The sequence below is a fragment of the Onychomys torridus genome, chromosome 2 (genome assembly GCF_903995425.1).
Source record: "Onychomys torridus chromosome 2, mOncTor1.1, whole genome shotgun sequence".
Lineage (NCBI taxonomy): Eukaryota > Metazoa > Chordata > Mammalia > Rodentia > Cricetidae > Onychomys > Onychomys torridus.
The window spans coordinates 65,996,930-66,129,745 of NC_050444.1; the positions used below are offsets into that span (position 1 = coordinate 65,996,930).

At 43.4% G+C, this 132,816-nt stretch overlaps 5 protein-coding genes across 24 annotated transcripts; 3 read left to right on the top strand and 2 right to left on the bottom strand.

The window, feature by feature from the left end:
• Positions 1-5,642: 5,642 nt before the first annotated feature.
• On the top strand, positions 5,643-27,979 carry Trmt10b (tRNA methyltransferase 10B). 5 transcript variants are annotated; one of them, XM_036179020.1, is made up of 9 exons: positions 5,643-5,698; positions 16,409-16,621; positions 17,247-17,355; positions 19,974-20,098; positions 21,755-21,907; positions 23,863-23,941; positions 24,573-24,640; positions 26,852-26,975; positions 27,513-27,979. In XM_036179020.1, the coding sequence occupies exons 2-9, from the start codon at positions 16,448-16,450 to the stop codon at positions 27,617-27,619; spliced, it is 939 nt and encodes a 312-aa protein (XP_036034913.1). In that variant the 5' UTR covers positions 5,643-5,698; positions 16,409-16,447; the 3' UTR covers positions 27,620-27,979. The 5 variants fall into 5 exon arrangements, with proteins under 5 accessions (XP_036034913.1, XP_036034914.1, XP_036034915.1 ...); XM_036179021.1 differs by lacking the exon at positions 5,643-5,698 and adding an exon at positions 5,821-5,858; XM_036179022.1 differs by lacking the exon at positions 5,643-5,698 and adding an exon at positions 11,465-11,489.
• A 1,562-nt stretch (positions 27,980-29,541) lies between these two features.
• Positions 29,542-34,377, bottom strand: Exosc3 (exosome component 3). Its single transcript, XM_036177081.1, has 4 exons — positions 34,026-34,377; positions 33,326-33,475; positions 32,396-32,547; positions 29,542-29,883 (listed from the first exon to the last, which is right to left on the bottom strand). Exons 1-4 carry the CDS (start codon positions 34,356-34,358, stop codon positions 29,682-29,684), a joined length of 837 nt encoding a protein of 278 aa, XP_036032974.1. The 5' UTR covers positions 34,359-34,377; the 3' UTR covers positions 29,542-29,681.
• A 9,763-nt stretch (positions 34,378-44,140) lies between these two features.
• LOC118577879 lies at positions 44,141-53,495 on the top strand. The gene is made up of 5 exons (XM_036178543.1): positions 44,141-44,272; positions 45,584-45,683; positions 49,332-49,462; positions 51,778-52,065; positions 53,424-53,495. The coding sequence occupies exons 1-5, from the start codon at positions 44,141-44,143 to the stop codon at positions 53,493-53,495; spliced, it is 723 nt and encodes a 240-aa protein (XP_036034436.1).
• A 333-nt stretch (positions 53,496-53,828) lies between these two features.
• On the top strand, positions 53,829-98,474 carry Dcaf10 (DDB1 and CUL4 associated factor 10). 2 transcript variants are annotated; one of them, XM_036179134.1, is made up of 7 exons: positions 53,830-54,577; positions 60,441-60,554; positions 72,848-73,045; positions 89,790-89,992; positions 92,282-92,392; positions 93,734-93,879; positions 94,983-98,474. In XM_036179134.1, the coding sequence occupies exons 1-7, from the start codon at positions 54,027-54,029 to the stop codon at positions 95,349-95,351; spliced, it is 1,692 nt and encodes a 563-aa protein (XP_036035027.1). In that variant the 5' UTR covers positions 53,830-54,026; the 3' UTR covers positions 95,352-98,474. The 2 variants fall into 2 exon arrangements, with proteins under 2 accessions (XP_036035028.1, XP_036035027.1); XM_036179135.1 differs by lacking the exon at positions 72,848-73,045 and having other exon boundaries at positions 53,829-54,577.
• A 10,855-nt stretch (positions 98,475-109,329) lies between these two features.
• Slc25a51 (solute carrier family 25 member 51) lies at positions 109,330-121,678 on the bottom strand. Of its 15 annotated transcripts, none has more exons than XM_036178263.1 (6): positions 121,494-121,678; positions 119,013-119,036; positions 117,792-117,901; positions 115,089-115,157; positions 114,364-114,433; positions 109,330-113,255 (listed from the first exon to the last, which is right to left on the bottom strand). In XM_036178263.1, exon 6 carries the CDS (start codon positions 113,214-113,216, stop codon positions 112,320-112,322), a length of 897 nt encoding a protein of 298 aa, XP_036034156.1. In that variant the 5' UTR covers positions 113,217-113,255; positions 114,364-114,433; positions 115,089-115,157; positions 117,792-117,901; positions 119,013-119,036; positions 121,494-121,678; the 3' UTR covers positions 109,330-112,319. The 15 variants fall into 15 exon arrangements, with proteins under 15 accessions (XP_036034156.1, XP_036034155.1, XP_036034153.1 ...); XM_036178262.1 differs by having other exon boundaries at positions 115,089-115,192; XM_036178260.1 differs by having other exon boundaries at positions 115,089-115,252.
• Between the last annotated feature and the right edge of the window lie 11,138 nt (positions 121,679-132,816).

A 132,816-nucleotide genomic window follows, 5' to 3' on the forward strand; every position in this document is an offset into this window, starting at 1 on the left:
TTGTTATAGCTTTTCTTGTCTGGTCAAGTGTAGTTTGGTAGCTCACTCTGAGCCATCAGAGGTCATCAAAAAGGTCCTGAGCTGGGATGTCAATGCTCTGCCCCTACGAGGTACCCTAAGTCCTCACTTTGGCCTGCAAATGCAGGATCAGGGATGAGTCAGTCACACGCTATGCTCTCTCCAGGCAGAGTGGGAAACCATATTCAGGCAATGAGGGGACACATGTCCCTTCCACCCACTACCATCTATTTGTCGCTAGTACGCAGCTAATCAGTGCGTGTGTGGGATACAGTTCCCTTAGAATAGCCTTTCTTATAAAGCTTCAAAGAAGCTTTAAACTCTTTTAAGATTTATTTATTGCCAGGTGGTGGTGGTGCACACCTTTAATCCCAGCACTCGGGAGGCAGAGGTAGGCGGATCTCTGTGAGTTCGAGGCCAGCCTGGGCTACAGAGTGAGTTCCAGGACAGCCAGGGATACACAGAGAAACTCTGTCTTGAAAAAATATATATATATATATAATATATATAATAATGTATACAGTATTCTGCCTGCATGCTTAAAGAGAGCACCAAATCTCATTACAGATGGTTATGAGTCACCATGTGGTTGCTGGGAATTGAACTCAGGACCTCTGGAAGAGTAGCCAGTGCTCTTAACCTCTGAGCCACCTCTCCAGCCCAACTTTAAAGTCTTGACTGTAACTTTGAAGTGATTTCAGGACTGAAAAGTAACAGGACACCAGGCTAGAAACCAAGTTGCATGATGTGAAACAAGACTTGGAACTTTTGCTAAGGAGATTAAAATAGTTTATTTCTGTGGACAGGAGGTTCACATTCACCTGTGAGACTTCACTCGGGGCAGGATCCTGACTGACCTGAGGCATACTTGTGTCCAGTTATCTAGAACCTACAGCATGCCAGAAGCCTTATGGAGATGGTTTGAACACTTTTAAAATATAACATTTCACATTGTTCCGCATGTGTAACAGTTTTGTGAGAAATAGTTATGGAAGGGAGGAAGAAGCCCCAAGCCTGTAGCTGAGGCATTCAGTAGCGTGTCTCTGCCTTTCTTTGGCTCTATTCTTTTTCTCTGTGGTTCCCATGAGGAAGAGTAAGGCCCAGAAATGATAGGAAACTCTTAGTGTTTATTGAGGAGCTACAGCACAGGGAAGGCATTCTATCTGGCACTTTCTTTGATACACTCCATACATGAGGCAGGCGAGGTGAGAATCCTCTTTTCAAGAGTTCTTGGTGGAGAAGGACAAAGCTCTGGGTCACCAAAGAGCATGATACATGTAAGGAGAAAGAAATCACTGGAGAGGAGTCATCAGGTTTTCTGTAAGAGGCAGCACTAATTAGGATTGGGGTGTCAGCAAGTATTTGTTGAGTACCATGTGTCAGGCCATGAGATTTTGTAGGGTTTAGATGTCAAGAAAGAAAAAATAATTCTGCTAGCCAGAGTCTCCTAAGTGGGGATAGTAGGTAAACAGTCATGAACATGGTGAGCATGGGCTCTTTTTTCTCTTTCTATTATTATTATTATTATTATTATTATTATTATTAATTGTTGTTGTTGTTATTTCATGGCTTTACCATGTGACTCTAGCTGCCCTGGAACTCACTATGTAGATATGTAGAGCAGACTGGCCTTGAATTTATAGAGATTCACCTGCCTCTGCCTCCCTAGTGCTAGTATTAAAGGCATGTGCCACCACGCCCAGCTCTAAAGGGACTTCTAATTAGCAGGAAAGACAAAAATTACTGATAGGGGAAAGGGGCCAGCCAAAGAAACCCACCCTGGCCCTGAAACTAGAGCCAATGAAAGAAACACACTTTGGTTCTGAAACCAGAGCCCTAGCCCTAAAACTAGAGCCAAAAGGCTTTTTGAAAAAGCCGGTGAAAGAAACATGCTTTGACTCTCAAACCAGAGCCAAATCTGCTCCTGAGCAGCTGATCTCGAAACCAACCAATCCCTGAGTACAAAATCTAGCCAATCTGAGCTTGTCCAAGCTCAAGGGGATTGAAATCTGACCAATTCCCACCCTGAAAATCTTCTCCCCCTGGAAAACCTCGGCCCCTAGGAATCCCTGGATAAGCCCTCCTCCTGTTCAGTTTGCTGCTGCCTTTTTCCACATTGGTGGAAGCAGCCCTTCCAGGATGTTTCCCTCCCAATAAATCTCTTAAATGAGGTTTGGATGACGACCTTCTTTCGCAGGAACAGAGATGAGAGCCTGGGCAGAGTAGAGCAAGGCTGTAACACTTTCACTGGGCAAACCTTCTCCTAACTGAGCAGAGTTGTTACACTCTGAAGGACCTGAACTGAACTGTTACAACTTTGCTGGGGGAAACCCTCCTCTGCCAGAGCAGAATTGTTACATTGGGGAAACATTTCCCTAGAGCAGGGCTGTAAGCTGTGATGCTTTCAGTGACTTGTATTCCTTGGCTCCCAACTGCCCGGATCCCTTTCCATCTGATCTGCAATGCTTACAGAGGTGACTTTTGATAAAAAAAAGATGCCAAGACAGTTAAGATGAGCCAGACTTACCTAATGTGACCAGAAAAGGCTGTTCTGAATAGAGACTGTTTAAGCTGAGGCTTAAAGAGTAAGAACCAGGGCACAGAGAGATGGCTCAATGGTTAAGGGCATTTGCAGCTCTTGCAGAGGAACAGGGTTCTATTCCCAGCACCCACCTCAGACAGCTCACAACAGCCAGTTCTTGGGGATTGGTCACCCTCTTCTGACCTCTATGGGTGCTTTCACAGCCCACAGAATAACAGGCACACATAGTCACATAAATAAAAACAAATTTTTTAATCGTCATCTTAAAACCCACCTGTGGAAAAATGAGAGGGAATGGCGTATACAATGCCATTTGGGGTGTTTAAAGCATGGAGAGACCGGGCAGTTAGAACTGATAAGCTCCAGATCAGGTGGCACAAGACACTGGGGACAGGGTTGGATTTTACCACACCCAGGTACCTCTGGAAACTGCTGAGGCATCCTTCCTTGGTGGTGGTAAATACAGAAATGAGGGGGGAGGAGCATTGAGACCAGCTAGGAGGTCTTCTCTATTCCTGGGAGAAGTGGAGTGTCACCAGAGCATGAGGGTGGAGAGGCATTCAGTATGGCTGCCTAAGAGGTTGTGAGTTCAGCTCTGAAAGTGCCATTGAAGACCATTTGACCCACTTTCCAAGCTGCACCAAGGCACACCCTCAGGCAGTGGGAAGCCAGAGCCAGCAGTGAACAGTCTTGGTAGAGCTGGGTCAGATAGGAGAAAGGGGTGTCGTGTTAGCCTTTACCAATCAAAGCACTGGGTATGGTGGCACACAGCTATAATCCAGCACTCGTAAGACTGAGGCAGGAGGATAGTGAATTTGAGGTCAGTTTGGGTTACATAATAAGACCCTGGTTTTTGTTTTTGTTTGTTTTGTTTATTTGTTTTTACTCAGATTGAAGTATGGATTGGGAGGAGTTGTGCAAAGAAAGACCAGAGGAGAAAACGGTACACCAAGAAGGAATGCAACCAGGCTTTGGGTTCATGAGGGGGAGAAAATCAGGCTCACTTGTTGTAGGGTCTCTCTAAAAATGCAACTCCTAGAACTGCATGAGTTAATCGGGAAGTAGCAGGTTGTAGTTAGAGTTTTCCTGCCTGGCCCAGTCAGGACAAATCTCTCTCACCCGCCAGTCCCACAGTCACTCAGACCTAACCAAGAAAGCACACAGAAACTTACATTGTTTAGAAACTGTATGGCTGTGGCAGGCTTCTTGTTATCTGCTTCTTCTATCTTAAATTAACCCATTTCTGTTAATCTATTCTTTGCCACATGGCTTGTGGCTTACCAGTGTCTTTACATGTTGCTTTTCATGGCGGCAGCTGGCGGTGTCTCTCCCCGGCCTTCCACCTCCCAGAATCCTCTTCTCTCTTGTCCCGCCTATACTTCCTGCCTGGCCACTGGCCAATCAGAACTTTATTTACACAGAGCGATATCCACAGCAAGCAGGTAGTCTATATTGAAAGACCCCAGACCCCTGGGATACTTTTGTCTGCGGGAGGGCCCCCCAGAAACCAAGATTCCAAACCAGCAGATGCAACAAGCAAGTGGAATGTATTCAGCGTTGGCGCAAGTGGGCTCTCTGCCCTGGTCAGTCAGAGAGCCCTGAGCAGCGGTTACAAGCATTTTTAAAGGCAGAAACTACAAAATTAGCATAAGATACCAGGTGCCCCGGGTTTGGCCCAATTTAAAAATCATCATATATTTCAGCAATCATTTCGTTACGCGGGAAATTTTGTAACATTAGTCGTAAACTAGTTTGCTGGACTTGCCAGATGGTCCTTATCTTGGATCCCATTTAGGGAATTTTTAAACAGAGACTTACTATTTATTTATTTATTTATTTATTTATTTATTTTACCTATAATTACAGACCTTGTCCCAAGGCCGACGTCTGGACTCTGAAACTTTTTACTTATTTCCAGGGAGAGGATGGGTCAGTGTCTAATGCAAGCAAGTTTACAGAAGCAAAGTCAGCAATTTGCAATTGTAAAATGTATCTCTAATTTTTTTTTCTCAATATCAACACAAGGGGCTGGAGGGATGGCTCAGCAGTTAAAAGCACTGGCTGCTCTTGAAGAGGGCCTGGACTTGGTTCTCAGCACCCACATGGCTGCTCATAACTCTCTGTAACTCCAGTTCCCAGGGGATCCAACACCCTCTTCTGGCTTCCCCCAAATACCTCAGGCACTCAAGAGATGAGCATACATATGCAGGTAAAACATCCATACATATAAACAAAAATAAATCTTCTTTAAAAAGATTTATTTTTTACATTACAGATGGTTATGAGCCATCATTTGGTTGCTGGGAATTGAACTCAGGACCTCCGGAAGAGCAGTCGGTGCTTTTGACCTCTGAGCCATCTCTCCAGCCCAAAAGTCTTTTTTTTTTTTTTTAAGATTTATTTTATTTATTTTTATTAAGTATACAGTGTTCTGCCTACAGGCATGCTTGCAGGCCAGAAGAGGGCACCAGCTCTCATTACAGATGGTTGTGAGCCACCATGTGATTGCTGGGAATTGAACTCAGGACCTCTGGAAGAACAGCCAGTGCTCTTAACCGCTGAGCCATCTCTCCAGCCCTAAACAAAAGTAAATCTTAAAAAGGAAAGGTCATTTCATGTGTCTGAGCCTGTTTCTGGGTTGCTATGTGAAGGGAGATACATGAGGGATGTAGCCAGCCGCTAGACTCTTGCCTTCTAAATCTTGTCTGGGTTTTTAACTCGGACAGCCTGGCGGCAGAGGGAGCACTGTGTGCTCAGGAACGGGCTGGGTTAAGTCATGGGCCCTTTTGGTTGAGAGGAAATCCAGGAAACTATAAGGGCCCCATAATGACAAAAGACAAGGCGGGTGGTTAAAGCTTGCTTTACCCCCAGTTTTGCAGTTTCCAGCTAGCCAGAAAGCTCCTGGTCACCTGTTTGAGCTGTGTAAGATCAGCGAGGAGCTGGAACTGCCACCCTCAACTAACTTACCGGCAGCCCAGAGTATAGAAGCCCCCGCTAACCTGCTGGCATCCTCTATTGAGTTGCCAGATTGAAAACTATAACTCCCAGAATGCCATTCGAAGCTGATCAGGAACCGGAAGTGGTTCGGAGGCGGGGTCAACCGCGTTTGAGCTCTTCTGAGCATGGTGTAATTGTCAGGTACGCGGGGACGGGGTGGGGGGTGGGGGTGGACGACACTGGAGACTACTGGGTCCCACTCTGAGGCCGCGGCACCCACAATCTTGGGGATTCTGGGTCTTGCCTCCCCTGGTTCGGCCACCGGGACCCGCGTTCCCTGCGGCCCGCGGTCGGGGTGTAGGTAGGTGTTCTGGCGTGCAGGTGTTAGCTTTGGGGCCCCACTGCCCAAAATGAAAAAATGGGAGACTTGTGCAAGCAGAGGATGATTGGACACTTAGCGACGGCGTTTGTGCTCATCCGGTGGGACTTGGGCTATAAGGTCTGAGGTGGGGATGGCGGAGTTAATACAAAAAGTATTTATAGAAAGTCTGAGTAAACGGAACATTTACTTTGTAAGGGTGGGGGAAAATCAGACAAAAAATAAGTAGGTAGTGTTGGATAGTGAAAGTATGCGTGAACTGAGGACGTGTGGGATTAAGGAAAGAGCATCCTGGCCAGGGAGAACGGTTTATGCAGAGACATCGGGATATTTCGTATGTTTGGGGAATGGGTAGACCGGAGAGAGCTAAAGAAAATCGGTGGAGGAGGGGCTAGCAGGAAAGATGGCCCTTGCAGAGGACCACACCTCTGCTTTTTGAGGGCTCTTAGATGATAACCTCTATTCAGCATTTACTAAATTTCCATTGTGTACCGGCATTTATGCTGTCCACCAAAGGTGCAGCACCCAAGAAAGGTGGTCTCTGCCTCCAGGAGTGTGCAGGCAGATACAATATAGACTCTTAGGGTAGTGGTTGGCGTGGTCTTCATTTGATTTCCTGGTACGAGAAGAGCCTTCAGGGAGTATAGAATTGAGGAAGGCAGGAGGAACAAAAATCAAAAAGTAAAGTTCAGCACATGCCAAAAATTGCTGATCACAAGGTCTTTGTTGTTGTTTTCTAAGATTGATTTATTTTGTATGTCTAAGTGTTTTGCCTCCATGTATGTCTGTGAACTTTGATTCTCTGGCCTCTTTGGAGGCTGGAGAGGGCATTGGATCCCTGGAACTGGAATTACAGAGGGCTGTGAACCAGTCTGTAGGTGCTGGGAACTAAACTCACGTCCTCTGCAAGAGCAGCCAGTGACTTAACTGCTGAGCCATCTCTCCAGCCTTGTTTGCAAAGTCTCCCAAAGGAATTCAGTTTGGTGGCTTTTGAGCTTTTTAAGCAGCAGTCACGGAAATTCTAGAGCCCCTCAAAATTCTCCTATCTCTTTTTTTCTCAGCCAGACTTCCAAAGAGACATTATAACCATTCGTTCCCCAGCAGGGCCTGTCCTGTAGGAGACACTCAGTGCATGCTTAGTGACCAAATAAATAGTCATACACAGATAAGGACACAAAATGCCATGACATTTGGCTGTTAAAAAATACCTTTACGGGGCTGGAAGATGGCTCAGAGGTTAAGAGCACTGGCTCCTCTTCCAGAAGTCCTGAGTTCAATTCCCAGCAACCACATGGTGGCTCACAACCATCTGTAATGAGATCTGGTGCCCTCTTCTGGCATGTAGGCAGAACACTGTACACATAATAAATAAATCTTTAAAAAAAAAAAAAAAAAACTTTATTACTGGGCAGTGGTGGTGCATACCTTTAATCCCAGCACTGGGGAGGCAGAGGCAGGTGGATCTCTGTGAGTTCGAGGCTAGCCTGGTTACAGAGTGAGAGCCAGGAAAGGCACAAAGCTACACAGACAAACCCTGTCTCAAAAAAGAAAAACAACAACAACAATTTTTTTTTATATTTTTCTCATTTACTTGGTGGTTCTGGAATCAAGCCCAGGGCTTTGTAAATAGTAGGCAAATGCCAGATTTTAAGCCTGAGAGGCCTTTGAGAAGGTTATTTCAATTTTATTTCTTACTTAGGTGTGTGTAATGTGTTGGTGCTGTGCCGTGGCACATGTGTGTGGAGGTCAGATGACTACTCTGTCTTGCACCTTTACATGAGTTCCAGGGGTTAAACTCAGGTCTTCCTATCAAATCAGGTCATATGACTCGTGTGGCTAGAACTCTTTTACCTCTGAGCCATCTCTGTAGGCTCCCTTACAGTTCTTTTGGCAATTTTTCCCCTCTCTTTAGTAAGGAGAGATTGTAGCCGGATGGTGGTGGCACACGCCTCTAATCTCAACACTTGGGAGGCAGAGTCAGGTGGATCTCTATGAGTTCAAGGCTAGCCTGGTCTACATAGTGAGTTCCAGAACAGTCTGGGCTGTTACACAGAGAAACAAACAAACAAACAAATGGGCTGTGTGGGGGTTGTGACTTTCTGGACCAGTGTATCTTAGTTTGCATTTGTTCTTTGAATGGCTTAGACATAGAAAACAAAAGCAAATGGTGAGGCTGGAGACATGGCTTAGTAGGCAAAGTGCTTCTTGCTTCACAAGCCTGAGAGCCTGAGTCTGGATCCCCAGAACCCAAGTAAAAGCCAGGGTGGTGGTTGGGTGTGATCCTAGCAAAGATGGAGATGGGAAGATCCCTGGAAACTTGCTGATCAGCTAGCCTGGCATACGTGGCTAAGTTCCAGTTCAGTGGAAGGCCTTGTCTCAAACAACAGGTAGAAGGTGCCTGATGCCAGACACCGGAGATTGTCCTCCACTGATCCACTGTACACTCATACCCACACCTGCATAGCCAATGCGCACGCACACATACACACACACACACACACACACACACACACACACACACACACACGTCAAAATGATTTGGATGATTAGTGTAACAGTTTGTGTACCCATCCAAGAGAAGTGTTATCACACGGGTCTAGATAGTTTTGGTTTGAAAAGATTTATGGTCAGCATTGCTTTCCATCCATGAAAAGTGCAGTACTTCTAGAATGCTTCAACAACAGTTTTCCTCGTTTCTCTGGAAGTATTGTATATTCTATTTAATTTTGTATATGCCATTAGCTTTCTGATACACTCAGTTAAAAAAAAAACACATTTAAAACTTAACCTGCACCTGAACTTCAAGCTACACAGGAGGCTGAGACTGGAGGGTTACTGTCTTGAGGCCTGCTTGGAGTAGAGAGTGAACTAAAGGCTGCACAGTGAGACCCTGTCTCAAAACGAAAAGGAGAGCTGGGGCTCCAACTCAGTGGTAGAGTACTTGTCTATGCAAAGCCCTGGATTCGATCCTTAGTACCACAGAGAGAAGAGGCGGGGAGGGAGGAGGGAAGGAAGGAAGGAGTTGATAACTCTTGCAGAGTAAGTAGAATCGATAGCAAGCTCCAGCCTCTGCAGGCAGGTGAGTGCCAGCTTCAGATCTAGAAAGCATTTTATGTGGCCATCCTCAGGAGTGTGTGACGCATACCCAGAACTGCCCGAGACTGAACAAGAGCTTTGCTGGCAAGGTTCAAACAGAAGCAACGACAGCCAGTGTTTCCCAGAGAAGTAAAAGGCATCTGGTCCTTCACTCAGTTCATTGAGGTAGCCTGCCCTACTTCCTGGAGGGAGTCTGGGACACGAATAAACGTCCCACCACGCAGGAGTGGCAAGCCAGAAACATGGCTAAATCCTAAGATGGCCGTTTTCTTCCCTAAACAGTCTATTTAAGTATGCTCAAACTTAAAACAACTAAATTTCAGCCTCGTTTTGATGTTAGTGGAGTACAAGCAACATGAAGTGGGAAAGCCACATGAGCTCAACCCTGAGAATGCTCCATAGGTGTACTCAGTGCGCCATCTCTACCGGGAGCGTGCCTCGGAGAGTAATGTCGAAGTATCAAAGTATACTTTATCGGGTACAGATTGTAGAAACAACCAAGGGACCAGACAACGCCCCAGGTGCTTAATCGTGATAGAACAGAATGTAACACCTGTGATGGCCCTCTCGGTAAAGGCTCAGCTCACCGAAGTTCAAGTGTGAAAGAGAGAAGGCGGGAGGTGGGAACGGTTAGGCGGTTGTTTTGAGAAAGGGTCTCACTCTTTCCCAGGCGGAGCTCAAGCAATCCTCCCTCTTCGGCCTCTCAAATAGAGCTAGAGGTTTAGAATATTATTATCGTAATTTTTGTTGTTATTTGGAGTTTTTGAGACAGGGTCTTGCTTTGTAACCTGGGCTAACCTTGAACTCACTAGGTAGCCATGCTGCAGGCTTCCAACTGGTGGCTGACCTTGCCTCACCTTCCTGAGTACTGAGATTACAAGCATGTACCACCAACCGTAGCTTAAAAATATTCTAAAAAGTAATAAAAACGACTTTTGGCAATTGTCAAAACAGAAGGAATAGGTATTGGGTGTATTTTTATACAATAAATTATAAAACTGAACAAAACACTCAAGTAGGCTGTTTTCAAGCCTTTAAGAGTAGGCAGGACAGGACTGAACTTCTGGAGGGAAAAGAAACAAGCTGAGCGCCCTCTGGCCCTGGCTTTCTCTCTGAATGCAATGGGCTGATGAAATGGCTGGAATTTGAACGCAGGCTGCAAGGCGCGCCTTATATACCCTTTTCTTTCTGCCCCCACTACCTGGGATTAAAGGCGTGGGGCACCATGCTTAGCTGTTTCTAAAGTGGCCTTGAACTGAGAGATCTGGCTAGCTCTATCTCCCAAGTGCTGGGATTAAAGGTGTGTACCACCACCGCCCAACTTCTGTTATGGTTTACTCTTCCCATTTTCTAGCCAACATTTCTGGCTCTGTTCTAGTGGCTGTCTGTTCTCTGACCCCAGATATGTTTATTTCGGGGAACACACAATATTTCAGGGAACACAATACCCACCACATTTCCCCTGTTTTTGTCTAAAATTAAAAAAGGTTATAACTAATACAAGAAAAATCATATCCAATAAGTACATACATAAACACAGTCAAGATTACATTAATGATGTGTAGTCTATTAACATTTGACAGATTCAGGTGAAAAACTCCATTATCTATAATAATGTCCAGTCCAGGAACATTTGATAAACTCAGACAAAAATTTTTCATTACTTATCCTATCTTTTCTTTTCATAATAGATTCAGTAGTCTACCTTTTGTCATTTTTATACCTTCTCCTTTTTCTTTTTAGAGTAGATTCAGTGATCTACCCATTTATCCTATTATTTCTTTGTCTTTTTTCTCAGGGTAGATTCAGTGATCTACCTCATATCTATTTTCTCTTTTTCCTTTTCTTATTTTAAACAAAACCTCTGAATCTAATCTTCATGTTCAGCTTTTTTCCTGACCATTAACAACAACTTGTAACCAATCATCATAAACAATGACAACATCCAAAACTCATTAAACAACCAAAAACCCCCCATCCCACCTTTTGGGGATATGGGCGTCATCTTCTTAAAATTACTACCATCTTTAGGGGATCCTGAAAAGAAAACTTTTGGGTTAATTGTCAAGTCCTGTAGCATTTGTCCCGCCGCTGCATAGTGAGAAAGTGCAGGGCTTGTTTCAAGTCCATGTTCAGGTAGTCTGTCAGGCTGGTTCATCTCAGCCAGTCATCTCGAAATTGTCCTGAGCAGTTTGTAGTCCAGAGTCGATCTTTCCATGGTGTTAATGGCTTTACCATAGTCCATGTGGCATCATCATTGTGGAGTCCCATCATGGTTCCCTTTAGATTTTTTTTTTTTTTTGGTGCTTCCTCTGTGATTTGGAGCAATCACAATCTCATGTCTGTCTGTCTTTCGGAACCATGAACGTTCTTCCCTAGAAGAGAAAATCTTCACAGCAATTTCTCCCCAGCATTTCTCTTGCCAACCTTTTCCAAACTGACCTTTGCTGATGCTTTCTTATAACGCGATGGTCCTGGCAATTCTCTGAACAAGCAGCAGTAAACCTTTTGTTCCAGGTAGTAGCAACACTGCAGTCACCAATACGATGAGAAGCAGCCGGTAACTCGAAGCAGCAGTCACTGCCTCCATGGTCCCACTGATACTGTTTGTGTCTCTGACACGGCCGAAGCTTCTCCTAGGACGGCCTCAACTCGGGATCCTCCTGCCTCTGCCTTCTTCAGTAAATTCTACCTGCATGTGTCACCACAGCTGGCCGAGTGTAGCTCGGGCCTGAGCTAGGGCTCACAAGGCTACAGGCAAGAGGCTTTGTCATGAATTCGAGGTACCACAAATGTTGGGCGCCAGAAATTGGTTAAATTATTAAGGCCACTCCACGTAGTTAAAAGGGAGGTTTATTTTGTGGGGTAACTTACAAATGAAGGGGTAGGTTACAGGGTCTGGCAAGGGTATAGCGCAGTCCGGCGGTGTTCTCTGGAGAACTGTGCTCGGTCTACCTCCAGCGACCAGAGTCCGGGAACCAAGAGACAGAGCTCTTCCCGATCCTTTGTCTTCTGCTTCCTCCTCTGCCCCGCCTTCTGGGCGTGACCATTAACGAAGCCTCAGTGGGGGTTGGAACTTCCAGGCCAATGCTGGGATGGCTACCCACTACAGTAGAGCAGGATGCAAAGGGGGAATTCTAGCAAAGGAGCTCTGATAATCCACATAGCGGTCCCCTTGAGTCTGGCTGAGTACCAGCTGGGTTTATACAGGGTAATACTCCTCTGCAGTAAAAAGGAACAAAGTACTGATGCATACAACAAAATGTGTGCCCTCAGGAACACCGTTGGAAAAGGCTCTACAGGGGACTGTGGAGCCCACTAAAGCAGGCGTGCTGGTCAGCGCTTGTAGAAGATGGACTGGTAGTTGCATTTGGCAGGCGGTGGGAATAGGATGGAAATTGGCTTGGAAAGGAAGGAAGGAAGTTGATTTCCCCGTAATGAGAACAGTAGGTAGCATAGACTGTTCATCACACACACACACACACACACACACACACACACACACACACACACACGAATTCATTGAACTGGATCCTTAAAATATTTGAATTTTCAGCTGGGCATGGTGACATACACCTTTAATCCCAGCACTCGGGAGGCTGAGGCAGGCGGATCTCTGTGAGTTTGAAGTCAGCCTGGTCTACAAGGCAAGTTCCAGGACAGTCAAAGCTACACAGAGAAACCCTGTCTTGAACCCCCCCCCCCAAAAAAAAAATCATTTTCTATATATTGTAAATCACCCTCGGGTAAAATTTAAAGATTGGTATCACTAATGAAAGTGCTGGGGGTATGGTTTAGTGGTTAGAGCACCTAACAGTACACAGACCAGAGGTTCAATCCTCAGCACCAGACCTCAAAAAAGAAAAATTTCAAAAGACAAAAAATATTAAAAGACTGTGTTATGTGATTTGAATTCCCATGTTTCACCTGGATTTGGTAAATTCAAAGCTCAAAAACATTAGAAATCCAGGAAGGTGTAAGCATATTACTCCAGGCCATTGTATTTATTACCAGAAGTGCTAAAAACTGCTGGAACCCACCGAGGTTTCCTAGTGGCTGTACCCAGCAGGACTGCATCAGAGGCTAACTGGACACGGGCCTGAGCACCAGGTGTTTGGAAGGGTCTGCACTTGGCTGTGTCTAGCAAGGGGAGGTCTCTGCCCCTCCCCATGGCATTGTTATAAAAAGCCCTTTGGAATAAAGCTCTGGGCCAGTGGATAAAGATCCAAGCCCAGCTGGGCAGTGGTGGCGCACCCCTTTAATCCCAGCACTCGGGAGGCAGAGCCAGGTGGATCTCTGTAGTTTGAGGCCAGCCTGGGCTACCAAGTGAGTTCCAGGAAAGGCACAAAGCTATACAGAGAAACCCTGTCTCAAAAAAAAAAAAAAAAAAAAAAAAAGGATCCAGGCCCACCCGAGGCTATCCTGTGTTTCTGTTTCTCTTCCCTCTATTTCTAAGTCTCTTATCCCCCACTCCTCAAGAGTCCCTGGGGTAAATAAACGTGGGAGCTGCTCTCCCACAAAAATAGCTGTGTAACTATCAAGGCCTGCTCTAGGAGCTGAGGGGATAGTGGTGAGGGTCGTGACTTTTCACCGCAAACAGGAATTTTACCATGTATGGAAATCACATTGTATATGCTTATATTGTCAAGATAAAGCTTTCAAAAGTAGTCGGAAAGCACGGCTCAACCCAGGACCAGTTATGGGCAGTTGGTCACACTACTCTTGGTTATGACACCTGACTAACCACCTGAATCTAGCTTCTTAAACTTTGGGTCACAACCTCATGTAGTGTTGTGTCACTCATTATGGGAATTATGAAAAATTTGGCAACAGTAAAAGGTTTTGAACATGCAGTGGCCAAAAATTAGTTCTAAATCAAAAGCATAATGAATCCAGGTGACTGCTGCTGGGTTGACTCTGAACATACAATATGCTCCCTTTGCTCTGATCATCCCATCCCACCCTACAGTGCCCACTAATGTGGCTCACATAGGAGACTTGTGTTCTAAACTGCAGGGTCTTTGCTGTACGTACAGTCTCTGTTCTCACAGAACATGTGGCTGAATTATGGGAAACAGACTCACTGTTCTCCTGCTGTCGTTCTTTAGCATGCGAGTACGAAAATGTATGGTTTTTAAAATACATTTTTAACTATCTTACATTTTTAATGTGTATGAGTGTTTTGCCTGCATGTATGTCTGTATATTGTGTGTGTGCCTGGTGTCCTCAGAGCCAGAAGAGGGTTTGGATTCCCTGGAACTGGAGTGATACATGGGTATGAGCCATCATGTGCTGGGTGCTGGGAATGGAACCAGGGTCCTCTTCCTCTGGAAGAGCAGCCACTTAACTGCTGAGCCATCCCTCTAGTGCCCCAGATAGTGTAACTTTAGGTTGGATTGTGTTAGAATAGTGTTCGGGACCAGTGAGATGGGTTAGCACAGCAACCCTAATAAACTGAGGGCTGATCTTCTGCTACATGTACACGACACACATGTACCAGCACACACGCTATAATAATAATAATGAATAAAATATAATTTGTAAATAAAAAAGAAACCACTTTTGGGATTGCTGACTTAATTTCATTAAAATATTAATCCCAGCACCCAGTAGGCAGAAGCACGTGGATCTGAGTTCAAGGCCAGCCTGGTCTACACAGTGATTTCTAGGATAGCCAGGGTTACACAGAGAAACCCTGTCTCGAATAAACAAAAAAACATCAACAAAAACAAAATTATTGACTGTGTGGCTAGAGAGACAGCCCAGCAATTAACAGTCGGCTGTTGCAGCCGACTGAAGTTCGGTTCTCAGCACCGACATTGAGCAGTAGCTCAAGCCATCTGTAACTCAGTTCCAGGAAACGCAGAGTCCTCGTAGGGCTCTGCATGCACTGTATGAACATGCAGAGACCCACATGCAGATATACACTTTTTAATAAATAAAATGTTTACTATAAAACCATTCATTGAATTTTGGGTTGGGATTAGGACAGAATCTCCAACAATTCCTGAAATACATACTTCCGCACTTTGTATCACATATTTATGTGAAGTGGCATTCTCAGCTTTGACATTTACAGAATCAAAATATCAATCAATTTTTAAAAACACTGAAGCATTCTGTCCTACAGTATCAGATATTCAGCCAAGATTGAATTCTTTATATGAAAATAAATAAGCACCTCTGTCTCATTGGGATGCAAATTTGCTCTCATCTTTAGTAAATGGTAAAAATATTTGTACACCAAAAAACTGTTTTAAAATTAATTTCTGCCGGGTAGTGGTGGCGCATGCCTGTAATCCCAGCACTCAGGAGGCAGAGGCAGGTGGATCTCTGTGAGTTTGAAGCCAGCCTGGACTACAGAGCTAGTCCAGGACAGGCTTCAAAGCTACAGAGAAACCCTGTCTTGAAAAACTAAAAAACTAAATAAATAAATAAAATGAATTTCTTTGTGATTATCAGTTGTTTGATTTATGTATATATGTACATATATATTTATATATTATATGTTTGTATATACTATATACCTAGACTTGCATATAAATTCCTTGGGTAAAAGCCAGCAAGACAACACAGGAGGCCAAGGCCCTTTGCTGCACAAGCCTGATAACCTGATCTTGGTCCTCAGATTCCATGTAAAGGGAGGAGAGAACTGACTCCACTCAGTTTTCCTTTCTTCTTCAGATACACTCTGTCCATGGATACCCCACTACCAAATGCACACATGTCATGGACATACATATAATAATAAAGAATTAAGATAATTTAAATGTGTCCTCAGGTGAAAGAGAGTTACAAGTAGACAAAGTTTAAGAAGCCCTGAACTAGCAGGGCATGGTGGTGAACATGTCTAGTCCTAGCACTCAGGTGAGACAGGTGGATCACTATGAGTTTGAGGCCAGCTTGCACAAGCATCACTGGCCTCTCTGTTTTGGGAGTTTGAACACCACCGTTACAATGCTTCTCCATATTTTTTCAACCTCAGCCCTCGAAGGGACATTAAGCATTCTCAGTGGTGACTGGCTTTCTGCTGTAATACTACTCAGATAGGGTGGACGTGAGGCTTGGCAAAAGTCCTTCTGACCTTGTCACCAAACCCCAGGAATCTGTCATACTTTTTTACTAGCTCAGGACCTTGTATGTGGTAGATGCTTAAGAAGCATTTGCTAAAGGACTGGTTTGAAAACTGAATCATAATGACACAGTACATTCTAAAGAACACAAGGAAAACTTGGCTCTCTGTGGGTGGATATTGATCGCCTGTAAGTATCCAGTCTTTGTCCTCCAAGAAGTGTATTTGGCTTCTTTATTGCTGAACACTCTGCTGAATTATCTCTCTGGAACACTCTGCAACATGCTTTTCTGAGTTCAGTCTGGGTCAGTATCGCACACCTGCTCATCACTAATACAGTGACCCCATTTGTCTTCGGATGTAGGAGTCGGCTGTCAAGTGATGAGAGCTCACGGACTGTAAGATGGAAAAGAGCACTCGGAGAACAGAGCCCCTGCTGTGGCAGGGACAAGACGGCTTCCCAGAGGATGGAGCTGAAGATGGGCTCTCTGAGAGCTTCCAGCTTCTGCAGATGGATGTGGAGTGCCAGCACCAAGAGGAAGAGGCCTGCCCTGCAAACAATGCCACATGGGGCTCGGTATGTGCCGTGAGCTTGAGTGGTGGTGAGTGTCCCAGAGACCTCTGTTCTAAGGGCCGATCAGGACATGAAAGGAGTCGAGAATGAATTTTGTGTGTTCTAAGTGTTAAATTTATTCCCTGCTAGTTTGATTAAGGTATCATTTTCATTTGAGTCTTAAGAATGTAAATAAAAATTTAAAGGAAATATTGATATGCCTCTAAAAGGATCGGGGACTCCAAACTCCATTCTTTAGATTCTGTCTCAAATGGATTTTCTATAGCCTGGAAAAGTCACTATTGTGATGGTGCAGTGAGGGTGATGTTCTCTCTGATTATAACCTAGGTAGAGGTATTATTCAGTAAGAACTGTTGCCTTGCATGGCCCTGAGTCAGATACCAAGCAATGCATACAATAGTAATAACTCAGCACTGTGTACAGTGAATATTCACCAATGAAAATAAAATAGCAAAGAAATCATAGTGATAAAATTAAAAATAAACACAAGCCAGTAGGATTGTTTTTAAGACAGGCATCTTTTTTCCTCTCTAACTATATATAAATGCAGAAAGGTGACTCTGATGTCCATTTCCCTTTCTGATTCTTATGGAGTTCTCAAACGATTTTGTTTTCTGGATAATGGAAGAAAAATGTGCAGAGAAAACAGAGACACTGGGAAAGGATAGTCTCCTCGAAGAAGAGCAAAAGGAAGGAGGAAAAAGAAAGAAGAAAAGTCAAGCGTGCAGAACACCCAGGTAATGATAACTGTGAGTGCATAATTTATAATTTATAGCATAACTGTTACATTATAAGATGTAATAATATAAAACAAAAACTACTGTGCTGGAGATGGACAAGACAAACAGAAGGAAAGGAGCCTAAGTGAAGGCACGAGAGTCAGAGACCTACTCAGGAATCCCATAAAAACACTAAACTGGAAGATATGTACTCAGAGGAACTGGTGCAGCTCTGTACAGGCTATGAGCTATGATCATGCTGAGTTACAGGGCCTTGTTTTCTTAGTGTCCTCCATTCCCTCTGGCTCTTACCTCTTCCTGCCTCCTCTTCCCCCGGGACCCCCTAGTCCTTAGGGGAGAGATTTGATAGTGATATCCTACTTAGGGCCAATTATTCCAACAGCCCTTACTCTGCACTATGTCTGGCTGTGGGTCTGTATATTCGTTCCCATTTGCTTCAGGAAGAAGCTTCTCTGATGATGGCTGAGCAAGGCACTGATCTATGAGTATAGCCGAATATCATTAGGAATCATTTTCTTCCTATGTATTCGGATTTTTTGTTTTTGCTTTTGTTTTGGTTGTTTTTTGTTTTGTTTTTGGGTTTTGTTTTTTTGTGGGTTTTTTTGTTTGTTTTAGGCGAATAGTATTTGGTTTTACCCTAGATCCCTGCGCTATCTAGTCTCTGATTCCTGGCCACCCAAGCAGTGTTGATGTACGTTCCATCTCATAGAGTGGGCCTTAAGTCAGCTATTGGTTGGTTACTCCTACAAGCTTTGTGCCACTATTGCCCTAGCATATTTTGCAGTCAGGACACCATTGTATATCAAAGGATTTGTGACTGGCTCGGTGTTTACATTTCTCTTTTGGGAGCGTGCAGAGTGCCTTCCTATACTAAAGATACTGGAATGTAGGGGTGAAGGCTCCATATAGGCACCAGCTCAACTTCTCCATGTTCAATGAGCTGTGCAGGTGTTGACTTCAGCAATGGGGGCTTGCTGTTAGTTTGTGGAGAGCAACCCATAGTCTTGGCAACATCCTGGTGTAGCAAGCTTTCTTGTCACACTATCTTTGGCCCACCAGCCCACAAATAATGAACCAGAGACTCATTATTAATTATGAAAGCTTGGCCTTTAGCTTAGGCTTGTCTCAACTAGCTCATAACTTAAACTAACCCATTTATATTACTCTACATTCTGTCACGTTGTGTTACCTCTCTTCCTTCTTACACCTCCTATTTCCTCTCTGTCTTGTTGGTGACTCTGCCTTTCTTCCTTTCCAGAGTTTTCTCTCTGGACAGAAGTCCTGCCTGTGCCTAGCTATTGGCTGTTCAGCTTTTTATTACACTAATCACAGTAACACATCTTCACACAGTGTACAAATAATCCACAACAGCCTGGGTTGTTTGGGGATACCTGTTGGGCCCTTTGGCCAACCACTCAATTAGATGTAACCTTATCCCAGAACTGGAAGAATCATTTGGTAACAAGAGACAACCAGTTGGGACTCTGTCTCCCCATTATTAGATTAACCTTCATATATGTCTATATTTTAGGAAGCTTCTACTGTGTTAGGTTCCATACTACCCCTCAAATGGCCCTTCATTTTGGCTCTCTCCATTATTCCACCTTTCGCGCCCCTCTCTCCTTCCCCTCCTCACTTGGCCCCCCTGTCCCAGCCCCTCCATAGCTATCTATTCTATTTCCCTTTCCTAGGGAGACCTGTCTCCCTCTAGTTCCTTACTCTGTACCCAACCTCTGTGGCTCTGTGGATTAGAGCTTGGTTGTCATTGACTTAACAGCTAACATCCACATATAAGCAATATATAGAACATATTTGTCTTTCTGGGTCTCAGATACTTCACCCAAGATGATTTTTTTTCTAGTTCCATCCATTTACCTGCAAATTTCATGATATCAACTTTTTTAACTACTGAGTAATACTCTACTGGGTAAATGTTCCACAATTTCTTTATCCGTTCTTCTGTTGAGGGATGTCTAGGTTGTTTTCTCTGGCTATTATGAAGAGAGCAGCAATGAACATGGTTGAGCGAGTGTCTCTGTGGAAGCACAAAGCATCCTTTGGGTATATGCTCAAGTGGTATAGCTGGATCTTGGGTGTATATTGATTTTCATACTCCTGAGGGACCACCACACTGATTTCCATAGTGACTGCACAAGTTTATACTCCCACCAGTAGTGGAGGAGTGTCCCTTTATGCCACATCCGCACCAGCATGAGCTGTTGCTTGTTTTATTTATTTATGGTAGCCATTCTGATGGTGTAAGGTGAAATCTCCAAGTAGTTTTGATTTGCATTTCTCTGATGGCTAAGGTTGTTGAACATTTCTTTGTTTCTCAGCCATTTGAGTTTCCTCTTTTGAGAATTCTGTTTAGATCTGTATCCCATTTTTTAATTGGGTTATTTGGTTTCTTGATACATAGTTTTTTGAATTCTTTACTTTGGATATTAGCTCTGTATCAGATGTGTAATTGGTAATAATCTTTTCCCATTCTGTAGCTGCTGCAGTTTCTGAAAGATAGCGTCCTTTGTCGTACAGAAGCTCCTCGGTTTGATTAATTGTTGATCGTAGTACCTGTACTATCCCACTCTTAATCCTCTCTGGTATTTCTGTCACAGGCACCTGCCCCCAACACAGCAAACGTTTTTTGAAAGCCTTAACCAAAGAGAGACTTTTGGAAGCCAAACACTCAGGACCAAGACTCTGTGTTGACTTGAGCATGACCCACCACATGTCCAAGAAGGTAGACTACTCAGAGCCTGAGGGAGGCATGGAAGGGAGCAGCCTTTGTGAAGTGGGTGACCATCGCCAGCTTCTGTGGCTTTCTACTAATCTAGAAGTGTCTGGTTTTCTATTCTAGGCTGCGAGTTCCACAGTGGCTTTTGGAAAGGAGCGTATGTTCTTCAGTTTATTTTGCAGTTTCTCTTCTCTTTGGAGCCTACCACTCTAGCCTTGACATTTTCAGTCCAGATGGACCCTTGCCGGTTCAGTTCTCCAGACACTAAATCTCTGTCCTTCTGCTTGGAAGAGAAATACTAGCTTGGCAGCTTGTTGTGGGGAGGGTTCCTGGTGGGAAGTCTTCTTGGAGTGTTTACATTTTAGTTATTTCTCAGTGTTTCCTTTAGCAAGGGAGTGACTTACCTGTAGGGTTCTGGAGATGGCTGAGCACATGCACTTGATTCTGGACAGAAGAGATTGACAGCAGTCTATTTGTCTCATGGACTCACAGCCTAGGGAGGAGGATATGACAAGCCACACAAAGCCACTTGGGTTTATACTTGGGAAGAGAAAGCAATGGGCTGGTGTTGTAGTATCATGGATGAGATGTTCCCTGGGTCCTACAGGACAATATGGTTGGCTTTTTTGCATGATCTCATGGGCTGCTGGGGCCAAATAGCAATAAACAGGAACTGTGCCTCGTTTACTTGATGAAGAAGGCTTGTTAGCTTGGGCACTTGTTTCTTCTGGAAAGGTAGAGCTGCAGGGGGAGCTTGAATTTGGCTTTTGAGGTCATCTCAGTTGTGCCAGACATCAAACCAGCACATGATATTGGAGCTTATTTCAGACATCATTGTTGTGTGTACTAATGTTACGTGTTTCTCAGAGAAACTAGGACTGCAGCTCTAAGGTTCTCAATGGAACCTCTAACTGTAGCCTTGTGAAAGGTGAGCAAGGCGGGATGTGGTGGTGCACGCCTTTAATCCCAGCACTGTGGAGGCAGAGGCGGCAGCCATACACAAGCATTCAAACAGTGAACAAGGCAATCGCCCTTTATATTAACTGGGAGAGCAGATTAAATCAAACCCAAAGCTTGTTATGCCTTTTATTCAGTATAGCACAAATCAAGCTGGATTATGAAACAACTTTCTAGGATTAGAGAGGGAAGTTAAAACTTCCAACACTTTGGCATCTCTTAAAGTTAGGGTGATGGTTCCCAGTGTACCATGAAAGTGTCACTACTCTAACCCTTTTTAATAATTTAAATATTGAACATCACATAATAGAAACTTTACCAAATGTACCATGAAAGTGTCGCTACTCTAACATTTTTTAAAAATACTTTAAATATTGAACATCATATAATAAAAAGCTTTAGATCAAAGCAGAAGAAATCTTTCCAAATATCATTAAATACCCAGCAGCAGAGTCAGCAGGAGGAACTCTCAGTTTTCACACTCACAAGTATTTCTGGACTAGTGCCGCTATCTAAGCCTTGGTCTGTGTGTGTGATGTCGTAGAGTAGAACACTTGTACGTGTGCTGGTCCTGGGCAGAGGGGCCAGGCTGGTTGATGAGTCCTGTGGAGCAGCACTCAGGAGTGAGTGCTGTGTGACTCCAGCTGGGAGGCTGGCAGGAGCTGTCTTTGTTCTTTCTGCTCAGTTCTCCTCATCACTTTACAGGAATTGAGTAGGCTGGCGGGACAGATTCGAAGGTTATATGGGTCAAACAAAAAAGCCAGCAGGCCCTTTTGGATCTGCCTCACTGGATTCTCAACTGACAGTCCCCTCTATGAAGAGTGTGTGAGGATGAATGATGGATTTTCTGCATACTTGGTAAGAACCCTTTGACATGTTACTGAATCATCTGAAAGAGTTCCTGTCCTAATAGGAAGGTTTTGCTTCTTCGCCGTGAATGTGCAGCTTGCTCTCTACTTGTGGCTTCCACATCCCCACATTTAACTGCATTTTTATTGCGTTTATTTAATCTTCCATTTAATGTGTGTATGCCATGGCATGAATATAGAGGTCAGAGGACAATGAGAGTTGGTTCTCACTTTCCACCATGGGTCCTGGGATAAGACTCAAGGCAGGCTTGGTGGCTGTTGACTTTTTACCCCTGAGCTCTCTCACCCCTGGCTTAACCAGAGTTTTTAAAAATATTTGGAAAAAAAATGCCTCTGTAGTGAACACATAGATACTTTTTTCTTGCCATTTATTCCCTGTGTAATACAATATAATCAGGTGTGGTGGCTCATGCCTATAATCTCAGCACTTTAGAGGCTGAGGTAGGAGACTGTCAGGTTTGAGGCTGGCCTGAACCACCTACTGAGTCCTAGGTCATTGTGAGACCCCCATCTCCAAAACCCAGAGGAAACTAAAAGTACAGCATAAGAACTATTTATGTGCCCTGGGCATTAAGGCAGTCTGAGATGAAAAGTCTTCAGGAGCATGTAACTTAAGTGTAAACACTGGCTTTTTTATAAGAGATTGAGCATGCTTAGATTTTGGTGTCTATGGGACCATCTTAGAACCAGTCCCCATGGGTGCTGAGGACAAGTGCAATGTCTGTATATAAATGGTATTTTCACTGTTGCACTCTAAAAAGTCTCAGAATCGTGCATTAGTTCTTGTCTTACATTTTTTTCATTCTTGTTCCATATTAGCAAACTGATATTCCCAGTGTCTAGGGCTGTGTTTTATAACCTGTCTAGTTCATGCTAACCCGTATCCTCCAGCCATGGAGAGGTAGGAAACATGGCTGTTAGAAGAAGAGAAATGCCGTTTTTAGAAGCAGTGTGGCTTTACGATGTCTTGGGAAGAACTACAGGACTTTCCATCCCTTGCTGAGGTTCTCATAAAGGTAGCAGCAGATATGCAAGTGAGAATCTGAATCCGTCTCAAAGACTGGCTCTAAAGATGTCCTTCTGTGCTGCTGTGTGGCAGGGACTGTTATTGCAGCCTTCCCTGGGGGAGTCACAGAGGCCATGGGTGTGAGTGTGCCGTGTGGCACTGCATGGCTAGCTGCCCCCTTTACTGCTTCACCGGCTTCTCTTGTGTAATCAGAGGCTTTTCTGTCCCGGCCCACTCCACAGCTGCTTCCAAGTAATCACTCCAAGGCTTAGAGTAGTTATAAATGTTGGGCCGATAGCTCGAGCTTATTACTAGCTAGCTCTTACATTTACATTAACACATTTCTAATAATCTATTTATTGTCACATGGTCCATGGCCTACCCATTCTCTGGCATCGTCTTCCTTGGGTGGCTGGCTGGCGTCTCTCTGACTCTGCCCTTCTTCATCTCCCTGTATCTCTGGCTTTCCTGCCCAGCCTTATTCTGCATGGCTGTAGACCAAAACAACTTCATCATCAACCAATGAGAGAGACACATATTCACAGCGTACAGAAGGACATCCCACAGCGCTTGTGTCCTGTGTTCCTGCCTTCTGAGGTGATTTCCCATGTGTCAGTCTCACCTCTTTCCAGAAACCGGGCTCTAGTGCTCCTTCCACCGGAGAGCCACCTAGTGTGGTACTGCCTCACCTGCAGTGCTGGTGTATGCTCCGTGTCCCTCTGGGAGCCCCTGACCACTTTCTGTCTCATTTCTGCCGTTTAAATGTCTGCTTTTGGCTTGTTTGTTTCAATAAGCTTGTTGCTTGAAGCCCTCAGACCTGCAGCTCCCAGGACAGCAGAGCTGGGCCTGGCAGACACTAGATGTCCAGTCACCGGTGTGAGCTGTGCGCTGTGCTGGTTTTCTCCATCCCACTTGTGCGATCCCCTCTGTATTTCCAGCTGGATGTAACAGAAGAAGACTGCTTTAGTTTATTTCCTCTGGAAACCCTTGTGTACCTGACTCCCGACTCAGAACACGGTAAGTGCCTTTTCCTTGTGGGCTCGTGTCGTACTTTGTTCCTCCACTTTTGTTCATTATTTCCTGTGGCATGTTCGTTGTTACTTCAGCTAAGAGAGTGTTGGGGGAGGAGAAATTGGGGGACAAACTGACCCCTCTTGGGGGCAGACAGCCAATGCTGCAGAGACTAGTTCCGGCTTCACTTGGACTCTGCACGCTGCCTGGCAGTCCAGCTTCCTGACCAGCTTGGGCCAGTGTTTGTGTCGCTGTTTTATACAGTTTGTCTATGTAGATATACTGCAGCGCGCGCGCACGCGCGCGCGCGCGCACACACACACACACACACACACAGAATATCCCGTTTCACATCATTTTCACACTGACTAGAATTAGGTTGGTCATGGTGCTGTCCTATTCTCTCACGTTTCTCTGTAGTTTGGTTTTGTCTTCTCTTTAACGTGGTGTCGCTCTCAGCACACCACATGCGTGTTTCAGATCTCCTGCAGGCTGCCTGCTTTGTCTTCCGAGGATTAGCTTCTCTTTGTGTTGTATTAGTTGTATTAATATTGGGGGTGTTTCTTTCCTTTTGCTTTCTTTGGGTTTAGGAATTATAAAACAAATTTGATCTCACTGGCCTTCATTTTTCCACTAGCCCTGGAAGACATTGATCCAAATACAGTTTACATCATTGGTGGACTTGTAGATGAAAGCATTCAGAAGGTAAGTGTACATTTTAGCCCATTCATAGGAGAGGCATTTGCCCCGTTATTCTCTTACCCAGAAGGCCTAGCAGCTTCGTGGGAACAAGAAGAGCTTGGTGCTCCTAAGGTGCCTCTCCCGCCTGACGGTCCCTCTTCTCATCAGCCGCCGTGTCTACAGGTCTTAGCGGTCGGAGCAGACGCAGAAGTCAGAGTAGGACACTAGGTGATTTAGACAGCCGTTTCCCGCTCCCTGTCTCCTCTCTTCTGCCAGCGAGACCCTGATCTTGACTCAGCATTTTCTCTGCACTCCCTTCTCTGAGAGGGATTAGTCGGCTTCTGCTAGACTAACTTTCTTACTGATGTGAGTCTTATTCCCATAGGACCTCAAATCAGTAGGCTTGTCCAGGCTTCTTCTTTAAATTAGTTTTTTTTTTTATATGTATGAATGTTTTACTTACATGTATGTCTGTGCCCGTGTGCATGCCTGGTCAGAAGAGGGCATCAGATGTCCCAGAACAAGAGTTTTAGATCATTGTTAGCCGCCTGTAGGTACTGGGAATCGAACCTAGGTCTTCTGTAAGAACAACAAATGCACTAACCGCTGAGCCATCTCTCCAGCCCCTATTAGAATAATTAAGCTGTTACTGAAGTTTTAATTTTTGTTTCTGTTATTCAAATATTATTTTTTTTTGCTTATATTCACTAATTAACATACACTGCATAGTTTTTAAGTTGAATAATGATATAATAGTTTACATTTGCAAAAAGGAACATAGTGAGAAATAAGTGTCCCTCCCTCAGCCCTCAAGGCGCCATGGCTCACTTTTCTTAGGTGTATTTGTTGGTCTATTTTACATGTGTTTATCATGTATATAGAAGTATTTTGTGTGAGACACACAAATATGAAGTACATTAGTTTTAAAACTAAGTGTTCTGCTGGGCATGGTGACACACACAAGCATTTAATTCCAGCACTCAGGAGGCAGAGGCAGGCAGATCTCTGTGAGTTCGAGGCCCGCCTGGGCTACACAGTGAGTTCTGGGACAGCCAGGGCTACATGGAGAAACACTGTCTCAAACAAAACCCCTAAGTGTTCCATAGTGTCATAATAATAATCTGAAAATGGGCAGGGGGTCTCCTACAGAAGAAGCCTGCATGTAGGAATTAGAAAGTCATTGTTTGGTATTCCTAGTGTAGTCACTGATTCAGGCAGCAGGTTAAGTGAGGCCGTCACCAGCTATCTCAGAGTGTGCCCTGGCAGAGTACCAAGGCAGAATGTCCCATTACAATGAAGCCATTGGTTATCACCTGCTCCAAATCTGATGAGACTGAGTATCACCAGGAGTGACATCCTATGTCTCCTGGTGTAACACTCTTTCCTGTCAAGTGTTCTCGCTCAAAATTTGAAAAATTAAAATTCAATCATGAGGAAACAAGATCTAGGATGGGACATTCTGCAAGACGATGGAACTTTCCAAAAAGCCACTGTGATAGATACTGAAACGAACAGGGCCGCTTTAAAGGAATGTAAGAAAACAAAGCATCATTAAGTACAGTGACATGACTGTGGCCCCATCCACCTGGCAGTCTGTGGCAGGAGAGTCACTTGAGCCTTTCTTATAAACAAACCTGTCACGGGTACTGTGGACACCTTAACTGGATTATAGATTATGGGGAAAGCTTTAGAAGAGACACTGGGGGACTTTAGTAATGGTTGTGTGTTAATAATCTCACAGGATTTTCAGAATGAAAACACCATGCTGTTAAAGGGGGAAAGGGCCACTGTTCTTCAGGGAAAGGTTAACTACTAAATGAGGGAATGTTAGATGTCTGTAGCTCACTTTCAGACAGATTTGATAACTTTGGCTGGTTAATGTAGATGACAGGAACCTCATTCATTAATTAACAATTAAGGAGTTAATTCAATGATTCTTTTAGATTTCCGAGATTTGAGATATTTTAAAATAAATAGTTGGCAGTGGGTAAGAGCTTTATTGCAGAGGCAGAATCACTCCTTACTGTCTGTCCGTTCTCCTTGTCACAGTCTCCTGAGACAGGCACATGGCTGAAGCAGTAAAGAACAGTGTGCTGTTCAGATGTGCAATTTGAATACATTGTTATCTTTCTGCCAGCTAAAAGTAGCAATGTGTAGAAATTCTCAAAATCGGTGGTGCCTATTACAATGAATATCTTCACATGTAATTTTATAATAAAAAACTTTGATTTACAGAAGTTGACATTTCAAAAAGCTCGAGACTACTCTGTGAAGACAGCCCGCTTGCCGATCCAGGAATACATGGTCAGGCGTCAGAATGAGAAAAACTACCATTCAGAAGTACTGGCCATCAATCAAGGTACTCTGCTCAGGTGGCCCAGCCCATGTTTCCTTCCTGGCCGTTTACTAGTCCTTTTGCGTGGATGGCACTGTTCTGTTTTCTCAGACCGCTGCTTTGAGTGCAGTGCCCCGTGATTCAGTCTCCTGTCACTCATATACCTAGACGATCCTTCCTGTACTTGCTGGCAGGCATTTCTCATTTTCTTTGTTCCTGGCTCAAAGTACCCCTTTGCCTAGAATGCTGGCGGTGCCATCTACTTTGATAGCCGGCATCTTTGCTCTGTGGCTCAGTTCAGGAGCATCTCGGCTGCCTTTCCTCCCACTGCAGCCCCTTGTCTGTGTTGCCGTGGTGCCACATTCTTCCATTCCTCTTGCAGTGTTCCTATCCACAGGCCTCTCCTCAGTGTTAGTTGAGTCCTTGTACATAGGCAGGGCTGTGTCCTTTCTCCTCTTCCCATGACCTACCACCACGTAATCGGAGGACACCCTCTTCCCAGTTGGTCCTTCACTAGTCGTCTGTCCTGAATGGTCACCACCTTCTGTTCACCTCCAACAGTGTTTGATATCCTGTCCACTTACTTTGAGACTCACAGCTGGCCCGAAGCATTGAAGAAAGGAGTTTCTCCGGGAAAAGGCTACATTCTTCGGAATGCAGTGGAATGATGGGCAGTCCGTAGTTCCAGCTGTAGTGCGTAAAGGACCAAAGGTGTCTTGACCCAAGGACAGGGCAAAGGGTGGCAGTGGCACACTTGCCTTTACGTGCCATCAAGGATCTTTGAAAGCCTTTAATGGCAAGGCCCACATTTTAGGCTTTGGGTCACCTACAATGCCTGGCTCTCTGGAAATACCCAAGTAAAACATAATATTGTTTAAAAAAAAAGTATGTATTAAGGAATTGTCAAAGTACATGGCATTTTGGATGCTGCTAATCCATGTTTTGTATATTTATCTATTTGTGAAAGTCTACTTTTAGAGCTGTTTGTCAGAAATTTTCACTGAACTTCATAAATTACTTTTCTCTCACCTGTGAATGTGCCGACTCTTCGCCAGCTCTGGCAGATGCCGCATATGAGCTTTGCTGTCTGAGCCCAAGCTGGCCTGGCCTACTGTAAGCCTTTCAAGCGCGTGGGCCTTTCCTGTGGCTCTCTCTCCTCTTCTCATTCCGACTATGGTCATGGAGGGCTCCTCTCTTCTAGTCTATATAAACAGTTTTGTGTATCCTTCTTCACCTCATAACAAACCAAGTGCTTTGTACGCATACGGACTCAGATCTAATGAAAAGGAAGTTATTATTGATCAATCCAGCAGAAAGCAGCCAGGAAAGAATGCTGCATTCAGACACAAGCACACTAATCTAGCATCTGTTACAGCCAGAGGTCTTCTCATGTTCAGATGCAGCGGTCTGGTACTCCTCCCATTTGGGTTAACTCGAAGGTTACACTAACAAATTCAGATGTCTTCTGTGTCTCAAAAGAACCAAAGGGTTACCTCTCAGCCTACTTCCTTCTGCTTTCCCACTGAATCCCTTGGGAACTATCACTTGATATGTTCTTATTAAAAAATAGGCTAGGCCTCAGAAAAACCCTTAAGGATTTCAGCATACTGGATGGTTCTCGTACTGGATAGGACTTGGCCATATGGGCTTCAGGAGTGCATAACTCATTTTCAGAGACCTGTAAGCCCAGAACCACTGAACTTTTATCACTTGCCAGTCTACATTTGTTATCTCTGGAGGCTTTAACATAAATAGCATAGAATTTTCTCTCCGAGTCAAGTCCAAACCCCTCCTCTTTATCCAAAACCTGAGCATGTAGTTCTGTTTACGATTATGGGAACTGATGTTAGCTAAATAACATTTGGCCAGACTAGGATCAGAAATCCTCATTGTACTGTTAAGAAAAAAACAAAACTGAAAACGTAACAGTATCTTATATTATGAAGTGAAATACTTGTAATTGTTGAGTTTTTTTAGGAGTTATGGAAGAAATGTATCCTGTTTTGAAGTAGATAGAGTATATTGAGTTACAACACCCTGTCACTTCACCCTGTCACTTCAGTTTGAAAAACATCAATACACAGTGGTTAATAAGCCTTAGTCCATGTTACACTCGGCTTCAGTATCTCTACAAGGATTAGTGTCTTCTGCAGTGACCAGGTATAAGCTAATAGTGTAAAAACACTTGGAACTTTCCAACAAGGTATGAGCTGTACATATTCTTCCACTGGCGTATAGGATTACAGGTAGGTTTCCTCTCTGGCAAACAAGTTTTACTACTATAGCAAAAGAAATGTAATGCTGAGTCACAGCTCATTATAGAAGCTGTATTATAGAAGTAAGGGAGGTAACTTCAAACAATACTATATACAAAATTTATCATATAAAAAAAATTAGCCGGGCGGTGGCAGCGGCGGACGCCTTTAATCCCAGCACTTGGGAGGCAGAGGCAGGTGGATCTTTGTGAGTTCAAGGCCAACCTGGTCTACAAAGTGAGATCCAGGACAGGCTCCAAAACTACACAGAGAAACTCTGTCTCGGAAAAAAAAAAAAATCGCAATTTTCTTATCCATGTATGAGTAAAGACCAGTAACTCTTATAAAAATATTTTATTGGATCTTAGAAAAACAATATGCATCTTCTGAAGATCTGATAGAGTTTCATCTGAAAAAAAGATTTCCCCAAGAAACTTGCTCTTGACTAAAATGAGCCATTAAAGAGATGTTCATGTCAACTTTCTGCCAATCTGGCAAAGATCTGTTTCCTTTGATCTGTTGTCATGTGTTCACAAGCTTCTAAGACATTCGCCAAAATTAAAGTCTGCTGAATGGTTTTTGCCTTGACCCATATTCTTCCATTCATTCCGAACACAATCTCCAACGGATAGAGTTTTCCCAGTTCCTGCACAATTTCACAATCTGGAGCTAATAGCCTGTAGGAAAAACAAGACAATTTAATAAAGCAGTAGGGTGTGTTGTGGGTCTCCTGGAGAGATTCCTTTTCTGGGTAGTTCTCTGTGGTTATTCAAAGTCCCCTCAGCATGGTTCCCAAAACAAGCACGTGATGCCATCTGCTGCCCCTTTTCCTGTCCCACCCTCCCCCAGCCCTTTTTTATCTGAAGATGAGGTTTAGCTAGATCACTTACACCAGGCTCAGATTTGGAGGTTTGAAAACTATCCTGCCTTCCCAAGTAACTGGGACTACAGGAATGTGCCACTGTGCCCAGCTCAATGCCCCCTTTCTTCCAAGAACCTTCTACTTTTCTGTCATACCAGAGTTTACAATCATGTCACCAATGTTACATAACATGTAAATGTATAAAGTCTCTTCTCCTGAACACCTTAATTCTAAGACTTGAGGATCATACCTTATTATTACTTTTTTTGTATTTGTTTTTCGAGACAGGGTTTCTTTATGTAGCCTTAGTTGTCCTGGTCCTCACTTTATAGACCAGGCTGGCCTCAAATTCACAGAGACCCGCCTGCCCGCCTCTGCCTCCTGAGTGCTGGGATTAAAGGTGTGCGCCACCACTGCCTGGCTTATTATTATTACCTACAGTGCCAACAGAATATTTTAAATTTACTTTCCTGCTCATTTTAGTTCCTCCCTGGTATTAAATTCAGAGTATTATCTATGAAACCAAGGTTGCTGCTCAGTCAATAACATGCTTCTTATATGTCTCAAACTTAGTTTCCACATGTGAAGGACAAATAGCAAGGAGAAACCTAGGAAGGTAGCTCTGAACTTTAGTGGCTTTAAAAGTACAGCCCTTTAATATGACACAGCTTGGGTAGGTGACTGTCTAAATACCCTAACACAATCTGCCCCAGTGGGAATTGTAAAATCTTCCAGGACAGTGTCAGGAACCATCTCTACATGGCTCAAGCTTAATGAGCACATCACCCTGCCTGCGTTTGATATTACAAACACTTGGTAATTCTATACAAATGCACACTGCATCCATATTCAAGTATCTTAGAATTAAGGAAAGACCGGTTTTCACATATGGTATATGTTAGTTATAAAGAGCAGGAGGCCTTCTGAAAGAGAAGGACAGGACAGCATAAACTTGAAGTGTGACTATCAGAAAAGGCACTAGAAGGGCTGCAGAGATGGCTTAAGAGCACTGACTGCTTTTCCAGAGGCAGCAGGTTCAATTTCCAGTACCCACATGGTGGTTCACAACCATCTGTCGCTACAGCTCCAGGGGATCTGATGCCCTCTTCTGGCTCCAGGAGCACCAGGCATGTTCTAGGTACACATATACACATGCAGGCAAAACACTCAAGCATGCACACGCACAGACACAGACACACACACAGAGGCACTATACCAACACTCAAACCATATAGCCAATTACCATCTGGATTCGAATGTTTACATTAAGAAGGCAGAACCAAATTAATGAGTTTAACTTTTAAAATATTTTGGTTTATGTTTATGTTGGTCTTGCTATGTATGTCTGTGCACCACATGTTCTCAGTGCCTGCTGAGGCCAGCAGTGGGCATTGGATCCCCTGGAACTAGTGGTCAGCCTCCATGTAGTCGCTGGAAATTGAACCCAGATCATCTGGAAGAAGAGCTAGTGCTTTTCACCACTGAGTCTTCTCTCCAGCCTCCTAAAACACTGACTAACTCTGAAGAAAACCAAGATATTGTAAATGAAGAATCCAAATCCTATTTCTTTTTCATCACAGGTGTAATAATTATTAGGTGAGCCCCTACCCTTAACTGAGGAACTATGGACAGCAGCTGATGGCTTCTAGGGGAAGAGAATCAGTTTTCTCTAAGGATATAGCTGATGGTAGGTGGACCACACTGCAGTGGATGTTCCTACACTTTATATATGGGCAGCACAGATTAGATTCAATGGCTTATTCATTTTCAAAAAGAGGCACACACAACTATAACAACAACAAGAATTTGAGCAGTAGTAGCACATACCATTAATTCCAGCACTCGGGAGGCAGAGGTAGGCAGACCTCTTTAGTTCAAGGCCACCCTGGTCTACATAGTTCCAAGGCAGTCAGAGCTACACAGAGAAACCTGACTCTAAAAACCAAAAAAGAAAGGGGAGCCGGGCGGTGGTGGCACACACCTGTAATCCCAGCACTTGGGAGACAGAGCCAGGCGGATCTCTGAGTTTGAGGCTAGCCTGGGCTACCAAGTGAGTTCCAGGAAAGGCACAAAGCTACACAGAGAAACCCTGTCTCGAAAAACCAAAAAAAATAAATGGGGGGGGGGGGGGGGAGGCACACAAACTCAGACTTAGGGAGGGTAGGGTGAGGGAGGGGAAGGAGTTAGGAAAGGGATCTGGGTAAGTTACAGGGAGGAATAGGGAGTGAGAATGATCAACAAAATACACTGTATGAAATTCTCAAAGAATTAAAAAACATTTTAAAATTTTCATTAAAGCAGGGCAGTTAACAAGTATCATAACTTACTTTCTAATTAAGCCCAAAGTCACTTTGAAGAGCAGACCGTCCTGTCCAATCACACCCATTCCATTGGCCCGTCCACAGCTGTCAATACAGACCATTTCTGGTTCCATGTCTTTATTAGCAACCACACACTGGCCATAGATGAGATCTCCAACCTATAAGATTAAAATTAAAGTCCACTTCCCTTCATCCAGATATCCTGTAGGTGCTGCTGCTGATTCTGTTCCATGGGCAAAAATGCCAGCAACCTTGGGCTGGAGGGATGGCTCAGAGGTTAAAATAAAATCTTTAAAAAAATCCACACATATAAAATAAAAGAAAAAAAAGAATGTGAATATGTCACCATGAGGATGTCAACAGATGGAAGCAGGCGTGTTAATGAGACTGCTGCCCAGTTCTGTCAAAAGGGAGCAAATGCTTGACCACGTGCAGACAAAGGGATCAGCATGTAGAAATAAGAGATGAAACACAATCAAGTGAGAGTTGAATGAAAAGTAGCATAGACGCCATCACATTTCTGGCTCACATGCATCCCCAAGAGGGTTATGGCTCAACTAACCAGAAAGCCCAACCAGAAATCCTGTAGTAATGAGATCACTCCTCTGTCAGCTCCAAGGACTTAGAGCCACGATGAACATATAGCTGACAGTGGCCCTTAGACTGGGGCCATTTTCCTTGTGAGGTGGATATGGACACAACAGGACATAACAAGGGAAGAGCAGACAACCAACCCTTCAACCTGGGAGAACACCCAACCAAACACATGGTACTGGTTCTGGAGCTGCAGCACCTAAGGAATTCTTGTTAACCATCCTGGAGAACTGGAAAGATAGCTTGCGCTTTGGAGACAGTTCTGTAGCTCTCTGGACAGTTAAATTTCTGGGGAGTGACTATTTTTTTCCTACTGTAGAAACCAAAGGCTCCCATCATTACCTGCACATTTGGTCTGTTTCTTTTAGTTGCTCCTTCAAATGCCAGGTAAGACAAAGAAGCCGGCTCACTCCCTCCAACATCAACTTTGAATATATCTCCAGATTTAGCGATCACTATGCCAATCACATGGTCTCCTTTCACTGGTACATACTACAAAACAGAATAAAAACAACCATAAACGACACGAACACTACTATAAAATATCGTCTTATCAAGGTTACTCAGGGTGAGTCTCAACCAAGCCTCCCAATTCATACTCCTCGGGTAGCTGGAAATTCAAAACCAGCCCGCACCAGTCTGGACAACTTTGTAGCCTCTAATCCGGAGTTGCCCTGGGTCAGGTTTCATACTTCAGCATCTTTTATACATCCGGTGGCACAAGAATCCTTACAGTCAAGGAAGCCCATCCATTAGACACTTACTTGAAAGTTCTTACTTATTCTACGAGAAATTTAACTCCCTGTGGTTTAGACTCATTGCAAATGGGACTCCAAATGGCAGGCCTGCAGCTTCCTACTCTAGCCCTTTTCTCCTTTCGCCCTTCTCAGGATGTGGTTCCTCTTAAAGGAGATGCAGAGAGGGACCTAAGAGGCTACCGCAGTTCAAGGCTCGCCTTAACCTCTCCTCCCACTTGCAGGGAGTCTTTCCAGAACCGGGATTCTACTTTCGCTGCAGCACCGCCTCTCCGACGTCCGCTCACCCGCTTCTGTTGCGAGTCCACCCAGTAAATGCCACCGCCGCCTCCTCCGGGCTCCTTGTGACGCAGGCGGCCACACTTGGTGACCAGCAGGCGGTCCCCGCAGCGTCGCAAACCCGGGCCACACACTACGCGCAGCCGCGGGCGCGCCCCCGCATTCAGACGTAACGGCTGCTCCCCGGCGCCGCCAAGGCCGTCTACGTCCTCATGCTCCGGCAGCACCAGCTCCTCCCCAGGGAGAACCACCTGATTCAGCACGTTGTGCGCTACCCGCGCCCGGCAGCCGGCCACGGATGCCGCCGCAACCGACGGCACTTCGGCCATAGCGGGAGACATCGCAACTTCCGGTATCCTACTTCCGCTATCCTACTTCCGCTTCCGCATGCACTAGCCCGCCCATCAGGGTTATCCCTTTCCGGTAGTTGTGGGCTTTCTGAATTAAACTTTATCCTGCTAACTTGTCGCTTCAGCTGGTGGGCATTCCAGAAACGCGCGACTGGAGTCCATTTGGAGCCCTCACATCCCGTGTCTGGTCTTTTGGCTTAGTTTCAAGCGATGCTGGGAATTAAACGCAAGCTAGATTTGGAGGCTTTACCTTTCTATTCTACCTAAAGAAAGGTGGCTGAACTTTTAACTAGGAAAAAGTTTTTTTCAAAATATAGCTTGTTTGGTTGCTGCTACCAATTTAAATTGTGTAAAACATAAAGAATAAAAGAAGAAAGAGCAACAGTAGAGGCTGGAGAGATGGCTCAGTGGTTAGGAGCACTGGCTGTTCTTCCAGAGAACCCGAGTTCAATTCCCAGCATTCACATGGCAGCTCACAACTGTTTGTAACTCCAGTTCCAGGGGATCTGAACCCTCACACAGACACACATGCCGACAACTTGCCAATGCATATAAAACAAAAATAAATTGTTTTTAAAAAAAGAAGGAAAGAACAGCAACGGTCGTACCCATTTGTCTCCTTTGCTGTGCTGTCAACTCTAGTTCGTGGCTCACAGTATCTAATAGATGTAACACTTTTATGTGTATTAATCTCTAGGACTCACTACCCCCACCACCTTGCAACACATCACACCTTTTCACCTACTTGAGTTATCCCTACATGGCTTAGGAAAATCAGTAACTCAAAACAATTCTTGCCCATTATTTCTTTTGGAGCACACTGATTGAAGGAGAGCCCACGGTGGATGGGGTGGGGGGAGATGGATTATGCACAAACCACGCTCAAACAGAGATCCTTTATTAATCAGGGAAGAAAAGTTGAAGTGGCTGCTGAGCCAGGCCAAAAAAAAAAAAGCAGCAAATGAACCTGCAGGTGTAGTTTTTAAGAAGGAAAAAAAAAAGGAAGGTCTGTGTTAGAATGGGCTAATGCGGTGGTATATTTTGATTAAGCATGTCAATTATGGATGGAGAGATGGCTCAGTGGTTAAGAGCACTGACTGCTCTTCCAGAGGTCCTGAGTTCAATTCCCAGCAACCACATGGTGGCTCACAACCATCTACAATGAGATCTGGTTCCCTCTTGTGGCCTGCAGGCAGAACACTGTATACATAATAAATAAGTAAATCTTAAAAAAAAACAAACAACAACAAAAAAAGCATGTTAGTTAGGTGAACTGATATTTTGATAGCTGGACCTTGGTAGTCAGCCTCAGAAGGAGGAAGTGGTCAAATAAGGGAATAGACTTTGGGGGCTAGCTTTAGGGATGTGATCTAATGGTTTTTAACAAGGCAGAAGGCATGGGGGAAAGAACAAAGCCTACCAGAGCCATTGTTGCTATGCTTGAGCTGGTCAGAGTCCCTTCACTGATAGCTAGATGAGAAACTGTTACATTCCAAATCCACAATGCAGGAACTTAAGAACTTCCAGTTTTCTGGCTTTGGGGTCCATTTGGAGCCCTCATATCCTGTGTCTGCTCATTTGGCTTAGTATCAAGCCATGCTGGAACTAAGGGCCTCTGGGAATTAAATGCGAGCTAGGTTTGGAGGCTTTACCTTTCTATTCTGCCTACAGAAAGATGGCTGAACTTTTAACTAGGAAAAAGTTTTTTCCGAATATAGCTTGTTTGGTTTTTCTCAGTTGGTATCTTCAATGAGTTTTTGATTCAGTTCTCCAGCAGCACAGAGGGCCTTGACCTTGACCGATATCAGTTGTTCATTTCTTTGCTGCCAACTCGAATTTTTTCATTTGGGGGAGGAGCGGTCAACAGACCATCACACTTCCTCCAAATTTGGCAAGATGCTGGCAAGCCGTTTAATCTCTGGGTGTTGTGGGACCAACTGAAGGACAGCTTGTGCTGCAGTCGGGCTGCTAGTTAGGCCTATCGAGAGATGGAGAGACTCTCTGGTAGGCAAGTAGGGAGCGGAAGGAGAAGCATGACTAGGTAACAAGTGGTGAATTTTCAAAATGGCTGGTTTCTTCAGCCTCCTAACTTGATACAAGCCAGGCCATGTGTTCATAGATAGTACTAGAGAAACCAGAATTGTTAAAGGGAAGAAATTGACACCTGTTCACTAGTAAGGCAGAAGTGGATGTTGTTTAATAACTGGTGATTTTGCTATTCTGTGGAGCCAGATCTCCCCCCAATCCCCCTTATCCTGAGCATTGCTTCTCAGTCAACAGAACCCACTCTTGTGGAAGAGGTCACAGGTGCTTTGCCAACGCCATATACTTTGCAAGGGAGTTCCAATGTAGTCATACCTTCAGCTCTGTTGTGATAATTGTCAGAAGGAAACCCTTTCCAAAAGTTTTACTGTTGAAATGTGTAACTAAGATAAAATAAGCTGCTCAGGGTCAGATTCCAAAAGTTTGAACTCACACTGGCTAAGTCATGCTGAATGGAGTTTCCACCTTCCCTCACGTGGATCTTTCTCTGCTGGTAGCCGAGTTTGCAGGGACTCCCACACTTTTCTCTCCCCTCAGCAGATCCCTGCTGATGCATTGGTTCAACAGGTTCAAGGCTGCTCAGGACATGTCATACAACAGGTCTGGGTCAATCAACCAGCCAAGCTTCTTCAAATTGAATTAGGGGAGAAGACCCTGCAGAGACTTTGAAACCCCCAGCCGTCCAGAAGAGACTGCATTGTTCGGCTCTGAGTCCTTCCCCTTCTACTTGGCAGAGGGTCTTTCTCTGTGTTTGTTTGCATGTGTGTGTCTCCTCTCCCTAATAAACACCTTTCTGCAACTGCTGACTCTGTCTTCCTTATTTGAGATGCTTCTGCTACCACCTATTGAGTTCCAGATTTCTCCAGCCTTTCTTTAACTGGCAGAGAAAATGAACCTAATCAAGACCTCTAAACTTTGGTTAAGTGTCTCTTACAGGGGCAGACGGTCCCTGGGCAGTGGTAAATTGTGCTTTCTTCCTCTACAACCCAACTCTCCAAAAGGCTTGGACCCCATAGGTATTCTGTGACCTAAGTAACCAAGCCCAAAACGGCTCAACGCTGTGCCTTTTAGGGTATGCAATGACTTCAGGCCTCTTAAAGGCAGAGAGGGAGACCGAATGTTCCCAGGACTGGCCCTCAACACCTACCTCGGGTAGACTGGAGTCTCCCGAGGAAATAAGGGTAAGAAATCTCACGCGGGAGCCATACTGGGTGAACTTTTTTTGGAAGGGAAAAGGGAAAACGTGGGTTCCATCATACTCCGGGATGAATTCAATAAACAAGGAAGGTCAAGTCATTGGAGACCCAAAGCTCAAGGCCGGAAGAGGCGGGCCCTTGTAAGCACCGCCCACCCGACATGCCCAGAGGGCCTCACGCTGGAAAACCTGCTAAGTGTGCACCGCCATGTTTGTGCTTCGACGCCTCGGGGTCCCGTGGCAGCCGGTGAGTGTGAGTGTTAGCCCTCCCGCGTGCAGGGGGGAGCCCCGCTTGAAGCCACCCGGCTCAAAACCCCTCGGGACTTTGGCTGCACGAGGGGCAGTCTGGAGTCAGGCGGGGCGACAGGCCCTTTTAATGGTGATGTAAATGGCTGTGGCCAGTGGGGAATAAAGAGGACCCTAGACGACAGTGCAGGGCCACGTGGGAACCTCGTTCTCAGTCTGGCACGTGCGGCTTCCTCCTGAATTGCCCGAGTGGACCAGGCCATCTGTATTGAGAGTTCGTAGTGGAGACCATTTAGGTGTTCATCTCTGAGCAGCCAACCCGGTGTTACCACCCAGAAAAGTTGGACCTCAACCCAAGTCTTCCAGACTTCTCCTAGAAGTCTTTCCCGCACTTTTTTTTTGGGGGGGGGGGTTGTTTTCATATTTATTTGTCTAGGGGTGCGAACTCGTGGATGTCCGAGGACTATTGCCGTTGCCATTTCTCTCCCACCACATTAGTTCCGTGGGTAGAACTCAGGTTATCAGGTGTGGTGGCCAAAGCGGAAGTTGGAATGAAGGAACCTCTGGTTCTTTTCCGTTGCTTACTTGTAATGCCTGAAGTGAAATGAACTACAGCGTCCGCACTCTGATCCTCCGGGGTTCTCACCCATATCTAGTATAACAGCACAGAAAAGAATTTTAAGACCAGTCACAGTGACACAAAGCGCGTTTATTTTATTAAGCAAAAAGACAAGGTCCACTTGAAAAGAGTCAAGTGAAAATGTGAGCAAATGGGAGTAGTATAATCGATTTGGGGCCTTTGAAGCCACTTAATATCTTAAGTTTAGATGTTAGGAAAAGTATGTGCTGGCGTGTTCCTTTTTCTGCCTTCAAAGAAGATACTTTTTTAGTTATATTCTGCAGGATTGTGGCTAGAGAAGTATTAGGGACAAAATGTTAATCAAAACTATCTTTGTTCAGGTTGGGGATTTAGCTCAGTGGTAGAGCGCTTGCCTAGCAAGCGCACAAGGCCCGGGGGTTCAATCCTCAGCTCCACAAAAACAAACAAACAAACTATCTTTGTTTGTTTGTTTGTTTTGTTTTTTTCCGAGACAAGGTTTCTCTGTGTGTAGCTTTGGTGCCTGTCCTGGATCTCACACTTTAGACTAGGCTGGCCTCAAACTCACAGAGATCCTCCTGGCTCTGCCTCCCCAGTGCTGGGATTAAAGGTGTGCGCCACCACCACCAGGCTAATCAAAACTATCTTTACCAACACATGGGTCACAAGAAATTGGACTTAAGCGATTGTTCATTAGCAATCTTTTAATTACTTTTTAAATTTTTAATGTGTATATTTTGTCTGTACACGTATGTGGGTGCAGGTGCCTATGGAGGCCAGAATGGGGCATCTGGAGCTACAGGAGGTTGTGAGCTGACCAGAGTGGGTGCTGGAAATCAAACCCAGTTTCTTGCACGGACCACAAGCACTCTTTACTACCACGCCATCCCTCCAGCCCCTCATTAGCTGGCAGGGTAAGGCTATCCTGCCTTAATGAGATGATCAGGCTGTCCCCCCCCTTTTTTTTCTCTGTCTCTCCTGTCAGACATATAGAATGAAAAAAAAAAAAAGGAATTAAAAGAAAAGGAAAGGGCTCCTAGATATGGTGGAGGAAAAAGTTTAGTATAGATATGTGGGAGAGCATAATCAGAGGCAGGGATATCTGGGTGAGTCCAGAGTGGAAATGTCCAGACTGAGCTGGACCGTGTGGGGAGGCTAAGAGAGTGGGGAAGGAGGAAAAGGGGGAGTCAGGTGCAGCTGCCAGAAGACCAAAGATCCAAAGGGGAAGGGTAACCAAAATGTCTGGATTATATAGGAAAGAGCCTCTGGAGGAAGGGCAGCCTGGCCCCTGAGCTGGACAGTTCAGGGGAGAGGGTTGGGTATGCCATTATACCTTGCAACAGTTTAGGGACTGAGGGATGCTGGGAGAACCTGGTAGCCAGGTCCAGCTTTAATATGTTAAATAGGCATCTCAGCTGCTTGTCTTGGGTTTGAGGCTTAACAGCTATGTAAAGATTTGTTCTGAGCAGATTATTTGAGTAAGTCAGGCAAGCTGAACCCTGGTCTCTGTCCTTAGAGAATTCATTGACTCCAGTGGGAAGATGCCTAGTATTATGTTGATGAGCACACTGGGCCCAGGAAGCAAACCCAGTTCCTTATGCAATGCTTCTTCTGGGCTTTCTGTATACTAAGCTTATTGTCATAATAGCAAAGGAAAATGGTTTAAATGCCCAGATCTATCTTATCAGAGCAGGTGAATTTGGAGCAGAGGCAACATAGTGATAAAAAAGTATAGTAACAGTAATGTAGCCGTAATAACAATGAGAGTCTGCCTAGGGTCATGTGTCTTCTCTGATGAAAAATACCAAGCATGAAGAATTAATACACAGCTCAGTGGATGCATGTATGCCATTTGACAAATTCCAAGGAGGTCTGCTCTTGGTGCTCTGTTTAACATTATAATGGAAATTCTACCAAGGACAATTCTGTAAGGAAAGGTAATAAAAATGATCAATAGAAGCAAAGATAGTACAAGGCAGGTACTGTGCAGGTGACATGATCTAACATAGAGAAAATCCCAAGGATTCCACAAAATAAAACATAACAAGTTCAACGAGGGAGCAAGATTCAAGAACAATATAAGGAAATCAATTGCATTTTTGTACACTTAAACAGCTCAACATGGTGATTTTGTTTGTTTGTTTTTGTTTTTTGTTTTTTGTTTTTTTGTTTTTTTTTTTTTTTTGAGACAGGGTTTCTCTGTGTAGTTTTGGTGCCTGTCCTGGATCTCGAGCTGTAGACCAGGCTGGCCTCGAACTCACAGAGATCTGCCTGGCTCTGCCTCCCGAGTGCTGGGATTAAAGGCATGTGCCACCACAGTCGGGCCCAACATAGTGATCTTGAAGTGAGCCTGGGCTATCTGAGGCCTTGTCTAGAAATAAAGGAAAGAAATGGCCCACGGGTGACGTTTGGAAATGATTCCAGTAAAAGCAACATCAGAGGGAACAAAATACTGGAGAACAAATGTAACAGAATAAGCTGTCAGCTGAGCTGCTGCTGACAAGATACAGAGTCCCAGGGGCGCATTCCTGCTGCCATGGAGCCACCAGCCACCACGGTTTCTCTTCCACGATAATCATGGACTGCATCCTCTCAAGCATTGAGACAAAAATGAACTTTTTACTCATTAAAAAAGCTGGAAGTGCCAGTGTAGACTCTAGAACCTATTTTCTAAGATGGCTGAAAGGCATTATGATCTAATTAATGGTTTGCTGGTGTGCACCTGCAATACTAGTGCTTAAGAGGCAAGCTTAGGCGTGCAAAGCTGAGGAACCTATAAAATGTCAAAATTCCCACTGGCTTCACTGTAGAAACTGAGAAATGACTTTTCAAATTCATGGGAAAACTTAAGGAACCCAGAATAGCAAAACTACCATGAAGAACACCAGTAAAAAGTGGAGGAGTCGGGCTCCTGATTCACTCCGACAATACTTCACTAAGGAAGACCAGAGAGCACTGGCAGAGTGACAGAGAAGACTTAATAATGAAGACTAGGGAGCATTCTCATAGTGACTAGACATAGATTATTGAAACAGGCAAACACAAGAAAGAAACGAAACCAGGCGTTCACGGCTCAGCCTTTAATCCCAGCACTGGGGAGGCAGAGGCAGAGGCAGGGGGATCTCTATGAGGAAACCCTGTTTTAAAAAACGATGAAGGAAGGAAGGAAGGAAGGAAGGAAGGAAGGACAGACAGAGGACGGACATGAGAAAGCTGGGCACAATATCATGTGTATAATCATAGCGTTCAGAAATTGAGACAGGAGGACCATGAGTTTGAGATCAGCCTCGGCTACATAGACCATATTTCAAGAAAAGAAATGAAACCCTTATGCTTAGGACCAACTTACTTATTTACTTATTTATTTGAGATAGAGTCTTGCTATGGTAACCCTGGATTTCCTGAAACTGACTGTGTAGACCAGATGGCTTCAAACTCTGAGATCTGCCTGCCTCTGCCTCCTGGGTGATAGTAATATATATATTATGAGACTACTAAGCACATTCTAGGGGTGTTTGTTTGGTTTTTTGAGACAGGGTTTCCTTGTGTATCCCTGGCTATCCTAGAACTCACTTTGTAGACCAGGCTGGCCTCAAACTCTGAGATTTGAACTCACAACTGCCTGTAACTCCAGTGTCAGAGGATCTGACACCCTCTTCTGGCCTCTGTGGGCAACTACACTGAAGTCCACATAGCCACAAATAGACACATACATCCACATCCATATAATTTAAAAAAATAAGTCTGCCTAGTGGCACATGCCTTTAATCCCAGCACTCAGGAGGAAGAGCCAGGTGGATCTCTGTGAGTTCAAGGCCACCCTGGTCTACATAGTATGTTTCAGGACAGCCAAAGCTATGTAGATCCTGTCTCAAACAAACAAAACATTTTTTTTTTTTTTTTTGGTTTTTTGAGACAGGGTTTCTCTGTAGCTTTGTGCCTTTCCTGGAACTCGCTTTAGAGACCAGGCTGGCCTCGAACTCACAAAGATCCGCCTGCCTCTGCCTCCCAAGTGCTGAGATTAAAGGCGTGCGCCACCAATGCCTGGCAACAATTTTTTTATTTAAAAAAAAAAAAAAGGTATACTAGGCAATGGTGGTGGCAGTGGTAGCACACACCTTTAATCCCAGCACTTGGGAGGCAGAGGAAGGCAGACTCTGTGAGTTTGAGGCCATCCTGGTCTACAGAGCAAGTTCCAGGATATCCAGGACTGTTATACAGAAAAACCCTGTCTTGAAAAACCAAACCAAACCAAACAAAACAAAACCAAGCCCAGATCTATTCTATGAGTCTTGTACTTAAACATATAGTCAAATATTAATCGATATAGTGTCCTATAATAGACTTAAATTGCATCATCATTGTAAACCTATAATCTTATTATTTATACTCTAGTAGACATATCTATACAGAATAAATACCTAAATGCAAAATTGTGTCTTAGATTAGTTAACTCATCCAATCCTTACAATAGCATCATTGGTACTGTTATTATGAGGAGATTGAAGGGCAGAGAAGTAGCCTACCTCAGCCCACACAGAGGGTAAACAGCAGGGACAGGCAGGGGCGGCGCTAGGCAGCCTGATTCAGATAGCCCTGCATTACACCTAGACAGCTTCTGCTTGCCTGAGCAGACAGCTTTCTAGAAAAGCACTGTCACGATTTTCTGCAGCCTTCATATAACTCTCTATGGTGAAAGAAACGAATGGGCTGCACATTCGGATTTCTGTTTGCTTCCCTCTTTTCGGCTAATAACATTTTCTTGTTTATTATTGTTGTCTTTTGTTGGCTAACTTCAGACTTTTTTTAACCTTGGTTTTTATTTCATGTGTCTGGGTGTTTTGTCTGCATGTATGTTTGTGCACTACATGTGTGCAGTGTCCATGGAGGCAAGAAGAAGGTGTCAGATCTCCTGGGATTGGAGTTACAGGTGATTGTGAGCTGCCATATAGGTGCTAGGGATCAAACCTGGGTTAAGAGCAGCTGGTGTTCTTAAGCACTGAGCCCCCTCTCCAGTCCCTGCTAACTCTTTTAAGAGACAGGACTATATAGTGGGAAGAATATAGACTCTAGAATCTGACAATTCTGGATTAGAATACAGACTCAGACATCTCTGTGCGACCACTATAGCCTTTCTGACCCTTAATCTTCATTGCTAAATGAAAGATTTTTAGGAGTACTAGAAAGTGTATGTAAAAGCCGGATGCTTGGTTGGTAGCAAGTACTGTTATTAGTTATCCTGGCAATCACTTGATACACTTAAATTTATTTGCTGCCATTGGATGGTACCTCACCTGGACTTTCCTGTTTTGGTTTTCTTTTACCCCCACCCAGCACCTTGTAAATGCTGAATAGAAGCTTTATCACCTGTGCAAGCCCTGAAGCGGACTTCAAGTCAGGCGTTGCAAATAGAAATCCCATGTGGCATCGGCTTCCTTCCTCCATCAAACGTTACTGATTAATTAAGCATTGTTGTATGCTGGGCCCAGAATCCTTGTCCCATTACTCCAGGCAGTGACTTCTAACCAGTGGAGTCAACACAGGAGATGGAACTGTGAGTTCTCTCTCCTTTAGGACCAAACACAGAGTGGCTGCCTGGGAAATTCTGTTAGTAGCTCATCTAAACTTGTCTTTATTTCCTGTTAGTCTCTTCACCTCTTGACAAGTAAGGTTTGGAAGAAGTGGCCCGTGATGACCCTGAATTCTTACTTTTTTGAGGATGAGAAAGAAGAAAATTCCAAACCCATTGGTCGTTACCCGGTTCCCTATAAGAAGGACCTGCCCTTTGACATTATAGAGCTCATGGAAGAGATGAAAAGAACGGTGAGCTACACCCTGCTGCAGGGGTCAGTGCCAGTGGAGACCTGTATTGGCCTCAGTGTGACCACCAGTCCTGCTTGCCACAGGCTGCCTAAGCTCACTACAGTGGGTGGACCCTTCCTAGGTCCAGGTGCCTGGATCCATCTGCTCTTCCTCTTGGCTTCTGTGTCTGTACTCTGTCCCTTAGTCCTCTGCCCACTGTGACTGAGGTGTACTCGGTAGTTCTGTATAGCACTATACTGTAGTACGGATATATAACCTATATACCTCAGCGAGGATCCATGCTAGCTGCTCAAGTAGTAGGTATCTTGCTTTTTCCTCTAAAATCAAGTCGAAAAGTGAAAACAAGTAACAGTCTGATTCTGTTACACAGAGTTAACCACTATTAATATGTTGATGTTTTCTAAGTCTCTGTTTTCTTTGTAAAAAATCCATGTAGATTTCTTTAGTGAAATGTTGTTATCTTGAATATGTCTCTAGGTCAAATAACATCATTATTTTTAGTGGTGTCTTTTATGAGGTCAGTTGTATAGAGATACTGTATTCATCTCAGCAATGTACCGTAACTGGACTTGAGCTTGTAACAAGCCGCTCTTATGTGTATCTTTGTATGTGTGCATATGTTATCCATAGTTCTCTTTGTAATCCAGGAATTGCTTTCTGATTATAGTTTAGTTGTTGTTCCTTTTTCCACTTTAAACAATTTGTTTTCCCATTTGTAGAGTAACATTGTAAAATCCACAGTATCAAATCAACTGCATTGCTTAAACCAACTCCTTAAAAATTTTGTGAAAGCATATTTTAATAAAACAGAACCCAAATAATGTATCTCTATACATCCTTGTAATATCTTCTATATAAATCAGTAATAATTACATGATGTGATTTTTGTCTTTAAGACTTTTGACCATAATGATCAAGATAGATTTAGTGCTCTAATGTTCTAGGAAAGCAAGGATCAAGGAACAGCAGAATATACACAGCAGGAGTCTGGCAGCTTTGTAGCATCTGTGTGGTGGGCTCTGATAGTAGTTTTCAGTAGCTGGGGATTGATTTGACCTGAGATAGAGAACCTAAATGATAGGGTGTATCATTTGATCGAGGTGTTCCAATCTCCAAATTTCAAAATGTTAATTACCAAAACTATCATGTGCACTTTAAGAAGTAACAGTTACACCCTGAAAGGTGAAGGGATGCATAGGAGAGGTGGTAACCTTTCCAAGATTGCATTCAACCCAGGAGTACCTAGTTACTGTTGCTTATTCCAATCCCAGTTTTCATTTTGTGTGACTCTGTCTTTTTCCTTTCCTGCAGACAGGATTTTTACCAAATGTATTTAAAGTGTTGTCTTACCGGCCTTCGGAATTCAGAGCTTTCTTTGCTTATTACAATGCCATCTATAATAAAGAAACAGGTAAATGAAAAAGCAATGCTAACACATTCTTGGAGAAAGCCCAAATGCTTGGCTTCTGGTTCCAGCATTTCTTCCCCAGTCCTAGGTTACTGTGTCAGGGAGCAGCTCAGTTTCTGTGGTCTCTCTGGATTCTTGTTTTCTTCTTTGTTTCATTATTAGTGGTGGGGTGGGCAGGGAGGGATGACAGAGAGAATGGGAATGCATATGTGTGCCTCATTATATAGTCCTAGCTGGCCTGGAACACACTATGTAGCCCCGGCTGGTCCTGAACTCACAGCAGTCTTCCTACCTCAGCTTGCTCAGTGATGGGATTACAAGCATACACCACCACATTCAGGGGCAACTCTAGATTTTGAAGTCAGTGTCTGAATGCAGCTTTATGACCATAGTTATAGAACTCAAATGAACTAGTAGTAATGGCCTTTCTTTCTTACTTAGGGCCTTAAAAGTCATCTGTGGTTCTTTATAGCCCTTGAATAAAGTCATGAAATCAAGGACTTATTTCTTAGGATTTAGCTTGAGTTGCTACTACCCAGAGTGAAAATATACACTGGTTTTAATAAGATTTTTTTTTTCTCTCATTTAATAGTTTTCATATGAGCCGCTAAGGGTTGATACAGTGTTTTCTTTCTTTTTTCTTTTTTTTTTTGGGGGGGGGCGTGGGCACAGTTAGAGACAGGGTTTCTTTGTGTAGCCCTGGCTGTCTGGGAACTCACTCTGTAGACCATGCGGCCTAGAACTCACAGAGATTCACCTGCCTCTGCCTCCCAAGTGCTAGGATTAAAGGTGTGCACTACCACTGCCTAGCAATATAGTGTTTTCTTAATTTTAGGAGATGCCCATGCCTACAGTCTTATGCTGGCTAATGAATGTCACTAGCAAAAGGAAGTAGCAGTGATAATCACTTGTCCCTTTCCCATAAGGTCAGGACATAGGAGTTGCACACATTACTTCCACTTACATCTCAGAGGCTGGATTTTGTCCATCACAGTTGGCTACGAAGGAAGGTGTATGACATGTGCTCAGATGCATTAGAAGATCCTGATTATTAAAGGAAAAAGAGTGTAAAAAATATGGATTGTTTGGTTTTGTTTGTTTGTTTATTTGTTGAGACAGGGTCTCGCCATGAGTCTTGGCTGGCCTGGAGCTCACTATATAGACCAGGCTGGTCTTACAGAGCTCCTCATGCCTCTGTCTCCCTAGTGCTACATTTAAACATATGCACCATGGTGCCTGGCAAGTAACTAGTGAAGAACATATTGGGAGATAGCCAGCAAGTCTGTCACAGTGGTTCTTCATGGCCTGTCACTGGCCTGCCTTCGCAGCTGCATCTCCCATAATCCCTTATGTTCTGTTTGAGTCAACATAGGCTACATTTTATTCTCACAGGGGTCTTAGGATTTGTCTTCCCTTTAACTGTGCTCACTCTGCTGTGCCCCGGGATGTCTTTTCACTTATTCATGCCCTTGTGAACCAGCTCTTTTCTCCAAAGTCCATCTCATCTGCTTCCAATAACAAGGGATTGTTCCCCCTGTGATCTATTACAGTTTCCAGCTTCCCCTTCCCAGTGATGGGTAGGATTTGCCTCCCTTGTGTGGCCAGCACATCTTTCTGCAGCTTTTCTATCCCACTGGGAGAAGACCGATGATTATTCAAACAGTGAATTTTGCTAAAAATAATGCAAACACACTTCTGCAGAATATTGAAATGTCTCAGAGCCTTGCTTTCCTTACTAGTGAAATGTTAAAGACCATAGCGCTGATGTGAGGGAAAAGGAGGTAGCACATGTAAAGTTCTCAGAACTGTGCCAGACATGGAAGTGATTTCCCCTTCTGTAGTCCCTACTCATGGGCAGAGGTTTGCTGAGGTTAGGAAGTAGTCTCTAATCTTCAGATTGTTAGCTCTGCAACTTATAAATCCATTCAGCACATCTTCTGAGGTAACTGCCATATGTCAGTACTCCTCTGGGATTACAGTAGTTTTTAAAAGTCAGAGGAATGCGCTGGGTGGCGGTGGCTCACGCCTTTAATCCCAGCACTCGAGAGGCAGAGGCAGGCAGATCTCTGTGAGTTCAAGGCCAGCCTGGTCTACAAAGTGAGTTCCAGGACAGGCTCCAAAGCTACTGTCTTGGAAAACCCTGTCTTGGAAAAAAAAAAAGTCAGAGAAATGCATGTGATTTCATGTACACTGTTTTTTGAAAATGAATTTTTTCATATACTATATTCTTGTCATGGTTTCCCTCCCTCATCTCCTTCCAGATCCTCCCAACTTTCCTACCCATCCAACTTCCCTCTTTCTCTCTCTTTAGAAAACAAACAGGCAAATTAAAAATCAAACAAACCAGAACAGGGAAAAAACAAAAACAGTAGAAACACACACACACACACACACACACACACACACACACACACACACACCATAAAAACACAAAATCAGAACCATAATATATAAACAAAAGACCAGTAAGATTAAAAACAATCCCAAACACTGCCTTGTGAGACAAAAGAATCTCCAGAAATACCATGGTGTTCATTTAGTGTTGGACAACTGCTGGGCATGGGGCCTGCTCTTAAGTGTGATTTATATACCCAGGCAGATTTCACTGGAGAAGTTTTCCTTTGCAAGTGGTTAACAATTGGAGAGAGTTTCTGGATTGCAGATGGGGCTCATGTTCACTTTCCCCTTTCAGCACTGGGACCTCATCTGGCATAGGCCTGTGCAGGCGCTGTGCGTGCCGCCATGGTCTCTGTGAGTCCATGTGTGTGCCAGCCCTGTTGTGTCTAGAAAGGCACTGATTCCTTGGTGTCCTCCATCCCTACTGGCTCTTAAAATCTTTCTGCCTCCTCTTCCACATAGCTCCCTGAGCCCTGAGGGAAGAGGTGTGATAAATAGATTTCACTTAGGACTGAGTATTCCAAAGTTTCTCACTCTGCATAGTGTCCAGTTGTGGGTCTCTATATTAGTTCCCATCTACTGCAGGAGGAAGCTTCTGTGATTATGGCTGAGTGAGACCCTGACCTACAGACATAGCAGGATGTCATTAGGAGTCATTTTATTGTTATATTCCTTTAGCAGAACAATAGTATGTGGTTTTCCTCTTGGGTCATGCCCTATCTAGTCTCAGGTTCTTTGCTACCTGAGCAGTGCCAGGAATGGTTGCATCTCATGGAGTGGCCTTAAGTCCAATCAGAGAATGGTTGGTTACTCCACAACTTTTGTGCCACTGTTGTACCTGAGTATTCTGCGGACAGGTCACCATTGTAGACTGAAGGGTTTGTAATGAGGTGGTGGTCACCTTTATCCTCTGGTAGTGTGCAGAATACCTTCCAGTACTATGAACACTGGGCAGTAGGGGTGAAAGCATTAGCTAGGCAATAGTAAACTTCTCCACGTTCAGTGTGATCTAGAGGTGTTGTCTTCAGCAGTAGGGCCATACCAGCAGTTTCACAAATACCCTTGAGAGGAGAAACAGACAATGAAAGAACAAGTTGACTTTAGGAAATTCAAGGAACGAGAATGAATGTGTAAGTGTGGATAGGATGTAGGCAGACGGGCAGAGGTGTTGATAAAACACCCCTGTGCCAGACAGTTCTTAATAAGCCACTGTTTGGGCTTTCTGGATGGGTCTCCTTTCCTTTTCCTCTGCAGGTCGGCTCAGCAAAGCTGACAAGGAGCTCATCATCGTAGTGACCAGCCTGGGTGAAAGGTGCCTATACAGCGTTGTTGTCCACAGTGCCCTATACAGGGTCTACTCAAAGAACCCAGGACTCTGTGACCAGGTTGGTGGCCACCTCTCCGGTGTCAGCTTTAGGCCCTCTCTGTACCTGGACAAACGGCATAACTCGTCGTTAAAAGGTGTGGGGCATACACCTCCAGTCCCTCCCACTGTTTGAGTTCCCTCCTAAATCCCATCACTGTTCCCACCTGCTTCTGTATACATGCGATCTGGAGGGAGGAAGTACTGAACCTCCCAGCTTTATGCCAGATGCACTGGTTACTTGACCTGTATTCCCCTTTCTCTAACCATTTTACGCTCTCAGTTCAGAGCTTGCCCTCGGCATGGAGCATCCAACAGTCTTATTTGAAAGCTGTTCTTTTCTGCTAGGCTGCACTGCTTGCATTTTCCACTGTTAAATGATACATCCACTGATTATTCTAAGAGGAACCAAGTCATATCATTAGCTTTTCTTTTTTTGTTTTTAGTGCCGGCCCCAGGCTTTGGCCAATCTGCCTATCTTTCTGGAATGGGCTCTGTTCTCTCTTATCACCAAGACTGATTGTGAAGTTGGTCCTGTTTCCCCAATAAGTGACTCACTCTGCCCTTGGTTCTTCTCCAGTCAGGCTTTTGGCCATCAGAGGTCATCCTAATTATTCAGAAAATGGGCTGAGGATAGAGACAGCCAAGGAGAGTTGCCACCAAGCTTCCCCAGTTCTAATTTCTACAATGACATCCCTTGTTTTTTGGAGCTGGGGAACTAAAACATTTTCTCTGAATCATTCTAAAGTTGAGATTCATCAGTCTCCCCCCTGCAGTCTTCTCTCCTGACCTGACCTGGCTGGAGATTGTGTTGCTAGCCTGCAGGTAACTTCCCCTTTATCCTGCCCCCTCCAGTCAGCTGGTCCTTGCTCATTCAGGCTTTGTCAGGAGTCTCCTCCTGGTTGCCATTAAGCCTATCGTCATACTGTGGTTGCTAAGTTGGTCTAATGTCTTTAGTTTTTAGTGATTTCCAGTATTTCACTCCAGCAGAGAAAATCACTGTTAGTGTAGTCTGTGGACCTCGTGTACTTGGGACCTGACCCCAGCTCTGCCATGAGGTAGCCATGTGACCTTAGGGAAGTTAATTTGCTTCTTTGAACTGCAGTTTCCTCTTAATGAAATGGGGATAATAAAAATACTGCTGCACAGAGAATGAGATAATAAATATGAAATGCCAAACACATCCTTAACACATCCATGGCTAAATGTGAGGGTCTTCTTGGTTTTGTTTTTGGTTTAGCTTTGTGAGACAGTCTCTTGTGCTGTAGCTCAGGATGGCTTGGAATCCACTGAGTAGCCTAGGTAGACTCAGGGAACTGCACGCTTAGGGAACCTTCTGCCTCAGCATGAGCCACCATTCTTGGATAAATATAAACTGTTAATTTCACAAGTATTGTATCTTGATTGGGCATCCCTGGGGACAGAACAGAGGGGTAGCCTGTGGGCTCTACTGTTCTCATCTGGATGGAAGCTCTTCAAGTATGAAGTTTCTGTTCTTGACTCTGAGATTTTTTTTAAGTCATGGATGTTTACAGGAAAAGGGATGATTTGTTTGTTTCTTTTTAAGAGACATGTCTTGGTTTTTTGCCCAGATTTTTACTAAGCTGAATTAATCCTCCTATCTGAGCTTTGGGTAGAAGGGATTGCCACTGTGTCCAGGTGGGGAAAAAAAAGAGTTGTTTTCTTTTTAAGTTAGGGGTATGTGTGTAAGCCTGCATGAGTATATGTATGCATGCAGGTATCCTCAGAGGCTAGAAGAGGGTGTCAGATCCCCTGGAACTGACTGGGTTACTGCAGGTGTGAGCCAACATGTGAGTGCTGAACACTGAACCTGGGTCCTGAGCAAGAGCAGTAAATGCTCTTAACTGTTGAGCCTTCTTTCCAGCCTGAAAATAAAGAAGGGGGTTTTGAAGCTAGAACAAGCAAAAACACTTTTTAAAAATATTTATTTTTATCTGTGCATGCTTTGCCTGCATGTATGTGTACCATATGTGCGCTTGGTGCTCTTGGGGTCAGAAGAGGGTGTCAGACCCCCTGAAACTGGAGTTCTAGATGGTTGTGAACGGAATCTAGATGCTCTGCAAGAGCTAGTGCTCCTAACCATGGAGGCATCTTTCCAGTCCTCAGAAACATTTCTTGGTAGACATGGTTTTGAACTAGATTTCCAGGTTTATATTCCATTTGGCTTGACCAAGATATTTGTGTATCTTTCTGATCTGACTTTGTTCCCTTCATTCTAGAATAACCTTGAGGGCTTTTTCCCGTTGGTTTCATTGGACCTTGGACTTTCTTAGCTGTGTTGTACTGGACTACGATTCTGATTCTGTTTCATTGCAGGTCTGTATAAACTGGAGAAAGTCTGACCTCCCTGCTAGAGACAAAGCAATGGTAGAGTTTGCACTTGCTGTTTCCCAAGCTGATGACATAACAGAAGACCATTTCAAACAGCTGGAAATGCACGGCTTCAGTAGAGAAGATGCCTGGGACATAGCTACCATCACAGCTTTCTATGCTATGGCCAACCGCCTTGTTCATTTTATCGACATCATTCCTAACAAGGGATACTATTCATTGGGCAGGAACAGTGATACTAAGCAGATAGAGCAGGAACTTACTGCTCCAAAAGTATAAAAGCCTGACAAGAAGGGCCAGTATTTATCATTTCAGCTATGTTGCATTAGAAGACATCAGTTGGATAGCAATTCACAATAAATACAAAAACATCTTGTTATTGGTTAGAGAAAAAAAAAATGTTCCCCACTTGCCTGATAAAGTCCCTGAGTGTCCAGGGACATGTGATACTTGGGACTTAGGGACACAGTTCAGAAAACCTTTGTTAACTGTTTACTTCCATTAAGATCCAAAAGGACTGTAAGGCAAAGGGGTTCCGATGATGCTTTAAATATGAGTAGACATCTAATTGAATTTCGGCTACTAAAGTTGAAATTTTTTTTAGCTTTTCAAAAGGTATTACCTAGAAATTGGTCAGTATAGACTGATTTGAAGTCAACTCCTTATTAACATGGTTGTATGTATAGACTTTCAAATGTAGGGTTGACAGGAACAGGCACAGATAAATTTCATTTCTATTTTTAGTGCCCTCTCAATTTTTTAACTGATGTTATAGAATCTTAGTCTTTTTTTTTTTTTTTTAGCTGAGGATCGAACCCAGGGCCTTGTGCTTGCTAGGCAAGCGCTCTACCAGTGAGCTAAATCCCCAACCTAGAATCTTAGTCTTATGTAATATGCTCTTATATTAGGTTTTAGTAAAAAAAAATATTTGGAATAAAACAGTATTCACATACTAAATACAAACATTTTTTAAAAAGTAGGCATTACCAAATTACTTATTCTCTGTATTACCACTATTGCCTTAAATTTGTATCAGTGAACACTTGTTTTGTCTTCTCTACAGTACTAGGGGTTAAAGTCAGGGCTTCACACATGCTAGGCAAGTGCTCCACCACTAAATCATACCCTCAGCGCACAGCTCTTAAATGGCTTTGGGACCTTGGTATGTTGAATCCCTGAACTGTGAAATCTGATTATTTGGAGCCAATACAGACTAAATGAGGACTTCATGATTTTCTGCTGAAAGTTCAACCATTGACTCTCTAATTACCTTCCTCCAGACATCTTCCAGGTCTATCTTGTTTACCATCACAATCTCCAAATGTGAGCTTCCTCCAAGGCTGCCCTTAACAAGACCTAGAAAATGTGTCAGTGCTTACATCTGTCTGCTTTTCCTCTACCTCAAGCTTTCCTTTTTGAGGACTAAGATTCCCTGCACTGAAAAGCCCCATTTCCTGTTAACCTCCCTCTCCCAGACAACAGGTTGATTTGTACTCAGCAGCAGCAGTGAGAACGGCCCTTCGTGCAGCGCTCAGCAGCTACATTATGATCTCTGGCTTTGTGGGGTTGAATTGATTCAGCTCTCCAACTCCCCTCAATTACTCCTAGCTGTATGTATGTTCTTTTTGCAGGGAAGAGAAGGCTCTGACATTGATGAAGATATACCTGACTGCGCAGTAGCCGAGATTTCGGCAGATATTTAAGGCATCGATGGGTTCCTTTATTCTAGGCACTGTACAGTCCAGTGCTTTTTGCGTGAGAATGTTCTTGAATCTTTAGACTTCTAGGCTGAGTAGGCAGTGCTCCATGAGATTTACTGTGTGACCTACATATGATCCAGTAATACACCCACCCTCCTCACCCCGCCCAATCTCGGTGTAAGGACAACAGTAGGTCATCCGACCCAGTCTTGGCGAATGGTCAGGCACACAGCCAGCCAATGCTCAGTGACAGCTGCGGGCCGACTCTCAGCTGCTTGTAAGCTGGTCCTGTGCGTCCGACATCGCTCACAGAGGGTTAGTGGCTCCTGACCTCACAGTCCTCTTGGGCTGGGGCGCTCCCGATTCCGCGGTGTCCTTGCTTTTCGGTCCCCGACGGAGGGCAGCCTAGCGGTGACGCGGGTTTCCCAGCCGGCAGTTTTAGGACGCGGCACCCGGAAGTGGCGGCTGGAGCGGGAGCGCTGAGTTGTCGGGCGGCGGGACAGCGGCCCGGAATAGGGGGCGGGGGCGTTGGTCATGTTTCCCTTCGGGCCCCACAGCCCGGGCGGGGACGGGGCGGCTGGAGCTGAGGAGCCGCCGCCTCTCGGAGGGCCGGCGGCAGCTTCCAGACCGCCCTCTCCAGCTCGGCGGCCGGCGCCTCCACAGCAGGGAGCTGACGCGGCCCCTCCCCCGCCGGCAGCCCGGAGCCCTCGCCTCCCCGGCGGCCCCGCACTGTCCCCGGGCGAGCGCGCCGGAGAGCTCGCGGGCCCCGGAGCTCTGGAGCTGTCGGCTGCTGCAGCGCAGCCAGAGCTGTCACCGTCCTGCTCGCCGCGCAGGCGCTCGAGGCCAGACGGCAGGGCCGGCAGCCGGAGCCGGCAGGGCCTCGGCGCGGGCCTGGGCGGCCCCGGCGCCAGACTGTTCGGGTGGCTGAGAGAGCGAAGCCTCGGCCGCGGGCTGTTCGTGGACCCGGCGCGGGACAACTTCCGCACGATGACTAACCTGTATGGCTCCATCCACCCCGCAGACTCCGTGTACCTCAGCACCCGCACCCACGGTGCTGTCTTCAACCTCGAGTATTCGCCCGACGGGTAAGCCTGAGCCCCAGCGGGCTCCCTCCGCTCAGGTCGGCTTGCGGCCACCGGCCGCCGTGCCCCTGGTCCTTTCGGAAGCACACTGTCGCCTCTGAGCCCCGACCTGGCCTTTTGAGGTAGGCAGGCCCAGTGCTTCCCTTCGGGGTCCTGGAGGCACGGCGGAAGAGAAATCCCTTAAGCCATCGCTGCAGGTCTGCCAGAGCCAGTCCACAGTAGGTGCTCAGTAAATATACTTTAAATAAATGCTTATCGTTTCGCTGTTATCCTCGGTGGGCCTTTCTCTGAGCTGAGTTTGTGTTAAAGAGTTCAAGGTAGGAAGCTTGCAGAATCCTTGGACCTTGTGCCAGATCCTAAAAACTCTCGAAAGATACTAAGACACTGCAGAAATATGTTTCTTGGTGTTTAGGCCGTTTATGGGATAGACTACATGCTTGGGTTAAGGGTATCTAACTTTTTGTTTTGTTTTGACTGACGTCTGATTGCTCTTGGTTTACTTCAAACTATAGGAAAATTTCAAAGCTGTCCGAGGTCTGTTTAATACTTTATCTTTTGAGTGCAGAAGTTCAACGACAGTCAGAGGAAAAACACTGCTCATGGTTTCACCGTCAAATGACATGACTAGTAGCACTGTTATCACATTGGGCCTCTGGGTTACTAGTCCTTGCTTAGTTAATGCATTCATTCATTCAATCCCTCGTTAACCAGATGCTTCTGGAACACTTGATAGGTTGCAAATGCATTGATAGCAGTGATGAGTAAACTAGCTGATGCCACTCCTTTTACCAAGCCTCGGCTCCGTCAGTTCAACTGGATGTGAGATTCTAAGTCATGCACAGTGGACACCTACAAATTGAGATAAAGGCTTAAAGCCTGTTGAGCTAGGTTACCTTGAAAATGTGACACCCGGATCAAGAGCAGGAAAGAAATGAATCAAGACTGCTGGGTCAAGAGTAGATTTATTTCATATGAATATGAACTTAGGCTGAAGGACCATATTAGCGTATAATGTTAGAGGAAATGGAAATAATGAAGCAAAAATTTTTCAAGGGAGGAAGACCTAGAATATGCTGAGAAAGAAGCATGGGAACACAGTTACTGAGCAAGTAAAACCTATTCTAATTCATTGACAAAAATGCTTCTTCCTAATTATACCTGGTACTAGGATCTCTGGAGCTTTTCCTTCTATTTGCTGGTTTGAGTTTTAGCAGTGGGAGCATACCTGAATTCAGAAGAAAACTGATGGGAACCTTCTTCCTTTTTGTTTTGTTTTGTTTTAAAGATTTATTTACTTATTATGTATACAGCATGTATGACTGCAGGCCAGAAGAGGGCGCCAGATCTCATTACAGATGGTTGTGAGCCACCATGTGGTTGCTGGGAATTGAACTCAGGACCTCCGGAAGAACAACACTCAGTGCTCTTAACCTCTGAGCCAGCTCTCCAGCCCTATGCAATATTCTTAAAGCTTCCTCCTCTCCCCAAATACTGTCTTTGCCTCTCTTTTCTGTCGCTGAATCCCTCTTTTACCAAACTATACTTTGAGGACTTAATAAGTAGGTGTATCATTCTCTGGAGGTAGAATTTTAAATAGGATACGGTGAGTCTAGAATTAATTATGAAAAATTTAAATTGCCAGGGATGTTAGAATGAGGGATATTACATATAGTTGGTTTTTTGTTTGGTTGGTTTTGGTTTTTCGAGACAGGGTTTCTCTGTGTAGCTTTGCACCATTCCCGGAACTTGCTCTGTAGCCCAGGTTGGCCTCGAACTCACAGAGATCCACCTGCCTCTGCCTCCCAAGTGCTGGGATTACAGGTGTGCACCACCACCACCACCCCTTACACATAGTTTTTATTTGAATATGGACTACATTCTCCCAGAATTTATTTATTTTGTGTCTCATGGTTGCCCTGATACTCACAATGTAGACTAAGCTGGCCTCAAAGTCACAGAGATCCACCTCCCTCTGCCTTCCAAGTGCTGGGATTAAAGGCATCACATATTCATGCAGGTTCATACAGGTTCATGTGCATTCCATGACTTATATGTGGAAGCACATGTGTGGAGGTCAGAGGGCGACCTCTAGGAGCCATTCTTTTCTTCCACCATGTGGGCCCCAGGGATGGAACTCAAGTAGTCAGCCTTGGTGGTAAGGCCTCTACCCACACAGCCATCTGCCCAGCCCCAGAAGCATTTTTAAAAAGTAATTATTCTGGTACTCAGCTCATGAAATAGTCAGCAAGTCAGGGAACTTGCTGTACAAGCCTGTTGATCTGAGTTCTGATCCCTGGAACCCATGTGAAGGTAAAAAGAGACCTCTGACCTGCACATGTACCCATATATCGCGCGCGCACGCGCACACACACACACACACACACACACACACACACACACACACAATGATAATAACAACAGCTTAAGAGACTTTAATAAGTATTTGTATTGCAATTTCAAGAAAACAAAGAATAGATAATTTTCTTCCAAACTAGTAGAGAAAAAGTATGAAACAAGGGAAAAGATTACAAAAAGAAGGTAAGAAGATGTGGCTCAGGAGGAAGTGCAAACTTGAGGACCTGACTTTAGCACCCACACAGAGGCTGGGTGTGGTGTCTCAACATCTCTAACCCAGCATCTTGTTGAGAGAGGTTGACCCCTGGGGCTCACTGGCCATTCACTGTAGCCCAAAAAGTGAACTCCATGTTCAGTGAGAAACTCTGTCTCAAAAAGTAAAGTAGAGAGGCTGGAGAGATGGCTCCGTGGTTAAGTGCACTTGCTGCTCTTGCAGGGGACCTGGGTCCCAGCACCCACAAGGCAGCTCCCAACTATTTGTAACTCCAGTTCCAGGGGATCCATTCTGTACATATGTGGTACACATACATACATACAGACAGACAAAACACACAAATCAAATAAGTAAATTTTTAAAAAATCACACACACACACACACACACAGACATGAAAAGGTTAGCAAAGGACAGAAGAAAAAGAGCGTTGATATTGTTTAGTGGTAAAGCATTTGCCTAGCATGTGGGTTTAATCCCAGTACCCTCTGATACGATGAAGTATAATAGATAAAAAGCACAAAGAATAGCTAAAAATAAATCCAAATGTTACTAAGTATCATAAATATAAATGTTCTAATGAAAAGCCAAAAAACAAGCTGCCAGGAGTCAGGCCAGGAGAAGCAATTGGGCCCATTAGTTTGAAACAGGCTTAGATAATATATCCAGGCCCTATTTCAAAGAGATGGGCAAAGACTGTTAGATTACAAGGGGAGATAATTAAAAGGTATAGAAATATATATAAAAACATTCCAAAACAACTGGTAAGTCACATTAAAAGGAGAATAAAATAGACTTGAAGGAAAAAAAAATTACTAAAATGACTAAGTTACATCATAAGGGTGAGAACTCAACTCTGCCTGGAAGCTTGAATGGGTATTTACATAAGGATTAAACAAGTATTAGATTTAAAATATAAACATCAGGCTGGAGAGATGGCTCCGAGGTTAAGAGCACTGTCTAGTTGCCCTTCCAGAGGTCCTGAGTTTAATTCTCAGCAACCACATGGTGACTCACAGCTATCTACAATGAGATCTGATGCTTAATATGGAAATGAGAAAACTTCTAAAAAATATTTATTTTATGTATATAGTACTCTATCTGCAAGTACATCTGCAGGCCAGAAGAGGGCATCAGATCCCATTATAGATGGCTATGAGCTCCATGTGGGTGCTGGGAATTGAACTCAGGACCTCTGGAAGAGCAGCCAGGGCTCTTAACCTATGAGCCATCTCTCCAGCTCCTACCACCTCCAAAAAACTTTTATTTATATGTATGTGAGGGTTTTGTTGTTTTGATTTGAGATAGAGGTTTACTATTTGGTTGAAGCTAGCCCTGAACTCACTATGTAGCCCAGGCTGGACTTGAACTTAGGGTAATCCTCTTGCTTCAACTTCCTGACTGCTGGAGTTAGAAGCATACACCACCATGCTCAGCTTCCAAAATGTATTTAAATGAAAAAAGTTAGTTGTAAACAAATGTATGAGAAAACTCGGGGTAGAGGAGGAGATAAAAACCGAGTTATGCCCCGGGCGGTGGTGGCGCACGCCTTTAATCCCAGCACTCGGGAGGCAAAGCCAGGCAGATCTCTGTGAGTTCGAGGCCAGCCTGGGCTACAGAGTGAGATCCAGGACGGGCTTCAAAGCTACAGAGAGAAACCCTGTCTCGAAAAACCACCACCAACAACAAAAAACAAATTATGTATTTCTTCATCAAGGGGCTGGCTTATACCCTACCAGGCTAATTAGATAAAATCAGACATACGACTCTTCCTTTAATGGCTTTTTAGTTTTGTCTCATACTTCATGCAAAGCCAACCTTTCATGAACTGAAAGTCCTCAGACACTCTGAGCACAGCTTTTGGAATTCCTCAGCGAGGTTGCTGAAAGTGATGATCTCTGTGGGGCACACAAAAGTGAAGTCTGACAGGAAGAAAAAGAGGACCATGTACTTTCCTCTGTAGTCCAAAGCTTGACTTCCTTGAAGGTGCTGTTCACCACCGAGGTGGCTGTGAAGTCATGTCTGGCTTTCAGATATGTGCATTCTGGGAAGCCATGACTTGCGTGGGTAAGAGCTGGCCATGCCGGCTACCAGACATGGGACACAGAGAACAGATCTCAGATAACAACCCTTATAAAAGAAAGCATTTAGTTGGGCTTGCTTCAGTTTCAGGGGTTTAGTCCTTAGTCTTTCCAGGAGGGGGCAAGGCAGCACACAGGCAGACGCGATGCTGGAGAATGAGCTGGGAGTTCTACATCTGGATCCACAGGCAGCAGAAAGAGTCATTGGACTTGGCTTGGGCTTTTGAAACCTCAAAGCACACCCCCAGTGACACACTTCCTCCAATGAGGCCACACCTAAGTGTGCCTCTCCCTATGAACCAATGGGGGGTTGGGGGGGAGGCAGATGGCTAGTCTTAATTTAAACCACCACACTTCCCTTTTGTTAACGTCTGAAAAGTACTTTCCCATTATTCCTGACTTCACTCTGCAGATACCTCTAACCAACCATAGTACACAAAGGGCATATGAAAAATTCCAGAAATGACTCAGAAGTTTTACATTTCATGCTAGTCTTCATAATTTGATGAAATCTCTTATCATTCCACTTTGTCCCTTATGGGACATAAGTCATCCCCTTATACTGTATCCGTACTGTGTGCTAGTCATTTGGTAGCTCCCAGTCACCAGCTCAACTCCGGTTTCCCAGTGCTGTGTGTCACTGTGATTTTAGGCAGCAAGACTGCAAAGCACAAGAGGTGTGGTACTGGCAGTTGGAGTGTGCAGAGAGAAGCCATAGTTCATCCTGCAGTCAGTGAAAAAGCAAAACAAACCAACCATGCCAGACTGCTGGTACCTGCAGAGGGTTCTGTGCTTTGAGAGTGAGCACACGTGTGTGACTGCACCACAGTGCAGTTACAACTGTTATGCTTGATTATACTTGTTCATCTTCATTTACAAATTCAGGCTTTGCATTAGGAGGAGGACAGTGTGTGGAGGAGTCCTTACTTTTTGGAGTTTCAGACATCCACTTGGGGTTTGAGGTCTTTCCCTCACGAATAGGAGGACAGTTACGATGTTCCATGGTCTATAAGATACTCATTCTCTCATGTATATTTAGATTGCTTTCAATTTCTCCTTTTTACAGTGGAGCATATCTTCATGTTTCTCGTGTTGATTAATAATTTCTTCACTAAATTCCCAGAGGAAAAGCTATCTATAATATGTGTAATTCTAATTAAGTGAGCCAGAGAGTAAGAGAAGAGTAAACAAGAGAAATGTGTTGCTGCTTCCTCTCAGGTCAGTGCTGACAGTTGCCTGTGAACAGACTGAAGTCCTGCTTTTTGACCCTATTTCTTCAAAGCACATAAAAACCCTTTCTGAAGCGCACGAAGACTGTGTGAATAATATCAGGTGAGTATGCTAGGAAATAACGAGCTTTTAGTGTGTCTCAGAATCTGGTGTGCAAGTTAGTGGAAATACGTTATGCACTACCCAGTTGCAAAACTTACCTTATAATTACAAATTTTACTGCTAATGATTTTTGGATTGGAACTTTTCTGCAATATACTGTTTACTTCCATGCAATTTTTTTTTCCTTTCCTCTTTGTGTGTCAAGGTCATCATTGTGAGCTTTAGCCATGTACTACTACTATACTACTGCATTGGCTTAACATCATCTCTCACAGTCATACCACACAAAGAGAAAACATCTTTGTAACATCCTGCAATGCTAACTCCTTCCCTAGTCAAAGATTTGGGAAGTAAATTACAGGTGAACAGTTTGGTGGGTTAATATGCAGTCCTTAAAATGATGATTGTAGAGACTATATAACACTATAGACAAGTGTTTGGGACTATGTAAGCTAAAGTCATACAGACTATACAAATATATGAGATGATGCAGAGGATTAAAAGATGGTATCTAACTCCTAGCAGTAGTTTACATGGGCAATAATTTACTGTTAATATGAAATGAAATTGTATCTTATAGTTATTACTTTCAATGTTATTTTAAATAGAGATGTGAAATTACTTGCAATTTAGGTAGCGTGCTGTGTTCTGCTATAACTCTACTGACGCATGCACGCAGAACCAGAGAACCAGTAGTGCAGAGTCACAGTTGGGTTCCAGGGGACAGGCCTGAGATCTGTCTGCACGGGCTGAAGCTGCAGGCTCCTGGTCTCTCACTGCAGCACTGAGAGCTGGTAGCTGCGATCTTATCAGTTAAAAAGGTAAAAGCACTGAGGAGTTTGGTGTGAAGAAAGACCCAGAGCCACCATCACCACATAAAGCCACTAGTTGAAATGTCTGTCTCATTTGTGAAAGGCTGAAAACAGAAAGCTGTTTTGCTCCCTGGGGCTGCAGGTTTTAGCTGGTAAATACACAGCCTCATGAAGAAACTGAGTGGAGGTACTTGCCAGGCTAGTGACTGATTGTGTTTGTGTACTGTTTCCATTGCTATCATGAAACTGGAGCCCTGAAATGTCAGTATAAAACCTAGGAATAGACTAGGGGCCCAGATGGCCAAGGACAGGCAATCCTAAAACCCTTAAATAGGAAGGGAGAGAAAAAGTTAACTTCTTCCACTCGAGCCTATAACGAAAGTTTCAACATTCATGAAGACATCTAATATTAATACAACAAAGTCAAACCACCAGAACAGGGATTTCTCTGGATGAAATTAACTTATGGAGTAAGTAGTCCAACAAAGACTTTACTTTTAAAAATAAATTATTTATTTTTTTTTTTGACTAGGTAATACATGCACGTGGTACAAAATTCAAAGGTACAAAAGGGTAAACAGTGAAAAGTAAGTCTATTTCCACCTCTGTCGCCTAGCCACCCAGTTTCCTTCCCCAGAGGCAACCACTATTACTAATTTGCTATCTTCTCTGAGATAGTTTATGCATGTGCAAGCATATAAATACATACATACACACACATACCCCACATATACTTTTATATAAATGGTAGCATTCTACACATACTATTATATGCCTGGCCTTTTTAACTGAACATATTTAGAGATCATTTCATATTAGTAACCATGGGGTGATCTTATTCTTTTTAACGGCTGCATAGTATTCCATTGATTGGGAGAAACTTTAAAACATTTTTAGGATGCTTAAAGAGATAAAATGTGCTCTTTATTAAAGAGAATGAAGAGTATAAATTAAAAGAGGTGAAAGAAGCAGGTTTATATAGTAAAGAGCACATGGAAATTAAAAATGTTGCTATATAATTATATTTTAAAGAGGGAGGGTGTAGCTAGGGCTTTAGCTCAGTGATAGGGTACTTGCTTAGCATGTCCAAGGTCTTGGGTTGGATCTCGAAACATTGCTGGGGAAACAAAAGACAAAAACGCTTGACACTTAACGGGGCATAGTTCCAGTTTGGGGCTGGGGATGTAGCTCAGAAGTAAGGTGTGTGCTTGGCATCTCTGAGGCCCTGAGTTCAATCTCTAGCACCAGAATTAAGAATAAAAACTTGGGGCTGGGGATGTACCTTAATTGGGAGAGTTCGTGGTGAGCATATGTGAAGCCTCTGGACCTCATGCTGCACAGATGGAATGTGGTGGCTCAGGCCTGTCATTCCAGGTCTTGGCTGGGAAGCAGGAAGGCTGAGAGGGAGTCAGAATAACCTTTGGCTCTATATTGAGTTGGAGGCCATCCTGAGCTACATGAGACCCTGTCTCAAACACAAAATAAATAATAGTAACACATTTTAAAATAGAGAAAAATTTAGGTTTAATTGATCAGATGAAGTTTACTCTTTAATTGTTGATGAGTGAATTGGAAGTTGGAAATAATACCAGAATATTCACCCAGTACATACAAAGAAGGATTAAGAGGTATTAAATGTTATGAGTCTATAGTTAAAATACAGGATTAACTGAGAAACTACAGCATATATAAAGAATGCAGAACTGGACATGGTGGTGTACACCTATAGTCCCCACATTTGGGAAACTGGAGGATCCCAAATTTGAGGTCAGTGTGGACCTCAAGTGGAAGCTTATTTAAAAATTAGTTGATTAATTAACTAATTAATTGTAAATAAAAGTTGTAGAGATTTCTGGAAATGAACTTGGTAATTGTTCAGACTATTTAGTAGTGAGGGAGAGCCAGTTTCTTTTTCTTTAGACTATGAAGCAGGTTCAAGGTGAATCTGTATCTGGACAGGTTGTGGTAAAATTCTAGATTAAATCTTAAGAAGTGGGAGCTGGAGAGATGGCTGAGTGGTTAAGAGCACTAGCTGCTCTTCCAGAGGACACAGGTTCAATTCCCAGTGCCCACATGGGGGCTTGCAACCCTCTGTAACTCCAGTTCCAGTGGATCCCAAACCCTCTTCCAGCTCTGTGGGCACCAGACATACATGTGGTGCACAGACATACATGCAGGCAAAACACCCCTACACATAAATTTTAAAAATACTGAAAGTATTAAAAAGCTGTAAAGTTAGAGGCCAATTACATGTGGCAGTATGATAAGGCCAGGCTGTGTACCACATTATGTCAGATAAATATAATCCAGACTAAAGAACTGTAGTTAGGTCAGATGTTCACTGAACTATTAACAGTGCAGAAAATAGAATTCTGAGGGTTTTCTTTCCTTTTGCATTTGATACGTTTAAAACAGAACCGAAACTAAAGCAGTAAGCTAGGTACAGTGGCGTGGGCCTGCTTATGACCCTGATGTGAAAAGGTCACTTACAGCCCCGAGTTCAGCACAGAAAACCTCATCCACAAACAGGTCAGCAGTGCTAGAACAGCCCAGTGTCAGTGCTCGCCAGCACCCAGCACGTGGAGAGCCCTGGGTCTGCATCTCAGCACTGCATTGCAAACAACAAAGAATGGGATAATTAAGACCTGCAGATAAGCCCTGCCCAGTAGAAATGTGATGCCAGCCACATATGTGATTTTTGTTAGTGAGTATATTACCAAAGAAAGAAGCAAGATTAATTTAAATGTATTTAGCCCAATATTTCCAAAATACTATAATTTCAACATATAACCAGTACAAAATTCTTGAGATATTTTACTTCCACTTTCTAGTGGTATCTTTAAAACCCAATGTGTATTTTATACTTAGAACATACCTCAGTTTACACTGGTCCTATAGCATGTGTTTGAAAGCTAAATGGGACTTAGAGATACCACATTTGACAATGTGGCTTTATACAGTGGCAACAGTAGGTTAATGTGGGGAAGTTTTGTAGTGTGAGATGGTACAATATAATAAGACCCATGTCATGTTTAGGAAGAAGACAGAAATATTAAGCAATTTCAGACATTTTTAGATCAGTGCATAATTAAATGTGTGCATTAAAAAAAAACCCACAACACTTAAGGAGGCTGGAGAGATGGCTCAGAGGTTAAGACCCTTGGCTGCTCTTCCAGAGGTCCTGGGTTCAACTCCCAGCAACCACATAGTGGCTCACAACCATCTATAATGAGATCGGATGTCCTCTTCTGGAGTGCAGGCAAAACACTGTATACATGATAGATAGATAGATAGATAGATAGATAGATAGATAGATAGATAGATAAATCTCATAAAGGAATAGCTAAAATCTTGCAAATATAATTCATAGCTTCAGACCACTAGAAAGGGAGGACACAGCCAGTTCAGTTAAAATAGGAAAACTTCAATTGATTTTTTTTTGTTTTGTTTTTTGTTTTTTTAATTTAAAACAGAGGAAGGATAAGAAATAGAAGTTCAAAATATAGATCATTTATAGAACACATACATAAATTGATGTTAATTAAAATACAGTCTGGAGCTGGGTCTGGTGGTGCCTTTAATCCCAGCACTTGGGAGGTAGAGGCAGGAGGATCTCTATGAGTTCTAGACCAGCCTGATCTATATAATGAGTTCCAGGACAACCAGCGCTATAAAGTGAGACTGTCTCAAAAACACAGAACAATATCAACAACAACAACAAAAAGCAAACGAACAATCTACAATTTGAATAAGAAAAGGAATAATTTGTATGATATATATACTTACAGAGCAATGTCATAAGAAAATAAGTGAGAAAGCTAAGACTCACTATTGGATAGATGAAAGAGCATAGGCATTAAGGGTAAAATGTATAGTATTTGTAGTTAAAGGGAAATTCAAGATAATCACAAACTTTTATGCACCTTCAACCCAGCCGTGATATCACAGAGCAAAAGCGAAGTGCCAGGTCCATAGTGCTGATGAGGTTCTGATAGCTGAATACAAAGCTAGCCAGTGTAAACCAAGCTGTTGAAGAATAAGACTGCACATTTAAAGTATCTGAGTAACATTTCTACTAAAACAAGTGCTGAATAAAGTACTGATATTCGTGTATGTACATTGTACTACAGAGTTCAGTGAACAGGACAGAGAGGAACTCTTGGACTACGAAGGAAGTAGAGCAGGAACAATGAGAAGTAAATAGGCTTCAGCTTTTACCCTCTAAGGCCTGCCAAGTGCTGGTGACCCCAGCTTCCATTTTGATAGAAATGAGGAGCTCAGGGGACAGAAGATTCTAGGGGCAGCTCCAGATAAAGGTTCTTCTAGAATACTGTAAAATCTGGACTCCAAAGGATCTCATTTGCAGCATAAACCATTCCGAATCTAGACCAGTGTCAAGGAAAAGGGTTAACCACAAGTCAATGCTCATAGAAGCTGACCCTGCTGTACAGTCCATCACCTCCAGCCAGCTTGGATCAATCTGGAAGGACTTTCCAAGATACCTATAAAACAAAACCATGTAAGTCACCAAGTGTGGTGGTCCATAGCTTTTAATCCAGCACTCCAGAGGCAGTTAGGTGGATCTCTGAATTGGAAGCCAATCTGGTCTGCATAGTGAGTTCCAGGCTGGCTGGGCTTAAAAACAAGTGCTGGTTGTGGTGGCACATGCTGGCAGGATTTGCTGAAGGAGGTAGAGGCAGAAGGATCAGAAGTTGGAGACCAGCCTGGGCTGCACATTAAAACAAACAAACAAAATCAGTCATGGGAGTCATGCACACCTTTATTCCCAGCACTGGGGAGGCAGAGTCAGGAGCATCTCTTGAGTTCAAGGCCACCCTGGTCTACAAAGCAAGTTCCAGAACAGCCAGAGCTATTCAGAGAAACACTGTCTTTGAAAACAAACAAACAACAAAAAGCCCATAGACATGTAAGTCCTCACTGAAGTAAACACAGTACCATAAAAAAGCCAACTATTCCCAAAGTAGTCTATTAATACAGTGAGTTTTTGACTAAGAAACATACCATCAGAGGTTTCTGTAAACTAAATTTAAACACTGTGGTTGAGTAGTGTGCCATGAGCAGCTGAAGTTATTCTGGAGAAGACTGCAGTGTGGGATAACAACCCTTTCTGATGTGAAATGTAGTCTTGGACCAGAACTAGAACAAGTGACAGTGGGATGATAAATCACCTAGAAGCAGACCTATGAGATAGGAATGTTTTAACATAAGAGCAGAAGCAAATTGGTGGAAAGGATGACATTGATAATATACATGAAAAGTTAAAGTCAGATCTCACACCATGGCTGAAAATAACTTCTAGTTAAAAACCTAACTATGAAAGCAAACCTTTAACGTTTCAGAAGTGGAGAGTGTACTTAGGTCTCTGTGTGAGAAACTATTTTCCTAGTTTATTTTATGTGCAATGATATGAGAGTATTGGATCCCCTGGAACTGGAGATAGACAGTTGTAAGCTACCATGTGGGTGCTGGGAATTGAACCTGGGTCCTCTAGAAGAACAGTCAGTGCTCTTAACTGCTGAGCTTATCTCCCCAGCCCAAGAAAGTATTTTTAAGACACTAAAAGCATAAAGCATAAAGATTGGTGAGTTCAGTTGAATGAAACAAAATGTCATTGTAGTTTTGTTATAGAAACCCTAACAAAGCCAGGCGGTGGTGGCGTACACCTTTACTCCCAGCACTTGGGAATCAGAAATAGGTGGATCTCTGTGAGTTCGAGGCCAGCCTGGTCTACAGAGTGAGTTCCAAGACAGGCTCCAAAGCTACACAGAGAAACTCCGTCTTGGGAAAAAAAAAAAAAAAAAAGAAAAGAAAGAAACCCTAACAGTATGGAAAGATAAAGGCCAATAGAAGATACTTCCAGTCATGAGCAGAAGGATCTTGAGTATGTTAAACCTTCTAACAAAACCTGCAGAGAATCACAGTGAGCAATACATTTGGAAAGGTTTTCAAGCTCATCAGTTGTCAGTGAAGAAATACAAGGCTTGGCCTTGATGAGAAGTAACACTTAGGTATATTGATAGTCTAACTAGGTAACACAGTTTTCAAAACAGTTTAACAATGCTTGGTAAAATTAGAGATCTCTACTTTTAAGGAATTAATACCCACCTTAACCATATGAATTAGGTGCATAAGGAGGAAAGGTTCGTTATAGCATTAGAATAGAAGGTAGAAATGACTCAATATGTCTGTTAAGAGGAAAGCAGATAAAGTTTAGTGTACAATGGAATACTATACATCAGTTAAATGAACCAAAAACATCCCAGAAGTGTAAGGATGAGACAGAAAAGCAAACAATAGAGTGAGCTGTATGGTGTGATACCATTTATATAAAATTTTAAAGCTTTACAAACGTAAGCTTGATGAAGGCATGCAATGTTCTTTTATCCTAGCACCTAGAACTGTGCCTTGTACATGGTGGGTGCTCATTAGATATCTCCATAATAAATTGGATATAAAAAGTATGGAAAACGTTGGATACATACATATTAATTCATGGTATTAAACATGTGCATGGGGAGTGACAAATTTTGGATAGTGGTTCCCTCTGGAGAGGGAGGGAGGGGAACGGGCTTGGGGAGGGACTCATGATGTTTGTATTTTCAGACAATTCTGAAAGATAACGAAATGTTAAAATTTGATAAAGCTGGGTGGTGGGTATCACAGGTGTTTGTTATATTTGTTTTAATTGTCCCTATTTCTAATATTATACAATTGAAAATTTTTCTATCTCAAAAAGAGTAGACTTGTGTCAAGTTGTTTGCCCCTACTCAAGATGACATTGACTAACGTGTTTGGATTCTTTATCAGTGTCAGCTCTCATGTGCTGCTGTCAGCGTGCACCCAGCACATGCACCTACCAATTTCAGTCTAGGAAAACGGATTTTGAAGTCTGTTTAGAAGCACAAGTAACTTAAAAGGTTAAGGATCTGAAAGGTCTCTGGGTGCATGAATTTAAATGTGCACTACTTAATACTAACTTCCATTTCTTGAGTCTTTACTGTGTGTCAAACCAGTAAAACACTTTTAATATGCTATATTGTTCAAGATTTTTTAAGATTTGGGTGCATGGGGACAACAGGCGCCTTGCTTCCAAACCTGGCAATCTGACTTTAATCCCTGGGACCCACCATAGTAGGAGGAGAGAACCAACTCCACCAAGTTGTCTCTAACCTTCGCATGTGCACCAGAGAGTGAGTGTACACAGACGTACACAAGTTAATAAAAATCCTCACATTTGTCTGGCCATGTACAAGCCCAGGCTGGCCTGGCTGGTCTTGAACTTGTCCTTATGCCTCAGCTAGTCTGATGTTTATTGTGTCTTCATGTGAGACAGATGCCATGCTTGTTTGAAGGGATAAGGACATCATGACGCTTATGAAGAGATGTCTCCACGGCTTCATATACAGGAATTAGTAGAAATAGAATCATACGTGGTTCCCTCCCGTAACGGTGGGCATACGTGCTTTTCTGGTTTTGTTCTGGGTAGCTATTTTGTACGTTCTTGGTAATGTCTTCTGGTTTATTTTTTAGTTTTTTGGATTATTAATCTTGTAAAATAACAATAATGATAGTTGAATATTTTCTATTCATGTTTTAAGAAAGAAAAATGTTTATGATTTAAATACATTTTATAGGTTTCTTATTCCTGAGAACTTTATATTTAGATGTAAGAGTCCATATAGCAATCCAGATTCCTGTAGTTATGAGGATGTAAGAGAAAGCCCCAAAGTAAAACTAAGAATATTCACACAGTGATATGACAGAAAATCAATGTAGCACCTACTTACAAATGCAGTCTTTGTTGGTCTTGGGCTATTTTGTATATTTTACACAATATAAGACAAATACAGTGTTTGCCAGTTGAGAGGAAATATATTGTATGCATATGTAATTCCACAAAACCTGGCAGTGATATTGGAGAAGTGGTCAAGACACATATAAAATCATTGGCAAGAGTGGGCCTGATAGAGAAAACACCAGAAAAAAACAAAGTGATAGAAATAATGAAACAAGAACACCTAGAATTCTGTGACTATCTCACTGGCTCTTTGAACAGCTGATAAAATCTGAGGATTTATGCAAAAGTGATCATCATTATAGTACAAAACTCAACTATGAAGGGAAGATATAATCTATTATAATTTCATTGCAGAGATTATACCCAAAACAAACAAACAAAATACTCTAGAATTTAATCCAGTTTAAGAATTTTCATGTAGTTAAATTTTTAAAAAAGTTTCTTTTCGTAATTTTTTAGTTTAAATTTTTTAAAATACTCAACAATATTTTGACTTGGACAATGAGATGTAGGTACTGAAAGAATTCACTTTCAGTTGCCTTTATCCTGTTCCAGTTTCCCTCAAATAGAAAGCTTAGCTTCTTCAGACAGGGGCCCACCCAGAGCCTTTATAGCCAACTTAGAGTTGTGTGAGCATAGTTGAGAGGTTCTGATTCAGACAGTTTTAGTGTTTGGGCAAGCTCCTACTTGTCAAAGAATGTCGAGTTAGAAACACCTCATAACTTTTTTCTTTCTCTAAGACAGTGTCTCGTGTAACCCTGGCTGGCCTTGAACTCACTGTATAGCCACATATGACCTTGAATTTATGATTCTCCTGCTTCTGCCTCCCAAGTACATGCTGGGATTGCAAACCCAGGGCTTCATGTATACTAGGCAAGACTACATCCTGCCTAACAGTTACAGCTTTTTAGGCTATTCTAAGTTTTAACTGGAGAGTAATGGGCCACATATCCAAGGGCTTATCTAATCCTTTCTATACGAGTACATATTTTGGGATAAAAATTGCCATAGATGATGTCTTCATCTACATACTACTCTTACTACTGTATGATTTATTCTCTATACTAGTATAAAAAATTTATCAGTTAATACTTTGGGGGGAAATGAGTGAACTAAAGTGCAAGTATTGAATTTTTTATTAAGGTAAACTCAATTCAAAATTAATTAGCTTTTACTCCCTCCAAGATTTATTCTACATTTTGGAGATTAAAATATTCTTTTTTTTTTAGAGCTGAGGATCAAACCCAAGGCCTTGTGCTTGCTAGGCAAGCACTCTACCGCTAAGTTAAATCCCTAACCCTGCAACAATTACTTTTTAGTTATTTTATTAACAAATACTGAAAAGCTTATTTCCTCCATCTTACTTAACTTTTAAAATAAAACCCAAAAGTTTGGGGCCCTGCTCATATCAATGATCTTAACATTGCTATGAAATCATCTCACTCTCTTTCTTAAAACTCTTAATGTGGCCTGGAGTGGTGGTACATTCTTTTAATCCCAGCACTTGGGAAGAAGAGTCGGGAGGATCTCTGTAAGTTTAAGGCCAACCTGTCTGCATAGTGAATTTCAGGTCAACAAGGACTACATAATGAGATTCTGTTTAGAGGAGGCAGGGTGGAGGGAGATGAGGAGAAAAGCCATTAGGAATCACTGGAGTAAGTCAGTAAGTTCCCCATGTGTCCCCTGAACCACATATGGCGATCTTTTACATACCTGTATGTTTCTTACCTCTGGGGGCTCCTGTTCCTTTTCAGTCAGTTCTCATTGTACCCATCTCTTTAGTTTGCTTATTTCACATAATAATTTTATGTAACAATGTGTTTTTATCTTCTAAATGAGCTTCAATTCATTCATTTAATAAACATTTACAGGTAGAACTAGAGGTGTAGTTAGTCGGTACAGTGCTTGCTTTTCATGTATCCAGCCCTGGGTTTGATCTTCAGCACCACATAAACTGGGAGTGGTGGTGCACTCCTGTAGTGAGACAGTCCTAAATTCAGTATTGTTTGAGGCCAACCTGGGCTATATGATACCCTGTCTCTAAGTAAATTTAAAAAGGAGCACATGTGCTTGGCACTGCAGCTCTAATCATGTGGTAGGTCCTTCCCCGTCTTCCAGGAGTTTATAGCTTTGTAAAGTGACTCTATACTACAGTGACAGTGTTTAATATCATGATGAAGTACACAGGCCAGCCTGAGCTACCCAGAGAAACCCCATCTAGAAGTGTCGAGTGCTGGGGTGGGTAAAGTGCGTGCATAGGAATCTCGGTTCAGCTTGCCAGCACCCACCAAAAAGCTGGGCTCAGTAGCACTCATGTGTAGCTCCATTTTAGCAGAAGTAGTCAGCTTCAGCTTCTGTCAAGAGGCCCTCCCTCAAAAACTAAAGTGAAGGACAACAGAGGAAGACAGCCTCTGACTCCGTCAGTGAACCTACACATACCTGTGCTCATACAAATACACCATACATGCACTCCAAAAACTACAGAGTGCTTGGGGAACTTTAGCATATTTGTAAACTGCCCTAGACTGGATAAAGAAGGCTGAATTTAGACTAGATAAAGAAGACTGGATTTAATTAAAAAAAAAAAAAAAAAGCGGCTGGCTTCCTGGAGGAGAAGACAGCTAAATATTAAAAAGAAAACAACTGGGTTGGGGATTTAGCTCTGGGTTCGATCCTCAGCTCAAAAAAAAAGAGGAGGAAGGTGGGCCTAGAATTAAAGCCACAAGTGTATGGCCATACCACCCCCAGTGTGCTAGGCAAGTTCACGTGCAGAGTTTCTGAGCAGAACCTAAGCCTGCTTAGTATATGGATGGGAGATAGCCTGAGAATAGACTGGAGACTTATAAACAAGAAAGAGACAAATCAAACCATGATAAATTGCAGTAAGTTCGTGATGTTGTTAGACAGAATTGTATATAATTTTATGTTGGAAGAAGCTCCAGAATTCATTTGTTCTACCAGAGACTATGAAGTTATATGTAACAATATTTGCTAAAGATACCATACTACTATTAAATTAGACATAAAAGTAAGTGGTCAGTTATAAGTGTTTGTATGTTGTTACTAAGGATTGGGAAATTAGTAAAAATTATAAAAAGCCTGCATTATAGCCTAAGTCCATCTTACAGTCTTGACTAATAAAATGTTGCCATGGGAGATTATTTGGGGAATGCTTTTGAGTTAATAGATTTAAATGATGGCACTTTGAGTGGCAATGTTTGTATGTAAACTTGTTGTTAGGAAGAGATATTACTTGTAGCAAATCTCTAGTATTAGAATCGTTTGTCTAATATAGTGTCCCCTTGAGCAGTCAAGTCTTTAAAATTCTATTTTAAAGTTCTATTACATTTTCTTTTTCCACTTCCTGGGCAGATTCCGGAGTTCTTTCCTTTCTTTCTTTCTACCAGCTGTGCTCCAAACACCTATTCACAATTTCCAGTTCCAAATAAAATCAACAGTGACATGGGCCAGTTATAGTACATCTCTAGTAGCAGTCTGGCTGTGTGACAAAGGTCACTGTCTGTTGTGTCAGAATCGCTAGGGTTCTTTCTGCAGGGAGGTTGCAGTCCTTTGGTTCCCATTGGTAATTAGAGATTGTTTCTAAAGTCATATTTTCTAAAGTAGAGATTAAATGAACCAGTTTTTCTTTTCTGCTTTTGTAGATTTCTTGATAACCGGCTATTTGCTACCTGCTCTGATGATACTACAATAGCACTGTGGGATCTGAGAAAATTGAACACCAAAGTATGCACTTTACATGGTCACACTAGCTGGGTGAAGAACATCGAATATGATACTAATACAAGACTCTTAGTAACATCAGGATTTGATGGAAATGTCATTATTTGGGACACTAACAGGTTTGTAAATAGGAGACTATGTTAGGAATGTGATACTGTAAAACTTTTTTTCTCTTTAAAAGATGGTGAACAAGTTCAGTGTTCTGATCTAGAGTCGGGGAGTGGGGTGTCAAAAAGTTAGCTTTGTCGGGGGAGAAAAACAAGGGAAAGTGATTCCTAGGCTGGGGACATGGCTCAGCTGATTGAGTGCTTACTTAGCATGCATGAAACCTGGTGTTTGCTCCTCATCACTGCATAAAACCAGACATGGTGATATAAGCATGTTAGCCCAGCACTCCAGAGGTAGACATATGAAAAGTTCAAGGTCATACTTGATAGCAACTTAGAGGACAGCCTGAGTTACAATGAGCTGCTCCTGTCTGGAGGGCATGGGGTGGGGGGGGGAGCGGGCAGTGGTGGCACATGCCTTTAATCCCAGCACTCAGGAGGCAGAGGCAGGTGGATTTCTGTGAGTTTGAGGCCAGGCTGGTCTACAGAGTGAGTTTCAGAACAGCCAGGACAATGTAGAGAGATCCTGTCTAAAAAAAAAAAAAAAAAGAGGAGGAGGAGGAGGAGGAGGAGGAAACTAAAAACACCAAACCATGGTTCCTTCTTTGATTACATTTAGTCATGTATAAAGATTTTAGAACTAAGAGTATATATAGTTCATTGGCAGAGAGAGATCTTTTCTAGCCTTCATAGGCCCACCACTGCAAAACTAAAGAAGAAGGGGTTGGGGATTTAGCTCAGTGGTACAAGCTCAAGGCCTGGGGTTCGATCCTCAGCTAAAAAAAAAAAAAAAAAAAAAAAAAAAAAAAAAAACTAAAGAAGAAAATGGAGGAAGAGACCAAGGCATATCTCATTGGTTTATAAAATGAATTTCCTAAATATAAGGGGAAATATTTTTATTTCCTATGTGAAACAAAATCTTCATTCTTTGGTCCTTTGATTCTAAACATATTTATTTTACAGTTTTTAAATTTTATTTTCTGCATAAAAAAGCAGTTTTCATTTGGAATGATTCTGATCTAGAAGTGGTGTTTAGAAATAACACATGGTATTGTTTGGGTTGTCTGTGAAAGACAAAGGATACCTGCTAGCATGAGCTTGGCAGGGACCACAGTTCCTCGGTGTCCTGTAGTGCACAGAACAGTGTATACAGTGACCTCAGCTATGGAGCGTTGCAAGAACATGTTTGCTTACAGAAAAAGTGTTTGCAGCGGTGACGCTTTGGTGGTGGTACTTGAAGTTGTTGTGCTTGTCACTAAGAGTGGTGTGGTGAATTGTTAAGATAGTTGACATATTAGAGTCTTCAGATGTTATGTTAAAAAGGAGATATCTTTAGTAAAAAAAAAAAAAAAAACTTCTAGGTACGCCCAATCCTTTGAGTGAAGGACAGAATTATTGTTTTTCAACAAATACAAACACATCTTTTAAAATGCAGATATAAAGTGTGCGGGGTTAATTTAGGAAGAAAATTTGAATAGGAATATAAGTAATAATTTCCAAATTAGAAGAAGAGTGAAGACCTAATAAAACAGCCAGTTGAATAGAAGCATAAAAGTGGGTGAGTAGGGCCATTTAAACAGCGAACAGGCCACACTGACGGCACATCTCTGTGACCCAGTGCTTGGGGATCTGAGGCAGGAGGAATTGAAGGCCAGCCTGGGGTCCATAGTACCCTTTTGTCTCAGAAAACAAAACAAGCTGGATCTGTAATCCCAGCTACTGGGAATGTTGAGGCGAAAACACTATAAGCTCAAGGCAAGACTAGGCAATTTAGTAAGACCTTGTCTCAAAATCATGTAATGGAAGGGCCAGTGCTCAAAGGCAGAGTGCCTGCTTAGCACGTGTGAAGCCCTAGGTTCAATCCTACTTAAGAAGCCAACTAAAATGTAGTGGCAGACTAAACAGTAATATCAAACCGTGTATTCTCTAGATGAGCCTTGTAAAATATAACAAAAACAGAAAACAGAATAGGGAAGAAAACGGATAAGTATTCATCAGAAGAAAACAGTTGTGGCTGCATCAATAGCAGTCAACAGTATTTAAGGCAAGAAGCATTGTAACCAATAAAAAGTACTGTATTAAAAGACTATTTTTACTAGAGTATTACCTAAAAATAAAACTTATTAGAAGCAAAACTTGACAGAATTATAAGGAAAACAAAAAAAAACAAAAACAAGAAATCAATAGAAAATATGAGGTTCATTTTCTCGTTTTCCTAATAATAAAGTAGACCTTTTTAAAAAGGCCAAGGAGATGGATTAGTAGATAAGGCATTTGCTCTGCATGTCTGGGGACCCGAGTTCCATCCCCAGAACCCACATAAATGTAGGCGAGAACAGACCTCTGACCTCCATACACATGCCATGATACACTCCCCTTCACACATACACACCATGCTTTTTAAAAAGGACTTAAAAATTGAATAAGGCTTTAGAAATTTAAATATTAGTAAACATGACATACATTTTTTAGTATTCTGCTCCCCCAAACAGTAAATATATCTGTTGTTGGGTTTTGTTTTTTTTTTTTTTACTCTTTTGGGGGCCCTGCCACCCAGCTCCCAAATAAATCACACATGGAGGCTTATTTATTTATTGGTTTTTCAAGACAGGGTTTCTCTATATAGCTTTGCGCCTTTCCTGGAACTTACTCTGTAGCCCAGGCTGGCCTCGAACTCCTGAGTGCTGCCTGCCTCTACCTCCTGAGTGCTGGGATTAAAGGCATGTGCCACTACTGCTCAGCTTTGGAGGCTTATTCTTATTTATAAATGTCCGGCCTTAGCTTGACTTGTTTCTTGCCAGCTTTCCTTAATTTATCCCATCTACCTTTTGCCTCTAGGCTTTTCCCACTCTCTTACTTCAGTAAATCTTACTCTTACTCCTTGGCTTGATGTGTAGCTGGGTGACTGGCCCCTGGAGTCCTCTTCCTTCTCTGGCTTCTTCTTCCTCCCAGATTTTCCTATTTATCCTCTCTGCCCTGCCAGCCTCACCTGTTTCTTTCCTCTGTCTCACTATTGGCTGTTCAGCTCTTTATTAGACCATTAGGTGTTTTAGACAGGCACAGTCACACAGCTTCACAGAGTTAAACAAATGCAACATAAACAAAAGTAAAACACCTTAAAATAATATTCCCCAACTTTCCCTTTTTTTGTCTAATAAAATTAAAGGTTTTAACTTTAACATAGTAAGACTATATACAAGAAAAACGAGTATCAAGTAGGAATTACATTTACAATATTCTGTCCATTTGTAGTTAACATATTCAAAGAGAATAATGCATTATCTGTCTTATCTTACTGAATCCAAAGTTTTACACCTAATTTATTTTCTATCATAACTATGGAAAACTGCAACTATACCTATCTAGTCTTCAACTCCATCAAAGACCTAGAAGGCTATAATATTACCTAACAACAGAGACATTTGGCTACCTGGACAGTCACCCAAAGTTCCTCTGCAATGTTGGGGCATCCATCTTCAGCCTGCAGGCCCAGACTATCTGGCAGACTTTTCAGTGGAGCAGGAAATTTGAAGGACTGTCCTGCCTTATTTTGGCAAAGTTCAACAGTCTTTCCTGTGTGTCCTGCATGTCCAGTCTGCACAGCACATAGTCAAGCCATCAAAGGCAAGAACAGTTTCATTGACCAGTGGCTAAACTTGCCACAAACAAAGCAAACTCCTTAAGGAGTTTCTTCAGTGCCCATCATCTCTGAGGTAAATTGGTGCTACTAGAAGCAGATGTGCCTCATTGTTATGAAAAGCCCTAAGTTGACAAAACATTTTAAATGCCATATTCTGTAGGTCTTTGAAAGATTTGAAGGCCATCTGTCTATCTCAAATATGTCTCTATATGATCTGGAAAGCATACCTAACATATGTATAAATTTGTTATAAATGACTAACCACTAACCTATGTTTCCTGATTATCCTATATAGTTTATAATAATAGCTTTCAAAAACTGTAACCTCATCCTACATTTCCAAATGAACTGCATAGACACAATATCTCAAACAAAAATAGAAACATACATACAATATGTTTAAAAAATAACTTTAAATTTTATCAATATACAAAAATCCTTTTAACAAGAGTAGAAACACATATATATATAATGTAACAAAAATAACTTTAAATTTGTGTCAGTATTCTTTTTCCCCTAAATGATAACAAACATCCATAACCCACCAAATAACTAAAACTACTCACACTCCCCACTAACTCCTGGGAATGTGGGTATCATTTTCTCTAGACTGCTTCTTGCTATCTGTGGATGAAGCATCTTTAGGGTCCCAGAGAGAAAATTTTGAGATAATAACCAAATCCTTGGGAAGACCAGCCATAATCCTTGTCAATAGATATCACCTGTCAAGATTCATGAGGTCTCACCCCTGATCACACCTGATACATCTCATTCCTGAAGGAATCCACAGCCTCTCATCACCTGTGGGAACAAAACTCCAAAGCATTTTTGATTTTCATTTGACAAATATTTTTTACTGTTTTGAAGTTAAGATAGCCCTAATGTCTCTTGGTTGGTTCAGTTTTGCAGCCCTGCTCACAAGCGCATGTCTGCCAGCAGCTGTCTTTTGCTCATCGCCATTCAAAAAATTCAAAATCAGCACAGTCACATACAGGATCCAGGTTCCATGTGTATTTTTCATCTCCACATGGTTTTTTTTTTATTATTATTATTACTTTTACTCTGTCTTTAAAGACTTTATTTTAAAACTATTTCTTTCTTTCTATGGCTGTCCATACCCCTTTTCTTTCTTTCTTAAGCCTACACACTTTGTTGAACACACTGTAACCTGTTTAGAGGTGGGGTTGTTGTTTGTTTTGTTTTTTTCCATCTGGACCTCTTTTACTGCATATCTCTAGTCTTTTTTGATTACAAAAGCAAACTTTTAAACTGCTAACCTACACCTGGATCCTCTGTGAGCAGTTCCTGGCTAGCTCTGCCTACTTATGGACTAGTGAAAGCCAGGCCTAAAGCTCATAGCCCAGCCAGAGGTGTGTGACCAAAAACTGTTCAACCTTCCTAGTGCTCTAGAATGCTGATGCTTGCACTATAGCAGGCATTTTTACTTAGTTTTTTGTTCTTGCTTAATGTACTGGCTGTTCCAAGGCTCATTGACCAGCAGAAGCTGTCTGGCAAAAATTCTTAAAGGAACCATATCCCTTTTTTTTTTTCCTTTCAGCTTTCTTGGGCCCTGGGGATATTCAAGTGCCATATTAGTATGCCAAAATGTTGTTTGTGTTTTCTTTATCTCTTTTAGGGGCCCACCACTCAGCTCCCAAATAAATCACACATGGAGGCTTATTCTTAATTATAAATGTCTGGCTTGTTTCTTGCCAGCTTTCATTAATTTATGCTATCTACCTTTTGCCTCTGGGCTTTTCCCACTCTCTTACTTCTGTAACTCTTATTCTGTGGCTTGCTGTGTAGCTGGGTGGCTGGCCCTTGATGTCCTCCTCCTTCTCTGGCTACTTCTTCCTTCTTCCTCCCAGATTTTCCCTTCTATCGATCCTCTCTGCCCGCCAGCCCCGCCTGTTTCTCTCTCCTGCCTCGCTATTGGCCGTTCAGCTCTTTATTAGACCATCAGGTGTTTCAGACAGGCACAGTAACACAGCTTCACAGAGTTAAACAAATGCAACATCAACAAAAGTAACACACCTTCAAATAATATTCCCTAACATATATCTCTTCAAACAGACCTAGAACCAATAGATAAATAAAAACAAACTTGTATTAAACTACACAGTAGCTATCAAAGAAATGCTGTCACCCAAATCATTCTCTCTGAACTCAGTGCAGTCTCATTAACACAGTTATTAGACGTGCCTACGTTTACCTTAGAGTGGTGGTTCACACTGTGACTCCAGCTTTGAGAGCCTGAGGCATGAGCATGAGCTGGCCTGGGCTACATATGGTGAGATTCCATCTGGGAGCATGAGTTGATGCTAGCCTGGGCTACATATGGTGAGATTCCATCTGGAAGGAGAAAGAGAGAAAGTCCCAGGTGTAGTGAAATTAGAGGACTGAAAGTTGATGAACTTTTTCAAAGAAATTGAGGGAAAGTGGGGTAAATTCAATAAAAGATGTATGGAAATAATAAAAAATAGAAGTGTAAAATCAGTATTGAAAATGAAAATACAGGGCTGGAGAGATGTCTCAGTGACTAAGAGCACTGGCTGCTCTTCTAGAGGACCCAGGTTCAATTCCCAGCACCCACATTGACAGCTCACAACTGTCTTAACTCTAGCTCAAGGGAATCTGACACTCTCACATAGATATACATGCAAGCAAAACACCAATGCACATTAAAAAAAAAAAAAAAAAAAGTTGAAACTGCAACCAGGCACAATAGTGCACACTTTTAACCTCAGCATTTGAGAGGGAGAGGCAGGTGGACCTTTATGAGTTCCAGGACAGCTAGAGCTACATTAAGTGAGAGTCTGTCTTGAAAAAAAAACCAAGAAAAAAGAAAATACAGTAAGTTTTTTTAAAAATCTGTTATTTGAAAAAGCTAAATCAAATAGAGGAGGGGATAAGATTCATCAAAAGAGAAGACAAAATTAAACATTATTAGCAATGGAAAAAGGAATATGAGCTAGATGTGGTGACATACACCTGTTATCCCAACACTGAGCCTGAAGCAGGAGCATCATAGGTTCAGGGCCACGTTGGAGTATACAATAGGACCCTGTCTCAAAATGGCAAAACTGTGCCCAGTGAAATGGCTCAGTAGATAAAGCCTGTTCCCACCAAACCTGACAACTTGAGTCAATCCCCCTGCCCTCAGGCCCACACAGTGGAAAAAGAGAACCCACTTCTGAAAGTCCTCCACATGTGCACACATAACCACACATACATGCACATTAAATAATAAAATCATTTAAAAGTTAAAAAATCAGCAACACTTTTATAACAATATACTTTAAAGCTTTGATGAACTAGACATCTCATTCCATATGCATATGGTATAATGGCACATTCATATAGCCCTAGCATTTGGAAGACTGAGGCAGGAGGATTATAGAATGTTTAAGGCCTGCCTGGGCTACATAATGAGACCCTGTCTCAAATCAAATAAAATCAAAACAAACAAAAAACAGAACCTCAGTAAAACTGACCAATGAGGATTGACTTCTTCCCGAATCAGGTATTTAACCAACATTCCCTGGTTCAGCAGAAGCTGTTGTTAGAAGATTGAACTTGCTGGGGCCTCAGATACATAGCTGCACTAGTGTCTAGGTTTGATCCCGAGTATACACACATAGTGAACTTCTCCCATACTAATTAATAAATATTTGTGCTCTTAAGTCATACCCTGTACCTCTGGTACCCACTCTTCATCCCATGATCTACTAGCTGAAGTCTCCTTATACAGTAATCCCATTCAAAGACCCCATTCCACTCACATTTATTCTAACTACTTGTGTTTATACAGTACTGGACATTATTTTTGCTTTGACCATTATAAAATGACAAAAATTGGGGCCTGGAGAGATAGCTCAGTGGTTAAGAGCTCTTACTCTCTTTCAAAGACACAGTCTGACTTCCAGCACCTACAATGGGCAGCTTACAATGGCATGCAACTCCAATCTCCTCTGGTCTGCATGGGCACCTGCACACACATGAATATAACCACACAGGACATAGTATGTATATTCATAATTTTAAAAAGAAATCTTAAAACATATCTACTAAAATTTTAAATTAATTAAAACCTATTTACTAATAAAAAAGCAGCACAGATGGTTTTATAGGTGAAGTCTACCAAATATTGTAAATAACATTCTAATTAAACTGGTCAAGTTCTAAAAAAGCAGATTTGTAACTCATGTATAAAGCTATTATAATATGACTTGGTAGCTAACTATAACAAAGATAGTGTTAGAAGGGAAAAAGAAAATTCAGCATGTAATATGAATGATAAAAAATATTCTAAATAAAAATAAATTAAATCCTAGAAGATATTAATCAAAAATACCAAAACCAAGTTGAATTTATTCTAAAAATGAATAGATATTATATTAGTTTAATATTAACAGATAAACTAGATACATTTATATGATTCTGTTTTATAAAATTCAACATTCAGTCATAATTAAAAAACAAAAGAGTATAGTACCACCAACTTAAGAGAAATTGAAATAGTGGCACCCACATATCAGCTGAAGCAGAAGGATCATGAGTTTGAGGCCAGCCTGTGGTACATATAGCAAGACCTTATTTTAAAAGCAAACAAAAAATTGTTAAATAAAAGATACTTAGAAACTAAAGGACTATAAGGGAGTAGTATGAGCATCTTTTGGCAACAAACTAGACAATTTAGGTAAGCAAATACCTAGGACACACTACCAGAATTGACAGGACACTAATTTTTTTAAAATCTAGATATACGGACTTGCAGGAGCTAAAGAAATTGAATTGAAGCTGGGTGGTGGTGGCACACACCTTTGATCTCAGCAGAGGCAGGCAGATCTCTGTGAGGTCAGCCTGGTCTACAAAGTGAGTTCCAGAATAGCCAGGGTGGTTACACAGAGAAATCCTGTCTGGAAAAATAAAAAAATTAAAAAGTTAAAAATAAATGAATTGATGATTTAAAAGTCTTCCCATAATTAAAAGACCAGGCCCAAATGAGTTTACTAATGAGTTTTACCAACCAGAAAATATAACACTTCCCAACCCAAACTTTTGAGGAGTTGGGAGAGGGGAAACTATGATCAAAATTATTATATAAAGCTCTCAAAAAATTAAATAAAAACATAAAAGCAAACCCTCTTAGAACAGCCATCATGGTCTAGTATTATCACCAAAATCAGATAAACAACTACTGACTGATAATCCCTCAATCAGTATCAGGTGTGGTGAGAGTAATCAGAATGCATTATAGACATGTATGAAGTTATCTGAAAAGTCATTTAGAAAGAAAATCAAATTGAACAGCATATATAAAGTATATGTGCTACAATCAAATAGAATTTATTTTAAGAGTGCAAATTGACTTAATGTCCAAAAGCCAATTAATGTATTTCTCACTTTTTTTTTTTTTTTTTGGCTGGAGCAGAGGACTGAACCCAGGGCCTTGCGCTTGCTAGGCAAGTACTCTACCACTGAGCTAAATCCCCAACCCCAATACATCATATTTAATAAAGTTCAAACCCCATATAATCATCCCAATGAAGACAGAAAAGCACTTTTTAAACAAGACTAACACTTTTTGTGCTACGATTAGTAATGGAAGGAACTTCCTCAACATAACACCCATGAAAAACCTGTGGCTTAAGTCATAAATACTTAGTGTTGAAAGCCTCAAAGCCCAGGAGACTGAGGACAGAGCTAGCACCACTTTGTCCAAATTGTACTGAAGAAACAGCATTGCTGTGGAGGTGTAATCAGACAGGAGAAGTAAACTGTATCCAGACTGCAGAGAAATAAATCAGTCTTCAGTTGCAAAAGATCTGCATACTATGTAGGAAATCCGATAAGTTCAGCAAGTCCATAAGATAAAAGATTAATATACAAAACTCAATTGCATTTTTATATATGAGCAGATATAGGTTAATATACAAAGCCCAATTGTAGTGGGGGGTGGGGGTGGCGCACGCCTCTAATCCCAGCACTCGGGAGGCAGAGGCAGATGGATCTCTGTGAGTTCGAGGCCAGCCTGGTCTGTAGAGTAGTCCAGGACAGCCTCCAAAGCTACAGAGAAACCCTGTCTCAAAAAACCAAAAGAGAAAAAAGAAAAAACCGAAACAAAAAAAAGCCCAATTGTATTTCTACCTAGGAGCAAATACACAAGATTAATATATAGAACCCAACTGTATTCCAACTTATGAGCAGATACATAAGATTAATACTCAAAATCCAATTGTATTTTTATATATGAGTAGAAAAACAATCCAAAGGTGAATTTTAAAAAATTTCCTTCTCACAATGGTATCAGAAAAAAATAAGATAATTTAGGAATAAATTTAACAAAAGTATAAGATTTGGGCTTAGTAGGAGAGTGCTTGCCTATTCTTGATGCCTTGGGTTTGATACCTAACACAATAAATAAATGTGTGTGTACATGTATGTGATGTGTATATGATTTGTGCAGTAAAAACTAAAGCATTGCTAAAAGAAAAAAGGTTGTAAATGAATGGAGAGATACTACATGTTTGTGATTGAAAGACTCAATATTATTAATAACAATGGCAAGAATGTGGGGAACTGGAACTCATTACTGAAAACCTCATTATTAGAATTCTCATTAGTGGAATTACATCTTTAGTAAAATTACAATTTATCAGCTTGCTTTTGTTGTTTGTTTGTTTGTTTGTTTGGAGACAGGGTGTTTCTACGTGTTCCTGGCTGTCCTGGAACTTACTATGTAGACCAGGCTGGCCTCCCATTCATAGAGATCTGCCTATTTCTGCCTTCCGAGCTCTGGGGTTAAAGGTCTGCACTACCATGCCTGGCTTAGTTTGCCAGCTTTATGAGATATTAAATTATAGTTAGCCTATGACCCAGCAATTCCTCCTAGCTGTGTCTACTCAAGAAATGAACATATATGTGTACACCCATACTTGTACATGAATGTTTACAGTAGTATGCCAATCTGTTCTCTCTCAAGTGATAAATAGATTAACACAAGGTAGTGTATCAGCTGGGCATGGTGGTCCATGCCCTTAATCCAGCACTTGGGAGTAGTGGCCAACCTGATCTACAGTGAGTTCAGAACAGCAAGGTCTATGTAGAAAGACCCTGCCTCAAAAAAAACCAAACAAACAAACAAGAAAGTAGCATATCTAATTTTTTTTTAATTCCATTTAGTAATGAAAAAGAACCAAATAGTGATGTGTGTTACAGTAGGGATAAACCCCTAAATATTATAAGTAAAAAGGAAGTGGAATTTTAAAAAAAAAAATCACTTATTGTAAGACTATGTATATAAACCAGACAAATAATGGAGATGAAAATTAGATTAGTGGCCTGGCAATGATGTGCCACGCCTTTGATCCCAGCACTTGGGAGGCAGAAGCAGGCGGATCTCTGTGAGTTCAAGGCCAGCCTGGTCTACAAAGGGAGTTCCAGGACAGCCAGGACTATTACACAGAGAAACTCTGTCTCAAAAAAAGAAAAAAAGAAAGAAAATTAGATTAGTGGTTACCTAGGTTTGGGCATTGAACAAGGAATGATTGCTAATGATGGTCAGGAAGACTATTAAGATGCTGAAAATGCTATATTGTATTGTTTGCACAATTCTGAATTTACTAACAGTCACTTAACTGTACACTTAAAATGAGCAGATTTTATGGCTTAGCAGTTGGGAACACTGGCTACCCTTCCAAAGGACCTGGGTTCACCTCCCAGCACCCACAAACTGTAACTCTATTTCCAGATGATCTGGCATCTTCACACAGACATACATGCAGGCAAAACACCAGTGCACATAAAAAAAAAAACTTTAAAAAAAAAAAAAAAGGAAAAAAAAGAGTAAAAAAAAAAAACAACCAGAAGTAGAAATTCACCAAAGTATACAGCATATTCAATACTTTTTTTTTTTTTTATTTTTTGAGGCAAATTTTCTGGCTCAGGCTGGCCTGAAGCTCTGTAGCTAAAGATGACCTTGAACATCTTTCTTATCCTACCTCCACCTGAGTTCTGAGATTACAGGTATGTGCTCCATAGTGCTTTTGTGCTGTTGGATCAAACACAGGTATTGTGCATACTAGACAAGCACTCTGCCATCTCAGTACCTCAGGAGAGTTCTTAATGGTAAGCCTCCAGAAGTTTCTCTATAAAATCAGGAAAGAGAATATGCCCACCATTACTACTGTTAATCGGTGTCGTGAGTGGAATGGTGTAATAAAAGAGCAAGCATCATGTATGTTTATGATTGGAATTTAATGTTATTCACAGGTTATGTGACTTTCAGGTATTGACAAACTTTCTGTGAAAGACCAAGTAATAAATTCTTTAGCTTTCGGCAGTATGTTTTCTGAGCAGCCACACAGGAACAATACATGAATTGATGTGGCTGTGTTCATGCACAGTGTATAAAAACAGCCAGTGGACCAGGTTTGTTCCATAGCTCTCTAACTCCTTAGTTATACGGAAAAATCCGAGAAAGCCTTTAAAGAAAATGATCAGCATTATTAACCAAAATTATTAGATATAAATTATGGAAAAGTATGGAATTCCTAAAAAAGACCAAAAAAACTCCCATAGTAACCCAGCAGTCTCTACTAGGTACACATCTAGAGGAGCCTAAGTCAGCTGCTAAAGTTCTGTACTCACTCACTCATTGTACAGCATCCAACAGATGGGTGGATTTTAAAATGTGACACATACACACAGATATTATTCAGCCCCTTAAAATAAGGAAATCTTTTTCAGCAACATAGATGAACCTAGTGGACACACCTTAAGTGAAGTACGCCAGACATGGAATGACAGATTAGAAACGTAGTCTTGGAGAAGCAGTGGCTGGAACGGTGGCACATTACCTAAGGAGCTAAAACCTGGTGCAGAGGGGAGAGGTTGGTCAGAAGACACAATTTCAACTAGGGAGAACACATTCAGGAGTTATAGAGTATAGAACATAGGGGCCCCAGTTCATAACAGTGTATAATACTTGAAAATACCTGAGAGAGGGCCTTAGGGGTACATGCCTTTAATCCTGGTACTTGAGAGGCAAAGGCAGGAATAACTCTGTGAGTTCAAAGCCAGCCTAGTCTACATAGTGAGTTCCAGAACAACCTGGGCTATGTAGAGAGACCTTGTCTCAAAACAAAACAAAAAATTCCTGAAAGCATATAAAGTAATACTTAAGTTAATTATTAGCTTAACAGTGTAGACATTTCAAAACATGTTATGGGCTGGGAATGTAGCTTAGTAGTAAGTAGAGCATAGGTTTAGTATGTGTAAACCCTGGGTTTGTTCCCTAGCACCACAAAAAAGAAAAATCATGCTATATACCATAAGTATACACAATTTTTATATACAATTTTATACACCGTATTTTACTCAATTAAAAATAACTAAAGACCAGACAGTGGTGGCGCATGCCTTTAATCCCAGCACTGGGAGGCAGAGGCAGGCAGATCCCTGAGTTCAAGGCCAGCCTGGCTTACAGAGCCAGTTCCAGGACAGAGAAACCCTGTATTGGAGAAAAACAAAACAAACAAACAAAACCAACTAAAGATTACTAGGTCTAAGATAATGTACAAATCAATCATGTTTCCATTTTCTTGTGAGTGTATCCTTACAAATAGTTAAAAAGGTTTTCTTTTTTGTTGTTTTTATATTTGTTTTTATTTTGAAACAGACCTCACTTGTAGCCCAGTTTATCTTTGAGCTTGCTGTCTTCCTGCCAGAGTTAGTACATAGGCATATGTACCAGTGCTTTTGAAATAAAGTGTGTGTTTCATATATAGACTTAAATATGTGTTTGCAAATATATATATACATAATTTCTAGTTGGTTTGTTTGATTGGTGGTTGGGGTTTTGTTTTTGAGACAGGGTCTCTTATAATTCACAGTGGCCTCCAACTTATAAGGTAACTGAAGATGACTTTGAACTTCTGATCCTCCAGCCTTATCCTTCCAAGAGCTGTGATTATAGTCATATGCCACCCCACACCCAGATTGTTATATATATCTTGAGATGGGGTTTCACTGAGTCACTAAGACTGGCCTGGAACTTACTATGTAGACCAAGCTAGTCTCTAATTCAAAGACTTCTTGCCTTAGCCTCCTAAGTGCCAGAACTACAGGTGTGTCTCCACATGTAGCTACAGTATATAATTTCACAAAAAATGGATAGCCATTATGTTAATTATTAGACCTAAGTTTAATTCTTTATAAGATTTAAATAAAACCTGTGGATAAGAGACTCAAAAACTACAATAATCCCAGAAGCAGTAGAATCTCAGCAAGTTCATTTCCAGTTTGGTCTACATAATCAGTTCCAGGTCAGTCAAGGCTACATAGTGAGACCCTGTCTCAAAAACCAAAGCGGGTGGGGCAGAAGGTCAGTCCTCAACTTAATATGATAGGAAAGCAGAAGAAACCAGACAGTAGGATTTTAGAAGCTGGGAGGCAGGTGGATGAATGGCAGCCGACTTAGCAACTGTAGGTCAGGCAGTTTCACTCAAGAATTTCAAGAAAGCTAAATCCCGGGGCTGGAGAGATGGTTCAGATTTTAAGAGTACTTATTCCAGATGGTCTGTGTCCTGTTCCCAGCACCATGGCTGGTGGCTCAGAGCTGCCAGTAACTACAGCTTCAAGCCACCTGGAACTATACCTTCAAGGGATCCAACACCATCTTCTGGCCTCCCCAAGCTGTACATGTCACACACACACACACACACACACACACACACACACACACACAATTAATTTTAAAAAAGAAAACTAAATCCTAAGTTGCAGAGGGAAAAGTTAAAAATTTTAGTTAGTTTACCCAGAATCCTCAAAAACCACAGGAATTGGCAGTTCTAGGTGTCCAGTACTCAAAGGGGTAGCTAAAGAGAAATATTTAAGAACTTACAACTCTACTGTCCATCCCTCCTAATGGGCAGTGCATCAATTACCCGAAGTTTCTATTTCTGTAAAGAGGGCAATATAGAAAATATTGCCATATTGAAGGATGCCAGAAATAGCCTGAGGCTTCAGTGCCTTGCCAAAACCAAGGTAATGAAGTGGTAATGCACACTGAATGTCAAGCTCAGACATTTTTATTTCTTTCAGTTGTTGCCCCCAAAGATCTAAGCACTAAGAGCTTCCTCAGAAATGGCTTCACCCTACCCTGTACTCAGAGTTCCCGGTGGCTTGAATCCCTTACTCTTAAACTATGAGCGGACATCCACTGATAGTCAGATGATTGAGAAATCTCATAGAGGAGACATAAATAGGAAGAGTTTGGAGGATAGAGAGACAATATAAGGAGATTAAAACATAGTAACTAGTTACTCACATTCTCTTATATATGAGACTTGAGTGTTTGAAGCGAAAGTAAGATACAGTAGAAAGAGACCTTTAACAGACTAACACTGTTCAACCTCTGGGTAGTGAGTCACAGCTCTTCACTTTAAAATTCTCATTGTGTCTTATGGGATGGCAAGGTGGCTCAGTGGGTAAATGCACCTGCCACCAAGCCTGCAGTCTGAGTTTAATCCTTGGGACACACATGGTGAAGGAGAGGACAAACCTGCAGCTTGTCCTCCACAAACATGCCCCACCCCACATAATTTTCTTTTCTTTTCTTTTTTTCTTTTTTTTTTTTTTTTTGGTTTTTTGAGACAGGGTTCTCTGTGTAGCTTTGCACCTTTCCTAGAACTCACTTGGTAGCCCAGGCTGGCCTCGAACTCACAGAGATCTGCCTGGCTCTGCCTCTCTAGTGCTGGGATTAAAGGCCTGTGCCACCACTACCTGTCCAATAATTTTCTTAATTAAAAAAAAAGTTTAGAGCTGGTGTTGGTGGCGCACACCTTTAGTCCCAGCACTCGGGAGGCAGAGGCAGGCGGATCTCTGTGAGCTCAAGGACAGCCTGGGCTACAGAGTGAGTTCCAGGACAGGCTTCAAAGCTACACAGAAAAACCCTGTCTCGAAAAACCAAAAAAAAAAAAAAAAAAAAAAAAAAGTTTAGATGCTTTTCTGTTGTTGTTATATGGTTCATGATTTTCACAATAACCAAAAGAGGAAATTTAAAAAGGAATGAAAGTATATCAAAGAGACTAGGCAGACAGATCTTGAAAAAGAACCAAATATAATTAAGCAAAAAAAGGCTGGGGCTGGGGCTCGTTGGTGGAGTACATACCTATCTTCTAGAGGTGCTGGGGATTTTTCCCCACAAACAGTTTAAAAGAATAAGTTAGATAGAATGTAGGTAATTGAAGTTACCTAGAACACAACATAAAGAAATAGAAAAATGAAAACGATAAAAAGAGGGTTGAGGATTTAGCTCAGTGGTAGAGCGCTTGCCTAGCAAGCACAAGGCCCTGGGTTCGACCCTCAGCTCAAAAAAAAAAAGATGAAAAAAACAGTCATCAAATGTGAATATTCCAAACATCAGGATCTACAAAAGAATAGAGGAAATGGCTGAGAGGCAATATTGATAATGACTAAATTTTCAGAATATTTGAACAATATAAGTATTAAGATTTAGAAACTCGGGCTGGGGATTTAGCTCAGTGGTAGAGGGCCAGTGGTAGAGGGCTTGCCTAGTAAGCGTAAGTCCCTGGGTTGATTTTCAGCTCCAAAAAATAAAATAAAATAAAAGACTTAGAAACTTGTGAATCTCCATGAAGAAAAATAAAAATCTGAATTCTTACATGTCAAAGTAAAATTTCAGGATTCAAGACAAAAAGATCAGCCAAAGGAAGTGGAGAAAAGCTGTCTTTAAGTACAGGCTGATAGCAGACCGTCAGGAAGCAGCAGTGAGACCGTTTCCTCACGTTCAGAGAGCGGCCATTGGCAGCCTCACATTGTACCCAGTGAAACCTTTGTTCCAAAGAAGGAGAGGCATCCGTGAGAGTTCACTTCAACCAATTTTCCTTAAAAACTGTGGAGGATATACTCAGAAAATGCTCTCCAAAGGAGGGTGGGAGATTCAGATGGGGTAGTAAGTAAAGCAGCATGAAGTATGTGTGTGAGGTGGTCATCGGTTCTCAGTTCTGCTGGAAGAGGAAAGCAAGTTGACTGTACTGAAAGTATTATATCTGTGGTAACACTAGCTTTGTTGGTCTGATTTCTTCTTAGGTGCACAGAAGATGGGTGTCCACATAAGAAATTCTTTCATACGCGTTTTCTCATGAGAATGAGATTAACACCAGATTGTTCCAAAATGTTGATCTCAACATCCTCTGGATATCTCTTGATTTTGCACGATCTGGACTTAACTAAGTCTTTAGAAGTAGGCAGCTATCCCATTTTGAGAGCAAGAAGAACTACTTCAAATTCAGGTAAGATTTTCTGAAGAATCTGAGCCACAGAGATTTCTGTTGTACGTGTGCAAGCAGGGAAAAGGAAAGAAAGATAGAGCTGTTCTTCAGGAAGCTTTCTCGTGACTGTCCAGGGACACGCAATGATCTGTGTGTACCTCCAACACTAACTTGTACCTCTAGAAAGACTCTTAACTCTCGAATTTCTGTCTGATTTCTACTAGCCAGAGAATCACCATCCCTGCCTTGAACTTAGTGATGGCTGTGGTACCTGTCTTAGGATGTTGAGTTATAATCACTTCAAGAGTTCTAGGTCGCCTGGAGTGGTGGCGCACGCCTTTAATCCCAACACCAAGGAGGCAGAGGCAGGTGGATCTCTGTGAGTTCGAGGCCAGCCTGGTCTACAAAGCGAGTTCCAGGACAGGCTCCAAAAGCTACACAGAGAAACCCTGTCTCAAAAAACAAACAAGCAAACAACAACAAAAGAGTTCTAGGTCTTATCTGTCCTACACTTCCATGTCCACTCACAGGGCTGATCCATTTTGGGGCATTCCTCTTGCAAAAGCCCTGTTCTTTTTTCATTGCTGATTTCAGTAAACTTAAATGAAGTTGGGGCCCATAAAACCTTAAATGCTATATTATATCAATATTATCTGATAGCCATCATATTGCATCTGCATCTGGAAATGAAAAGACTGGCCTAGAGTCATACTTATTATTAGGATTGTTTATAAATCAGAACCCAAAGTGGAAAGACCTTTGGTTAAAAATCAGCTTCAAATGGTTCAATTCTTTCTCCTGTGTTCACAGACTACTCCTGAAAATTCCTTTTGGGTTAAGTCACTGGCCACCAAGCTTGACAACCTAAGTTCTATCCCTGGAACCACACAGTTGAGAGATCCAACTTGTACAGGTTGCCCTCTACTCTCCCCACTCATGCTGTGGCACACACAAGAAATAAGTAGCCATGTATTTTTCATTTTTTTAATCCCTTGGGAAAATGCAGGTATAATTGTATTAAATTTCTAATTTGAAATTTTTAACTTTTACCAACCTACAAAATTTAACAGTTATTGAAGTCTAATGCTTTTTAGGTTCAAAGTTGCCCTTTAAAAAAAAAATTAAACATTGATAATCAACTTAATGAGAAGATGTAGTTGGCCACTTTTTTAAAGGTTTGAGACAGGGTTTCCTCTATGTGGCCGTGGCTGTCCTGGAACTTAATATGTAGACCAGCCTGGCCTCAAACTCAGAAATCTACCTGCCTCTGCTTCCCGATTACTAGGACTAGTGGTGTGTGAAAGACACCCCTCAAGTTATCTTGTAAAAAAAAAATTTAAAAAAAAAAAATATATATATATATATATATATATTTTTATTTTCATACTTTTTTCCAGCAAATTCTCTGCTTCAGTTAGACCTGGGAGAAGTTGTTCCTCTGGTCTCTTTGTTGCCCTGTCTGGGCACCAGGAAGTCACCCAACCCTGGCTAACATTCTTACAGCAGTGGTGTCTTGTGGTAGTCTTGTTCTGGTATGGCTCTTGGGGACATTTATTAGGGTCATTGAGCTACAGTAAACACTTTCATTATCTAAGCTAAGGATCCTAATCGAGTGAGTTCAAACTTCCTTCGGGAGCATTCAGAGGTTGGGCCAGCACATGTAATTTTTGGTAGTGTACTGACTTCTGGCCCCACCTGTGGTGTCTGTCCAGCTTCAAGTTTCCGTGTGTGAAATAAGAATAATGACAATAATACCTGCTTCATGGCGTTATTACGAAGATTTAATGAGTTATGTATGTAAAGTTCTTAAACACATCCTATCTGCACAGAGTATGTGCTCTAAAACGTGTTTTGAGATGTTGAAGTTGTCCATTTTTGACTGAAAAACCAAAAAGCTGTTCGGTCTCCTAAAGGTGATTCTAGTTGTAAATGTCACAGGGAGTCAGCTGTCAAGGACTCTCCAGAAGTTTGCGGCTGCCAAAGATGCAGGGTGAAGTGTAGCCATATAAAGTAAGGTAACACCCAGGGGTCTGATACTCATTGTCCCACAGATTTTAACTTTTTTCTTCTGTTTTAGAAATGTTAGAGAAGCGAAGATGTTTGCATGCTTATCTATTTCACAGGTTTTCAAAAGAATGTGGACCTGAAACAGAACCAAGGGCTGTTCTGTCTTATCTTAGATATAGTCCAGTTTACATGAGATTTGGTTGGCACATTTTGGGTATATTCGAAAAGTTCAAATAGATAATTAGAAAATTAAGAGATTCTGTAAGAGTTATGCTAGGTTTATTGTTCGGTTTTCTTTTCAAGATCTGACCACTTCATCAAGCTCTTCTGGTTCTAGAGTTTCTGGTTCACCTTGTCATCACAGTGATGCTAACTCATCTGAGAAACACGTGGCACGGGCCTCTCAACGAGAAGGTGTGTTAAAAGTGGGTTTACAACCTTACAGCAATGGAGTCCATCAGCTTTCTTTGGCTTAGCTTTAATCCATAGAAACAAAACCCAGGAAAGGTCAGGCCCATCTTGCCGTTTCAGTCATCACTTGAAAAGGCAAACCAGACATCTTGTGCTTTAACCTCCAATGGAAGCATTGGTTTATTGCCCTGGCCCAACCTGAATTTGGTAGTTTGAAGATGAAGTAGTTGGGAACTGTATTTAAGAAATGTAGATTCCAAACAAGGATGCCATGAAAATTAAATCAGTATATATGCAGAGGTAGGCCTGGCGGCACAGCCTATAATCCAGCACTTGACAGAGGCAGGAGTATCAGCCTCATTTACAGAGAATTCTAAACCAGCCTAGGCTGTGAGACCCTGTCTCAAGAAACAGCAGCAGCAGCAGCAGCACTAGCAGCAGCACCAGCAACAATGAGGTTTTTTCTCTTGATACGAAATTTCTAGGCTGCTTTCTTATGCCATCTGTGAAAATGGTTTCTCACATTCTACTTAGCAACAGCGGCATACTGGGACCTGGGCTAAAGGAAGTGACCCGGCTTATAGTGGAGTCACCAGGAAGATGGCCCCACCCTTGTTTTATGTCTCTTTATCGTATGGGTAGAGACTTGGCGGTTGTTCAACTTACAGTTTCTCCAGTTTCATGGTGTGTAAAGTGGCATGCATTCAACAGAAACCAAACTTCACATTTTGAATTTTGATCTTTTCCCTGGCTAGCTATATGCATTACTTTTCCTCATGGTTCTGGAAGGTGATAGGGTATCTTGCTGTTAGTTACACTGTTATGAGAATAAACAGCCAATACTGTACAGCAAGCTGTCACAGAGCTGTGCTGTTCAGTGGGTTGGCTGTATTGAATGCATTACAACCTAAATATTTCAACTTTGGATGAGTGTATTAATCCCAGTATAAAGGAGCATCTGACTGTCCTTAGGGGCCTTAAGTCCTGGATTCCAAATATTTTCTTCTTTGGTCTATAGACCAGTAAGTCCCCTGAGTTGAGAATTGTGACCTTAATTTTCTAGAGTTCTTCTGTGCACATGAAGTCAGTTCTTAAATAAAGAGCTTTTTGAGATACAAGTCCAGTGAAAAAAGACCCACTCAGCCTTCATGCCTTAGATCACTGGTTAGTCCTGCTGCAAAAGTCATATTTATAGGAGTTAGAGGGTCAACCATGTTTTTATGTGGTATAGTGTGAGGAGCAAATTAAGGGGTGAAGGCAAGAAGGTAGTTGCCAGAAATCATGGTTTTGCCTTAGTCCCTGGATAACAAAAATCCAAAATCTTTAATTTTTTTTGTATCTCAGGAGTTTCACCACGAAATAGTCTTGAAGTCTTAACCCCTGAAGTTCCTGGTGAGAGGGATCGTGGAAACTGCATCACATCCTTACAGCTGCACCCCAAAGGCTGGGCCACCCTTCTTCGGTGCTCAAGCAACACTGATGACCAGGAGGTATGGGCTGCAGCTGTGCCTCACGTTCTGCAGAGCTCACTGGACAGATTGTCCTTCCCTGCCCTCAGGGCACACTGCAGAGGCCCTGCTTCTCGACTCCTCTCCCTTCCACTCTGCTGCTTTATCCCTTTCAGTCTCTTCTTCCTCTCCTGCCTTGGTGTAGTGAGCTGAGAAGTGCCCTAAAGACCATCATCAGCTGACATCATGCCTAGCTCCTTTATTCTTGCCCCCATCACAGGAACAAAAACAAACAAAACCATATAGTACACATTACACCAAGCTGTTCAGCTAAGCTGACTAAACGTAGGGTTTAGTAAGACAGTTATCATCACTGTCTCTTTAAAAACCAGGGGATGGGCTGGAGAGATGGCTCAGGGGTTAAGAGCACTGCTTGCTCTTCCAAAGGTCCTGAGTTCAATTTCCAGCAACCACATGGTGGCTCACAACTCTCTGTAATGAGATCTGGCGCCCTCTTCTGGTCATACATGCTGTATACATAATAAATAAATCTTTTTTTTTAAAAAAAGCAGTTGTAGCTGAGTTTAAAAAAAAAAAGGTAGAGTTAAAAGACCTTAGGATCATCCCAGCACTCAGAAGACAGAGGCAGGCAGATCTCTGTGAGTTCGAGGCCAGCCTGGTCTACAGAGTGAGTTCTAGGACAGTCAAGTCTACACAGAGAAACCCTATCTCAACAACAACAACAAAAAGACGTTAGGCTCTCATCACTGTGGTAAGCAGGAGTCTGCAAGGAGCTCACGGGCTCTCCAGACAAAACTGAAGGAAGGCCGAATGGCCTTTGAAGCACACAGAGGACAGAAGTACTCTGGGCTCTGGATTGTTGCTGCCCTCACAAAAAGGAATGTATTACTACAGAAGTCCTAGCCAGCTGGGGGACAAGAGGTCTCAAAGCATGGTAGCACACAAAATAATAACTCTAGCTTATGAAGACAAAGCTAGAGTTAGGTAAGAAGGATGAGAGTCATCTAACTGATCTCTAGCAACACTCCTGTGGTTTGGGCTCTGTTGAGCTTCTCAGAAATAGAGTCTCTGTGCAGTGCTATTTGGGGATCTGTAACCTCGGTTTGTCCTTTCTCCTCCTCCAGTGGACTTGTGTCTACGAATTCCAAGAAGGAGCTCCAGTGCGGCCTGTCTCACCTCGCTGTTCCCTGCGGCTGACTCATTACATCGAAGAAGCCAATGTAGGCAGGGGCTACATCAAAGAACTTTGCTTCAGCCCTGATGGACGCATGATTTCTTCCCCACATGGCTATGGAATTCGCTTGCTGGGATTTGACAAACAGTGCAGTGAGCTTGTTGACTGTTTACCCAAAGAAGCCAGTCCCCTACGGGTGATTCGATCTCTGTACTCTCATAACGATGTGGTCCTGACAACAAAGTTCTCTCCAACACACTGTCAGATTGCCTCAGGGTGCCTTAGTGGACGGGTCTCTTTGTATCAGCCAAAGTTTTAGGCACAACTTACATCAAATAAGGAACTCTTCTGGTGTTTTGGCTTATGAATTACTTCAATTTAGGTGAAGTATTTTCTTTTTTAGAAGATCTTATAAGTTTGGGTCAAGATCTTGGTTCTTATGGGTTGGTGAACACACATGTGACCTGAGTACTTGGCCATCTGGCATCATCCTGGCATCTCCGTTTCGACCATGCAGCATCGTCTGTCAGCATTCCTTTGCTCCTGCTGTCTGTGCCACTGAGCTTGGGTTTTCTTGGTCATTTTGCATGTGGCTCTTGTTCTCTCCCCCACCCCCATTCCACCACCCCTCCCTGCCTCCCTTCCTCTTTTTTGACTTTGGTATGAATTTTGCGAACATTGACAAGAGTCGTGGTTGGGATAAGGAAAAACCCATGGCACTAGTCTTAAATAAAACCCAGAAGTTGATGTTGGCACACCAATTGTTGAAAAAAGAAAATTCATCTTCATTTATCAGTACACTTGGCCTTTAAAGTTGCTGTCAAATATGGAGCACAGATAATGGCATTATTCTCATAACTAATACTCTTGCAACAAAATACCTTTTTTAAATTTCCTGTTAAAATTACACGTTATCTCATGTGAGATTTTTGTTGTGAAATTCTAGAAAAATATTACAACTTCTTTGTAATTTATTTTACCTGTATGAATTTAAAATCTCCAGCATGTGTCTTTATTTGGTATTTTGTTCCTGTCAGCAGCATTGGAAAGGAAAGGAAAAGGAATAAGCTTGGTCACTTCTGTAGTACAGAAGATCTGTTCATTAGGCTGGTGCAGTGTCTGGCCGTAGAGTGAGAAGATTAATGTGGCTTAGATTGGCTATGATTCTTTGAGTCACACAGATGAGCTGTTCACAGTGATGGGGTGGGAGGGAACTCTGAGATTTTACTGTTTGTTCCTTCAGCCAGAGATCACAAACTCAGCTCTCACCATTAGTAAAGGAGCTGTGGTCCTCTTCAAGCTGCTGTCATAGCCCGATAGTCAACGACTTGAGTAGCACTTGTGTTTGGTTGTGGAAAGTATCAGGCAAGGTGTGAACACAAGGCTCACCCTGGCCTGAATGGGCAACTTCCTTCCGGTCTCTGCTGCATTGATTGGCACTGTGTTGAGATATGCTTGAAGCTGTCGTAATTTAAGCCAGGCAAGTAGCCTTGCTCTCTTTGGTCACATGCCCTTTAGGCCAGTGTTGGGATGCAGTATAATCCTTGAAGGATTTGTAAAGAATGCAGGAATCTGGGCCTGACCTGACCTTAGAAGACTGAGTTAAGCAGGGAAAGGACTCTATTTGTAATAAACAGAACCTTAAATCATCTGTATCCACATGGTTTCCAGGTCATAGTTTGAAAACACAACCTGAAATTGCAGTAGGTATTTCTGTATCCATTTGGTGCTTAACACAGTTCCCACAAGATATTTTAGCTATTTAAACAGTAATAATAAATCAACAATAGCAATTTTAGAGTAGCAAATAACTTGAAGTGGTATTTATTTAATTGTTGAACAAATGAAAGAAGTTAAATGATTTGCCTAAGGTCATACAAAGTTAGTGGTGAAGTCAGGGCTTCAATTCAAGTCTCAATTCCTTGCTAAGGGCAGTTTCTACTCTATTATGCTGGCTGTTAAAAACATCAGTGATTATGGGTATTTTGTCTTTAGGTTATATTATTGAGAATAAGATGATCAGATTGGAAAAGACAGGCATGGAAGTAGATGCTGAAAGTTTTATCCATAGCAAAAAAATATTTTAATACTTACAGAAATGTTTAAACAGCCCAAATACATGAGTAAATACACAGTTCTTTCTAGTGCCTGTTATTCACACACCTGTAAGCTTGTGTCTCACTGAGAACAATACTAGCTCCAGGACAGTCTTTAAAAATTAGATCTTCTTATCATAGATGTTGGAAATTTTGTAGTCATTGAAAAAATAACAAAGCACAGCAAAAATCATAGGCTTGCTTCCATAGGTTTGAAAAAAAAAATTTCCCAAAGAAAATAGTTTAGGAGGAAAATATTACAATCAAAACTATCACAATTAAAAAACATTAAGTATAAAGATGAAATTGACATTCAAAAGAAGATTCCATAATTGTTAACAGTTTGGAAAGAGTTCTTTGTCAGACATTATACCCACCTGTCACCTGAGTCAAGCCAGGGAGTCTTGAATCACTGTTTTTGAATACCTGCTATATGTTAAAGAATGTGTGTGCTTTACCACTGACCTTACAAGGTAGGTGGAATGAGCCTCCAATCATGTTGAAGATAGCAGTGGGTCAGAAAACTGAAGTGACCTGAAGTCTGAACCCACAGTGGCAGTGGGAGGCAGCTCTGGGTTCAGACCCAGGTTTGCCTCTTTATTCTATTGCTAAGTGTGTACTCACCCTCTACCATTCTGCCCTAAATTCATGAAGGATGGGCTACACTGGTCTGTTAGTTTGTGCTCAGTGTCTCCTGCAAATTTTCATTACAAGGCTGGCCTCATTCCCTTCAGTACTGCATACAAACATTTTAAACACTGATGTTTCCATGAGACTGAAGATCCTAACCCCAGGCATACATGTGGGCCAGTCCTAAGTGGAAAACTAAGCAGGGCAAGCACCCGTGATTTTGAAAAAAAAAATGTAGATGATAGTCAGCCTTGTGTGAAAGCAAAGCTACATAGATGAGACCTGAGAAGAGCCAGCAAAGTTAACAGGGAACCATTGCCTCTCTGAGGTAGAGTCAGGGTCAAGAATTATCAAAATTTGAGGGCCTCAGAAAACGTACACTACTGGAAAAAGTTACATATTACCATCTTAAGGTCCCATTTTAACAGTCTAAAAATCTGGTACTTTTTACTGTTTTATTAAGTCACTTTTATTATAATTGGTAGAAGTATATTATAATTGATAATGAAGTTATTACTACCAGTAAATCTTGGTAAGTCATGCTAGCCACAAGCTTCCTTCAGAACATCAGTGAGTGGGAATGAATGCTATGTTGAATCACTTAGGTGCATCAAATACACAGAAGTTGCTTATTTTCAATCAGGGAATGAAGGGCTAAAATAAGAGACTTGTTTTTAAAAAATGTGTGATCATGGGGCTGGAGAGATGGCTCATTGGTTGAGAGCACTGGCTGCTCTTCCAGAGGACCCAGGTTCAATCCCCAGCTCCCAACTGTCTGTAACTTCAGTTCCAGACTTATCACCTTCCCCAGACGTACCTGCAGGTAAAACACCAGTGAAGAGATCACAGCTGGTGGGGGTGGTACACCTTTAATCCCAGCACTGGTGAGGCAGAGGCAGGCCCATCTTCAGTCAGCTTGAGGTCTGGTCTACATACTAAGGTTCCAGGCTAGCCAGAGTTATACAGTGAGACTGTTTTTTTTTTTTAAAGTGTTGTCTTTTCTCTCAAAGCCCAAATCATATGTATATTTTATTATTTCCCCCTGTTGTGTCCCTGAGAAGAAGCCACAACAAAAATTTTAAGGAAACAATGCAAGGAAGAGATAAATGTCATGTCCTCCCTCCTGCACCTGGGACCAGGTCACCGCACAGAGTCTTGAAGGCTGTCGTTCTAGGTGAGTATAGGGTAGCACCCCAAGAATCTCTTAGAAGACTGGTGTGTCTCATTTGAGTATGCAGCACTGTGTCTGTTATACTTGGCTTTTAGTTTATTTTTGTTTTTGTTTTTCCGAGATAAGGTTTCTCTGTGTAGACCTGACTATCTTGAAACTTACTTTGTAGACCAGGCTGCCCCCCAACTCAGAGTTCCCTCTGCTTTTGCCTCCCAGGTGCTGAGATCAAAGGCATGTACCACCATGCCAGGCTTTTGTTTGGCTTTTATAAAAGCAGGAGATATGGCCTAGTAACTTCTGGTGATAATCCTCCCTATTCAGTGGCCAGTGGTCCTTGGGTGCCGTATAGGTCCATTCAGTCACACCTGTTGGTTGTGAAGGAATCCATATATAAGAATTCTGTCTGGATAACTAATGCAGTGCCAACATTTTAAATGTGTACTTAATTTTGATGCAAGTCTCCTTAGGTATGGTAGTCTACATCCCTGCCTTCTTACACAGCATTCTTAGTCTAATTCACTCTACCATGATGAAGTTACAGTCATGTGTTATTGCAAAGACCCAGTGAGCTCTTCTGATACCTGTAGAACATTTCCTAGAACACAAAGGGCTGTAAGAAATGTGAGGACCATCTCTTAGCAAGTGATCCTCACAGCTGTGTAATTATTTGCCTCATTGTTAGCTTTAAAAAACTGTGTTGCGAAGTAATGTACTCCGTCAACAAGCCTGCTTCTAACAGGCTTCTCTTCCGTGCTGTCTTCAAGTTGTGGCCTGTGACATGAGTTGTTGCCAGTCCTGGTTGTTGCCCATAAATGTAACCGGGCAAACTCGGGACACACAGTGAGGCAACTCCTCTGGTTGTGTTCTACTCACCATCCGAACAATGAAGCCCCAGTTAAAGGTGAGGCTACTTTCCCAGTGCAACCAAGTGAGGGGTTTGTAACCTAGAGTTGCTGCTGGGTTAAAAACTAGCACTGACCTGAAGCAGAGTCTGGACACCAGCTCTGCATCTGCAGGGATCCTTCCCGCTTCTAGAAGCAGAAAAGGAAGGGAACTCCAGAAGGCTTATGACCACAGCGATGCCATTGAAACCACTGAACTGTGTGCTTGCTTATCACACTAGAAGACACTGTCGAGTAAGAGCACACTAACATGGCATCCTAGAGATACCTCCCGTTCAGATGATAGTGGAAATGATCACCAACAGGAGAATCTCCAGTTTGCCTCTACGCTGCTGTCTTGAGTTATAAATGACCTGACAGAGATTTAGTCAAAAGCCCCAAGGAGCACATCTTAATGCACACACCTTTTGAATGTATGTATATAAATGTCACTATAAGTGACACCCCCAGGAGTAATAATGTCCAGGATTTAAATCTGGTCACAGTCTTTAAGATAGGCTGAATCTGTAGTTTTTCCAAGGCTCTGGTTCATAGATTTCAATGGCTTTTACACTAAAGAATAGATACTTGAATTTTCTTCCAAATTTGACTGCATTCTTCATCTCCAAACTCTGCTTTTTTTTTTTCTTCAAACATTAGGTTTGTATTTTTTGCAAACTTGGTTCATTCTAGTTAATAAGCTGTCAACCAGAATACTTTGTCGCAGGGTCTAAGGTGCTATTGGTCCTTTTGCTAGACTGTGCGCTCCTTGAGGGCAGGGCTATCTTTACTCTTGTATCCATGGTGCCTGGGAAAGGATCTGGCAGAGTAGTTGTTCAATAAATGTCTGTTGAATGAATCAAATGAACCTCCACTATGTGTGACCTCAAGTTCCCATGAAGCAGAATGTAATTAGAAAATTAATGAGCCCCCAAGGCAGTAGCAGGTGGTGGTTGTTGGGGGGGGTTGTTTGTTTTTGGGGGGTGTTGGGTTTTTTTGTTTTGTTGTTTTGTTTTTCGATACAGGGTTTCTCTGTGTTGTTTTGGTGCCTGTCCTGGAACTCACTCTGTAGCCCAGGCTGGCCTTGAACTCACAGAGATCCACTTGCCTCTGCCTCCCGAGTGCTGGGATTAAAGGCGTGCGCCATGCCCGGTGTTTTATTTGTTTTTAAATAGCAGGCTGTCTTCATCTGGGTATTTGTTGGTTTTGAACATAAATTAGGGCTCTCTTTTACATTGAACATGGATTTGAACCCTACGATATGCCTAGTCCAGTACTAGGTGCTCAGGGAACAGAGATGAAAAACTAAAGTCTCTACAGAAGCATGGCATTACAGGGCTGGGGATTATACAGGCTCCATATTTGTTTCATGCCCTGTTGTAAACTTGGGAACAGCAGCACTACATTTTCATGTGGTTCTTGGCTCACAGATTAAGTAGCTTATACTTAGATGGACATTGTCAGAACCATAAATTACACATCTTCCACCTACCTTTGAGTAAAGACATTGATTCAAAGATAGCTTCAAAGTGCATGATTTCATACCTGAATTTGCAATCTATAATTAAAGCTACTTACTTCCAGGAGGTTTTTGGTATGTCAAGTGTTCATTTCAGAACAGAGAAGCTTTCTAAGACTGTACATGGCTTTACCTTTCCCATTGAATTGTTTGCAGCCTTTGAGTGGACAGACAGAATTATGATGACCCCTGCACATACCTACATAAAATCTCCAGGTTTTACTAAACCCTTATATGTGCACTGAATATTTTGGTACATGTCTACCTCATCATGTGATTTTAAGAAATAAATGTTACTTGCAAACATTTGACACACTTTTGTGTGTGATTAACATGTTTGAAAGGTCAGTGGAATATCAAATATAGTGGCTTGAAATAGTTTGCTTTCACCACCTGGGTGTGCATTTTTAGATCAGGATTGACCATAAGGTTGAGACAGAAGCAGTAGCAGAATAATTTGCTATTGATAACAACTTTTCTGATCATGTAACCTCCAGAAAAAATTATGAATTCATGCCAAATGTTTTGTTGTTTTGTTTTTCATAGTTTTTATTTGTTTGTTTGTTTGTGAAAGAGGCTCACTATGTAGCTCTTTTTGGCCTGGAACTCACTATGTAGACCAAGATGGCCTCATTCACAGAAGCCCACCTGTCTCTGCCTTCTGAGTACTGAGATAAAGGTGTGTGCCATCAGTACAGGAATGGCTCCACATTTTGATTATTTACCAGTTATGCTATTATATTAATAAAAATATATGCAAAGCTGGGTAATGGTGATGTACACCTCTAATCCCAGCACTCAGGAGACAGAGGCAGGCAGATCTCCAAGTCTGAGGCCAGCCTGGTCTACAGAGCATGTTCCAGGACAGCCAGGGCTACACAGAGAAACCCTGTCTTGAAAAACAACAACAAGGGGTTGGGGATTTAGCTCAGTGGTAGAGTGCTTGCCTAGCACGCGCAAGGCCCTGGGTTCAGTCCTCAGCTCCAGAAAAACAAACAAACAGAAAAACAACAACAAAACATGTGCAGAAGAAAAAGTGTAACACTTAAAAGTCAAAGTTCTAAATTTCTCTGCACTAGAGAGGTAAGAACAAAATGGTTTAGCCAGGTTGGTGGCACAGGCCTATACTTCCAAGCACTCTGTAAGCTGAAATACAAAGATCACTTGTGCCTGGGCAGGGCCAGCTTGGGTGACAGCATGATCCCATCTCAAAACTAAACAAATAAGAATAAATTTCAGATTGTTCTGACAAACTAGATAAACTAATTTAACAAATTGTAGCTCTAATTTTCACCGTTAGCTCTTTCACTGACATATTTTGGGCTACTTAAAAATAGGACGATTTAGTTGGGCATGGTGGTACATGCCTGTAATCCCAGCACTTGAGAGGTTGAGGCAAGAGGATCTCAAGTTTAAGGTCAGTCAGAGTAACACAGTGACATTAAAAACAAAAAAGGCAAATATAAATGGTTTTTTAATTGGATAAGAAATTGGCATTCTAATGCACATTAATAATACATATTAGTTTCCTATTAGTGCTGTGACAAACTCTCATGACCTTAGTGTTTAAAGTAGTACAAAGATGAGATTACAGTTGTAGGTCCAAAATGGGTCCCTATTCAAAACTCAAAGCATGAGGGGCTGTGTTCCTTCTGGGGCCTCTAGTGAGTATACCTTGTATTCTCTAGCTTACAGTCTCTTCCCCCCTGCAAAACCAATGACACAGTATGATCTCATGTTTTCTCTGATACAGGTTTTTGATAATCATGACAAATATGTGTGGGGTTTTATTGTTGTTTTTGTTTTTCCAAACAAGGTTTCTTTGTACTACCCTGGCTGTCCTGAAACTCCATTTGTAGACCAGGCTGGCCTCGAACTCACAGAGATCCTCCTACCTCTGCCTCTCAAGTGCTAGGATCAAAGGTGTGCACCACCACACCCAGCTGGGGTCTGAATATCATCTCCAGCATCCATATAAAAATCCAAGTGTGCTGGTCTATGCTTGTGAATCCCAGAGCTGGGAGACAGAGACAGATACCTGGGGCTCAAGACCATCCAGTCTAGCCTAAGCGTGGAGCTCCCAGGTCCCAGTGAGAGACCTTGTCTCAAAAAATAAGGTGGATGGCTTGAGAAGAAATACCTGAGATTGACTTCTGGCTCCCACCCATGTGCATATGAGTATACACACACACACACTCACTCATGAGATTTTTTTTTAGTTTTTGTTTGATCTCCCTATGTAGACCAACTTAGCTTCAAACTTGTGATCCTTCTGCCTCAGCTGGCTGAGAACTGGATTACAACTGAGCACCACCACACCTAGTTCTCACCTGTCTCAGAGTCCCAGCAGCACTTGGCCCTGTGGTCATGGGGTCTGCAGTGGTCCCTAGCCCACGACAGATTTGGGAGGAGGAGGTAGAACCTTTAAACAACAGAGCCTGTTTGGGGGATGTTCATTTGGGGACCCAGGCCCCTTCCCCTCTCCACTTCCTGCCTGTCAGCCAGTGCGCACTTGGCCATGTGACACCACAGGTATACTGCTTCATCACAGCCCCAAACAATGACGTCAGCAGACCAGGAACTAAAACCTCCAAAACTGAGCCAAAAGAAACCTTCCCTCCTGTTACTACATTGATTTATTACGTAGGGGAAGGGGTGTGCTTATGCCGTGGTGTGGGTATGGAGGTCCGTTCTCTCCTCCTGACGTTCAGCTCTGAACATTGAACCTTAATCATCAGGCTTGGCTTTGAGCACCTTTACCTGCTGAGCCATCTCAATGGCGCCCTTTCCACTTTTAAAACTGGTTTGTCTTGTTCAGTAATGGGAAGCTTACTGGGGCCCAAAGCTTTTCCTTGCTCTGGCTCTCAGAAGTCTGTGCCGGAAGCTGTGTTGCTGAGCTGACTTCCGCCTCATCACTGGCATTCTCTTCATGATCTTTTCCCAACCCATCCCCCACTGGGAAAACTGATCCTGAACAGTCAGGTAGACCAGCTGCCTTTTCCTCCAAGTCCCTCCCATGGCCGGGGGCTCTACTGTGTGTTAGAATCATCTGGAAGAGCTAAACCACAGGCATTAGCCCTCAGCTTGAGCCTCTCTCTTTGCCGATGTAAAAGCTCGTCACCTATCTACCCAGTTTGCTGCTGCTGCTGCTGCTGCAGCTGCTGCTGCTGCTGCAGGCTCGGGGAACACAGTTTGAGAAACACAGAGACAAGTTAGGAGTAAATTTGTGTGTGTGGCTAATGGATAGATCGGTGTTATCAAGTCAGTCAGAAAACAACTTTACACGTTTTTGTTTTTGGAGACAGGGTTTCTCTGTAGTTTTGTGCCTTTCCTGGAACTCACTCTGTAGACCAGGCTGGCCTCGAACTCACAGAGATCTGCCTGGCTCTGCCTCCTGAGTGCTGGGATTAAAGGCGTGTGACACCACCACCCGGCCAACTTTAATTGTGTGTGTGTGTGTGTGTGTGAGTTTTTTATTGTATGTGTGAGAGAGTGCCATGGTATTCAGTATAGAATTCAGAGGACAACACTCAGGGAGTTCTCTCTTTACATGGCTTCTGGGGTGCACTGGCCCCAGAAAACTACTCTGGGATTGACCGCAGGGATGGACAACGGTGTGTTCCATCGGCTCCATTATTAGAACGTTAGCAGTGTGGTACTGCCTCAGCTGGGGCTAAGATGGCCCATGTTTACCGTGAACTACCGAGCAGTTACTCTGGGATCACCTTTGTTAAAGCTCTGGCAGGAACTCCTGGTGGCCTGAGGCTGCCCTGCCAGGAGAGAGGGAAGAAGACAGCCAGGAACACATAATTCAAAACATTTGTTAGGTTTAAGTAGAGAGCCTGCTTAGCAGCCTGGAGGCAGAGTTGGATCCCCAGCCTTGGAAAATAAATTTAGTCTTTATATTAAAAAAAAAGAACTCTAATTTCCTCGGAAGCCATTTACATTATGAGTAGGATACACTGCTGTGTTTAATTAACTAGCAAGCTCTCCTCAATAAAACATTGATTTTTGAGCAGGCAGTGGTGATGCACGCCTTTAATCCCAGCACTCAGGAGGCAGAGGCAGACGTTCAAGGTCAGCCTGTGCCACAGAGTGAGTTCCAGGAAAGGACACAAAAGCTACACAGAGAAACCCCGTCTCAAACAAACAAACAAACAAACAAATAAAAAAGAACACATTGATTTTGTTAGGGTAAAATCAAGGATCCAAACCTCATTGTGAACAGAACGCTTTTCAAACATTAAACACTAGGTAAGGGGGGGGATTAAATACAAAATTTCAGCTTTTTTTTTTTTTTTTAAGATTTATTTATTTATTATGTATACAGAAAAGAGTGCCAGATCTCATCACAGATGGTTGTGAGCCACCATGTGGTTGCTGAGAATTGAACTCAGGACCTCTGGAAGAGCAATCAGTGCTCTTAACCTCTGAGCCATCTCTCCAGCCCAAAATTTCAGCTCTTTTATAAATACATTGATACATTCATTGTATTTATTCTTAAGGGGTTCTTACCTAAGTTGTTCTTAGAGTAGGTTTTTTTTGTTTCTCTGAGACAGGACTCACTATGTAGTCCTGGCTGGCCTGAACTGGCTACCAGTAGGCTGGTCTTTAATGTGTAGGCAGAGGCAGGCAGATCTCTGAGTTCAGGGCTAGCCTGGTCTACGGAGCAAGATCCAGGACAGCAAGGGCTACACAGAGAAAACCTGTCTCAAAATATCAAAAAAGAAAAAGAAAAAGAAAAGATAGATTGAAAGTACATCACTGAGGAGCTGGTGGGAGAGTCCCTGCCTTGCATGCATTGAGTCCTGAATTCGCTCCTCAACACCAAAATTGAAGCGAATGGTCACAGTGAAGAGGGGCACTCTGGGCCTTACTTGGGAGGTTGCATCCTGGCTTATCATTACTGGAAGAAGTCCCCAGGCCAGGTGCCCCTTTCCTTCTACCATTTCCGTAGCTGGTAAGTAGTTTTGGACCCTGATAGTAGGTTTACCCACTGATCTAGCCAAATTAGAAAGTAAAGGAGCAGGTTTAATCTGAGCCAAGCACCCCTGGGTGACTCTCAAGAAGTGAGGCAGGGGAGGAGGAGGAAAAATCACATGGGGCAGATCTAGGGATTGGAGCTTAAATGCCCTGTAGGAGTGGTCTTGAGCAGCTCCAGGGGAGGAGCCACCGCTTGGCAGACTTTCTGAGAAGTGCAGGGTTTGGAATGGGCAGGGAGAGTGAGGCCGAAATGGAGCTTCCAACTGAACACCTACAACTTCTTCGTGGATGTCTTGCCAGCATGCAAGAACAGTCTGCTCATCCACTCCTGACACTCACTACTTTGAAATAAACAGCATTATTGAAATACACAACAAAGCTGAAAGGATTCTATAGTGACCATCCATTAACCATGATTCTCTGCCAACACTGAACTGCTGCTGTCACTGACCAATATTCATCAATCCACTTAATTTAGACACATTTTCAATTGCTTAATCTGTATTCATCATTCTAAAATTCAATACAATTGCAGTGCAATTTTAAAATAAAATTTATATACAAAACGTATTAACTATACATTAGCTAAGTTTAGACAAATGTATGTTCCTGTGAACCCCAACTCCATAAAGAGAGTTCCCCAGTCCCTGCCACCACTCTCCTAGAGCACACAGTTCCCCCAATATGGATTTGGGTGTGTGGAGTGGCTCTCCATGTGTTTCCTCTTTTCATTATTCAACATGACTAGACATAAAACTTTGCTTTACTTTTGATTTATATGGCTGTGAATTTGAATAAATCTGTTAAATATTTTTGTTTTTCTTTTTAAGATTTATTTATTATGTATAATGTATACAGTGTTCTGTCTGCATGTATCCCTGCAGGCCAGAAGAGGGCACCAGATCTCATCATAGATGGTTGTGAGCCACCATGTGGTTGCTGAGAACTGAACTCAGGACCTCTGGAAGAGCAGCCAGTGCTCCTAACCTCTGAGCCATCTCTCCAGCCCCTTGTTTTGTTTTTCAAGACATGTTTTTTCTGTGAAATAGTTCTGGCTGTCCTGGAACTCACTCTGTAGACCAGGCTGGCCTCGAAATCAGAGATCTGCCTGCCTCTGCCTCCCGAGTGCTGGGATTAAAGGAGTGTGCCATTATGCCCAGCTTAAATATTTACCTTTTGAAGAGAGTAACTGAAGTAACATTTAAGTCTAACCTTGTATTAGTGGGACCATACATCATGTAGCCCTCTGATTTTTAGAAGAAATTGCTAAACAATTAAGAGTACCTTTGAAATGAGGGGCGTTTGATAAGGACAACACCTGGTATGAGATTATACTTCTCCTGTGGGATATGAACCTTAGTGGGTTCAAAGAGCTGTGACACAGACCCTGTCCCCCAAGCTCCTGGTAGGGGCCAGGAGGAAAGGGCAGCCCGGAGGAAGGGGTAGCCAGGAGGAAGGGCCTGGAGGAAGTGCCAGCCTGGAGGAAGGGCCTGCAGGAAGGGCCAGGAGGAAGGGCCTGCAGGAAGGGCCTGGGGGAAGGGCCAGGAGGAAGGGCCTGGGGGAAGGGCCTGGAGGAAGTGCCAGCCTGGAGGAAGGGCCAGGAGGAAGAGCCTGCAGGAAGGGCCTGGTCTGTACTGAAGAGCTCTTCACACACCCTCTCCCAAACATGAATGACTGTGGTTGATTTCTTACAATGCTCCCTCACCCTGGGGGAGTGCACACAACTTCATTCACCCTGGGAGGCAGCAGTCAATAAAAGAGCTTTCCACTTTCCTTCAGAATTTGTTGGGCAGCCAGTGTTCTGTGTTAAGTGCAGACTCTCAATACTCAGAATGCTATGCCCTAAAAAGGCACTTTTGCAATACTGGGTAGGTGCATGGCACTTTCCTAAACAAAATCAGAAATTAAACTGTAGAATTGGCTCTCCCTTGCCTAGCTACCCCTTCAGGACCTCCGCTTTTTCCAGTCAGGAAACCACTTAAAATTGAAGTGCCATTTGCTTCCTAGTAGCTGTGACAAGGTTCACTTCACCTCAGTCCGCCCGCCGTGGACTGAAGGGCAGGCAGGGGCCCAGCAGGAACCTAAGTGGAACCAGGAAAGGAGGCCACTCACCATGCTCACCTTCTGTGAAGGAAGGGGCAGGGCAGGTGGGTCTCTGGGAGTTCCCAAACATGGCCTAGATAATGAGTTCCAGGTCATCTGGGGCTACACAGTGAGACTCCATCTCCAAAGAAGGGAAAAAAGAATTGTCCCTATAGATGTGCCCACAGGCCATTACTGATGGCAGCAATTCCTCCATGGAGCCCAGAGATGTGAAGAAGCACAAACATCCAGACCATTTACCCTGTGAGCGAACTTCAGAGAGGAGCCTTTACAGCAGGAAGGATGGACAAACTGACTCACCATGTGGGGAAGTGTGTTAGAGCAGACACAAGCTTTAGGGACAAAGTGCTCTGCGGTCAAGGTGAGGTCAAGCCCTCCTCCTAAACAAGGTGTGCTGCCTGCCCTGCTGAGCTGCAGGGGAATTGCTGAGCCAGTGTGCTGATGTTGTCAAAGAGAAACTGGAAGACTAAGCTAGCCCATCCCCCCAAAAAGCGCTAGTGGTAAGAGACCACCCAGCCAAAACACCAAATTGTATTCCAACTTCCCCAAAGTTAACAAAAGTATTTAACAGATTTACTCCAACTCACGGTCACAACTCAACTGAGCATCCAAAGCTTTGTGTTTAGCCACTTTTAATATACAAAGAACATGTATGTAGACTCACCTCCTCACCAATTCTGCAAGCAAAGGGCAGTAATAAAAACAAGAAATCAGCTGGTGAGTGGTGGCGCACGCCTTTAATCCCAACACTCAGGAGGCAGGGACAAGTGGATCTCTATGAGTTTGAGACCAGCCTGGTCTACAGAGTGAGTTCTAGGACAGCTAAGGCTACATCCAAAAATCCTTCTTGAAAAACCAAAACCACCAACACCAACACCAAAAATCTAGAAATCTTTAAATCTCAAGAGAATGTATTCAAGTTTTGATGTGCATTTATTTGTACATGAGAAAAGATACATTTAACATAAACCAAGTATGAGTGCCTTATTGCCAACAGTCTGTGGCCTCATCTGTGACGCCATCCCACACTGCACCGATCTCCTCCAACCAGTGTTCACCCCAGGGTAGCCTCTCACACAAAGCCAACCCTTTGCGCCTTACAAGTTTGCAGCCTTATCTACATTGGAATTGAACTTAGGTAGGGATCTCAGGTACACGAATATAACTATATATAATTGTATATATATATATATATACACAATTCTGCTTTATTGCACAAGGTCACAATATATAGCAAGTGATTATATGACCACCACAAGATGGATGCTGATAGGCACAAACACATCTCTAACCACAAATGAAGTAAGATACCAACTTGCCAACATGCAAAGGCTGTGCTGTCAACCCTGGCGCAGTCCTGAAGGTTACCGGCACCGAAGTATGTTAAATGGGAACTCATGATGTGTTTCTGATAGCGTCAGATAGGAAACACAGGATACCAGTGTCCTGTGCTCATGAGCCACCTGTGCCACACACGTAACAGAAAGGTCACTTTAAAGCTTTTCAGAGTTCTTTAATCATGTTTGCCTGTAAAAAACGTATCACCACACTAGTTAGAATCTATTAATTATATTCCGGCATAAAAGTTCAGACAAAGTGGGTTACAAAGTTCAGACAAATGAATTTTGTTTTTTTGTCAAGCTTAAGGTGGTGGGAGACAAAGCCACCTCTGGAATATACTGCAGTTTAGTCTTTGTGAGCTCGGAGTGTGACGAATTGCGTAGGAGTTAAAAATCATTAAGAAGTTTAGTAATTGTTTTAAAATGCCACATAATCAAGAGAGCATAAGCCAAAGCATTATCCTTATAATTCTCCTGTACTCGACAGGAGCGCTTTACGATGCACAACTTCCACACCTGCATGGAGTGTGAGAAAATGAGTCCGTATCACTCAGGCCAGGGCCAAGGTCCGACTCCTGACTAACTCCCTGTCCCTGTGTGGCCCGTGCAGGCCCGTGGGTGCTCACGTTGCACACGTGAACCCGGGGCCAGGAGTCCCGGTGCCATCTTTCCTTTGTGAGAGTTCACCCCCTCAAATCTTCACCGAAGCCACAGTACTTCCGTTTCAGTTTATCTGGGTCAAATCCTGTCTTCCGAATCCTCACACCTGCATGTCTGTACTGCACCACACAAAATCTTCCATCGGTGCTGCTCCGAAGCCTCCGACCTCCCTCCACTCCTGCTGTCCCAAAGCTTCCTATGCTCCCCAGCTTTACAGCTGGAAGAATGTTTATTTCACCAGCTTTAGCGTAGAGGTAAACAGCTGTCTTGGATTACCTGCCCCAGAAACTTCTAGCAAACTCCAGGTGAGGGTGTGATTTCAGTTTGTAGGTGTGAGCACATACTTGTATGCAATTACCCGGAAAGATGAAAAACTGTAAGACACCTTTAAAGACTGGAAATGCTAGGTATTGGCAGCTCAGGCCTTTAACTAATCCTAGCGCTCAGAAGGCAGAGCCCGATGGACTTCTGTGAGCTCAAGACAGCCTGGACTACATGTTGAGATCCTGTCTCAAAGGATCAAAGCTGGGGAGGCTGGAGTGTAGCTCAGCGGGTAGTACTTGCCTAGGATGTACAAGGGGCTGGGTTCCATCCCTAGCACCATTAAAAAAAAAAAAAAGGGTAAGCTGATTTTTAAATCCTGGAAACAAGTTATCTAGTGTTTACAGACAGCTTTTTTAAGATTCATAAACTACTTTTCCAGAATGGATGTTATATCATTTGGATTATGAGTCATGTCACATTTACCCAGAAAATAACTGATTCCTAGCTCTTCTGTGCCTGTTAAACCCTACCTGAGCTCCAGATGTCAGGTGCTGAGGCTCAGACCAGCCTCTCTTCCACTGTTCTAATGGCACAGTGATAACCGGGCTCCTAGAATGTCAACCCTGAGGAAGTCTCTTTCCAGAGAAATGGAGAATGAGCACTGGGAAAACCCACTCTCTGCTTCTCACCTCACTCTGCAGCAGCACTGTGAAACCAAGAAAAACCCTGCAATTGTATTAACGGACTCCCCAAATAAACTTTATGGAAGTGTTTATTTTTTTAAAGTCTAGTACCAGAGAACAGGATAGACAAACATGACAGTTACTACTCACAAGGGACAATGCCCCCTCTGCTCAGCTACGTTGGCACCAGTAGCAGAAAGCAAGCAAAAACAGGAGACCTTGCAGTGCCCGGATGTGTTCCCAGGATGAAGCACACAACGGAAGTAACTAGCTCACCCTATCTTTTGGCAAGGAATTCAGTAAAATAGCACAAGAACATTCTGGAAGGGCTTAAAGTCACATTCAGAATTAAATAGAAAATGTTCAAAGCTAAACAGTGAAATGGAAGCTTTCATTAGCTGCTAAATACTATCAAATCTAAATAAAGAGTCTGGATAATGACTATCTCCACAGCACTTAGCTTCAAAGCTAACTTCAATAATTCCTGGAACTGTCCAGCCTAGACGCTGTCTTCTGTCTGTCTGCTCCAGCCCACCATGCAATGCTTGGGTTTAACGAAGGTGATCCTAGGAGCACAGAAGCCGTGAATGAGGTGAGAGAGGAAGCCTGAGCAGCCCTGGGGTAGGAGCATATGCCCTGGCTGCTGACGCCATCGTTTCCATACAGGAGCCTAGCAGCCCCTTCCGGGAGGAAAAGGCATCTCTCTTGGCTGACAGCTGCCCTGAAAAGGTCATCAGATATGCAGCTAGTTACCAGGTAACAGCCTAAAGCTCTTGAGTAATGATCAAACCACAGCCCTGCCATCTGCCCACTGAAACCTTTTATTGTTTTGTCTGTAGATTATTATGGCCTGGACTTAATGATGCCAACCTGTATTTACGCCAATCAGGAGCAAAACCTTGTTGCATTCTCTTTAGGTCTAGCTGGTTGAGAAAAACATTTCCTGTAGTGACCTTATCATACAATCTTTAACAAAAACTCGTAAGTTGCATTGATTATTCCCCAGGAGATGAGAGAGCGATGGTAATTCAGATGGGCACCTCTGAAAAGATTGATCAGTTTCCTGTCCCGTTCTACCCAGATTGTCTTGAAAACCATGGGGAGAGACTGGAACGGCCCACCAATCTGAGACTGTATTCGAGCTTTTACAACATTAATTGGGAAGCTTAAGAACCCCAACATGGCACCCAGCACACCTCCACAGATAAAGTCGTTGACCAAGTGTGCGCTATGCGTAGTGGCAGTGGGCAGATGCTCCTTAATGGGCCCCCGAAGGCCAAAAAACAGGACATTGCTGAATCCATTTCGGAAGAGGATAGGCACCAAGCCGCGGTAGTACTCTGTAATTCCATGGCATCTCAGGGCCCGGAAGGCCTGGTAAGTGTTTGTGAATTTATCGTGATGCTTGTGGTCCTGAAGCAAAGTCTGAACCCTTTCTAATGGAGTGAGAACGGCTTCTGTTGTCCCGGCAAGCACGGCTGCCACACTTCTGATGGCAAACTCGGGAGCACTGCTCACACGCCTGCGGAGCAGGCGAGACAGGTCCTCATACAGACCGAACATTAGTGCCAGTGTGGCTGTCTTCTGCATCAGTGGGGGGAGGATCCCACGATACAAGTTTCGAAACCCATCCCTCCTCAGCTGGAGTATGGCATCGCGCGTTTTGATGCCATACAGCTGCTGCCGAAAGAGGATCTTCTGAACAGGGTATGTGATGGCCACATTGTTGAAGGCCGCGCAGCAGCCACAGAAGTAATGCTTTATCTCACCCACGTCTGCAATGTGAGGCGACAAGTCCTGGCTCGAAGGGGCCAATATTGGGGGCCTCTTATTATGCGCTTCTGAGTCCATCATGGTGCTTATGACCCTTCTTCTCTAGGAAATTTTTTTAACCTGTAATCAATGACAAAGGTGTTACAAAGAGTGGAACACATAAACTTTGCCCCAATCCCGCTTCCAATGTCCTGACTCTACATTTTCCCTTTAAAACTGGACTAGAAATGTTGTGTTTTTAAATTAAAAACCTTTTACTAATGGCACGCATTCATGAGGTTCGGTCAGTGTTCTTTTGACATAGGCACACAGGTAGATCAGATCAGTAGTCTGTTTTCTCTGGGTTTTTGTAGTTGCCACTTGCTATACATAGCCCAGGCTAGCCCTCAACTCACAATCTTGAGTACTAGGATTAGAGGCTACCTCCCCCATGCCTAGCTTCAGATCACTGATTGTTTAGAATTATTTCAGGAGCGTACTGGGGAGTCCTGGGTCTTCCTTTTCGACTGTAGTTATGTGAGACTGGTTATTCTGTAATCACTCCCAAACAACCCTTATAGCAGGCTGAAGGGAGAATAGACAGGAAGGAAGTCTGGAAAATGCTAAAACACATTTGTCTCACGGAAAAGAAGGGGCCCAGAATGCAATAGTTATTCTTCATAAAACATGATATTAAAGGCCACAGGTTTATCATTGCTTTGTAAACAGTAATTACTATCTAAAATTTGTTTTAATCCCCAACACCTTGAATGTCAATCCCTATAAGTGAAAGCTTTCTGAGGTTCACAATAATTCACAAAAAAACAAGGGGTGCGAAGATCACCAACCCCAGTTCCTAAACACTGGCCATTCTACCTAACAACACAGCCCCAGCAGCTGTGAAACACTCAGAGGCGGGAAGAACACTGAAATTAAACGGTCAGCAAGCCAATTTCAGGCCAGCTAGGGCTTCTAGTGAGACCCTGTCTCTTTGTTTTTGGTTTTTCGAGACAGGGTTTCTCTGTGTAATTTTGGTGCCTGTCCTGGAGCTCGCTCGGTAGCCCAGGCTGGCCTTGAACTCAGATCCGCCTGCCTCTGCCTCCCAAGTGCTGGGATTAAAGGCGTGTGCCACCACCTCCTGACAGACCCTGTCTCAAACAAAATAAAACAAACAACAGGAGAAAGTCCTTCCAGGAACTGTAGCAACAAATCACCCCAGCCACTCACTTGGTTTCCATGTATTTTGTACCTGTGAACTTTGGTCCTCTGCTAGGCATTGGGTCCTCAACGACAATAAAGCCACAGACTGGTCAGCAAATCTGCCGAGTAAGCAAGTCCATAACAGTGCATTAACATCTATGATAACTAAGGGTCTGTGGGCATAGGCTGCATATTTTGGGATGTGAGGCTTATAGGAGAATGAGGTTCAAGTATGTACTACGTTCTATTTTTTTTTATATACTATAAAGTGATTTTTCTAGTTTTATATGTGAAAAAAGAAAAAAGAGCCCCAATGACCCACATTGTTCAAGACATAACTAGTAATTAGTAGGGCCAGAACACTTTGATGATGTTTGTCTACCAGCCTGGGGTCACGGTGGGTATGTCTGATAGTGAAACGGAGTCTGTGTATTTCCACAAGATGTAATGTTCCCTCCAAAAAGAAAAGACAGGGCCCAGGAGATGGCTCAGCAGTCAAGGTGCCTGCCACCAAGCCCAGGGGTCTGCATATGATCCTGGAACCTGCACAGTAGGAGAGAACCGACTCCACAAGCTGTCTTCAGACCTCAACATATGTGCTACCCTCACAGGAGTTTAATCCCAGCACTCGGGGAGGCAGAGGCAGGCGGATCTCTGTGAGTTCGAGGCCAGCCTGGGCTACCAAGTGAGTTCCAGAAAAGGCGCAAAGCTACACAGAGAAACCCTGTCTCGAAAACAAACAAACAAACAAACAAACAAACAAACAAAACTAACCACAAAAATGGTCCAAGAGCTCGCTCTAGCACGGCCTGGAGGTCTCCTGCAATCTCCACGCTCAGAAAGCTGAAGCAAAAGGACGGCAGGTTGGGCCAGCTTGTCTACAAAAGAAGACTCCACTTCGAGCCAACTCCTACACTCCAGGACCACCCTGAAATCGCCTTTTATTTGAAGACAAAACAGTAATTTGCCTCTGCTTTACTAATTTTTAAATTTTCTTTTTTTTCCTTTAAATTGTTTTGGTTTTCTAAGACAAGGTTTTTCTGAGTAGCCCTGGCTGTCCTAGAACTCACTCTGTAGATCAGGCTGGCTCTGAACTCATCAAGTCCATCTTCCTCTGCCTCCTGAGTGCTGGGGTTAAAAAGATGCTTCGCCATGCCCTATCTGATGATTTACCTCTGTACAAGTGTATGCAGTCGCATGCACTTGCTGCCAGGTGCCTGAGAGGCTAGCAGAGTGTGTTGGGTCATCCCCTGGAACTGGAGTCACAGGTGGTTGTGAACCCCCAACATGGGGACTGGGGACTGCTCTCTGAAAGGGTAGCAAGTACTCTTAACCATGGAGCCACCTCTCAAAGGCCCTTATATTTTTTAATGAACTATTCTTCTATAGTAAGAGACCACATTTAACAAATCAGCAGCAAAACAGTATATAACCCAACTGACAAATGAGCAAAGGACTTGTGGCAGAGGAGGAAGAGTCAGCTGGAACAGTGGTTTTCAACCTTCCTAATGCTGGGACCCTTTATTATGGTTCCTTACATTGTGGTGACCCGCAATCATAAAATTATTTAACTGCTACCTTCATAACTGTAATTTTACTACAGTTATGAATCATAAATATCTGATATGCAGGATATCTGATATCTGACCTCTGTGAAAGGGTCGTTTGACCCCCACAGGTTGAGAACCACTATTGTAGACACTGACAAGTAACCTGGAGCAGCTGTGCAGAGCACAGCTCAGAAACAAGGTGGAGGAGAGAACTAATCCCAGAAGTTGTCCTCTGACCTCCACAGGCACAGCAGAACACGTGCACGCCACATGTAGGACCCTGGTGCACGATTACTGAGACTGTAAAATGCTGCACTGCTATGGGAAACAGTAGTGTGGCTCTTGGTAAATTCCAAACAGAACTGTCCATGTAACCCATGCTCACAGCAGCACCACTCAAGAGGTGGGAAGTTACAAACCTAAGCCACACTGCAGGGAGTCCAAAGGGAGACGAAACTAGTCAAACTGTCCAAGTCTTTGATCTGAATAGAAACAAAAGCCTCTCAAATTCTTCAAGTTTGTCAGGAGGTGGTGGTGCACACCTTTAATCCCAGCCCTCGGGAGGCAGAGCCAGGCGTTTCCCTGTGAGTTCGAGGCCAGCCTGGGCTACAAAGTGAGATCCCGGAAAGGCTCAAAGCTACACAGAGAAACCCTGTCTCGAAAAACCAAAAAAAAAAAAAAAAAAAAGGTTAAAAGAGGGGTTGGGGATTTAGCTCAGTGGTAGAGCGCTTGCCTAGCGCAAGGCCCTAGGTCGGTCCTCAGCTGGGGGGAGGGGGACAACAGACGGACGGACTTCAAGTTTTTCCTCCATTACTACACTATGCTGCTGAAAACTGCCAACAGCCACAACAAAAACATTCCAGAGAAAGCAGGGGCAGAGCCCAGGCGGGGACTCGGAAGCTGCAGACGTGTAACAGGACAGCACACAGCCAGCTGTCCTCCTCAGAGCAGCCTCCTGCCACAGCTGCGCCCTCCAGCTCTTCTCCCACACCACTAACTGGAACCATCGTGGACTGCTCAGTGCCCTCAGGAGCTAGGGCCTGGTCACAGAGACACTGGAATCAGAGCCTAAGCAGCACACAGGGGCCTTAGAACCTACTAGTTGCCTGCATCAGAATCCCAGCTCTACCACACACGTCCCTGTGAGACACAGAAGTTACCTACCTCCCAGACTGGCTCAGTTCATTGGGGTGGACTTGAGTACAGAAGGTACTCAACAAGGCTGAGCTATGTTACTGTTCTTTTCTGAAGTACTTATTTGATGGATAGAAGTTCTTCAGGTTGTATCCTGATAAATCCATTATGAGATAAAAATGCATTTATCTATTTTTGGTGGTGGGGATTAAACCCAGGGCTTCATGCATGCCAATCACACGGTCTACCACTGGGCTTTACCCCCAGCCCCTACCTAACCTACCGAGCACCATATTTTAGCAAGGGAGTATTGGTTGATACTGTTGTGATTGTGTGGCTAATGGGAGCTGTGGTTCACTGCCTCTGCCTTCAGCCAAAGAGCACAGCATCTCTTACATCACTAGCCAATGAAAAGTATATAAGGTGAAATTCCCACTAAACACGTATCACTTTTGCACCATCAGAAAGTCAAAACAGGGCTGATAATGTAGCTCAGCCCTGCACAGAAGAAAAAGCCAAAGCATTCTAAATGAAGCCAAAGACTATAGCCTCAGGACACGGAGATGACCCTACTGGCCATGGTCAAATATCCTCTTAGCTGAATAACATTCGCCAAGATTGTTTTGGTTTTTGGTGGTGCTGAGCTAGGGCTCTAAGCCACCCTCCCGACTTTCAAGTCCCAGTAAGCTGTTCTGGCTTTATAAGAACAAATCTGTGGTCTCTCTCATTACTCTGTGGGACAATTTAAACACTATCACCATTATTTGGTACATTAAAGTTTACAAGAATTCACCTGAGACATTGACTAAGCCTGTCACTGATGATGACAGCTTTCTGGTAACTTTCCCAATGCTTCCCATTGTTAGCCTTCTCTCTTCTGGGGTCAATATTGACAACTGCATCCTTAAAAAGAGGAAAAAGAAACCTGCTTGAATCTCTATACTCAGGTCTGTGTACATCTGTCCCTTTTCCTTGAGCACAGTGGTTAGTTGTTAATGTCCTATACTCTACAAAGAACCAACTTCACTGACTGCCAACACTCTTACCCACCCCCCAGGCCAAAACAAAACTTTCAACACCTGATGTGATTCCAAACCTCTACAGAATATGACACAATATTATTTTCCTTTCTTTTTTAAACTATGTGTATGTATGGGTGAGTGGGGGAGGGTATGCATATGAGTACAGGTGCCTGGAGAGGTATCAGACCCACCCTGGTAGTTAGACTTACAGGGGCTACGAACCATGTGATACATACACACACACACACACACACACACCACTGCCTGGCCTAAAACTCTTAGTAGTACTATACTCAACAAAACAGTACTAGCTAATGTTTGTCAATCTTAGACTAAACAAGACTTTAAAAATTAAAACCTGGCACAGAAATGCCTGATACTACCTGTCTTGTTTCTTTTTTAGTTTCATAGTTAACATTAAAATCAACAAAAATCCGCAAGTGTGATTGCCCACGTTTTTAATCTCAGCACTCAGAGGCAGGAGGATCTCTGTGAGATCAAGACAAAAGCCCTAGTCTTCTATTTTAGTTCATAGTTACATAAAATCAACAAAAATCCGCACAGTGTGATTGCCATAGTTTTTAATCTCAGCACTCAAGGCAGGGGATCTCTGTGAGATCAAACCAGCTAGTTCATTGAGTCTCAGAACAACATAGAAACCCATCTCAAAAATCAAAAAAAACATTAAAAAACCACAATCAAAAATAATGTACACAATCATATAATATCCGAACAATTAATAAATTTAAGAATATCTTAGTTTTACACCGTGAACACTTTAATTACAAGGTTCCCACCATCTAGCCAAGGCTGGCCCAGAGTTCAGTATGTAGCAGAGGCTGGCCAGGATTTTCCACCATGCCCACCTAACAATATGCTTGCCACCATCTAATAGCTGTTTACACCATGGTCCTGGACAAACTCAAATTATTTGTGCACTTCAACAATAAAAATTTTGTTCACGTCTGGGGATGTTCAACAAGAAGGCTTACCTACTGCATGTTCAATCTTCAACACTGCAAAACAAACAAAGGTCATGTTTACTTTTCGTTTTTTATAGCACTTGTCCTAGCTGGGCGGTAGAGGCGTACTCCTGTAATCCCAGCACTCAGGAGGCAGAGGCAGGCGGATCTCTGTGAGTTCAAGGCCAGCCTGGTCTACAGAGCAAGATCCAGGACAGGCACCAGAACTACACAGAGAAACCCTGTCTGGAAAAAAAGAAAGAAAGAAAAAAATAGAACTTGTCATTCATTCTGTTACTTAATAAAATTTTGCAAATTAAAATTGTTCCATTTTGCTGGGCGTGGCACACATCTTTAGTTCCAGCACTTGGGAGGAAGAGGCAGGCCCACCTCTGAGTTCCAGACCAGCCAGGACTACACAGATAAACCCTATCACAGAACCCCTCCCCACAAAGCTGCTCCATTCAATCAGTAATGACCAAAATAATTGGCCTTGTTAGTAAGCAAACAGAAAACAGCCTCGGCAAGCAGTTATGGACCTCTCTACAAACTGTAAGAAATCTCAGGAATATTGCTGAACATTTAGATTATTAAATATTAAAAGTTCTATAGATATATATTGGTTTTTCGAGACAGGGTTTCTCTGTGTAGCTTTTGGTGCCTGTCCTGGAACTCACTCTGAAGACCAGGCTGGCCTTGAACCCACAGAGATCCGCCTGCCTCTGCCTCCCGAGTGCTGGGATTAAAATCTTGTGCCACCACCGCCCAACCATGTTTGTTTTATTTTTTGAGACAGGTTTTCTATCCAGGAATTTGCTCTGTGGACCAGGCTGTCCTTGAACTTACAGAGATTGAGGGCTGGGACTAAAGGGGAGCACCACCACACCTGGCAAAAAATGTTTGAGAACTTCCCAGACCTCAGATTTCAAGCTCTTCTGTAACTGCACTCACCCATTAGGATGGAGTGACCAGGCTGCAGGCCAAGCCTTTACAGCTGAGCCATGTCTGCAGCCCATGCCCAGGTTCTTAAGGCAGCAAGAGAAGGAAAACACTGTGCAGTGTTCTGATAGGAGTTTAGAATATGAAAGCAGGCAAGATGGCTCATCAGATAAAGGAGCTTGCTGCCAAGCCTGAGAACCTGAGTTCAAGCCCAGTAACTCACATGATGAAAGAATGATTCTGGAAAGTTGTCCTTTGATCGCCACAAAAGCACAGTGGCACATTAGAGCCCCCTCCCCAAATGTTTTTTAAAAATTTAAAATATGGCATGTTTGATTACTATACTCTGAATAAATACATGACTAAACCCTGCTAAAATGGTTTCTCCTTAAATTTATAGTAATGATAATCCTTTGCAATTTGCTACAAAGTTTATTTACCATAACTGCACTAGTTTGCTACCTAAGGCATTTAACTTATCCCAAGATAAGGGAGCAAAATCAACTTTCATCCAACAAGGGCCAAACACTTCTGTGACGTAAGAGACAGTGCAAATTCTAAACACTCAAAGTAACTTGCAGCCCACAGGGATATGCAAAACCCAGATGTGACCTTAGTACAAAGGTCTTGGTCCAAAAAACAGGGCAGAGGGCGACTGGAATTCTCAAAGGATGTCAATTTCCACTAGTCAGCAGGTCTGAGTCAGCATTCAAAAACAAGGTTAGCCAGGGTTCAAGTACTAGTTACAGCAAGATTTTGCCACTGCAAATACAAAGCACATCTATGACGAAAATCCAGTATCTTAGATTCATTTCATCTGACAAAGGAGACAATTCTTGTCAGAAGTGTGTCGACCTAAAAGAAGCCCTAGGGGTGACTCCGGTTTGTTTCTGTGTGCCCTGGACCCGATCCTAGGAATCCTTTCAAAGCGAAGGCGCCGGAGGTCCATTCTGGCATGCCCACTCCTGGTATAACTCAGGATTCTGTTCAGTAGACTACTCGGAAAAACAAACAAAAGGTGGGCACTAGGACCAGCTGGGCAGCCTGTAGCGCCAAGACAAAGGTTATGCTAAACGGCCTGAACGGGGCTGAGGCGCTGCGGACTCCCTCTACCTAAACTTGATGCTAACAATCCCTACAGAATGGAACAACGGACGCCCGCCCGCCCACCGGCTCGGCTCTGGTCGAGTGTTGACACCCGATGCAACATGGTGTCTCAGAACGAGCGTCCTCCAGGCTTCCATTTGCGCACTCCGTGAGGACCGGAAGGCGCTGGGCGGAATCCCGGGGAACCGCGGGGAACCACGGGCCGCCGCGATGCCGCGGGGCGCACACCAAAGCCGATTCCTTCCCGGGCCTGAGGCTCCCCCGCCCCAAGCTGTGGGCGCCTCCCGGGGCCCAAGAGCGCCGCAGCACGACAGGCCCTCGGCCGGAGCCGCCGGGCCCCGGGCGTGCGCGATACGCGAGCAGGGCCTGGAGCTCTCCAGGCCGCGGCTCTGCTTCCAGCCTCCCTCCTGTCGCTCCAGCCGCTAGGACACACAGGCCGCCGCTCCCACCCGACCCGGGACTCACCCACGGCCGCGGGCGCCCGCCCGCAGGACGGCCGGCGAGCGAGCCCGCGCCCGCGCAGGCGCAGACCAGGCCCGACCCAGGCAGGGGTGGGGTTGAAGCGTCGTCGGACCACGTGATCGGGACACCGCCTTGCTGGGAGGCTGGCCGCCGCTGGGGCTTCCGTGTGCCGCCTTGGGCTGGACTGCGACGCTGTCACACCTTTTGCCAGGCTGTGGGGGTGCCGCTAGACCCCTCGCTTTACGCTGAGGCTGTACGGTGGCCTCGCTGTGCCATAAGCAGCCAGCGCGTCCTCTAGCGTGGGGCCGGTCGAGTTCGTGGAGATCCAAGGATGGATGTAGATCGCGCGTGCGCGAGGGCTCGAAAGCGTCTGGTTCAGTGTTCTCTTGGTGGAGAGCTCTGTGTCACCGCACTCCACAAGATACCTGTGTGTGCATGGAGTCTTACACGGCCGCTTTTCCCTTAGGAGCTCACACGGTTTGTGGGGGCTTGGAGGGAGCGCTATGCCCGGCGTTAACGGAGTTATAGCCCTGGCACTTTGTTTACTCATCTCGTCCAGGAATGTGTTCCTCGGTGACCTTCCTACAATGGTTCTGATTTGTACAGGGCCGCAGGCGACAGAAGTGAGAATTTGACCGAAGGGTCAAGAGGTCAGCCTGCTTGGGGGAGGCTCCTTGGCAGACTCGTGGATGTGGGAAGCGCTTGCCACTTAGGATTGGGGTTATCTCACCATTAGGGATCATCTCTAGGTGGTGTCCCCAGCCTGCCCAGTGTTTACTTGCCTCTGAAGGTGTCGGAGACCACACCTCTCCCCCCCCCAGACCACGCCTTCCTGCGTCAGCAGACAGGCACGTCAATCTTTCGGTGTTGCAAAGCATCCTTATACAAAGTTCACCTAGACAACCACTCAATCGAGTTTTTAAAAGGGAAAAAAATTACAAAACACTTATTTTTTTTCAATAAATTTACTTTAATGTTAGTGCGTGTGTATAAGTGTCCCGGAAGGCCAGGTGGGGCTTCAGGCCCCTTGGAGCAGGAGTTAAAGATGGCTGTGGGAGGTCCCATGAGGGTACCACACTCAGATCCTCTCTGCAAGAGCAGGACATGTTCTTAACCGCGACCCCTCCAGCACCCAACCCTCAGGCCACCCTGAGAGCGTCCTCTGCCAAGAGGTTATGGGCACCTAGGTTGAACGCACCTTTGAGGAGGAGGGTAGCTGCTATGTAGCAGGTGCCTCTAAGGGAGCTCAGAGTCTGATAGAGGATACACAAACGAAGGCTAAATGCGGAAGAATGAGGGGCTTTTCCCCTTGAGAGGGAAGCAAGGATGATGCACTCACAGGGTAGGAGGTGTTCGAAATGGGCCTCAAAGGAGGAGTGGATGGAATGTGGGCCAGTTGAGGAAGTCACATCAGTGGGAATGGGGTATGTGGGGGGGTGTAAGACTTTAAAGGTCAGATGGGGGTGCTGTTAGTGCAAACCTTCCCTGGCAGGTGCACAAGGGACAGGATTTTTGAATCATGGAATAATGACAAAGCCACACTCCGGTTTAGAACAATTAATCAGGCAACAACTGGGGACATTTACCTCGAAATGATATGGCTTTGGCTTCTGTGAATTTCTATTCAAATGTATTATTCAAAAAGCAAAGACACCAGGCAGGTATCCAGTGTGTTCATAAGCATAAATCATTAATTTCAGTTTATAATGGAAATGTTATTGTTATGATACAGTGCATGGGAGTCATTGGAGGGTAGAGCCAAGGTGCCCCATGGCAGGTGAGAGACAGAGGTGCCATACAGGCAGGGCTCAATGAATGGTTTTATTTTGGTAGGGGGAAGAAAGGGAGAAGAGGGGGAGAGGGGGAGAGAAAAGGGGAGAAAGAGGGGGCAAGGGTGCACACCTGTAGGAATGGAGGGGGTGGAGAGGAGTTTTCTTTTTGAAAGGGGACTTTACTTCAGGACGCTGGGTGGGCGGGTCTCCAAGGGGCGGGTCTCCAAGGGGCGGGTCTCCAAGGGGCGGGTCTCCAAGGGGCGGGTCAGAATACTAACAGTTATTCTCCCCTGTGTAGGGGGACATAAAGAAAAAGAAAAGGGTTGGGTATTTAGCTCAGTGGTAGAGTGCTTGCCTAGCAAGTGCAAGGCCCTGGGTTCAATCCTCAGCTAAAAAAACAAAAAAAACAAAAACAAAAAAAAGGAAAAGAAAAAGGAAAGATTGAATTAAACATATACTTGGGGCATAACTGATTCAAAAGAACGAAAGTCCATCATCACCAGGGGCTGGAGTGGAGCCGGCAGCACATTGCTGTTGTGCTACAGGCCAGGGTGCAGGCCTCTAGTGTCTCCTCAGGAGCCTCAAGGAACTCTGCTCACTTGTTCCTGCCTATCTGTTAAAGATCAAAAGCCCGCCAGGCAGTGGTGGCCCACGCCTTTAATCCTAGCACTCAGGAGGCAGAGGCAGGCGGATCTCTTGTGAATGTGGATGTGGGAAGCGCTTGCCACTTAGGATTGGGGTTATCCCACCATTAGGGATCATCTCTAGGTGGGTGTCCCCAGCCTGCCCAGTGTTTACTTGCCTCTGAAGGTGTCAGAGACTACACCTCTCCTGGTCTACAGAGTGAGTTCCAGGACAGGCTCCAAAGCTACATGGAGAAACCCTGTCTCAACCCCCCCCCACACACACACACACAAAAGAAAGCTTGGCCAATAGCTTAGGCTTGTTTCTAACTAGCTCTTATAACTTAAATTAACCCATTCCGATTCATTTACTTTCTGCCTTGTGGTTTTATTACCTCATCTCTGTACTGCCCATCCTGCTTGCTCTGTGTCTCTGCCCCCAAAATCCTGCCTAGCTATTGGCCGGCCAGCTTTTTATTAAACCAGTCAGAGTGACACGTATTCACAGTGTACAAAAAAATTATTCCACAACAGTACATGGGAAAGCTGCTGGGGGCTCTTTGTTTTAAGCACTCTCTACCTGCCCCCTCCCACAAAATGCTTTCTAGGAATCTACCATGTGCCCCCAGGGTCCATCAGTCCAATTTAATAGCTGGCTTTATGCAAACTATCAGTGAAGTCTCAACTACTGTGAGGAGCTCTGCCCAGATAAGGTCACCCCTGATGATCCCCTAACAGGGGCCAGTGACCCTTCCTTTGTGTTCTGCTAGGTATTTCCCAAGCTTCTACCAGGTCTCTGCCACTCCCCTTCACACACCCCAGGCCTGCCCCTATGCCTGATTCCCTCCCTGAACTGGGAAACATGCACGTGTTGTCCCCTGTGCCCAGCAGATAATGTCCTGTTCCTTCCTCATCCCTCAGCTCCAGCAGCCTCCTTGTCCCCCCGCTGTCCCTGACCTGACCTCACTATTGCACACTGCAGGACCTCTGTGCTCTGTGACAGCCCGTTCCCAGCCAGCTGCCTGTCCCAGCCTCTCCAGTCTGTTCATCCAAATGCCGCCCATGTCTGTCAGTTATGAGACCTGCTCCTCGTCTAGGTTCATTTTCAGTGTTTTTCTCTTTGAAGAGCTGGAGATGGAGCCCAGGGCCTTGCACAAAATAGAAGTGTTCTCCACCTCTGAGCAGCACCCAGGTGCCTTGGCTCCTTTCCAAGCCTGCTTCTACCAAGCCACTTACCTCTATCTGTAAACAGAAGTCAAGGTTAACTGAGGCTAGCCATTGAGATTGTCCTGCTTATTCATTCACTTATTTCCATGTGGATAGGACCCCACCTCAAAGGTTCCCCCCCAACGGTGTGCACATTAGACATCTCTTTAAAAACAAAAGCTGGGAGCCAGAGGTGGTGTTGTACGCCTTTAATCCCACCCAGCACTCGGGAGGCAGAGCCAGGCAGATCTCTGTGAGTTTGAGGCCAGCCTGGTCTACAGAGCAAGATCCAGAACAAACTCCAAAACTGCATAGAGAAACCCTGTCTCAGAGGAAAAAAAAAAAAAAAACAAGAGCTGGGGGGTGTGGCTCAGTTGTAGACCACTGACTTAGTATGTGTTTGCTTAACCTTGGGTAGCATCCCCTACCCAAGAGGTTCAAATTTAACTAGTGCAAGCTGAAGGAACTGACTGACTGAGAGGCTAGGTCACAAAGGGATGAGGGAGCTGAGGCAGGGTGATGAGAACTCATAGGCAGCCTGGATTACAGATCAAATTCAAGGTTAGCTAAGCAAACAGACACACACCAATGTAGCTTTCCAGTCTGAAGGCTGATGTACTCCTAGAACAGAATTTTCAGGACAAAGCCCAGTCAGTTGGCTTTATGTATTTGATATCTCTCTCCAGTAAGTCTCAGGTAATTTGGGGAAAAGAATAGCTCCAAACAGTCATCCGATAATGACTGAAGGACTCAGCTCACAGCCCAGGAAAGGAGGCATGAAACATTGTTTGAGGTGGGTGCTACCAACGGCTGAGACATCAGAAACAGCTCTACCAACTGCAGTCAGAGAAGGCTACCTGGAAGAGGCAGTCCCAAAGACGGCCAGAATTTCAGCACAGTGGCCCCAGGAAAAGCACGGCTTAGGAAGAAGTGGTCGAGGAGGAGACATCAGGCTGCCCCTTCCAGTGGACCTTGTTCTGACCTTCAATGTTGCTTTCCTCTTAGGCATACCTAAATGCCATGTTTAGTCCCAGAAAGTTTGGTGACCTCTGAGTAGGACCAGGAGACACCTCATTTGGTATCCGAGTGACATATACTTGTGAAATACAAACACATTTTTATCTAGTAAGAGGCTGGTCAATACAACATTTGCGCCATACTCTGGGATTTCCAAGCAGTTACACAATGATTATTCTCTCTGATTGTCACATGTTTTGTGTGTTCAGAGAAATCCCTTGACCTGTTTTTACCTTGAAGAGCTGAGGCAGGGCTGTACCACTTCCAAGGCCTGGGGGATCAGTCACAGAGGTGCAATTTGCTAACAGTAGCTGACGCCTCACACTTCTGTGGGTGAAGATAAGCTCTGGAGCTAAGTGCCCTTTACCCCAGAGAGCTATCCCCAAACTCTGCTGCCCCAGGGGAGCTTGTGGTTCCTGAAGCCAACCTCAGACCTAAATGAAAATCACCAAGCACACAGGCCCAGGGATTTGTAGCATTACATGAACCACGAACCACATGTGGACCTTACGGCCAGGCAAGCTGGGAATACTGAACCAGGCAAGCCTTCAGTGAGGTCTAGCCAGCTGGGCCCTGAGGCCGGATCCAGGACCTCCTAGATGTGTTACCAGGCCAACCAGCGCTCTGTATCCCCAGCTGTACACTCGGGGTCCTTCCTGAATGAAAAAAGGGAAATAAAAGGAGGACATGACTGCTCCTGAGGGATTGAGGTTTTTATTAAAGAGATAAAGAAGAGCACAGCAAGAGACAGAGGCATCCGGAAGAGTCCAGAGTGAGCATGTCCTGCAGACTGAACTGGGCTGTGTGAGGGGAGACGAGGGAATAGGGAGAGCGAGGAAGAGAGAGGAACCTAGAGCCAAGAGGCCAGGAGACCAGGAGAGCAAAAGGACCGGTAGCCAAAATGGCTGAGATAATGTAGGGAGGAGAGGCACGGGGGCGGGGGGGGGGGGGGACCAGCCCCTCTGCTGGGGAGCCTAGGGTAGGGGGCAACGGGGCTGGGAGCTGGGGCTTGCCAGGAAGACTGTACCAGGTGCTGGGGTGCTGATAGGCTGGCAGCCAGCGTCTGCTTTGATATGTTAATGGGCACCTCAGTTAGCCCTTTGTCCCCAGTTTGAGACCTAACACTTCCTGGTGCTCAGGTTTGGAGGGGCCCAGAGGGAAGGAGCCCGCTCCCCTTCTTTTCTCTTGCTCTTGAGGGCCGTGAGGCTCCACAGGTCCCACCAGTGACCTTCATTTCTGGGTCTCCACTGTCAGGGTCAGCTTCTGCCTGCTCTTTCAGCTGTCTTTCTGAGACTCCTTTCTCTGCCGTCACGGCAGAACCCTCACTGCGTGTACAGTGTCAAGTACACACACAGCGGGCTGGCTGTACCGGAGTGACAACGTCACCTCTCAGTCACCGACCACCCATTCTCCTGGCCTCTGCTTGTGAGGGGCTGACATTCTAGGTACACTCTAGTAAGTAGGAGAAGATAAACAATAAGTACTGATCACGATGCATTTTTAATATTCATGCAACGAAGATGAAGGGAGTTCATGTTTACGCAATAGGGGTAATAAATAAAATGTTGAAAAATAAACAGTAACTATGGGAATTATTTAAAGCGTAAACACACATGTATTTATTGCTTAGATAACAGCTGTGATGTGTAAAGCTGATTTGTCTCTGCCCCTCTCCCATTTATTTGGTGTGTATATGTATCTATAGACATAACGTGCTTCATCGTGTCTGCAGAGGTCAGAAAACAGCTTAAGGACTTGGTTCTCTCCTTCCACCATGTACATTCTGGGGACTGAACTCAGGTTGTCAGGCTTGGTGGCAGGGGCCACTACCCACTGAGCCATCTTGCTGGCTCCTTTTCGTTGGTTTTTGAGACAGGGTCTTGCGTAAGTCAGGTTAACCTCAAATTTGTAGTAGCTGAGGCTGACCTTGAACTCTGAATTTCCACCGCTGGAGTGCTGGGATTACAGGCATGGGCTATCGTGGTGTTGGGGAGAAAATTCAGGGCTTCTTGCATGCTAAGCAAGCCTTCTACCAACTGAACTGCATCCCAAGCCCTTCCCCCCCTTCTTAAAGAGTTGAGTCTCCTGTAGCCCAGGCTGACTTCAAACCCAGTATGTAGCCAGTATGTAGGATGACTTTTTAACCCTTCATCCTCCTGCCTCCACCGCCTGAGTGTTGTGATTACAGGTGTGTCCCACCAAGTCACCTTGGCAGAGTGGTTTTAAGCTACTGAGATGGGGCATCAGGGTGTACTGCTCTGAGCCTGAGCCTCTTGGAGGACTAAGCTGCCCTGGCTTCAGTATGTTATCCATAATTCAGGTTAAGTATTGGAGCCCCGGCTATTGGGTATCCTCTGCCAATGCCATAAGCCAATCAAGCCAAGTTAATAAGTCCAGATTTAATAAACAGAGTCAAGCAACTCCCAGGAAGGCAGGAGGGAAAGCAGATGGTAGGTGTGGCGACCAGGTCTGTCTGCCTTCCTTCCTTCCTCTCCCTCCCTCCCTCCCTCCCTCCCTCCCTCTCTCCCTCCCTCCCTCTCTTTCTTTCTTTCTTTTATTCTATTATCAGCTTGATACAGTACAAATTCTTATCCTAATAGTGAAATGTTTCATTGAGGCTTGCCCAGTAATTGAGTAAAACCAAAACTTATTATAAGCCACAGTCATTCTAGGGTCCCCCCTGTGTAGCCTCCTTGGTTCTGTGGGTTGCAATCTGATGGTCCTTTGCTTTATATCTAGTATCACTTATGAGTGAGTACATACCATGTTTGTCCTTCTGGGTTTGGGTTACCTCACTTAGGATGATATTTTCTAGTTCCATCCATTTGCCTGCAAACCTCATGCTGCCATTGTTTTTCTCTGCTTAGTAGTCCTCCATTGTGCATATGTACCAATTTTCTTTTTTTTTTTTCTTTTCTTTTTTTGTTTAAACATGTTTATTACAACAGATACAGTTCCCATATGACCAGCTCTGTTTCCTCTTCCCTCCCACAACCACATCCATTGGCCACGTCCTTGCACTTGAGCAGTTAGTGAACTCTCAGCACACTTGCCCAGCAGGACTTCAAAGTCCATTCTTACAGGGTGCAAATGCATTTCAATAATTTATACAAACATGTGGCTTATGCTCCATCACTGCAACTCCCAGCTACTGTACACAGGAATGAGAAGGTTCTAGAAAAGTGCCACAGCAACAGTCCCCTAGAAAGGAGAAGGGGCACCTTAAAAATGGATAAAATCAGGCCCAGGACTTCCGAGGGAACGGAACATACAGGAAATGAAAACCTTTCTTTGGAAAACAAACGGAACAGCACTGCTCTCGATCAGGTGTGAGTGTGGAACAGCTATCTCACGATATCTGAACCGCATTTTCTTAATCCATTCTTCAGTTCTCAGGCATCTAGGTTGGTTCCAGGTTCTGGCTATTGTGAATAATGCTGCTATGAACATAGTTGAGCATGTATCTTTGTGGTATGATTGAGCATTCCTTGGGTATATGCCCAAGAGTGGTATGGCTGGGTGTAGCACAAATCTCAGAAGGTCTTATTAATAAAAACAAACCCAGTGCCAGTTATTGGGGTGAATGCTGGAAGATCAGAGAAGCAGAAGTTCCTCAGCTGATCCTGTTTCCTCAGACTGGAAGCCTCTGAATCCTCATCTGAATGAATCTCAGATGAACTGCTGCTCAAAGCCTAAAAGCTTAAGCAGCTCTAGTTCCTGTTTTTCATGCCTTATAAACCTTTCTGCTTCCTGCCATTACTTCCTGGGATTAAATGCGTGAGTCATCATTCCTGGCTGTTTCCAATGTGGCCTTAAACTCAGAGGTCTGGATGGATCTCTGCCCCCCAAGTGATAGGATTAAAGGTGTGTGTGCCACCATTTTCTGGCCTCTGTATCTAGTGGCTGTTCTGTTCTCTGACCCCAGATAAGTTTATTAGGGTGCACAATATTTGGGGAACATAATATATCACCACAGTTGGGTCTTAAGGTAGATAGATTTCCAATTTTCTGAGGAACCTCCATACTGATTTCCACAGTGGTTGTACAAGTTTGCACTCCTACCAACAGTGGAGGAGTGTTCCCTTTGCTCTGCATCCTCTCCAACATAGACTGTCATTAATGTTTTTGATCATAGCCATTCTGACAGGTGTAAGGTGGTATCTCAGAGTCATTTTGATTTGCATTTCTCTGATGACTAAGGATGTTGTGCATTTCTTTGAATGTCTTTAAGCCATTTGTGATTATTCTTTTGAGAATTCTGTTTAGCTCGTTAGTCCATTTTTTAAATTGGATTGTTCAGTATTTTGATGTCTAGTTTCTTGGGTTCTTTATATACTTTGGAGATCAGTCCTCTGTCAGATGTGGGGTTGGTGACATTCTGTATGCTGTCTTTTTGTCTTATTGACTGTGTCTTTTGCCCTACAAAAGCTTTTCAGTTTCAAGAGGTCCCATTTATTAATTGTTGTGCTCAGTGTCTGTGCTGCTGGTGTTATATTTAGGAAGTGGTCTCCTGTGCCAATGCGTTCAAGAGTACTTCCTACTTTGTCTTCTATCAAGTTCAGTGCAACTGAATTTATGTTGAGGTCTTTGATCCACTTGGACTTGAGTTTTGTGCATGGTGACAGAAATGGATCTATTTGTAATCTTTTACAGATATTTATATCCAGTTATGCCAGCACCATTTGTTGAAGATACTCCCCCCCCCCCCTGCATTGTTTAGTTTTGTCTTCTTTGTCAAAAATCAGGTGTTCATATGTGTGTGGATTAATGTCAGGATCTACAATTCAATTCCATTGGTCTGTATGTCAGTTTTTATGCCAGTACCAAGCTGTTTATATTACTATAGTTCTATAGTAGAGTTTGAGGTCAGGGATAGTGATGCCTCCAGAGGTTGCTTTATTATACAGGATTCTTTTCTTGGTAAGATTGCCATTTTTACTATGTTAATCCTACCTATCCATGAGCATGGGAGATCCTACCATTTTCTGATATCTTCTTCAATTTCTTTCTTTAGAGATTTAAAGTTCTCAAACAGGTCCTTCACTTGTTTAGTTAGTGTTTTCCCAAGGTATTTTATATTATTTGTGGCTACTGTAAAGGGTGATGTTTCTCTGACTTCTTTCTCATCCCCTTTTATCATTTGTGTATAGGAGGGCTACTGATTTTTTTTTTTTTTTTTTTGAGTTAATCTTGTATCCTGCCACTTTACTGAAGGAGTTTATCAGCTGTAGGAATTTCCCTGGTAGAATTTTTGGGGTCACTTATGTATACTATCATATCATCTGCAAATGGTGAAAGTTTGACTTCTTCCTTTCCAATTTGCATCTCCTTGATCTCCTTATGTTGTCTTATTGCTCTAGCTAGAACTTCAAGTACTATACTGAATAAATATGGGGAGAGTGGACAGCCTTGTTTTGTTCCTAATTTAAGTGGTATTGCTTTGAGTTTCTCTCCATTTAATTTGATGGTGGCTGTTGGCTTGCTGTAAATTGCCTTTATAATGTTTAGGTATGTTCCTTGTATTCCTGATCTCTCTAAGACCTTTATTATGAAGGGATGTTGGGTTTTGTCAAAAGCTTTTTCAGCATCCAGTGAGATGATTATGTGGTTTTTTTCTTTCAGTTTGTTTATATGGTGTATTACATTGACAGACTTTAGTATGTTGAATCATCTTTGCATCCCTGGGATGAAACCTACTTTCGACCAGGTCTTAAATCCCCTGTAGGCATGGTTGGAGCAGCCCCAGGGGAGGGGCTGACCCTTGGCTGCTGAGGGAAGTTTCTGGGGAGGGCAGCCCCAGGGGAGATCCCCAACACAAGTGAGAGCACCTTTTATTTGTAAAATGGACTCCACGCTCCTATGTTTTTGAAAGTGTCTGTGTATTCTAGATCTAGCCATGTTGGAGTTGCATGGTTGCCATGACCTCTGCTACACCTTCTTCCTTGTTCCTGTGGCTGTTATCTGGAGGCTGCATGTGTCTTCACTCAGGATAACCCTGTGGCATGGCTGCTCGTGTGCCATTCACACTGGAGGAAATGGAGCTTTCTGCAGCCTGACTGGCTCACACAGCTGCAGAGCTTCGGGGCAGGACGTGAGTGGGGGTGTGGGGGGTGTGCTGGGTTCCCCTGGGATAAGGAGATAAGGGCTCCTCTTTTCCTCTGCCTCTGCACTCCGAGGGCACACTGCCTCATGCTGTCACTGGACAGAGGAGCTACAGCCAGATGGAAGCCAAAGGGCTCTCAGAGGCCCACAAGGAGCTGGCAGCCACAGTGACAGTTCTGGTTCACCCAGTACCTTCCTGAACTGAGCACTGAGTCCTGAGCCTACCAACCCCTTAGCTGGGGACAGTTGGTGACTTCACAACCTAAGCCCAGGCAGCTCCCACCCCCAGCACCCGCTGGGACTGGATTCTTTGATGGAAAGGAACTGCTAACCCTATGTCTCATGCTTTAGACAAGCATGTGTCATTAAGAAGTCTCCAGATGCCGGGCAGTGGTGACGCACGCCTTTAATCCCAGCACTGGGGAGGCAAAGCCACGTGGATCTTTGAGAGTTCGAGGCCAGCCTGGTCTACAGAGTGAGATCCAGGAAAGGTGCGAAGCTACACAGAGAAACCCTGTCTCAAAAAACAAAAACAAAAACAAAAACAAAAACAAAAACAAAAACAAAAAAAAAAAAGAAAAAGAAAAAAGAAGAAGTCTCCAGATG

Bases quoted from the DNA above. Each gene is read 5' to 3' on its own strand.
- Trmt10b (XM_036179020.1), top strand. From the start codon at position 16,448: ATGGAAAAGAGCACTCGGAGAACAGAGCCCCTGCTGTGGCAGGGACAA. The intron at 16,622-17,246 runs GTATGTGCCGTG...GGATAATGGAAG, and splicing joins ACAATGCCACATGGGGCTCG to AAAAATGTGCAGAGAAAACA. The intron at 24,641-26,851 runs GTAAGTGTACAT...TTTGATTTACAG, and splicing joins TAGATGAAAGCATTCAGAAG to AAGTTGACATTTCAAAAAGC.
- Exosc3 (XM_036177081.1), bottom strand. From the start codon at position 34,358: ATGTCTCCCGCTATGGCCGAAGTGCCGTCGGTTGCGGCGGCATCCGTG. The intron at 32,548-33,325 runs GTAATGATGGGA...TTAATCTTATAG, and splicing joins GAAACAGACCAAATGTGCAG to GTTGGAGATCTCATCTATGG. The intron at 29,884-32,395 runs GTAAGTTATGAT...TTTTTCCTACAG, and splicing joins ACTTTGGGCTTAATTAGAAA to GCTATTAGCTCCAGATTGTG.
- LOC118577879 (XM_036178543.1), top strand. From the start codon at position 44,141: ATGACCCTGAATTCTTACTTTTTTGAGGATGAGAAAGAAGAAAATTCC. The intron at 45,684-49,331 runs GTAAATGAAAAA...TTTCCTCTGCAG, and splicing joins CATCTATAATAAAGAAACAG to GTCGGCTCAGCAAAGCTGAC. The intron at 52,066-53,423 runs GTATAAAAGCCT...TTCTTTTTGCAG, and splicing joins AGGAACTTACTGCTCCAAAA to GGAAGAGAAGGCTCTGACAT.
- Dcaf10 (XM_036179134.1), top strand. From the start codon at position 54,027: ATGTTTCCCTTCGGGCCCCACAGCCCGGGCGGGGACGGGGCGGCTGGA. The intron at 73,046-89,789 runs GTTTGTAAATAG...ATTTCTTCTTAG, and splicing joins ATTATTTGGGACACTAACAG to GTGCACAGAAGATGGGTGTC. The intron at 89,993-92,281 runs GTAAGATTTTCT...TTTCTTTTCAAG, and splicing joins AAGAACTACTTCAAATTCAG to ATCTGACCACTTCATCAAGC.
- Slc25a51 (XM_036178275.1), bottom strand. From the start codon at position 113,216: ATGATGGACTCAGAAGCGCATAATAAGAGGCCCCCAATATTGGCCCCT.